The sequence below is a fragment of the Spermophilus citellus genome (assembly GCF_964194105.1).
Source record: "Spermophilus citellus genome assembly, chromosome: 16".
In the NCBI taxonomy this organism is placed as follows: domain Eukaryota; kingdom Metazoa; phylum Chordata; class Mammalia; order Rodentia; family Sciuridae; genus Spermophilus; species Spermophilus citellus.
Window position 1 is genome coordinate 8,563,989 of NC_138196.1, and position 144,179 is coordinate 8,708,167.

General features: G+C 41.6%; 2 protein-coding genes across 4 annotated transcripts; one reads left to right on the forward strand and one right to left on the reverse strand.

The window, feature by feature from the left end:
• Positions 1 to 41,740: 41,740 nt before the first annotated feature.
• LOC308634916 (uncharacterized protein) lies at positions 41,741 to 75,756 on the reverse strand. Of its 3 annotated transcripts, XM_081269113.1 has the most exons (5): positions 75,708 to 75,756; positions 63,258 to 63,372; positions 62,707 to 62,804; positions 62,441 to 62,519; positions 62,093 to 62,182 (listed from the first exon to the last, which is right to left on the reverse strand). In XM_081269113.1, exons 1-4 carry the CDS (start codon positions 75,718 to 75,720, stop codon positions 62,485 to 62,487), a joined length of 261 nt encoding a protein of 86 aa, XP_081125239.1. In that variant the 5' UTR covers positions 75,721 to 75,756; the 3' UTR covers positions 62,093 to 62,182; positions 62,441 to 62,484. The 3 variants fall into 3 exon arrangements, 1 of the variants encoding a protein (XP_081125239.1); XR_014019108.1 differs by lacking the exons at positions 62,093 to 62,182; positions 62,441 to 62,519; positions 62,707 to 62,804; positions 75,708 to 75,756 and adding exons at positions 41,741 to 41,891; positions 71,457 to 71,486; XR_014019109.1 differs by lacking the exons at positions 62,093 to 62,182; positions 62,441 to 62,519; positions 75,708 to 75,756 and adding an exon at positions 71,457 to 71,486 and having other exon boundaries at positions 62,624 to 62,804.
• Positions 75,757 to 89,942: 14,186 nt separating this feature from the next.
• LOC308635452 (zinc finger protein 839-like) lies at positions 89,943 to 99,888 on the forward strand (the record flags this gene model as incomplete). The annotated part of the gene is made up of 3 exons (XM_081269881.1): positions 89,943 to 90,227; positions 95,174 to 96,058; positions 99,036 to 99,888. The coding sequence occupies 3 exons, from the start codon at positions 89,943 to 89,945 to the stop codon at positions 99,327 to 99,329; spliced, it is 1,464 nt and encodes a 487-aa protein (XP_081126007.1). The 3' UTR covers positions 99,330 to 99,888.
• Positions 99,889 to 144,179: the final 44,291 nt, after the last annotated feature.

A 144,179-nucleotide genomic window follows, 5' to 3' on the forward strand; every position in this document is an offset into this window, starting at 1 on the left:
CCTGTGGATACAGTGAGATGCAAATAGCTAATGCTGGTATCTCTTTCCATGCCAGCCTAGAAACTCCAATGTAATGTAAAATTTGCTGCTCTTAACTCCCCCAGCTCTCAGCTGGCTGTTATCGGGCATTTAGTTCTGCTCCAGGAGTACTCTAATGCAGTGAGCTTTCATTTCTCCCTGCTTCGGGCTTAAGGCTGATGTTCCAAAGCTGGTTCTTCCCTCTTCCTCTCTTCCTTGTACTGTAATCAGTGCAAAGCAGGAAGGGAAAATTTATGGTTATCAGTAGAAATGACTTAAGTTACAAAAAATCTGTTTTACAGGCATTTCTAAAAAGTAAAACCATGTTAGGTATATGAAACTTTATTCCAAAGTGGACAAAGCTAGAATCTCTAAAACAATGGAAATGCTAAAATGCACAAATATTTGTTGAAGACTTAAATAAATGCAAACTTCTAAATATAAAAAAAACCAGGAATATCTGTCTGTACTATGTCTCAGTGAGGAATTCACTGAAAAACAAGCAGTACTGGCCCAATTTACTAAATCAGTTTACAACATAATATTTACTAATGGTAAGCACATGTTCTGAAACTGTAGTTTTCATCAGATACCTTAATAATACAAGTAACAGGAGGACCAGAAATGCACTATAGAATGCAAATCATTCGTTCATTATTTCTTTCAATCATGTGCTCCTCAAACACATATTGTTATCTATTATGCATCAAAACCTTAGCAAGGTACTAAGCAAAGGGGTTTACAGTATAAAGTTCCACTATTCTAATCAAAATCACACCAAATATATTAATAAAATGTTCCTAAGACTTCTGAAATAGAGGAAAATGTTAAGGTAAGGATAATTTCCTTTCTGACAGCAGGAAACTAGTGTGGAACAAGGAGGAGGCATTTAAAAGAAGATAACCTAAGTCTCTAGAAGTAAGGATTTCATGAAATCAGAAAAGAGAACAGGAGAGACTGGGGCTCCAGAACAATGCTGTCCTCCTTCTTTACATTCTGCCTATACCCGGAACTCTCTTAAACCGCATTACAAACAAATAGACAATCAAGAGATGGGGTGTGTAACAGACAGGGCCTTGGCCTGAAGACCACAATCTGGCCCTGGAAGACCCTGAACAAGATATGTAGCTCTCTATGCTATAATTTTTTAATTAAAAAGGAGAAGGAAAGGATAATTCATGAGGTCACTGTAGACTTCATGTTTCTTTGATTCTGCCATTTTTGTTGAAATTGAACAATGCTAACAATTTATTGAGGGTAGTCACAGAAAATCATATATTTATGACAATTGTAATTTAAATTTAAAATAGTTTCCCATTATTACACTATATTAAAAGTTTTGAAAAATCTAAATTACTACACACAGGTAAGACAAATCAGGAGTGTTTTTTGATATAATGGTCACTTTCAATGACCTTCCTAGAACATCTGGTCTTTGAAAATTCATGAGCTAAGGTTTCAAAAAATTCTTATTTAGTAAAACAGGACTGGCCATGAATTGGCAATGTTGAAACACTCTGTTATTATACAATTATCTCCACTATTGTATATATTTGGACATATCTATGAAAGACTTTTTTTTTTAACGAGGGTAATTTCTAGGCAAATTTACCAAATACTTAAAATGAAGAACAATGGAAGCACAACATGTCAATGCTGATAGGACCCAACCAAGACAATGTTTAACAGGCAACTCAGGGCATATAAGAAAGGTAAAGAAATGATTTAGCTAAGTATTAAACTGAAGGAATTAGAGCAACAGAGGAAGTCCAAAGAAACAAGAAGGATAGAAATAATAAAGGCCACAAAGGTGGTTAATAAAACAAAAAAAAATAGTTCTTCAAAAAGATTAAGTAGCCTCATGAATGGCTTGTGATTAACAGTTTCAGAGAGCACACTAACTCATCTGGTTTATTTTGATATTTATAAATATGTTTATCAATCAGTTTCTGGATAATAGTTTTACCAGAAAGTTACTCAAAGTTTGTAATTAAATGGCTACATTTCTGATTTTTTTAAACAATCAAAACAGGTATTTGAATGCCCATTTAAGTTTTGTCCAGCTACAACTAGTTTGATTGTACTCTGTGCCACAGAACTCAACCTTTCTTTCATGTCTTCTGCTTTGACATTAGATCCCCATATTTTTAACGGAAAACCTTGAGTCTCCTCCCCTGACTCACATCCGTGCAGTGCTGAACTTGTCAGACACATCCAGACACATTCATTCCACTGTTAAGCAATGTAGCTGTCCCTGTACTTGTTCGTTAAATCACATAACTCCATGTCAATCTAGCCTTGAAGAGTCTCAGTTACCAAATGCTGCTTAAAAATTAACAAATCTTGGTTGAGGGGAAAATGATCTTGTAGAAGATTCTAATTGTGTTCTATTTTTTTGGTGTTCATCTCTTGTTCAAGATGCTCTAAAAGCCACCTTTAGCTACCCCTTCTATACCTGGTCTCCAGTGTTGGATCTTCCTACAGACGGGTTATAATGTACATAACATGAGCAAAGTGTGTTAAGAGATCAGCCCCATCAAACTTCTGAAGAACATAGTTTCAAAGCAATGTCTACAAAGTAAAGCCCAATATCCATGGTACGGAACATGAAATCTGTTTAGATGATCACAACCCACTTCTTCTACCGCTTGTCTTCCATATCACATGTCCTCCTTTCTCCAACAACACTAGGTGACCTGTGTTCCCTATGCCACCCATGTTGTTGCATGACTCCATGGCTTTCCATGAGCTGTTCTGCCTACAAAGCTTCTTCTTTTCATCTGCTTTGAAAACCCCTCCTCAGTCTTTTATATTTCTGTGGATATCATCCACCCTACAGGGACTGAATTACGTATTATTTCCTCTGTAGGACTTCTATTATATATTCAAAATTTTCTACATAGAGCAGTATAATGAAATTGCTCATCAAATTTCCTCTATCAGAAAGTGTCTTCTTTGACAATAAAAATATAGTTTTACTCTTCATCATTGAGCCATCCTAAGACTCAATAAGTAATACCTTAACAAAATAAAAATCTACATGAAGAATGAACAAGGACAGGGTGGAAGACAAAAGGGCTTGAATTTAAGCAAAGCAATATGAGTCTTTAAAGGCCAAACATTTTCTGGAAAGTAAGTTTGTTGATGGGGGAAAAAAGTTGATTATTTAGAAATAACTGAGGACTATCTTTGGATCTCAGTCTTCCTACTTGTAAAATATTAATATGGACTCAAGTTTTCTTTTAACTTCAACATTACATTGTACCAACCCTTGCACTTATCAATACTTATGACATTCTAAGTGAGTGAATGAATAAAATATGCCTCACCATGTCAGACAAATACTAACTTAAAGACAAACTCTCCTATCTTCCTTTCTGCCACTTCTGTATGTCATGACATGAGATAATATGACACAAGTTAATAATTCTTGCCAGAAAGGTACTTGAGGACATGAATAATGCATAGTACCATTTTATAAATATTAATGTATGCTCTGACCTCAAATCTGTTAGTCAACTAACCAAGAGCAAACCAGCAGAGTAGGTATGGGGATTGCACACATCCAAAAGTATAAATCACTACAGTGAAAAGAAATGTGATTAGAACTTCAAACAACAACAAAACAAATACAGTGCTCTGAAAATACGCACTTTGAAAGATATAAATCTTTCATCATTGCAACTGAGCAGTTAGCAAGGATTAATGAAGCACACTGCACCCCAGAGACAAAGCTTCTGGTAACGGCTAGCACACAGTGAGCACCTGCCAGGTGCCAGAGACTGAAGTAAGTGCTTCCCAGGGGTTAAACAGCTTGGTTAAGGACAGGAGCTGAGGGAGGCAGGGCTGAACTCCACAGCGCTATCACCAGGCAAGCAATGTGAAGAAGTGGGAAGTGAGGCGGCCAAGGGATGGGCAAAATTCCAAGTTCCAGTGAATGCACAAGACCTGAGCATCAGGACAAAGAGGGGCAGGGACACCACTGACGTTCACTCTGGCCAAGACCATCTCCAGAGAACATGGCCTCCAGGCCCACTGTGGATGGTCCCCAAACTGTGGGGACAGGCAGACAGATCCTGCATCCAAGAAATAAAGCTGCAGGCTCACCTTTGGAACTACCCAAAGAACAGAAAACCAAACAACATAAACATGATCTCAACTCTTCTATCCTCCAGGAAAACAAGGATTTCTTTGCTAAGGCAAACAATGCCTTCATATACAGCCAGACTCCTGAGGAGCAAATAATGATTTTTAAATGGCAAAATGATCTGTAAGTAGCATTAAGGAATCTTTTCAGGATAATAACTTTGTGAAATCAGTTAGCAATTGTTTTGTAAGGAATGTTTTTACAAATCGCCTTGAACACTGCTGTGAACTTTACCTTAATAATTTATCTAAAGGCTTCAAAATAAACCAAGTGGAAGATAGTGAAAGAGTAATATTCCAACAATTATATCTCTAACTGATCCTTACTACTGCTCTACAAAGAAATACCCTCCCAAAATATCTTACCTAAAAACCTAAATCTTTGAAGCTGGGAGCAGAGCTCAGTGGTAAACACATATCTAGCATTGAGGCCCTGTGTTTGCAATCCAGTATTGAAAAATAATACAACAAAACCCACACACAAAAAAACCCAAACCTCTGATTTTAAAAACTTTGCATTTTTATATGAAGTTAGTTTATCTCTGTTTGATCTCATGTGTGCCTACATACTCAAGGAATCTCTTCCTATCTAGTCCTGCCAACAAAGCACAATTTGCCAATAATATTCAACAGATACTCTTTTTGTGCACAGCATACAATTTCCTGTTACCCATTTTCATAATAATTGAAAGTTTGATGTGTATGTCTAGAACTTTATTCTTAAAACACCATTAAAATTCACTTTATTCTTAAAACATCATTAAAATTCACTCTGCTATAATCTGTTAATGAAGGCTATAGTCTTATAAAGGAGAACCAGAGAAACAACTTTAGCCTATTAAGAAAACTCAGCAACACAGAGTCTGCCTGATACCCTAACTTGAAAGGCATCAAGTCCCTAAAATTCATCCACAATTCTCCAGAAAGCAGCAAATGTAAATTAGGGGACAATGAAAAGCAGGATTCATGCCAAAGGGTATGTCAAGAAAGGAACATTAGTAATTTGGTTGAACCATGATTCACACAGCATTAATTTAACCCACAAAATGCATGTGAAATAAACCATATGAATAAATATAACAATACATAAATTTTTTTTTGGAAAATCTTAAAACATGCTTGAAAATGTATTTACACATTTCTCACAAAATTGGAGTTTCCTTTGTGTAGTACTGTAACATCTAAACCTAAGAGACCCAGGTCCAAGTCAATGGGTACTTATTTCTGGGATCTCAGTGATGAAAGCACAAACCAAATCTAAAACCCTATGCTGGCTCTCTCCTGCCTATGGAGTTCAGTCCAACTCTTCACACTGGTAAAAGTGGCCTGGGCCCAGCCCCAGTTGACCTCCAGTTGTTTTCTACTGTGTAGCCAGCACCTCATCTTCCCATGCCACAGCAGCCTCAGGGTCTTGGCACTTATATTTCCTCCCCCAGGTGTGTGTAGGGTTCACACTTTCACTCCTTCACGTCTAGGATCAGCTTCAACTTCACAAAGAGACTTTCCTGACCACTATAATCCATGCCCCTTTCTCGGTTTACTTTCCTTCCTAACACTGATCTCCTTTGGCATACAGTATGCTTTAATAACTTGGTTTGTTCTCTGTACCAGAAAACTCTAGGTTGTTTCAATTGTTAAATCTTCTGCACCTGGAACAGGACTCAGTACACAGTAGGTCCTCCAGAAATCAATTCCCTGAGTACCAGTGAGTTCACTTAATGAGCCTTTGTCAACATCATTTCCTCTGCTTAGGAATACTCCTCCTCCTTTCCACCAAGAAAGCTGCACTATCCTACCCAGCTTAAATGTTTTTTTTTTTTCAAAGTAGTTTATTTTATTTTCTCCCATCGATTTCTCTCACTTTCCAGCATACTTACTCACAACCCTTCACTGTTAAGCCTGCAGCTGTTTACAGCCAGATCCTGAGTTTACTGGGGCCAAAGTTGCCTTCTTCATTTGTCTCCACTCCATGCTGAACTGGGAAGACTGCACGTACCACAATACCCACTTGCAGAATGGAGCAGGGAACTGTGAATCTGAGCAGAGAACTATTCTAGAAGGTAACAGTCTCTTTAATAATGGCACATGAAAAGAATAGCAGCACTTTAAAATCCTTCTGTAGGTATCTAAGAGTCAAGTTCACTTAATTTCTTCACTACTTACCCATTCACATTTAGCTGTCTTTTCAGAACGTTTGAGAAAAAAAAAAAAAAAAAAACTATAGTAACTTAAACCTTCTGGGGATTAGAGGAAGGTAACTTTCTATTTTAAAACAGTAGTTACAAAGAAAGTTTATATTTCCCATGTTTCAGATTAGATCACATGCATATATAAACATGCAAATATACAGAATAATTCATATGCTTTAAAAAGAAAATGTATATAAAAGAGCTCATTTTCTCAGTGTGAAGAGGATCCAGCTTCAGTTCAGGAAGCACAATCCCTTCAGGTATGGCAGCAGTTAGAATGTCTCTTATCTTCAATGGGTGTTTCAGAAGTAGAATCTACTTATTGTTTCTACTCCTTTTTCAAATGCATGGAATTCAATTTTAAATACTGCTAATAAAAACCTGGTATACCATCCTGGCAAACTTTGCCTGCAGTCTGGCAACAGTATGATCTGATCAGGGTTACAGAGGAGTCTACATAAGGTGGGTTCCCATCCTGGCTCAGCATCCTGGTTCATCAAGAGACTTCAACTGGGAGGAAATGAAAGACTCATGCTTCCCTATTCTGAATAGGGGCAAAAACCTGATGGCAGTGACATCACCATGGATCGTGTCCTAAAAACCTCTCTGAGGGAGGTAAATAACCCCACTGTACCCCAGGGGCATCCATCAGTAACAGAAAACTGAAAAGGACAGGTAAGTCACAAATGACTTCACACTGGAATGTGCATCCATGCCCTTCATAAACCTAATACTCTATTTGCCAAGACTGAGCATATTAAAGACACAGGTCTTCAAATGAGTTCTGCTCTACTCTAAAATAAAAATGGGGTGAAGTTCCTTTTAGAGAACCTTCTAACATATTTGGTTGCTAAGCCATACAGTCCCTGGACATGCCTTCTCCCCACCTACCCTCTTCATCATCTCCTCTGAGAATTTCCTCAGGATTCTTGTCGGCACCTACTTTCTTTTTTTTTCTTTGCATTACAATTCTTTTTTTTTTTTAATTTGGTTGTGCAAAACATTACAAAGCTCTTGACATATCATATTTCATACATTAGATTCAACTGGGTTATGAACTCCCATTTTTACCCCGTATACAGATTGCAGTATCACATCTGTTACATGTGCACATTTTTACATATTGCCATACTAGTGACTGTTGTATTCTGCTACCTTTCCTATCCTCTACTATCCCCCCTCACCTCCCCTACCCTCCCATCTTCTCTCTCTACCCCATCTACTGTAATTCATTTCTCTTTCTTGTTTTGTTTTGTTTCCCCTTTCCCCTCACTTCCTCTTATATGTAATTTTGTATAACAATGAGGGTCTCCTTCCATTTCCATGCAATTTCCCTTCTCTGCACCTACTTTCTTCACCTCTTCTCCTTCTCACCCCAACTGCTGGAGCAGCTCACCTGCCTGAGCCCTGCTCTATCCACAGCATCCAGCCAAGGGCCTGTCCTGAAGAATCTACTTGTTCCTACCTGCAAGTCTAGTATGGGCTGTGTGGGAGCCTGCGGGCCACGTGAGGGGTCACACTGCCCAGCATTGCCTTTCCCTCCATCCCACCCCAAGGTGACAGGGAGCGCCTTCCCTCTCAAGAGTCTTTCCTGTTTCCCAGGCCAAATCCATCCAGGACACTCAACTGCCAGGGGTCAGAGTGCCACATCCCAGTAGCTTCACACCACTCCAGGGAGGGCTCCGGATCCTGTAAAGGGGGCGGGGGTGGAGCAGAGAAGCAGGGAGGGAAAGGTTCAGCAGAGGCTGATCTGGCCAAGTGCGCTCTACATTCTGGGACAAAGTCATGGGGGCATGGAGGGCAACAGGACCCCAGGAATTCCTTCCAGAGTGGGCAAGAGGAAGCTCCTCACCTCTTTGGGTGGGGAAGGAAGATGAGGCCATCACTGCAGATGTGGTAGAAATCTTAGGAACAGGATGCACTTGTAAGGGCCTGAGTTTTTTAACCTGTAAAATGAGCAGGCTGGCAGAGATACATTTCTAAGGAAGCTTCCAAGTCCATGATTCTGATTCCTTGTGTGTCAACAGCCCTCTCTCCTCGGTCATTTTCAAAGCTTGGGATCGGATCGTTGTGACTAACAAACAGAATGTCACTTACATCCAGAAGACATCCAAATTTTCTTCACTTCCCCAAACCAGATTCTCTTCTTAGATTAGTGGATGTCTTTGCCTCTCAGATTTACATCTCCTGGGTTTTTCTGGTGTCTTTCTTTTATCTCTGTGTCCATTGTTTTAACTCTGAAAAGTCAGAGCTCAAATCCCCAGGCATGGCCTCTGGAGCACCCTCCAGCTCACCCTGATTGTAGGCCCAAGACTTATGAAATTAGGTTCCAGGATGGGCATCCTACTGAGGCCTCCCTCTGCATGGGCACTAACAACTCTGAGCCCACCTGGTCCCAAGGTAGGCATCTGCGAGCAACACAACATGGTGCTCAGGGATGAATTCCCCACACAGAGTTCCACTGGGGAGAACTGAAGAGTCTGAAGCCATGCTATAGAACAAATGGGTGAAAAAGTAGACATCATATGGCCTCCGATCTACTCCTTCCCAGGAAAGGCAAGTCCTCTGGCACATGAGAACAGGAGAAAGAATGAAAAGGACTTTGGGAGGGAAGAAGAGGGAGACAGTGCTGGGGAGAGGGGGTAAGCCCAGGGAAGGCCGCCTTGGGCTGCCAATCATGTGTTAGTTGAAGTCATAAAAAGCATCACTGAGAGGTTTTGCCTCTCAGAAGGTAGTCTAGAAAACAAATCCTTGAGAGGTAGAAATTCAACAACTACACTTCAAGTAAATGTCTATCTTTCACCTTTTGAAACCAATCATTGCTTTTAATAAATCTCTAGGAATAAACTTTGAGGGCAAAGACTGACTAAGCTGGTGGGTAAGATACTTAATATAACCCTACAAAAAGAAAGTCTGATATGAATTAATCTCATTCGAAGCAACTGCTTTTATTACTTTAAATAGTAGAATTCCTGACCAATTATCACCTCTTTCCTATCCAGCAATGACTCAACAACAGAGCTTTCCTTTTATTTACTAACACCCAAACACTAGTGAGAAAATGTTTTCTGTGTAGCTAACCATAAGAAAGTAACTAGAATTTGGAACCTCCTCTTTCCTGGACATACCACCCTTCCTAAGAAAATGGCTCAACGTTCTGTTGAGAAAAATATGTACATTACCACCATGAGCTGTTCTCCCTGTGAGCAGACTGCGTGCACACTGCTGAAATAAAAGTGCTTGCATTTTGCACACAAGCAAAAATAATCAGATGGCACCTTCTGAATATGAGAATGAACAAACTGTTTAACAAGCACCTATTATGTATAAGCCACAGTGCTCCATGCTGAGGTACAAAGATACAATGGTAACTAACACTTACTGTATGTTCACTACGCACAAAAATACAAGCCTCTAATCCTTAACAGGAATCAATTAAATTATTTCTCACAACTTCCCACATGAAAAGATACTGCAATTTTCCCCATTTTAATGAAAACTAACAGAGCTGAGGAGCCTGGCCAGGGTAAGCACCATGCACCAGGCACTTGGCTAGGATGGGCTCTGAACTAATGTCAAAGACTGAACTCCCAATGGGACACAATTTTGCCTTCATTAATGAATTTGTCATGTAGGTTTTTTTTCTAAAGAAATCATTTCCTGTGGCCAGGTTTCTTAAAAATGTACCCCTAATACTCCCAGGCAATGGAAACAATGTACACTACCTGTACAGGGGAATAAAATGCCCCAAGACAAGGTTGATTTGCTGACCAGGCAGCAAGCATATGGGCCAGGACTAGGAATCAGAACAGGGCCACTTCTGAAGTAAGACCAGCAAGCAGTGAAGAGGAGAGCTGTAGTCACTGGCTGGGCAGTGTCCCCAGGTTCCTAATAGCAGAGAGCACCTGTGTGAAAATCAGGAGCAAGACCTAAGGATAACTGCTGCATATGGTTTCCCTGAACCACAGGAGTGGATCCAAGGGTAAGAAATGCATACCCTGTGCAGGGAAGCCAGTGACTAACCCACAGAGAGACAAAAGACAAGGCTCAGAAACTGCACCCCTCACTCTCCCTCTGCACTGGAGACAGTGACACACAGGCAGGCTGAGCCACATACTCCAGAATCTGCAACTCCATCCTTCAAGGGCCATGTGCTTGTAGTACTTACATAAACGTCTTTTCCAATGAGCTTGGTGTTCATTATAAAAAAAATCGACTCACATAGCAGGTTTAATAAGTTGGGTGTTTGAACACAAAAACAAAAAGAAAAGGAAGAGAATGGATGCAGGAGATTTTTGAAATATCCACCAAAGGAGACCCAGACACAGAGTGGCCCCTGGGAAGCACCAACTCCAAAAGGCAAAAGCATGAAACACCTATAAACAAATCATCCATTTAAAAAAACCATCCAGCATTTTCCAGCATTTACCCCTAACTAGAGCCTCCGATCTTTTTCAAACTATATTTATGCTTTCTCCAACAGTCTCAGATCCCAACAGCCAGAAATCAACGCAGGGATCTCAAAACTGAACTCCTCCTCCCCCCACGTCTGTGCTGGCCAAGCTCCAGGGGCTGTAAGAGTGGAAACGGTCCAGCAACACTGTATTAACTAACACTCACCTACTGTTAAGACACTCGCCTCCATGAGCTGCCTATTCAGCTCACCACAGAACACAAAGGACACCAATTGATTTCATAATAAATGGATTTAGACATTTGTAAACACATTGTTAAGAACACATGCAGGTTTGGTTGATGATACAGATCAACTGATTAAAGATTAACTGCATAGTATTGGGAGAAAATCTATTAATAGATTCCCATCTTTAAACAGTTTTATAAACCAATTTAAAACAGTAGCTACAGACCTCATATTGGGCCAAAGCTCCTTCTCCCTTTTCAAGAACCTCAATCCAAAAATAAATATCAATTAAACTTTATGTTTTAATATTTTTCTTTAAAATTGTACATACTAGCATTAGCTATTGTTATAATTAAAATTTCACAGTTATCCAAGGTTAAACTGTTAAATGTAATGTTACTTCATCTTCAGATTACTTTTTCTCATACAAATTGTCCTCCTGTAAGTCAGTATGTTTTGCAGAAAAATATGTTAGATTCTCACTGGGCATATGCATCTCTTAGCCCTACACTATGGCTTAATAAAGTTAAATGAGTACCCTCTGCCTTCAAATAACCAGCAGCTAGAAAACTGCTCAGTGTCTTGTGTACTGAACATACTGACTGGTAGATTTCATACATGAACTATATTTCCAATATTTTTAATTCTGAAACAGTAAATACTAAATAAATTACCAAAACATTCATCTCCCTTTTGATAATCCAAGCACTTAAATGTATACAAAATATATGAAGCCTGGAGATTTCATTTTGCATATGTTTGTACGAATGGTTTGTTGGAGAATTTGCATTTTTTAAATAAAAACTGAAGAAATGAATCTGAAATATTACAACAGATGCCCTATACTTTTTGAATATGAAACAAGTATCTGAGCTGTAAAAACTATTATTATAGAAGTCAATAATATATAGGGGAGGAGAGGAGTCTGTTTTCCTGATAGGAATTCGACAAACTCAATCCTGAAAATGATCTGAGTTTTTCCACATTTTATATGTGCCTTGCTGAATGACTTCTGTGTCTCCAGTTTTAATTTATAAAGTGGTAGAAATGGAAAACTTAAATCCTCAGACAAAACATCCTTGGTAACAAGAACATACAGTTTATGCAAAGTACAAAGTTTTACAAATTCATCTTGAAGTTACTATCTGGTCCTTATTTAGGGCTTGCTAATTATATTCATTTTTCATACTAAATAAACATTTCCAACCCTACAATATGCTACCAAAAGAGAAAAAGCAATACAATTAAAGTGTCTCTACCCAGTGGGCTGGCTATCTGCATTAAGCCTACAAATCATTAGTTAACTTTACAGAACTTCAATCCTCTCAGAGTTAAGGCAGTCCGTGGGGTAGCAAGTATATAATACAAAACCAGAGCCACAGTCACAGTCTGAGCTTAGACACAAAGGATCAGACACACAAGCAGAGAATGCCCCCTGCTTAGCCCGAGGAGACAGCACGGTTGCAGCCGTTCACTTGGAGAGCCTAGGCACGAAGGAAAATATAATTCCATTAGGGCTACATAGAGTTTTCTATTAAATTCACCTGGAATGACTTTTTTTCTTCTTGCTTTTTATATAGCCAGAGGGGAAAGAGGGAAAGGAAATGAAATGGAAAGACACTGTCCGCACATTTGATTACTCAGCTTAAATTATAATAATGGAGATTATGTAGAGACATAGGAAAGTGCACTTGCTATAATATTAACTGGAGAGAAGAAAGATTCAAGATGCATGATCTTTTAAAAACTGTATGTATATCAGGAAGACTAGACAGGAATATGTACCAAAAAAAAAAAAAACACCAAAAAACAAAAAACAACAAAAAAAGTCAAAGTGTTGTGTGTGTGTGTGTGTGCTTGAAACAAGAATATTTTGGATAATTCTCTATCTTCTCTATTTCCCAAACTTCCTAGTAAAATTGTGCTGTCTTTATAATAGTTGAGAAGAAAAGATGGCAGTGGACCCAATATTTGGCCCCAGCTCTCAGAGCCAATAATGGGAAATAAGATTCTTGAAAAACAAACTGCAAAGAAGAAATGTAGCTAACATCTTTCTGGGTGACCATTAAAGTGGCCTAGGTCTCTGTTTAGAAGGAAAGGCCCTTTCCCACATGCAACTTAGTTCCAGGAATCCTTGAGCATGAGAAGTTCTAAGGAATTTCTTTCTAAGGAATTTTCTTTTTTGATGGTCTATCTTTCTGGACAACTGGCCTGGATGGGACATTAGCAACTACAAATCTGATCAGTACTGCAGCCACTGTAGAAGAGAAGACATAAGAGAGAACAAGATACCTATAGCTTCGTGCATGCCACTCAGGAGACAATCTGCATACATTTACCCCTATATGTTAATTGATAGAGCCAGATATGGGGATTTTTTTTCATTATATAGGAATTTACAGAATCTAACAGCACTAACTAGAATGGGAAAAAAACTACAACATTTACAGAAGAATAGAGAAAAAGGCTGTGAGGACAAGTATACAAACCTGTGAGGAATCTTTCTGATATGTGTGCACACTGCACAAAGAGATGAACATCACACTATCTGCAACATACATGCACAGCTGTCAACTGTAATGACACAGTTTTTCCCACTATTAAAAAAGAGTGTCAGAGAATGTGGGTTTTCACACATGGGGACTCAGGGACATCATCCTATTGCCATTCTGTCAGTCCACTCGCTCCCCTGCAGGGCTCCATCCCTAAGTCATTGACTTCATGTCTACCCTCTCAAAAAGCTCCATCTGTGTGCCTTTTCTAGCCCAGACATGACCTGTTCCCCCCAAGCACCATCTCTGTTCTACTGTTGGCACAACAAGCAACTGATTTCCCCCACACAGCTGGGAGAGGTTCTCTTCAGAACTCAGGGCAATTCAGCTATCTCTGTGGCTGAAAATGGTACTTGCTGGATGTACTTCACACCCACTTCTCTGGTTCTCTCCTTCCAGGAAGTCTATTTTTCAGTTACAAGGACTGTTTACCTTGGCTACAGTCTGATGTGCATACCCTCCTTCAAGTGTGCTTCCCAGGCCTTGGCCTCCATTCATTTCTTTGGCTGAAGTCTGAGGATAAGTGTTCTAAGTCAGTAGCAAGAACAGCCCAGAGTCCTTAACCTACCCACCCTTGAACTGGCAATGGAAATCACGAGTTTGGGTAACACACCTCTCTAAATATTTGTCATCAAGTCAAAAGATCCTTCTGCTGATGAAGTCTTAGAGAAAACAGCAAAGGAGGACATAGCCACCCTGACTGAATATGAGTTAGTTTTTAAGCTTTCAGGAGTAAAGAAGTCACACCAAAGTTAAAAATATAATTTTAAGAAAGAAATTTTTCAGTGGACCTTTGAAAAAACCACCTTGCTGAGAAATCTTCAATTTTCATTGCCAACTAAGCATCATAAACCACCAGCGGTCTATAACTTTACTTAGCCATCCATTCCAGCTTCCCCTCCTTCCCCTTCTCAAGCCTTTTGTAACAACTGCAGGTTATCAATAAAACAATCTAAAGTGGGTATCCGGGAAAGCCACTAATGATGACACAAACATCATCAACAAGTCCCAACACCGGTGAGATGAGCATCTTAACTGTGGGACAGTTAAAGGAAATGTTGCAGCACAGACATCAAAATTAAAGGTGCACTAGGAAAGGGGGATCTCAGTACATATTCACTTAAATGATAAAACAGCACAGGTGTCATCAGAGTTTCTACCCAGGATAATTCTTCATGTATGACTCTGGATACTTCATCTTGGTTAAACCTTTCCTCTTTAGCAGCTGACTAGCTTAGTACTGAAGGCATCACCCAGAAAGAGGTCTAATTTGCTCTTGTGTCCTTTGGTGTCTAATGGCATATTCTGCCTTAATTTGTAAATCACTTTAAGATCTTTGATAAAAAATCTGACCAACCAACCAAGTTCATGACTAGTGATAAAGGAAAAATAACTCCACACTCCTAAATACAACAAGTTGGGGCTCTAGCCATTAATCATCAAAAAATCCTCAACCCCTGAAGTTATACGGCCTGGAGTAAATCCAAATGGGATTCTGCTTTCCTAAATTCCTTATATTACATTCCTTTGGACTTCTTGTTCAAACCATTGTGAGGCATTTTCATTACTCAGAGTCATACACTTCTACCCTTACATTGGTGCCTTAGGATTTCCTTCCACAAAGCAGCAGTGCAGTTGAATTCCTGAAGACATTTGGAGATCACCGGAAATACTAAGTAGGCTGCACTGTTCTCAGTACTTAACCCTCAGACTGTGCATTCAATTCACATTTGTTGAACTAAACTCCCTTCCCAGTAGTCAAAATACATGTTTAAGATGCCATCCTGGATCCACTGAGAAGCTGGAAGCCTGTTTCACTCTCATTCAGAATTCACGTGGTCATCTGAGATATGTTTGTAGGCTAACTCCTAATATTTTACTGATTATTGTTTATAAGCCACTGACCACCACAACTGCTCAGTGCACCAGATCCCTGGCAATAGGGAGAAGGTCACAACCAACTGCCCACAGGAAAATTCTTACCCATGGATGAGGGGTTGTGAATGAAAGATAATGCCTGTATGGCAAATTGGCAAGAAGAAAAGTACTTAAAAGTAAAAACTACCTCTCAATATTTACAAAAACAAATGCAGTTGAAACTAATTGATCAAGCATCAGGTAAGAAAAATGTTCAGACTAACTAGGGTGGATGCCGTGTACCTGTCTGAGCTTCCTTTTGCAATGACAGTATTCCTATTGGGGGGGTAGTGCCACTTGTTTCTGTCTCCATAAAGCAAACTAAACAGTTTAGATGGAAAAGTTTTTGTATAATATCTTGGATGACCTTGAGTCTAGATTTAGTCAACAAATACTGAGTTCTTCCTGTGTGCCAGGCTCTAGAATAACACACTATCCTGACACTCTAGTGGATCACAATCAGGCAGGAAGACAGAAAAGTTAAGTCTAACACAGTGTGAAAAGCACTGTAACAGGTGAAGGAAAAAGAGCTATTTATGGGCACTGGGGGTGGGAGATGGCACTGTTCCTTGTGGGCAGAGCAGGAAGGCTTCACAGAGATAGCATCCTGGAGTACCAGGCTGGAAGGAAGAGAACACTTCAAAGGATATGAAGGCACCTTTAGGGAATCTGAAAGCCAGGATCCTACCCACTTCCCAAGTACTGGTCTTACCTCCTAAACTTTTGTAGCACTAGATATTAGAAGCTATGTGTTGGGACTGGGGTTGTAGCTTAGTGGTGGAGCAGTTGCCTAGCACATGTAAGGCACTTTGTTTGATCCTCAGCAAAACATAAAAATAAATAAATCAAATGAAGGTATTGTATCCATTTACAACTTAAAAAATAATTTAAATAAAATTTAAAAAGAAGCTATATGTTGACCAATGCTCTTTGTTAAAATAAACTTGAAATAAGGTTCGAAAACCTAAATTTTAGGAACAAAATATCAGGTCTTTAATTTAGGAATCTAATTTCCCCTTACCTGTAGGCTTTTAGTAATAACATGCAAATTACCATGGCCCTATGGAGCATTAAATGTTTGTTATACTAAGATTAAAAATAGTTAGAATAATTATGCATATGAAATATGACCCCTTTAAAGAAGAAAAAACATTTACTGTCCCTTCTTTGCTAATAATCATTCTTTAAGCCTTCTCACTTTTTAGCTCCTGATACCTTCTCTACTTTCCTATTCTCTCAAAAAATATTATTACCCAAGTACTTCTGACTCAAGGAAGGGAATATGCTTACATATGCACACACAATATAAAAAATATAATACAAGGACTATTTCCAGTGCCAAATGCAGCTGCAATTAAGTATTTCTTTTGGACATGTTTTATATTATTAAAACATGTAAATACTTTATCTTCCTCAAGTTTTCCAGCCCTCTATTGACAGAGAATATCTTTTTTTCCTTTCTCTTTTCAAAGCATCTAATATAATTTCCTGAATAGGTAATCAATAAAGTTGGTTGCTAAAGGTTCACCTTTTCCCAACACTGTCTTTGGAAAAAAAACAAAACAAACAAACAAAAAACCCGTTGGCTTCTTTTTATGTTGCTAATTTCCCTACCAACATCTTTCATTTCTCACCCTAAATGACTGCTTTTTCTTTGTACCATCACATCTAAAATTCCTATGTAAGGGCAAACAAAACTATGTTTAATGATAGCCTGCTATAAATCATCCTACAATGCCATAAAGACAGTAAGACTTCTGTCCCAATCAACAGGAAATGAAATATCAGTAATATTCCTGAGTTCTACTTGCCTACTCATAGATAGTCCATTTAACTAGGCAGTCTCAAAGCCAAAACACTTTAATAAGAACTGTGCTTTTTTTCCAATGTAATACATTTCAAAAAAAATGTACATTCTCTATTGCAAAGTCATTTTCACTTTGCTGATCTACAGAGAACATCCTATCCTTACCTTGCCTCAAGTCCATGAGTTCTTTTCAGCACACTCACCGATAACACAAATAATTCTTTGTGTTCTGCCTTCAGACACTGAAAACACATGTACACACCACCCTACACCCAAAGGCAAAATGTTAACTACATATTGAAAGAAGGAATTATGGCAGCTTCTTTTCTCTCAAAGACACTACTGTTGCTGTTCCACTCAGGGGCCTAGTTGCTGATGCTAGAGAAATATTTTTAGTGTTCCAGGCACATCTTTTTAGCCCAGCAAGTCTACCATGACCTTGTAAAGATCCTTGTTTTATGAACTTTTATCACTTTCTGGCTCAAATTATCACTTCCCACAATACTGAATAAATCTGAGGTGGTGGCCAGTGCTCCTCCTCAGAATCCTTTTGCTATTGGTGCAAGATATAATTACTGGAATGGTTCCTCACACAGGATAGGACACTTAGCGCCAACTTTTGTCAATAGCTAAAGAGTGGCATTCCACCAACCTGGGAAGAACGTGGCAACAGCAAATGGAAAGACGGATGGAAAGCATCCTTCCAGAGGCTTTCAGAGCACTTGAAATCTGGCTTCTGCTGGGTCCTGGCAGGGATTTGCCAGAGAAGGAGGGCATAGAGACATGGGCAAGAGGTGTCCAACCGGCTTCCTAGCATGAGTTCTCACTGGAGCAAAGGCACACTGAACTCCCTGGCTGCTTTTCAGACATACATGCTGGGACCCAGGCATTCAGGCTCTCAAGGTTCTTCAGCCAATATGCAGCAACTAAGCAGGAAGAAAAGCAAAGAAAGATCTATTTATATACCAGAGAAGAATCAGGAGAACTTATCTTAGGCAAAAGCTCAGGTTAGTAAATTAACACCACCCACCCCTCAATGGCTATTTCAGACTACTAATAGCTATCCAGAAATCTAGCCTGGAAGAGACATTAAAAGATCCAGAACAGGATTTAACTTTTCAAATCATCTTTAAAAAGAAAAGATGGAGCAAGCTACAGTATAATATAAAATGTTTAGCCAATTATTAGGAAACTTTAAACAGTTTTATAGATTGGAACAAAAAAAAACTTTTGGGACAAAATATCAGAAAACTAAGAATTTAAAAAGTTCACACAGCTAGGGATTGGGGGCTTAGGTAATTGAACTGAAAGTGAGAGTCATGGAAGAGAGCTACACCATAACTAGCTGCTGAGTTTTCTCATGTCACACACTCCCAAATGGCGTATTTAGCATTCAGCAGACTTATTAATGAATAAATGCCCAACTGGAATTAACCAGCACCTCATTCCGGAAGGCTGTTCTTGGCAAAAATGTAAGATCTACAAGGCAGAGCAGGATGATTGGTGGTAATAAGCTGAGGCTGCACTAAGCTGTCCACATTCTTTAGAAAAATATGCATTACTATACCAAGTTCAGGGCCACCATCACCAACCTGTCTCTCTACCCTGCTACTGAACAACATGCAAAGGAAGAATGAAGCTTCTAGATTCCAAGAGACAACTTTCCAAATTTCAAAGTTGGCCTATACCTGACAATATATTTAGTGAGGATCTGTTATTCTTACAAAGAGGCAAAAAGCTATTTGGTTGATGGCTGAGCTACACTCAGAGGTGAAGCAGCTGGTACAGCCTGCAGCCTGTCCTCCTGCAGGGAAGAATCATTCTATCCTCAAATTTAAGGTGGCAAAGCTCTGTTGCATCTGACCAGCAGACCCCCCACCCCTTTCCCCTCTCATGCACTATTACTGTTGTTTCTTTAAATTCAATCTGCTCCTTAAGGAAACTCCCTGGCAAGTGAAAACAGCAGCAAAGGTAAAAGAATGCAGAGAATTTGGCTGCTGCCTGCAGTATTAGGAAGAACAGCAATTACTCAACTCTCTCCTAGTGTCAAGAGGCAGAAATGAGCATGTGAATTTGGACAAGTTTTGGCCTGTCTGTTCAAGCTTCTCCCTTTGCATGTGTCACCTACCTACCTCATAGCCATAATAACTCATGAGGCAGATGAGAAAATGGAGAAAGAATGAAGGCAGCAGGCTGGCTCACAGAAGAGAGGTGTACAGTCCACCTTGGATCCAGATTAAGCCACCGTTAGTATGACTGATGTCACTAACTTTGCACTAACCATGTTTGGCTGCTCTGCTGCCTCCCATTGAACACCACCATGGCAGAAATCTAGGGCTTTTACTCTAAGCCTTTCCATTTACAGCACCTGGCAGTCAGATGGACACCACCATCGCTTCTTACCTAACTGCAAACACGATATTCAACTCCCACCCAGTGCCTCTAGGTCATGACAACATAGCTTAAGGCTCTTCTGGTCATGAGATCTGTCATCTGATTCAGTTTCCCACTTGCAGATAGGTAACTATTTCATTCCCTCCAGACACACTAAGGCAGAGTGAACCTGTGGAAACTGATGTGGTTTTATTTAAGTCCCTAAGCCATCAAGGGGATGTCGGGGGACCCGGAAGCTTGAGCGATTCTTTCTCTCCTTTATCATGCTACAATATAAATCCAGGAATTTGGTGATACAGCCCTTTATGAGCAGCCTTAAATCATTTCTGAAACAAGCTAGGATATAAACAAACACATTAACATGCTTTTGATTAAAATACAGGAATTTATTTGGTCTTTCAGTTTTACATCATGGGTAGTGGTAATAAGTTTTCCTAAAATTTGCTTAAAATATAATAGCATAGATTTTTTTATGGACACAACACAATATCTTTATTTTTTTTAATGTGGTGCTGAGGATTGAACCCAGGCCCCGCCCTTGCTAGGCAAGCACTCTACCGCTGAGCCACAATCCCAGACCCAAGAGCATGGATTTTTGAAAACTACCCAGCATACCCATTCTTTTCTCAAGCCATTTTAAAAACCTTCTACTTTGATTTCTAAAGATTTAATTTTCTGAACTTCATCCTTTTCCACAGACTATAAATGCCCATATCTTTGAAAAACTAAAGTTCCCAACTACAGTAAGGGAGGGAAGTCTTTCAAGATCTGCTTTTGTATGATTTATAAACATTCTGATGGAACACGAAGCCCACAGCTCTCAAGTAAGATTCCTCACGTGGAATGAAGTCCAAGACTAGTTCAGGTTGAACATCCTCAAGGCGACATTACCTTATTTGGGCGGGTCTTTTGGAGTCACAACTCTCCCACACGGAGATGCCTTTGCTTTTATCACAGCTGTGAACCGTTTTGCTAGTGGCCTTTGGATAAGAAGCTAAATAAGTTACCTCTTGTAGACCAGGAGTCTGCAGGCTCAGGTTTCATCCTGCCCTAACAGGAATTCCTTTCTGTTTTGAATCAGAGATGTTTGTTTATGGTTTTTGTTTTGAAATACTAAATAAGACAGGCATAGTCTCTAGTTACAGCTTATATCTTTTTTTTTAACCTTGTGATACCTATAGTAATAGGTTACTAAGGACTTAGCTAAAATTTCTAAAGAGGTTGCTTCAAATTCTCAGGAACTGGAAACGTAAAATGACAACACCCTAAAATACATTTAATAATTTTCTTTCTTAAATATTCCAAAAACAAACATTCTCAGGATATTTCAAAATTAGGGTGTTGTTTTGGGTTTAATTAGCACACATTTAAAATAAACCCTAAAACTATCATTGAAGTTTTTCCCACTTTGCTTATAGGCTACATATCAGCACTCCTGGTACAGAGGCCCTATAATGTCAGGTATGAAAGAGTGTCTGGGGGCAAAATTCAGTTTCTACCATGCTTTCAAAAGATTTAATTGTCAAGAATAAAAATCAGTTATAACCCAGTGATTCTCAGCCAATATTTACTGTATAAACATCATATTCATTTCCAGACATAATGGAAAAAGCCATAGTTAATAGTCAGTATTGTGGGACCACACTTACACCAGGAACTAAAGAGAAAAGAATGTCAGATATTTTAAGTCTAGCTGTTCTTCCTTTCCAGCCTTCCTCTGTGGCACAAAGACTGTCCAGGGCCTCCACCAGGCAAATCCATGGTAACCCTGCAGTACTTTGCAAGTGCAGATGGACAGAAGGCCTGGAGCAGAGGAAAGCAACACAGAGGCACTCACTTTCATGCAACCACATGCCATAAAGCTGAACATGTCAACTCTTACAAAATATGAATTTTAAATAGCTCTTTAAGCCGGGCACGGTGGCATACACCTGTAATCCCAGCAGTTTAGGAGGCTGAGGCAAGAGAATTGCAAGTTCATTAACCAGCCTCAACAATTCAGTGAGGCTCTAAGCAACTTAGTGAGACTCTGTCCCAAAAAAGAAAAAAAAATGGCTTAGCATGTGGCTCAATAATTAAGTGTCCCCTGGTACCAAACAAATAAAATAGATCTTTAGAAATATCTTTAGAAATAATAACTCAAACAAGAAAATGAAGCAAATGTTCACACTATGCAGATATTTCAGAGGCTAAGAATTACAGTTGCACTGGATCAAACCAAGGAACTCCTCCTTCTCAGTACTGCAGAGTCCTCTTCTCCAAGATCTAAGACCACAAATTCCCCTCTAAGCCTCCTGCTGAAGAAAATTTATGTAAGAGGTGTGAATATGCCCACAAAGTAGATTTCTATAATAATAATAATAATAATAATAATAATAATAATAATAATAATTGTTATTATTATTATGGCAATACTGGGAATCAAACCCAGGGCATTTTGCATTCTTAGGCAAGTGCTCTTACCATTGAGTTTCATCCCCAGAACAGACTTCTGACTTCTAAGTTTACATATGGATTAAACAAAGAAGAAAATGATAAAGGATGGAAATCAGAATATTATTTTTTAAGTCTATTTGCCACCAAGAACTCTAGCAGCAACTAAATATATAATCTTAAAAAATATACATTTATGTATTCACACACAAGATGTATTATCTCTAATCTCACTACACAATTACTTGATAGAAAGCCATTAGTGACCATTTTCATAGATGATAAAACTGTAGTCCAGAAATACTAAGCAAGTTTGGTCTCAAGAGTTAAAAACTAACACAGAGGTGAGATTTGAGCAAAGGTTTTTCTAGCTACAAGGACTATTTTTCTTTTCGTAAACACCCTGCACAAGAGGAATGGGAAAAAGGAGGGAAGAGAGGAGACCCCCAGGTCTTGCTTGCTGCTGCATACTGCAATACAACTTCCCTGTCAGAGTTAGGGCCCCTCCTAGTTGCCTCTGACATGCTCAGCACTTTCCTATCTCAGGGCTTAGTGTCCTGAACTGCATTGAATTCTCTCAGTTTTCCATGTCTACCATCAGGCCATCACCTCTGTGAAAGCAGGGCCTTTATCTTATTTATTTTGGCTGGAAAATAATTATTATAATAGCAAGTGACATTCATCAGGTCTTATTAAATACCATAGTCTATGTGCTACAAAAGCTTTACACACATGGCATTTTATTATGCAAAGTGTGGTCCTGAGACCAGGAACACTGTATCACCTGGGAGTTTGTTAGATCTGCAGAATCACAGGCTCTACCCTAGGCCTACAGAATCAGAACCTGATTCTTGTTTGTTTGTTCTGGTTTTGGGTGCTGGAGATCCAATCTAGGCTTTGGGCATGTGAGGCATACATTCTACCATTGAGCTATACCACCAGTCTGAGAACTTGTGTTTTTTAAAAGTTTTTTTTAGTTGTTAATGGATCTTTTATTTAATTTATTTATTTATATGTGGTGCTGAAGATCAAACCTAGGGCCTCACACATGCCAGGCAAGCACTGTACCACTGAACCACAACTCCAGCCCTGAGAACCTGCATTTTTAATGCACATTAAAATTTTGAAGGCATAGTTTTACAAAAGCGGCATCACTACTTTATAGCACAGTGACTACCAGATCCATGACAGATAGATAATTTGTGGGTACAACGTGGCAGAGACCAGCTGAGCTAAAAAGAGAATAAATGGTTAAACTAAAAAGGACTGAATTGGTTAAATCTCTGGTTTTGTCTAGTTTGCACCAAGTACATCAGCAGGGCACTGGGGCCCTGGTGGGATAAAGCTATGCCTGGACAAGCAGTTTCCTTGGCTCAAGTCAGGTCAATCCTGGGGGGACCACCAGTATAAACACTCTAGAAGTTAAGCAGAAAAATCTTCTTCTAGAATATACTGTGAAGGAAAATATACATTTCTGATTGTAGTGAGTTTAGGTTACCCCTCCTCCCCAAATTAAATACTAGCCTACAGATAAATGGTTAAATTTATAATTCCTATGACATATGCAAAAAAACCCAAATATATATTTTTTGTAGATAGGACATAACTGTGCATTAAGAAGAGAGGCATCAAATAGCTTTAGAGGCCTTAATAAAGTTTAACTCCATGCACTTGTGGTATTGGGATACAGTTGTGTATATGTTGGGGGTGAGGGGGCCTGAAGTCAGTAACGAGGCACTCTTTTTGTAAAAGCCCAAACTCCTTAATTACTGACAATCAGTGACTCAGGAAGATGAAGATTAGGAGGAACAAGGGAATGAGACTGTGTCTTCTTGTTTCACTTACACTAGTTGGTAGCCATACTGTTAGCGTTTTTCACATGCCATTTCTTCTAGTACTTCTGGGCATTCACTGAGTTCTTAAATCAAACCTGTTATTTCCTCCACTATACGGATGAGAAAACTGAGACACACAGAATAAAGAATACAGATTTCAGCTCAGAAACCAAGTTCCTAACCATTACACTCTTCTACTAAAGTATAGGTATTTCACATGGGGAACCTAGTGGGGCTGGAGGAGGGAGGTAAGGAACTGACATCTGCTCATTTTGCAACTAACAAACAAAAATAAGGCTTTTTTTTTTTTTAACTTGTGCCCCAAATGAACACTTATTTCAGTTTTTACTCTGAGGGCATTCTTAAATAGTCATACTCAAGCACTCCTCTGTCCACACTGAGGTCTTAGTCTAAGTGCAGTTTTCCATGAGGTGACCAGGCTAAATGGCCAGGGAAAGCAGCAAAGAGAGGGAAGGTGAGAAGGTGAGAGGTGCTAAGCCAGGGGCACTTCCCAGTCCACCACCCACATTCCAACGCCTACTACAACAAGCTAGAACAAAGAGAAAAGCACCCTCAAAAAGAAACCCACCACTGTGAATCACAGCTAGTAAAGTGCTGAGAATGTAGCCTGTTCTCCAATCTGGGAAACCCTCTGATATGCACTCCACAAGCTCTAAGGAGGATGGGCAGGATCCCCTTTCCCACAAAAAAAGGGCTCAAGTGCAGCTCCCCTTTCCCACTTTGCCACCAGTGTCTCAAGTGATCACCTGAGATCCTCTGGTGCTGAGGACAAATTTCATCCATGGATCTCATTCACGAATTAACTGCATACAGACTTGCAGAACCAGAACCACTTCTACTTGGCTTGAACTTAAAACATTATTATGTTGACTTTTTTGGTTTTGCTTCTTTGTTTTTCTTGATTAAAAGAATGTAAGGAGTCAAGAATATGTCCGAGCAGTTCCCAGACTCCCCAGCTGCCCCACTGCCCCAGCAGAAGGCCTTGTACAGAGTAGAAAAATCAATGAATGAGTCATTGATTTCTATGCAAAAGCAAGTCAGATCTTTGAAAATGCAGCTTTGGGGAATTAGACCACTAAGAAAGCAGGCTCTTAGTGTTCTTTGTGCATGCTTGTCTAGTCTACCATTTCTTCCTCAAATAATTAAATGAGCTTTACTGGGGTGGCTCCAAAATTCGGATACAAAATGTGCCATATGGAACACAGTGTTATAGGCACCTGCCTCACTGAACATATTTACCTTCCACTCATTTCACCACCTCCTACCCCGTTGTGTTCACACAATAAAGCTGCTCTGTCATCTCTCCTGCTAGCACCATTTCCCAGTGATGTTAAACACACCCACATTTTTCAGGAATTTCTCAATTAATGTCTGGAATGTGTTTTGGATTATTCTTCAAAGGATGATATAGTTGTGTTAAGATGAACTAAGTATTTTTTACCATCTCCCATTCATCATTCTTTAGTCTACCCATTCATTATCTTTTTAAGGCCATGTATGCTTTTTAATCAAATCCTCCAACTTCATAATGCCTGTACCCTGTATTGCCAAGCTGTTCACTTGTTCATATGGACAATTAATCCTTAATAAACAAGCCAAAAAATCATAGAAATCTGCACCAAATCACTTAACTCTCTTATAAATGCATATAATGCCCATTAGAATCTTCAGACAGCTTTCTTTACAAATTAGCCTGACTGCTTACTACTGTAGTACCAATCCACTGGGTGTAGATTTCCTGGTGACTGTAAACATGAGTTACAAACATCTCAAAACTTGCAATTTTTGTCCTTGTGATACTATGTAATTCACCTGTCCTTTGCCAAGTGTTTCTAGTGACAGGACTCCTCAGCAACACTACAAGCCTAACAAAGCAAAGGTCAAAGAGCCCTGTCATTTGTATATGTGCACTGAATAGTGGCTCACTGGATGTTTTGTCAATATTTACTTTTGGAAGGAACTAATAATTTCCTTGTTTACGTGTACTGGTTTCTCTTCCCATACCCTGTTAATATAACTTTATACACCCTCAGCCTGCTTTTTTTCTCCAGCATCCAAGAGTACACACTACCCAAAGACTTTTGAGATGGAAAATGAAGCCTATTACTCAAAAACAAAGTCTGGACTGCTGCTGGGTTTTTAAATTTTTCTAAATCTAGAAGTATTAAATTTTTCCCCTCTTCTTCCTTATTTAATTGGTAAAAATTAAAATTCATGAGCTCTTAACTCCAAAACCTACTACAAATCAATGAGAGCAGCTTCCATGTGACTCGTGCAAACAAATGCTTTGGTGCATTCACTGGCCTCCTAGAGCCTGTTGTCTGGGCTTCACCTCAGATCAAGACATTTTCTTCCAAGCAGCCAACATCCCCACTGACTGTCTTCTAGTAATAAGGAAGGAAACTCTACCTTCTAATTCTGGTCTTAGTTCTCTAAGTACAGTTCTCTCCACTGCCCCCATGAAGAACAGGTAGGAGGAAAGGCTAATATACCTGTGGGGTGTGTGGGGGGGGGGTGGGGAGGGTGCTGTACTCTGAAAGAGACAGTATTTAAATAACAGTGCTTTTGAAAAATATGGGAAATAAAAAATCACCCTACAGCAGTCCTCAGAGCAAAGTAACTCAACAGTATCCATTTAGTTGGTAAACACTCTGTCCTCACAAATTATCAAACTCGAGCCATCATGTGCACTTTTATTACCAAGAGTCAAAAGGGTGGCCACACTTCTTCACCTTGCCCCACCCCTTAGAGAAGCATAATGTATTAACCCACACAGAAAAAAAAATATGGTCCTCATCCCCTTAGTCCAAATATAATTTTCACTCTTCAATCAAAACATAACTTCTAGAAAACCTCACTTCCTTAGGTTTTCAAAGCTCTGATGCCCCAAAGAGATCTCCTATCCAGACTTCTTCCTTGGGGATTCAAAACCTCAAATTGTTTCTCTAGATTCTAGGTGATCTCCCTGGAAGTGAGTAACCCAGCCAAGCAAACAGTCAGGTTAGGATTTTGCAGGGGGCAGCAGGAAGACTTGCCAATGAATGAAAACAGGAAAGGGAACTTCAAGCCCTCAGGGACCAGAGAGCACTTTTTAGACAGAGAGTGAGAGAAAACTTTGGATGCCTGGCTCCATTCTTAATTTTTCAAATTAACTTGGTCAAGAAGAATTATAATTATTAAATCGAGATTTACTTAATAACATTCTAAACTATGCTGAGAAGAAATTCTATGTACATCTTGCATGATTCATAGCATATAACTCATCACATTATTTAGTCTTTCAGAAAACTGTATTTTTCTATAGGCTTATTTTTTATGGAGGGGACTCTTCATTCATTTATTCCATGTACTTTCATTGAGAGCTCACAATGGGTCAGCTGCCTTAAAAATGTAAGGCACTGAGCCACAGGTTGAATATGTGCACTGAATAGTTGGTCACTCAGTGTGCATTTTAGTCCATGATTTATCTAACTCATTTTGTGAACTGCAGTTAAAAGCATGACCCCTGGCCCCAATACCAGTATGGGAGTAATGCCAAAATTATTGCAAGTTGGCAAACAGCAATGTAACTTGTATTTAAATCATGCCATCAAAACCAGGTAAGTTAGTCCTAACACTTCTGTACCATGTAGTATGTTTAATCATGCCATCAAAACCAGGTAAGTTAGTCCTAACACTTCTGTACCATGTAGTATGTTTCTGCATGAAAACTTTAAGTTTTCAAAAGAGTTTTCATTAACAGATACAACCAGTAGGGGTCATTTTAGTGCAAAAATTACAGCATGAGAGACTTTAACATGAATAAAACGTCAATTCTTAATATTAGTTATGATAATCCACATACATGAATTTCTGAATAAAAATGGAAACTGAGGGAACACTGGCCATTGAGAAATTTCTTGCTGAGTAACACAAACAAATCAGAAAAAAAAAAAACATCTGTACATTCAAGAAATCAGTGACATGTAAAGACCTCTCCAATTCCTAACAGAAAAGGTTACTCTTGTATTTTATGCTTTCTATAAACACTATAGCAATATGCAAATCTTTGGAATTTTAAACATACATTTGAAAATGTCTGTCTACATCCAATGATTAGATCAGGCCAGGAAACAATGTCCTTACCTTGGTTTCATTGATTTAGAATGCAAATTGATTGCTGCTTTTAGAATTATTAAAATAATTTTTAAAAAGTGCCTGAGCAGGGCTGGGATGTGGCTCAATCGGTAGCGCGCTCGCCTTGCATGCGTGCAGCCTGGGTTCGATCCTCAGCACCACATACAAACAAAGATGTTGTGTCCGCCGAAAACTAAAATAAATAAATATTTTTTTTAAAAAAAGTGCCTGAGCACAGAGGTGTGGTGACTGAAAACAGGCCTGCCTGTTAAATGAAAAGTGCTTCCAAAGAACACTAATTGAGATACAACCATGTCAAGAGATACTTCTAAGCATTTTCAAGGCTAAAACCAAGTGCACTGGTGTTACCAAAAAAAAGGAAGCCATGAAGAATCGCATCATTTCAGAAGAATGAAAGGCTTACCCATACACTGCCAAAATAACTCCATGCTGCAACATGGGATGTTGCTGCCAAAACACTTGGTTACTGTAAATGTTTTCTGAGCATTTCTTTCACCAGAAATATATAAAGAATGAATAAACAAAGGTTAGAATATTTGGAGCCTCCAAAGTCCTCAGAGCACAGCAGTTTCCACTGCATTGAAGCTTGTTTCATATTGCTTGTTTGCAGGTTTGTGGGGAGGCTGGATCAAGTTATGTACTTTAAGTGGCAGGGTTCAAAGATGCATCTTTTAGTCTAAGTCATTCAGAATTCCCAAAGGCAAAAAATTGTATAAGTTAATCTAACAGACACTTTTCTTGAACTGAGAAAGAAAACCATGTTATAAAATGGAACTTCATGCCAGGTGAGAGGCTTGTGTTTCAGGCAAATGAGGTCTTCTAACCAAGGTCCTAAGGGCACAGTAAGAGCACCACCCTTCCCTCTGAGAAGAGTTCCCTTCATTCATTACTGCCCACCAGCTTTCAAGCCCCGATTTTCCAGAACTATCCAAACCCTAAAAACTACAGGTTAAAAAAAAATACGTGTGTATTTTTAAAAATAATCAACAGCATGGAAGCCTTTCAGTAGATCCATTTTTACCCTTAAGGTTGCCACTCCTTTTCAGTATCCTAGCACAATAAACACACACATAAGGATGCTTGAGAATAAACCCCCCTGGTCTAGTGGGTGCTGGCTGTGAGTAGTAGGGAAGAGGGCGTCTGTCCCTCCTTACTGCTCCCCCACAAATGAGGCTGCTGCACTCGGTTCACTCACCAGGATCCCTTGAACAGCATCATTGCCCAACATCAGCCAGAGCAGGTATCCCACTTTTAACTAGCACTCCCCGAGCCCTGCCCATTTGCCAAATAAAATGAACTTACTGCTTCTCTAGACCACAAACCTTGCCAGCACCCCGAGGTAGAGGCAGGCAGACAAGGACTAAGGCTGACACAGTGGTTCCCCAACAAGGGAGATTCCACTAATCTAATCTCTGTCTCCCGCCATCAGTGTGGACACTGCGCTGCACAATGCTCGGTGGAGAAGCCTACAACACAATCCCTGCTGTCAATCAAACAAAACGAAGGCACTGGCAACACCACACGCGGATATCGGATCTTAAAAAGCAATCTCTAATAGTACACAACAACTTTTCACTCCCAGGTGCAAACCCCACCTTCCACCCCTTTCTTTCCAGGATTGAAAGTCTTTGACCATTTTCAATAGGCAAATAAATGAGTACCCACAGTAGGCAACTTCTCTTGGGCTGACATATTTCCAAGCTGAAACTGATTTATATGTGGAGGAGGAAGGAGGTGAAGGAAGAACACAAGGAAAAAAATCATAAGAGTCACACAGGGAATGTGTGTGCTGAAAAAGCGACTCCTCCGCCAAAGGAAAAGGGCTACACGACAGTGTGCAGCACTAGGTGCCACACTGCGCTATGCAGGGAGGGCAGCAGGGGCGGACTCCCAGGGGGCTTGCCCGGGACACCTCCACCTCCGGGCAAGGGCAGGTCACCCAGTTCAAGCCCACCCGCCACACTTGTGGGTCTGTGCTGGGCGGGGATACAATCCAGCCCTCATCGGATCCCCACCCACGAAATCCAACCTCACCCGCAGCTGGCTAAGCGCCGGGAGGGGAAGGGAGCGGGAACCCGGGGCATGGGGGTCTTCCTCCCGGGGGCAGCGGCTGCCAGTCCTCCCGCGGAGCCCTCTCTCCTGAAAGTCTCAACCAAACTTTGTTGGCTCAGCCAGCGCCAAGGGGGCAGCACGGGGCAGGTGGGAGGGGTCCCGCAGCTCGCAGCCATACCTTCGCAGACATACTCAGTGATGGAGTTGCCATTGAGCGGGAGCGGATGACACAGCGAAGCCCCCAGTTGCAGGCACCATGGAGCCCAAAGGCGCCGCCACAGCTCTCCTTCCTCTGCTGAGCGCACAGGTAGCAGCAGCTGCAGATGCCCTGCACAATGCTCCCCAGGCAGCTCCTGGGCTCCCTGCACTTAGACTCTTTGCAGGGCAGGCAGACCAGCGCCCAGGTGCTGGAGCGCGCCAGCAGCAGCAGCAGCCCCAGCAGCGAGACCGGGAGGTGCCCACAGCTGGCCAGCCCCCTGCCCCCCCCGCCACCCCCCCCCGCCACCCCCCCCGCCACCCCCCCCCGCCACCCCCCCCGCCACCCCCCCCCGCCACCCCCCCCCGCCACCCCCCCCCGCCACCCCCCCCCCCCCGCCACCAAGTATATCCTCCTGCCTCCGCCTCCTTCTCGCAGCCGGCTCCTGGCGGGCGCCCCCCCCCTGCGCCGGGCACACGCGCCGCTGCCGCCGCCGCACCCGCAGCCCGTGGTCCTCGCCGCCCCCCTCGGGGTCCCCGGGCAAGTCCTCCGCCCCTCTTGCTGGCCGCGATGACCCAGAGCCCACTAGCGTCGGTGCCAGCGGCAGCGGTGGCTTCCCCTCCTCCTCCTCCCGGAAGTGAGGGGGGGGGAAGTGTCCTCCAGGCAGCTCTGGTTCAACCCAAACTTCTGGCGGCTGCGGTGGCCACGCTGGGCTCCAGGCTGGGCTGGCGGCGCCTCCTCCGTCTCCTCTTCCTAGTTGGCCCGCCAGCGGCGGCTGCGCAGCCTCGGGGCCTGTCCCGCCTCCTGAGCCGCGGAGTGGGAGCGGTGGCGCTGCAGAAGGTCCACGGGTCTACTCTGTGCGCCCAGCTCGCCTCACTCCTGCAGGGCTCCTCCAGGTGCTTGTTTATGCCTGGAGCCTCCGCTGCTCGGGCTGCGCCATCCCCCATCCTACCTCATCCCCCAGACCTCGCCCCCCCCTCCAGCAGCGCGCCGCTCATTGACTGCCCCCCCCGCCCCTCTCGGCCTGGCTGGCCCCCTCCCCTTCTTCCTCCTCCCACCAGGGCGGCCAGGCCCTTCCTCCCTCGCACGCCTCCTCCTCATCTTTTCCCCCCTTCTCCTCTTCCTCCAGCAGCCGGACGCATGGAGCCTGCCCTTCGGCCGCGCTACTGCTCGGCGCTGCTTCTTGGCTTGCCTGGGTTCGGGGCGCACCCAGAGAAATGGGAGAATCGCCGCGTTCAGAGCGCCCGCCAGCACAGTGGTCACCGCGGCTAGCCTAGGAGCACCCGGGGCCAGAAGGCTACACCAGTGCCAGGCATTTTGAGTTCGGAGACCCCAGACTCTCCTGGCCAGCGCGATTGCTGTAATCTCCGAACCCCAGGAAAGGGAAGCAAATGCATGGAAGCTCCGCAAACTGGAAAAGAATCCATCTTCCACTGGAGCTGGGAATAGACTTTGTAAAAGATTATGTAATGGAGTCTCGGGAAGCTCCAGACGTCTCCATCTAAGCTGCTGGTGAATTAATTAAATGCTTTAAATGGTCTAGGTAAATATTCCGCCAGGGTTGGGAGGACTGTTGGGGATGACTGTAGTTTAAGTTTAATTTTAACTGTCCACTTCATGTTTTGTTGCCCTGCTGTCTGTGCCAAGGTGCTGTATTATGGGCTGGGTGACTGGAAAATAACAGCTGAATCCTTGTCCCTGGAGTAGGACCGAATACTGGATAATTACAAGTCTTGACCAGGGGTGAGACCCATAGTGGCATGCATCATCAATGTCATCTGACATCTGACATTGCCTTTTTTGTTTCCCAAGCTTACAGACAAAAGTGATGGGTTCTTTTTCTTTTCTGTGTGTATTAATAAAGAAGATGTGTGATAGAATGGTCTTTGTGATGAACCAGGTGAAGAAGCTACTGAAATTATGCAAAGTGCTTGGTGTGGAGATTCTCTTCTGCAGCTGGCGGAAAGGTTCTTGCAGTGATGTGTCTATAATTGATGGGATGAGAACCAATGATCGTTCTGGAAGTTACCCACCATTCACAGGAGGATGTGTACTAGGGTAAATAAAATTAATGAACTGATAGAAAGTGACTTGGATTAGTATGGGGATGGGGAGTCTGATCTTGTGGTAAGTATGAAGTGGGCGTGGATGATGACCCTCTAACTCAAGATGGTCTGGCAGCAGAAACCTGGCGGACAAGTGGATTCTGAAAATCCTGACTAATGATCCAAAAGTTAATAGGAGCAGTGTAAAGAGAAAGAAAACAAAGATACCTTTGAAATCTTCTGTTTGTGGAACAAATTTATACTTATGATTAATATTTTGGTTTAACCACATTAATCCTCAACCAAAAAACCAAAGTTACCAGTGGAATATTCCCCCATTTCTGCCATCAGAAAACTATAAGCATGTCTTCAATCACATTCCTTTATTCTGAAGAGAGGAAAGGACTCACTAATCTCTAGTCTATAGTCTCTTATCACTGATTATTAGGGAGTCACAGGGAATTTGTTCAACATTGCTATCTTGGGAGGCGGCCTCTTGCCCGCCGTTCACTATGTTAGCACTTGTACCTATATCATGGAATTTCAGGGTATATGCAAACCTGTCCAGCATGACTCAGGTAAATCTTAAAAGAATGTACATTACTTGTCACCTTGTAAAGAAGCAAACGGGCTGAATTGTTAACCAAAACTGTCCCATTATCTTGGGTCACTGTGCAAACTCATTCAGGGTATTGATGTAAGGTTAGAAGCCTTGGGATCAAATGCCAGTCTCTTTGCTCAGGCAAAATGACCACAAACTTTCTGGGAAAGTCTAGGGTGTATGTAAAGGGTGAGGCCCTGCTGACCTCAGGACTATTAGCTTTAAGGAGATTAACCCTAGTCACAGTGATTTTCATTTAGGAGCTAACTAGGAGTTTACTTTTACGATGTGAAACTTCAAAGAGTCTAGAAAAGTTTTGTACCCCAATCAGAGGAGAAGAAGAAGAAATGGTGTCAGGAACAAAACACACAAAACAAAACAAAACAAGAAAACCCTCGCAGAATATTCCAGGTCAAAAGTTGTCTCCTCTCCAAAACTTCAGGAAGCCCCTTTCTTCTCTCCAGTGCACTGTTTTGGGACCTTTTATGCTGCTGTAAGTAGACTACATGGAATCTCTTCATGGACATACCTCTAGTATTAAAGAATTTTGGAGGTTAAAAATTAAGTCTTATTAATTTGAAGTGCACCATCAGGACAACAAACCATTTAAGCTGAAAAAGTCTTTTTATTTCTTGAATTTGCAAATTGCTTACCCCTTGAGTTAAGGATGTGTGTCTAACCCACTGTGCATCTTCCTTGCCCTAACTGTTTAACACGCCAGGTAGAGGACATTGAATGTTTGAATTGAGAACCTAATTGATGCGCATAGTTTTCATCTATGAAATTTAACTTGCTTCTGTCACTTTATGATCTGTTCATATTTGGCATTAATTAAAGATAATTTTTAAGGATCTTATCATTAAATATCTTAACTGGTTCTTTGTCTCTTGCTTAACTGGTCTCCTGGGGGCTGTTTGCTACAGGGTCTCTTTAAATAACATAATGGATCAAAATGATATCATGAAGCACCCTGATGTCCTTTGGAGCTCACAGGCTGTTTCTGCTGTCCAAGGAAGTACACTGAATTTGCATGTTGAGAATAAATTCAGTTTGGCCTTACATAAGATCCCCAGTAGAGGCTGATAAAATTTGGCCTATGAAAAATAGTGGGGGAATCAAGCTTGGAAAAGGAAAAGTTGAATGAAGATCATTGATTGTGTTTGCTTAAACCAGTTGCTTTTGGTCTGAAATTGTATTTTTCATCCACAATCTGTAGGAAGGAGTGTGTGTGTGTGTGTGTGTGTGTGTGTGTGTGTGTGTGTGTGAGAGAGAGAGAGAGAGAGAGAGAGAGAGAGAGAGAGAGAGAGAGAGAGCTGTGGCCTGGCATCAGATGACTTGAAATTTACACTATGGTGTTAGAAGTGATTGGATTTGGAAAACCAAAGTGCTGGCTCGGATCCCCCCTGGCCCCCAGGGCTTGGTGCCGGCCCTGGTTTCTTGTTGTGCACGTCAAAGAGGCCAGCTCCCAAGGCCTTGAAAGATTTGTGGTGTCTGTTTTCATATTATTCAGCCTATGATGGTCATGTGGGAACGTCCTGACCTGCTTGGGTCTGATAAGGCTCCTGGTTGAAGGCTCATTATGAGTTGACATTAACCACCTGTTTTCCCCTCCTCCTTCCTCCCGCCTACTAGTGACTTTCCATTCTGTCTGCAAGAAATATATAAGTATGAGCTGAGATAATAAAGTCAGATTCCCCCTGGATGAAGGACCTCGGACTCCTGTGTCTTTGTTAATCCCGACGTCTCCCGCCGGACTCGGTCCATTTTGCCGGACGCAGCACCAAAGTTGTTCCTGGGAGTTCTTTCCACATAGTTCTGTGTGTGGTTAATATTTCTTTCTTCCTCTTAGTGTTGTTTTTATTAAAAATGACTTGTGGGTGCATTTCCTTTTGACGTTTCCTGAGCTTTAGATCTATTTTCTTTATTGTGAATATCACATTTTATACCAGATCTCTATGTCAGGGCAAACAGGACTACGTCTTATGACAGGTCTGTTATGTGCCTGTGCACCGTCATGGAATTGTCACATGTTGTGATGGGTTCAAGTTGTCAAGTTTCAGAGATAAAACTTGTGTTTGCAGCAGAAGTTATTATTGAAAATAAATTATGAGGCTAGGCAGGCTCCCTGTGATTTTTCGGTCAGATAACAAGACAGACTAAGCTCTGACAGAGAAGGTGAGAGAGAGATTCATGACAATAGCAGTGGGCACACGAGAGTCAGGACACACTCTCTTCCTTGTGTGTTTCTCAAAGCTAAGCCTTAGGAAGCCCTTATTGAAGCAGGTAACTGCCAGGGGGAAGCCTGCAACTGGAAGCTTTTAGAAAAGAAATCAAGCCAGTTTAGGGGAAGCCAACCAGAAGAGTTGTGAACAGACAGCAATGTAGTCTGATCATCGCCCCTCTGTGGCTGGGTAGGGGAGCTGCCTGCTGCAGTCCGTCGCATCAGAAACGACCGGGCTTGAGGGACCAGGCTTGAGTGTGGCAGGAGGGAGGAAGGGAGGGCCAGCCTGGTTGCAAGTCCTGTGCAGGTAAGACACAGCTTGGTCAGGTGGCATGAATGGAAAGCATTCTCTTGAACCATCCTGAAAACAGGTAATTCAAAAATATCTAATTAATTTAATCTAAGCTATCTTCAATTGTAAGATACATCCTTTGACATATTTGTAAGAACAGATAACAATGACATTTATAACCCATCATCTCATTGATTCATTCCACTTTCACAGATAGAACAGTGTGTATCTTAGAATGAATGAAAATACAGTGATTCTAATGCATGTTCTTCTTTGTTTCCTCATATGGTATACAGTTGTGAATTCTAAACCCTTTAAATTTGACAGTTTTCTTCAGACCTTAACCTGGATCTGGCTTAAAATTTTACAGTCTGTCCTTCCTTCCTTCCTTCTTTCCTTCCTTCCTTCCTTCCTTCGCTGAGGATGGAACCCAGGGCTTCATGCAGGCTGGGCAAGTACTCTACCAATGGCCACACCCTTACCCCCTGGTTAGAACCTGGAGGTCTTCTTTTACTTCTGTTTTTATCCCACAGTGTTTGGTTTGACCCCCAACCCTACCTCAGGCTTTGCTTTAGTCCTTGGAGATGTGCTAGCCAACAAAGTGATGTGTTTCAAAGGTCGTTTCCCAGAGAGGGCCTGAGACTTAATTATCATGAGGTTTGGTCTTTCTGTTACTCCCTCTTATCCCTTAAAAGCACTACCTCTATCTTCTGACCTTCAGAATCATCAACAGCCCTTTGCTTTTAAAAAGTTCAGGGCCATCTGGTAAGCTCAGCGCCATTGAGGTGAGGTGCTAATAGCAACTGTTTATGTTGTTCTCTTTGCAGTTTTCATATCACTTCCTCATTAATTACATTTCTTTATTTTCCTTGATGAATTACCTAGGGCCTTTATGGGTACTCTCTCTCTCTCTCTCTTTCTTTCTTTCTTTCTTTCTTTCTCTCTCTCTCTCTATTTCTTTCTTTCTTTCTTTCTTTCTTTCTTTCTTTCTTTCTGTTGTTGTATCAGGGATTGAACCCAGGGGTACTTAACCACTGTGCCACATCTCCAGTCCTTTTTATTTTTATTTATTTTTTGTTTTGAGATGGGGGTCTCACTAAGTTACTGAGGCTGGCTTTGAATTTGCCATCCTCCTGCCTCCTGGTCACTGGGGTTACAGGCTGTACCACCATGCCCAGCCCCATTATAGGTATTCTTATTTTGTAGGCTAAGGGAGCAGGCCTGGTTTTATGGATGTGGCCTAGTGCCTGATACATGATGGGAACTCTGTCTATTGAGCTGATTGGATGTGGAAAGCATCATGTTACATGTTAAAGAAAGCTCAGAAGACTTTTCCTAGGTACTTAACCTCTTTGAGGATCTCAATTACTCATTTCTAAAATAGAAATATAATACCTCATAAGGTTGCATGGATTAAATGAGATAATATAGATCTAGGTGTAAATTCTAAATTGTTGTGTAAATTTGAGATAGTAATAGATAAGTTATTAATTATAATGATGAAGTGGAGAGCAAGAGAAGGAGGCCATTGGGTCTTCCCAGAGAAGGAGCTGTGTTTTAAAGGCAGATGCCAGGGAGATGAGAGGCTCAAGTCAAAGGATCGACTGACTATATTATGGTGGGATTTGAGGATTTGGGATGGAGATGTTTTCAGGCGGAAACTTTGTTACATCCTGTCCCAGAGCACTGGGCAGCCCACAGGCCTGAGCTACCACTTCTCATCTTTGTTCCTTCCTTGCTCTTCGACAGACTTCCTATTTTACATCTTCAGCACCCACATATCAAGGGTGAACTCTGCTGTGCTCTACCTTGAGGAACCAGAAGCTATCTAATACTTACATCTCTCTGATTGTCTCATTTCCTCATGTGCAAAATATTGTCTGGTTTGATTTATTTTTCCCATTCCACCTGTGAATATTGAAAAATATTGCAAGATGTTGCTTGGGTAGGTTTTTCATATGCTTGTCTGAGAGACACTTTATAAACGTAAAAAAATACTATTCTTAACTGTCTTTGCTAAAAATAAAGCAACTAACTCTCCCAAGAACTTATGAGTCAATGTAGTCTTTTCCTGAGTAGCACATACTATAAAGATGTTTATAAAAATTTATCAATTGTAATATCTCTACAGTGGTCAAGCCCTTTGGCAAAATCAATTGAATTTAAACAACAATAAGCCTTTTGTCTGCTTTTCTTAAGGAATTTCATTGTAATTAAGAAGTTGAGTATCTGTTAAAATCTTTGGCTCACAAAATATTTTTTTCTAGACAATGACAGTTAAGGGCTACCTTGAGTTCTTTCACCTATCAGTGATTTTTAAAAATAGATTTTGTGTGGTGTGTCCATGTTTGCTGTGGTAGATATCCTGTTCTCAACGTTGTTTCAAGTTATGAGCATTCAATGCTCTCTAGGAATATTTCCAGAAAAACTAATTCTAGTTGAGAATTTTTTTTCCAGAACTAAAATCAGAGATGATCAATGAATAAGGATTTAAGTTTAAGATAAGTAGGTTTTGAACTCAGAGCCAAATCCAACATTTATTAAAAATTCTTGCTTGTCCATTTCATAAAATAAGAGTGCTTAGAAAAATGGATAAAATGTCTTCGGTAGGCAATCTTGTCAACACCCAGGTGTAAATATCAGCCTGTAATATGCTAAACAACATACTAATTAAACATATAGTTGAATGCTTTTTATCAAGCACTATTACAGTTATTGAGGATACAGTGCTGAACAAGACAGGCAAGTTCCCAGAGTTCATAGAATATATCCTGAAGTTTAATTTTTAAATGAAGATTCGTATTCATAGTTATCTTAGGGCATATCTTCTGGATGTTTTGTGATAATACTTAAAATTAACTTCTCCTCCCCCTCCTACCTACTGCTTCTAACATCTGCATTTTCACTACTTCTTGTTTTTTGCATTTTTCCTAGAAAAATTAATAGCACCATTTATCATTCCCTCTTCATAATGTAACTCCTGCTCATTATTTGAGATATAGACCTGCTCTTTGAAATTATGTTTTTAAAAAGCATATCCCCTTTCCTACAACAGTGTTATTTGCACAATCTACAAGAAATAAATTTTAGAAAACAACTCTTTCAAGTATGTTCATACATATATATATGTGTATAAGTTGAAATTAGAACTTCACTTGAAAAGTATTAGCATGAACATTCCATTCTGTTCTATTCATTCTGTCTTATTCCCTCCCCCACAAATGCTACAAGAATTACCCTAAATTGATTTCATATTCCACTACTGGGTTGCAATATAGAGTTTGAAAAACTTTTTTGCTGAGTTTTCTGTACATGATAATAAAATAATTCTTCCTTTTTTCAAATCAGGTGACTTGTTCTTTCAGAATGGGTATTTTCAACATCCTGTGACTACTCCAATTAAACAAATTCATAGGACTACAGATAATTTAAAATTTATTATCTCCCAGGTATCTTATGGAGTATGATGTTTCATGTAAATGAATCTGTATTACTTGGGAATATATAATTAAGTGAAGTATAGAAAATATAGGATTGGAGTAAGGAGTTTTGAATTAAGAGTCATCAGAGTAAGTAGCAGGCATGTTTTTCCATCTTTCCGAGGTTAGTTGTCTTACCACAGTGACACCTAGTCCTCATGGAAGGAATAAGCAGAATAATCCTAGTCACTCTCATAACCTTTGGTCTTTAGATGACCCCACATGGTTTACACAGTTAATTGTTCAGGTAAGCAGTGAGCAGCTTATTTTACACATATATAATAAAGCCACCTTAATTTTGAGGTGCTTACCTCTTGGTGGGGGTACTTAGGGTAAAATAAAAAGTTTAACCCACCCTTGAGTAAAGAGTGCTAGAAAAGCCTTTATTTCTAGCCAGTGGCTGAAACAGTTATCAGTTGTTTTTCCTTAAAATCGAAGTAACTAAAATTTTGCAGCATTTTACGTTTTGTAAAATGCCCTACATAAATTATTTAATATTAAAAGTCTTAAACTTCAGGGCCAAGCAGATGAGGAAAATGTGTGAAATTTGTGAAAGATAGTATTGGTGCCTATGTGCCTATGAAGAATTGGTGAGTGCATGCCCTCCCAACTATAATAAAAAAATTAGCTCATAAACAAACAAAAAGCCTCAGACAATTGTATTATCCAAGCAACAATGTAAGAGATCCAGATTTTACTTTATGTAAAAGTTTCATCAGAGATTTGTAGGACAGGCTTGTGATCCTTTGTATTTTATAGCTGAGGTGTTAGAAATGTCAAATGATAGGTTCAAGATCACCTTGCTGATGCAAATCAATGGCAGAGTTGAAATTTAAATAGTGGTTGTTTAACTGTAGATCTTTTCACCTTTCTGCTACTTATTACTCTCAGATGTTGGCATATTTTTTCCTGGAAAGTACTAGATAGTGAATACTAGTGGTTTTGGTGTGCCACATGGTTTGTCTTTACTGTCCCTCTGTGATTGTAACACACAAACAACCATGGATATTATCTGAATGAAGAGGGCTCTATAGGTTCTGATAAAACTACAAAGAGTGTGGCTATAGATTTTGGCCCTGGAGCTATAGTTTATTGACTCCTGTTTAAATCCCCTGATCTAAATGCAATGTGAAGAGCAAAATCAGAGATGGTGGAATTATAAAAAGACTAAGCATTTGCTGCTATATAATGTGCCGTTATCTTAGGGAGAATCTCTAAAACCTCTTGGTTCAAAAACTAAAAGAGAATTAGTAGCGTACATGAAAATAGGAAAGGATATAGAAGGTAAAATATTAATAGTAGCTAAAAGTTTTTGAGCACATGCTATACTAAATATGTTACTCAGTGCTCACTACAATAATCATATGATGCCATTATTATATTTTTTATCTCCATTTTTTAGATGAGAACTGTTGACTGGCAAAGTTATTAACTCAGCTCATATCACACAGCTACAAAGTGGCAGAGCTGGAATTTGAACCTAAGCATTTTGAGTATAGCATTTCTATTCTTAACCACAGTCTACTACTGCCACTACATGGGTAGAAGAGAAAACTAAAGAAAGAAAATAACACAAAAAATGGAAATATTGAACCCACCCTCCAGTTTTTCCAAACCAGATCCTAACCCTGTGGGCCTGAGAACGTGTCTGAGATTCTCACTTTCAAACAGCCTGGAACAAAGGAAATACGGTGCCATTAATGACTCACTCAGGAGTCCCTCCTGGGCCCTCAGGGAACGCTGCAGCCCTGTCTGCTGAGCCATCCTGACCTTAGTAACTTTTGTAAGTTAATTTTTACAAAAAAAAAAAATCCAGCCTTCATTAAGGAGGCTCCATGGAATGTTCTGTATGACACCAGTAGCGGAAAAAGACTTCCCAAGAACCGGTGTAGCCTGTGGCACCCGCTGCAGGAAAACGGCCCTCCCTCCTGCTGCTTGTGAAGAGCCAGCGCCTGACCACCCCTGGCCGGAGCCTGGCCCTCCTCTCAGGTTCAGAGGTGCGCGCTGGGCCCTGGCACAGACGAAAATGCCCTCATGCCCACTGAGGCCCAGAGCAGTGCCCGTGGCAGGTGTATTTTTTTTGCTATTTCTTTTTATTCAGTAGTACACTTTACATTTTGCGGGGAGATAAGAGGAGGAGGGCAAAAGGGTTTCATCAGAGTCCCCTACATGTATGACACTCCTGATGGTACAAGGACAGGATGAAAGACCAGGCAACCAGAGGGAGGGTTCCCAATATTCCTAACTCATCTCTATAATTAAAATGATAGGGTGTGAGTACCAAGCCCGCGGTGGCCCTCAGTGCCAGCTGCAGTCCCAGTTCCCTGCAGGCTAGGTCATACCTACACATCATCGTCCTTTTCCTTTCAGGGAATGAAGCTGGCCTAGAAAATAGGGAACAAAAAGTTCAGCACAGTTGGGTGACCGTGCTGTGACTTTCTCCCTACCCTCCCCAGCCCACTGTGCTAGGCAGGGCTCAGAGCAGAACTACCAAGGGCCTCCTGGGGCCTGGTGGGCCTGGCCTGGCAGATCCCACAGGCAGGGCCCTGGGCTGCGGCTCTCCAGGGCACAGTCCTCTCTTTGGCGATGATGACTGTAGGGTTAGCGCACGCATGCTGATTTCTGGGTGGTCTTCAGGATCTCAGCAGCCTTGCTGTGCTCAGCACCTTGGAAATCCACGCCATTCGCACCTAGAGCTTGGTTCCCTTCTTGAAGTCCTGCTCCATGTGCATCTGAGTCGGGAATCACCCTGGAGATGAAAATGCTCAGCTTGGAGGCCTTTCCTCCTGATGTTAAATCCCAACTGAGCTCCGGGAGGCTTCTTCAATGTCACAATTCGGGGCAGAAACTGGTGGATTTATTGTCGTAGTCCAGGTGATATACTCTCATGAGGAAGAATCCACACTGGGGGATTCTATTAGGCAGGCAGGAAAAGCACTGAGCAGTCATCATAAGGAATTGGCCGTCCATCTTGGACAAGACCCACCGCTTAAATGCCAAACTACCTCAGCAGCAACAAAGCCCTTAGCCACCCTTGGCTCGGCTCCCCGTGACACCCACATGCCCCTACTGTGCCCCCTGGAGATCCAAGGGGCCCCACTGCCAGCGCCTCTCTGTGGGAGGAGCCAGAGGAGCAGGCAGGGCTGCATGGCAGAGCCCTGCCCTGGTGGCCTGGCAGGCTCAAGGACAGGTCCTCGGGTTCTGTGCCTTGAAGCTGGGTCATCTTAGGCAAGTGAACATGGAAAAGTTTTAACTTTCTTTGAAATTCAGTTTCCTCACCTCTAAAATGAGAAGCTCAAATGAGGAAACGGGCCTGCACATTGGTGCCCCCGGCACACCCACTCAGTGCAGTCACGCCTGAGGACTGGGTGCCAAGCCGCTCTCCGGACTCGGCCTGGGACGCCAGCCTGGTGAAGTCCAGCCCTGAGGCCAATGCTGTGACACGCCCACCTCCTTACCCTTGGCCTAGGCTCCAGCTCAGCAAGGAACGTCATTGTAACATGGGGAACTTGTGCTGCTTCGGGTTAAAATTAACAGTAGGAGACCTTGGCTTAGAAGAAAATTCCAGTGACAAAAACGCTGCATCACCCACCTGAGTGGTGTGGAGACTGACGAGTAGGGAAGGCAGACGTCAATCATTCTGCGTCAAAAGTGCAAAGAAGTAACAGGAATGATGTGACATTTATTTAACTTCTATTTTCCTTCTTATTTATGCACAAAGTGAGACAGAGTAAAATTATGCAATAGATCTAAAAGAACTCTTGATCAGGATAAAATTAAAATTGCCAGTGATAGGGCTGGGGATGTGGCTCAAGCGGTAGCGCGCTCGCCTGGCATGCGTGCGGCCTGGGTTCGATCCTCAGCACCACATACCAACAAAGTTGTTGTGTCCCCGAGAACTAAAAAATAAATATTAAAAAAAAATTCTCTCTCTCTCTTAAAAAAAAATGCCCAGTGATAAAGGTCTGTGTTATGGCTAAACAGTGCCTCTTGCCATCAGTGGGTCAGAGTTGATGAGACATAAAAAATACAACTGGGGCTAGGCGGGGGCTCAGAGGCAAAGCCTTGCCTGGCATGCCTGAGACCCTGGGTTCCAGCCTCAGCACCACATAAAGATAAAAAAATAAAGGTATGTGTCCACCTATAACTGAAAAAACTAAATGTTTAAAAAAAATAAGTAAAAAAATAAAAAAACAGAACTGAATTAATCCAGCACAGTAACGTGGAGTGTCACCTAATCACGGAGACTAACCATGCTGCTACCTACAGTCAAACCAAGTTTGCTTGCTTGTTTCCTACTTGGTTCGTTCCTCCAGTGCCATGGACTCACTCAGGATGCCTGCCCCACCACAGCTTCTGAAAAGCCAACCCCAGGAACAAGCCCGGCCCCTGGACCGCAGGCAGCTGGTGGCCATGACTGGCATTTCTGGGCCAGCGTACCACATTCCCTCTGCTCACAGAACACAGAGCCACTGGAGAGCTCAGGGTCCAGGAGGCCAAGGCTGCCAAGGAGAGAGAGGACGGGCAGCGGGGGCTGAGGCAGGAGCCCCTGCAGTCAGAGGTGGGGACCCTGGGCAGAGGGTTCCACTTCCTGCAAGGCCCAACTCAACTCCCCCTCCCCAGGCAGTCTCTCCTCCTCAGTGTGAGCTTCACAGGGTGGGGCCTGGGTCTGCTGGGTCCCCACTGTGACCCTTCTCTACCACCCTCCAGGAGACAGGCGCTTCTCCAACCCTCATCACCTCAGCCTCCTCTGACCCCTGCTGGACAAAGAGAAAACCACCCACCTTCATCTGGCCATCCCCTAGTTCACAGCCACAGGCATCTTGAGAACAAAACCATCCGGAGGGTGTCCCCTCCACCTCTGCCCCTGCTGGACCCAGGCCCCGCACACCTGGGTGCGGGAAGTAGACAGTCCAGACGGTGACCACTCCTCCCTCCTTTCATGATCTCTCTCTTTACTATTTAACAGCACTACTGAATGCCTGATTGCTGAAGACAGTAGTAATTCAAGTCACACGAATTGCTATTCTGGTAAAAAAAAAAAAAGAAGAAGAAGAAGAAGAAGAAGCTGCTTGGCTTTTAATAGATCAGTGTTGCCCTCACAGGAGCAGACCAGAGGAAGTGCCTGTTCCTAGGAGGCTCTGAGCTAAGACAGGAGGGAGCTCAGGGGAGCAGTGCAAAGTCAAGGTCGAGGCTGGAGCTTCAGCCCTGCCTCAGGCATTTTTAAAGCTTCACGTGGGGTTATTACTTCATCCTTCAAGCCCCAATTTCCTCATCTGTAAAACGGGGCTGATAATAACAGTGCCATCCAAGAGGGTTGTCAGAGGACTCTGTGGTCAAAAACAGCACCGTGGGCGGGGGCGGGGGCTCAGCAGTAGTTCACTTGCCTGGCATGTGTGAGGCACTGGGTTCGACTCTCAGCACCACATATAAATAAATAAAATAGAGGTCCATCAACAACTAAAACAAAATTGGAAAAAAAAAAAAAACCCACACTGTGGGACCAGCCCAAGTTCAAGCCCCTCACCACCCACTAGGTAATCACCTTGGACCTCTGTGCCTGCATTTCCTCATGCTGAGATGGGGATACCAGCAGTGGCCTGGCAGTTGCTGCAGAGGTAAGAGGAGGTACCTCCTATGAAGTATCCAGAGTAGCCCTGGGGCCATAGGAGCCGCGAACCCTGGTCACCGTCACTCAGTCCACTGACCCTGAGGCGACTTTCCTCCCTTTTACGGCTCTGATTCAGGGTGCCCCTCTTTGCTGGCATCTTCATCAGCTCAGTGCACTGAGCACAGCCCTGGGCCCACAGGACACTGGACCTCAGGGTAAAGCTTGCCATGTTTGACGGCCCCAGTTCCCACTCGGCATCTGCTCCTAAGCATGTACCCATCAAGAGAACAAGACCTCTGCACAGGACCCGGGGAGGACAGAGCCCTAACCTGGTAAGTGCCAGCCAGGACACAGCCTGCCTCCTGCCCACAACCACCCCTCTGCCTTCTTACTTCCTGTGCTCCCCAGACACCCCCGAGCCATGGGCTTTTTACTGGCTTCAAAGTTACTAATTCTGGAGGCCACACAGAGAGCTATGTTATTCATCTCCACTAGCTCTGCTGTCCTCTGACACGTGGGTCACTATGATAACGGGTGCTAGGGTTATGCTTCGGGGCCATGGGACCATTTTGTCTAAGCCACTGACCTTTTCGCTTGGCCTAGCATGGGTGTCCCAAAGGTGACCTTTGACATCAGGAAGCAAAAGATTCCACCTTCAGATCACGCTAACACCACCATTTTCTGCAGGTGTCCCATGAAGAGCCATGGAGGTCGGCTGAGTGTGCTCGGACTGCTGACTATTGCCTCCTATTGGCTCCCACACCCTAGGCCACGCTGCTTCTTCATCCCCCGGTGTCCACAAATGCCCTCAGGAAGTGGACTTAAGGCTTGGACCTCCCCACTCCTCATGCTTGGCTGTCTTAGGAATGACTCTTGCAAACTCCTTGCTCTAGTGACTGGCCTAGTGCACAGCTGGAAACCAGAGGGGCCTGGCTCAGTAACAACATAAGGAATGGACGTCTGTGGATCTGTACAGCCATCGGCTGCAGTCCCTGCAGGCAGACACTGGGGAAAGAAGGCTTCAATTTCTGCAATTATACAATCCCTCGCCTACTGGAAATCAAAGATATTTATTCTGAGCAAAGATTTCTCAGATATCTAAACACAGAGCAATGTGCTGAAAATTCTCCTTCTCACAACCCCCTTTTTTTTGGAACCAGGGATTGAACCCGGGGGCATTTAACCACTGAGCCATATCCCCAGCCCTTTTTTGTATTTTACTTAGAGACAGGGTCTCACTGAGATGCTTAGGGCCTCACTAAGTTGCTGAGGCTGGGTTTGAATTCCCGATCCTCCTGCCTCAGGCTTCCAAGCCGCTGGAATTCCTGGGGGGCGTGCCCCACTGTTCCCGGCTCCCCTTGAGTTTTAAGATACCACACTCTAGGAAGCACCACAGGAATTCTAAATCAGGATGCATCACCTTAAGGTGAAGGGATTGTACAGGTTCTTTAAAAAGCAAAATTTGGGGCTGGGTGTGCAGTTCAGTGGCAAAGTGCTTGCCTAGCATGCGTGAGGCTCTGTGTTCAATCCCCAGTACTACAAAAAGAAAAAAGCCATGTTGACTTACTGGTGTTGAAAAAAAAAGAATATTATAAAAAGTAATAATAGGGGCTGGGGATGTGGCTCAAGCGGTAGCGCACGCGCCTGGCATGTGTGCGTCCCGGGTTCGATCCTCAGCACCACATACCAACAAAGATGTTGTGTCCGCCGAGAACTAAAAAATAAATATTAAAAATTCTCTCTCTCTCTCTCTCTCTCTCTCTCTCTCTCTCTCTCTCTCTCTCTCCTCTCTCACTCTCTCTTTAAAAAAAAAATTTAAAAAAAGTAATAATAAAACATAGGGGTTGTTTCTGACAACCAAGGATTGTAACTGACAATCAAGACCTACATGCAGAGGGTCAGCATGAAGAACCAGCACAGCCCCCCTTATCCAGACCACGTGGAATGAGATGCTGGTTAGTAAAATCCCCAGGTTCACAAGGCTCACTCCTCAGAGGGAAAGCCCCCTGCAGCCTCCTGACACAGCTCCTCCTGCCCGGCCTGCTCACATCTGCTGCCCCCCTGGGCTTCCTGCCCGTTGCTGGACCATCTCCGGCCACTTTCTCCCACTGTGGGTGTGTCCAGGCCCAGAGGCTTGTTCTCTCCAACAGCTCAAATTTGAGTGGTTTTGACCAAAAAAACAGATGACTACATTTGTTAGAGTTGTACTTAAACAAGAATAAACAAATTACTAAGCGAATAAATACATGAGGTTTGTAATGTATAAGAAATACCATACAGGGCTGGGAATGTGGCTCAAGCGGTAGCGCGCTCGCCTGGCATGCGTGCGGCCCGGGTTCGATCCTCAGCACCACATACCAACAAAGATGTTGTGTCCGCCGAGAACTAAAAAATAAATATTTAAAAAAAAAAAAGAAATACCATACAGGGCTGGGGATACAGCTCAGGTGCTAGAGTGCGTGCCTCGCAAGCACAAGGCCTTGGGTTCAATCCCCAGCACCACAAAAAACAAAACAAAACAAGAAATACCATATAATCCCAGATATGAGGCAATCTCCTCTTTTCCCAAAAAGATCCACAGTTTTTTGACCAATTATATACATAAACTTTTAAGGATGTAGAAAAACTTGCTTACACATACGACTTATTTTCTTAGTAATTTATGACCACATAAATATTTAAAATCACATAATAAAATACAAGCAATCCCTGTCTGTGTGGGTTCCCTATCTGTAGATTCAACCATCAATGGTTGTGCTCAACAGGTACAGACTCTCCCCCTTGTCGCTGTCTCCTAATAACAGCCATCATTTCCACAGCATCCACACTGTATCTGGTCCTGTAAGTCACCAGGAGGTGGCGTGAAACCCACGGGAGCAAGAGCTGGGTTATGTGCAAACGCAACACCAGGCATCCTCAAATTCTGGCATCCCCAGAGTGTCCTCAGGGGTGAGGACACCAGGGCGCCTTATATTAATGTTGACACAACACTGTCTTCATCCTGTCATTTCACAAAGACAACTGTATTTGGACTCTTCAGCACCAGTGTCTCCCTCTCTATCTGAAGGGACCGTGGCACGCTGCTTTCAGTCTAACTTGTTTGAGATAATACAGCTTTTAAATCACCTATGATGTTTCCACTTAAATTCTATTCCCAATCATCTGAACTCACAGGACATTAGGGCAGCTAATTTTCTTCGTGTGACCTTGGGTAGTGTGATTTGAATGGGACACTGGCTGTTGTTTCTTAGTGATATGCACCAGGTTCATTGTCCTAACAGCTGGCAGACCCATGAGGTCAGAGCCCCGGGACACTTGCTCACTGGGGGCCAACCACCTGCCCCCTTGCCTGCTGGCTCTCTGCTGTGCCCTCGGCAAGCACCCAAGGCTGGCCCTGGCTGAGGCCGGCTCAGGCCAAGCTTCCCTAACAGAGCTTTACTGTTTCAAAGATGGAAATAATGAGCACCCCGGACACCAGTGCATGGCAAGGTGCAAGGGGTTCCCCAAAGCCAGGATCTTCAGGGAAGCTTTGCCTTGTTCAGCAGGGAACAGAGTCAAGCAGCAAGGAGACCCCAGGGAGAGGTACCTCAGAACAAGGGGCCCCAAAGCTCGGCACCCCGCAAGGAAGGCACAAGCTGCAATGCTCTGCTGCCTTCAGCGCCACTTTTCCAAATCACAGGGTCACCAGAGGCCTTGGCTCCCCTTCCTGCGTGCAGTCACCCTGGGAGGCCAGCCTGCCACAGCAACGCCTCCAGAAGCAAGCCGTCCTGGTTGTCACCACTGCTCTGTGGTGACCAAGGACTATGAGATCGGAAGCAAGATACAGGTGAGCTACAAACTTAAAGAGTATTATAAGGTAGCTTTCAAAATAGTCTACGTACCTCGTATGAGCTCATATTCATGTCCATAAGTTCACATATAAGTGCAAGAGAACCAGATTTTCTGTCACTGAAGAACAAAGCAGGTTTAAAATTTTTTTTGTCTTAATCAGAAAACATGATCAAATATTTAATTCACTGTAAACATTTCTGGTAAATATAAGGCACTCCCACATCAGCCAAAGATGGCAATATAATTATTAAAATAGTAGAGATTTTGATTTTCAACCAATATTTCAGATAAATTTAATTTTCAATAACTGTAAAAATTTATTTTAAGCAAAATTCTAAAAGCCATTTTTTAAAAAAAGAGATATGTCTTGAATATATAAAATTAACCCAGCAGAAAGAAGAAAGTGGGGAATTAGCTAAGCAAAGCAATAAAAGAAAAAGGAACTTAACTCATGCTCTATGACTGAACGTCTAGTTTTAATTAATTTTAAAGTAATTTAATGTACCTAATTATTTACATGTAATTGGGATATATTACAACTGGAGAGCCAAAAGCAAAAGCCACTCCCAGGCAGAAGAGAGAGTCACATTTCACTCATACTCAAGGCTTCAGGCCCAGCCAACAAGCTTCTCTGGATTCCATTCAACCCCTAAAGGGGAGCCTGTGTCACAGCAGGCCACCTGGCAGGGGTCTCAGGAGATTCTGGCCAGAAGTGCTCTGCATAGAGTGTGTGTGTGTGTGTGTGTGTGTGTGTGTGTGTGTGTGTGTACACAGTGTTGTGATTATTATGTGCAAACCGTGCTAAGAACACTGCAGCTATGTCAAGGGGCCACACAGCTATGTCAAAACAAGTCGTTTTGAATTTAAAACTGTTGCATCCTCTGATTAAAATCCATCGAGCTTTAACTGGCAGAGACTGGAGTTCCCAGGCCAACTTTATAAGCCAGGGTCCCTGCAGAGCTGTAGCAAGGCCAACAAGCACCTTCCCAGAAGTGGCAAGGTCATGCTGGTGGGAGGAGGCCTCCTGAGCCCCTGCACACCAAGGGACAAGCCAGGCTCTATCTTTTTGATTGGCAGGTAAGCCTTATGAAAACTACTCTACAATTAGAACAAATGGAAATGCCTTGAAATGACATCAATTATTGTAAGAAAGACTGTAAGAGACTGCAGAGAGATCAGTTAGCAACAAGATGAGAACATGAAATAGCATCCCAGGGCTCGCCTGGGAGGCCATGACTCATGTTCAAGCCTTCAGAGTTCCAAACCAAGCTTCAGGAGCCAAACCTTGAATGCTGCGTGCTGCCACGATATGAGGTCACCTCTCTGAAGACACCTCCAAATGAGGGGTCAGATACGCAATTGCCCAAGTAGAAATGCAACGTACGGTGAAATGAAAATTATTATTCTCTGAGCTATAAATATTGTAAGTCTACCACGGTTTTCTTAAAAGGAGATTTGATCAATAACAAATTTTCAAATAGATAATTTTTTAAGCTCCAAATATACTTACAAAACTACTTCATGCAACGTAAGAATGTTTGGGTGTGGATTCAGACGCCTCAGTGCTTGTACCTCTCGTAGGTTGTTCACCTGCTCAATACTATTTGTAGGTAAAAATAGATAACTGATTTATAATTTAGGTTAACTTTAAAATTACAGCTACCAAATCACATTCATTATCCATGTTTGAAAATTTTAAACTCGAAAATATTTCAAGCAAGTTAATCGGGTCAAACTGTTCTCATCAGAAACTGAAGTTAGCATATTCTTATATCATCCTATAAAAATTAAAGTTCTCATAGCTTAGGAAATACATGAAAAGTTTCCCCATCTATTATCCTGAAAGATCCTCTTGTAGTTTCTTTTACATATTAAGATAAAAAAATTAATATTAAAACTGGTGCACGCCTATAAACCCAGCAGCTAGGGAGACTTAAGGCAGGAGGATCGCGAGTTCAAAGCTAGTCTCAGCTAAAAGAGTAAGGCGCTAAGCAACTCAGTGAGACCTGTCTCTAAATAAAATACAAAATAGGGCTGGGGAGGTGGCTCAGTAGTCAAGTGCCTGAGTTCAATGCACAGTACTTAAAAAAAAAAAAAAGATTAAGTTTTCTGATTAAATTAATTGACAAATTTATTTAAAATTAAGGGTAATAATTAAACTACATTAATCAGTTTATAGGAAATGTACATACTATCTGAAAATATGCATTTCAAAATTCCAGAAGCAGACCCAGCCTCCACCTCATCTTCTTTTTTTAAAAATATTTTTTAGTTGTAGATGGACTCAATATCTTTATTTTATTTTTATGTGGTGCTGAGAATTGAACCCAGTGCCTCTCACAGGCCAGGCAAGCGCTCTACCACTGAGCCACAGCCCAGCCCCTCCCTCCACCTCATCTTTGATGAAGTCTGTCTTTTCTGCCATCTCCTCTGCCTGGGGGGACAGGTGTAGTCCTTGCAGGTGTCTCGCTATGGGGTCGTCTTTGATTGCTCAGCCTGACACTGTTTCCATATCCAAATCACACCACTGTAAGTGCTAGGCCAGTGACCAGCTGTCCCTGCTTTCCAGACACCCTTTCAGGGACGCACCTCCCATGGTGGGAGGGGATTCACACCGATCCAGTGACTTCATGCTCAAGGGACTTCCATCTCAGAGACTCTGAAGGAACCAATTGTGGGGATATTCTTCTTTCCTACAATTGCTCAGCATCTTGTTTGGTTATTCGGGGAATAGTTATATCCAACAGCACATTACTATAGCTTAATTTTTTTTTTAAATTCTGTTTTTTTTTTTTTTTTTGGTGGTGCTGGGGATTGAACCCAGGGTGTTGTAAATGCAAGGCAAGCACTCTACCAACTGAGCTATATCCCCAGCCCATTCTTAAATAAAAGGGTTTGTTGAGCTCCTACAGACCTATACAGAAAAAGGATAAGGTCCTGCTACCTGGATAAGGTCCACACTACCAGCAGCAGGGCTAGGTCACAGCACAGCTGGGAAAGGTTCTGATTATAATTGAGTTTTTCTGATTGTGTTTTGTTTTTCATTTTAGTGCCTGGAACTGAACCCAGGGGTGCTTAACCACTGAACCACATCTCTGACACTTTTTATTTTTATTTTTTGTAGTTGTGTTTGGTGTGTGTGTGTGTTTGTGTGTGTGTGGTGCTGGGGATTAACCCCAGGGCCTTGTGCATACAAGGCAAGCACTCTACCAACTGAACTATATCCCCAGACCTTTTTTTGTAGTTGTAAATGGACAGGATGACTTTATTTGTTTCATTTTTATGTGGTGCTAAGGATCAAACCCAGTGCCTCACACATGCCAGGCAAGTGCTCTGCCCCTGAGCCCCGGCCCCAGCCCCTCCAGCGCTTTTTTTTAAACTTTGAGACAGCACCTTGTTAAGTTGTTGAGGCTGGTCTTGCGATCATCCTGCCTCAGTCTCCCAAGTGGCTGGGATCACAGGCGTGTGTGACCACATCCAGAATTTATTACACAGTTTTTAAATCAATGTGGCTCTTAAATCAGTTGCTCTCAAGCTAGCAACCACATGGGAGCCTGATACATAGGAACAGCCTGAAGAGAGACTAGTCTGAGTCTAAGAATATCTGTGACTAAGAGCTTTGGGTCTCTCTTCTTCATTACCTTCCCCTACCTCCTCCCTCACAGCCAGGACTGTAGTCAAAACACTACACAGTCCATAGTGCTGGAGCCGGTCCTGTGGGCACTGGCGCTCGGAGGTCTGCAGTGAGCCTGCCAGCATGCAGCTGGCAGTTCAACAGCTGAAACACCAGCATGGCCCTGGTGACGGTGACAGGGATTCTAGATGCACATACAGTAAGTAACAGTTTCAACATACGTGAAGTAACTGACAGGTAAAGAAAGCTGGAGAGGGAACACCCTCTCCTATATTTGATACAATGATCTTTAAAAACAAAAACAAAAACAAAAACAGTAACTATACTGAAGCTCCTAAGAGCACTACTGACCACCTCCACCCGACATCATTCAAGGATGTACAGGGCACTCACCCAGACAGGAATGCACTGCCTCAGAGCTAAGTCTTAATAAACTCCAAGACTGAAAATGGACAGAACATGCTGGCTGGCCATGATGTAATCAAATCAGAAATCAGCCATCGTAAACTATCTAGAAAAGCCCCGAGTATTTGGGAATGAAACAACAGATTTCTAAAAATCCATGGGTAAGGAAGAAATCTCATGCGAAATTAGCATATCAAAAAGTAAAGCACAGCACATTGAAGTTTTGATGACACTTAGAAGGATATTTGTGACTTTAAAAGTTTTATTATGAAGTGTTTACCATAAGAAGGCAGAATAAATTAGGTGCTGTGACACACGCCTGTAATCCCAGCAGCTCAGGAGGCTGAGGCATGAAGATCACAAGTTCAAGGCCAGCCTCAGCAACTTAGTGAGGCCCTAAGCAACTTATCAAGATCCTATCTCAAAATAAATAAAAAGGGCTGGGGATAAGGCTCCGTAGTTAAGCATCCCTGGGTTCAATCCCCAATATATATAAAAAAAAGATAGGAATACTTCCATGAACTGCTACAGATTTGACATAATCCCATTCAAAATCTCTGTAGTTTTTATTTTGTATGGAATTGACAAGCTGGTTCTAAAATATTTACAGAAATACAAAGGACTCAAAGTAGGCAAAACGTTTCCAAAAAGAAAAACTAAGCTGGAAGATAAATATTACCCAACTTCAAAACATACTGTTAAACTACATGAACCAAAACAGAAGGGGGAGCTGGGGTTGTAGTGGTAAAGCACCTGCCTAACATGTGTGAGGCCCTGGGTTCAATTCTCAGCGCCACATATAAATAAACAAATAAAGGTCCATAAAATACATATATGCATGTATGTGTATATATATATATATATGTTTATGGGTATGTGTGTGTGTGTGTGTATGAGGTAGCCCTGTGACCAGAGGCTACACAAAGCTTGGCTCCCCTCTCTGCTTTATAATATATATATATTATATATACACACACCCACCCATACATTTTATATATATATATATATATATATATATATATATATATATATATATATATATATATATGAATGAATGACAAACCCTTCTTAAAAAAAAAAAAACAGTAGGGAGTTGAAATAAGGGTAGTCAAAATCAGGGCTGGGGATGTGGCTCAAGCGGTAGCGCGCTCGCCTGGCATGCGTGCGGCCCAGGTTTGATCCTCAGCACCACATACCAACAAAGATGTTGTGTCCGCGGAGAACTAAAAAATAAATATTAAAAAAAAATTCTCTCTCTCTCTCTCCTCTCTCTCTCTCTTTAAAAAAAAAAAAAAAGGATAGTCAAAATCAAAGAGATCCATGAAACAGAATAGAGTCCAGACAGACCTATACTTTTTTTTATGACACACTTTATTTTTAAAGATATCAACTAGTTCAGAATAAGGTGGAAAGATTGTCACAGGAGAAGAAAAGTTTCTGAAGAAGAGTCTGAGGAGCTCCTGGAGAGAAAGGAACAACTGAGTTCCAGTAGGGTTTTTGACATCCGTGATGGAAAAGAATTTCAGCATGCACCAGCCAGAGACACAGGCAGAGGAAAGCAGAGGCACGTTCAAGGGACAATGTGGTCCATCTCAAGTCAAAAAGTTTTGAGGATAAAGCAAGGTATACACATTCAAAGGAGAATGTGGACCACCTTCAGAGGGAGAAACAGCCCAGACCCACACTTTTGTAGTCAACTGGCTTCTGACAAAGCAGCCTATGAGGAAAAGGAACATTTTTTTTCTCTTTTAGAAACATCTTTAACAAATGGTGTTGGAACAACTAGATATCCACTGGGGAAAAGATAATCCTTGACCTCTGTACCTCACAATATACACAAAAATTAATTTGAGATGGGTCATGGACCTAATTGTAAAAGTTAAAGTTGTATTTTTAGAAGAAAATATAGCATTGTTCCAGCCTGGGGATAATTAAAGATTTCTAAGACTGAGAACAGAAAACAAAAACCATAAAAAGGAGATAATTCCTTACACTGGGTTTGACATTAAAAATTTCAGCATATCAGCCAAATGTGGTGGCCACACCTGTAATAACAGCTACTCTATGAGGCTGAGGCAGGAGGATCATAAGTTCAAGGACAGTCTTAGCAACTTAGCAAGACCCTGTCTCAAAGTAAAAAATAAAAACAGCTGGGGATAAGGCTCAGTGGTAGAGCATCCCTGGGTTCAATCCCTAGTACAAAAAAAGGGGCTGGGGCTGGGGCTCAGTGGTAGAGCGCTTGCTTTGCATGTGTGAGGCCCTGGGTTCCACCCTCAGCACCACATAAAAAAAATAAATAAATAAAGATATGTGTTCATCTACAACTAAAAAATATTGCTAAAAAAACCCCAGCACATCAAAAGATGCAAAGATAGTACAGACGTTCCTTCCTCTTCCTTTTCTGCTCTCCTCCTACTCTCCTGGCCTGCCCTGCCCTGCCCACAGTCACAGCTCCCTCCTCTTCCTGGCCCTCTCCCCTTCCTCCTCTTAGAATGAGAGAAATCATAGGGAAAATGGACCAGAAAATCAGACATGCAAAAACTAACCCAAAAACGTAAGTAACGATGGATTTATACACAGAACATACAAAGGACTCCTACAAACAACTCAATAAAAAGACACATAGCCCAATATTTAAAATAGGAAAAAAAAAAACCTGAACAGACACTTCAAAAAGGAAGGCACATGAACAGCCAGAAGGCGTGTGAATTGGTGGTCATTGTTGTTGGTCATTAGCAAGTGGAGGCCAAAATCTCTAGATGACATGGCACACTGGCCAACAGCTTAGAAGGCTACCAACACCAGGGCTGGGCTGGGGCTCCTGGCAGAGCACTTGTCTAGCACCTGTGAGGCCCTGGGTTCCACCCTCAGCACCACATAAAAACAAACAAACAAAATAAAAGCATGCTGTCCATCTACGACTACCAAAAAAATGTTTTTTTTTAAATTAAAAAAGGAAAAAAATGCTCCCAACACCAAATGCTGGCTGAGGATGTGAAGCATTTGGAACTTACTCTTTGCCGGCGGGAATCCAAAGCTACAATGACTTTGGAAAAGGCCTAGCCACAGTTTCTTATAAAGTTAATGTTTGCCCACCTTTGATCCAGTGATTGCATTTGTAAATAATTAAGTAGGAAAAAAGAAAATATATACCCAGAAGTCTTAAGACTTTCGTGGCAGCTTTATTCACGGTTGGCCACAACAGAAAACAACCTCGCTGACAGAACAGATAAACTGTATGTAGTCATAGACTGGAGCAAATACCACTCAGCATTAAAAAAGGGACAAACTTCTGCTGGACTCCGTGGTGCATGCCTGCAATCCCAGCAGCTTGGGAGGTTGCCGCAGGAGGATTAGGAGTTCAAAGCCAGACTCAACAAAAAAGGCGCTAGGCGACTCAGTGAGACCCTGTCTCTAAATAAAATACAAATAGGGCTGAGGAGTGGCTCAGGGGTCAAGTGCCCTGAGTTCAATCCCCAGTACCCACCCCCTGCAAAAAGAGGGACAAACCTGTTAAGATAGCCATGACAATCTGCTGCGCCAATGGAACTGGGCATGAGAACACAGATGTGAGATTTCACGTAGTCTGAGATTCTAGGAGGGAGTAAAGAAAACAGCCATGGCCGTCTGGGAAGGGAATGAGAGACTGAAAAGAGATGGGAAGGAATTTTCTAGGGTGGGGCCGGGGCTGTGGCTCAGTGGTGAGGTCTGGCCTAGCATGTGTCAGGCACTGGGTTTCACCCTCAGCACCACAAAAAAATAAATGAAATAAAGGTATTGTGTCCACCTACAACTAAAAATATTCAAAAAAGAAAGAAAGAAAGAAATATTTTAGGGTGACATTAATCACATGGGAATGTCTGTTTGCCAAAACTGTACAGATAAGCTATTTATATATGCAAGTTTACCTTAGAAAAAGGACAGTTGGGGCCAAGGGTACAGCCGAGCAGCAAAGCAGTTCAGTGCTTGCTAAGCATGTGCCAGACGCTGGGTTTGATCCCCAGTAAAATAAACCAACCAACCAAACCAAATCTGTATAATGTTATGAATCTCATGTTTGTATCCCCCAAAATTCATATCAGGAAACCCTAACCCTTGTTGGGTGTTCCTGGGACAGGAGACTTAGGTATGAGGAGGTAGCCCTGTGACCTGAGGCTATAGAAGCTTGGCTCCCCTCTCTGCTCTCTGAGGGCACAAGATGACCCTGAGCAAATCTGTAAGCAGGCCCTCCCACCAGACACCAGATCTGCCAGCACCTTGATCTTGGACTTCCAGACTCCAGAACTGTGAGAAACAAACATCTGCTATTTGACCAACCAGTCTGTGGTCCTTTATTTTAGCAGCCCAAACCACACTAAGGCATACATACTGACCAGGTAGGAGAAGAGGCTGTGCAGAGGCACAGACTAAATTGAAACAGCAGGGTTTCCATCCTGCTGCTAGGTAGGGTTCATTACTCTTTACTTTGTATTTGTTTGAGATTTTCCATACTTTATTTTTAAGTAAGCAGAAAACCTATCTAAAGTAACTCATGAATTTCTTGCCTTTGTTTCTATTTCTTCCTTACAAAATAGCTTTTTATGTTCCTAAAAGGAAAGTGGAGGCCACTTAGTGAGTAGACCTGGGCGGAAGCTTCTGGCTGCACAGTGCCAAGCGGGCGGGGGACGAAGGCATGCTCTCTGATCCAAAAGATGGCCACATTGGCATCTTGCTTCCGGGTTGAGGGTTGAAGTGAGATTAAATGGCACTGACACACAAGTCACCTGGTGCTGTTCCTGGCACCAGATGTCGGTGAGTCCCTGCCATGAGCTTCACTATTTTCGCTAGTATCATCTCTCTTCAATTTCCAAAATCATCTCCAAGCCCTTGGACCCTGCCTTACCTGCCAAGGAAGAGCTGGTTCATATGGCAAGCCTCGGGGCTGTTGCCTGCAGGCACCATGAGAGTGCCCCTGCATTATTTCACTAGACCCCACAACAACCTTAGGAGGTGGATGCCCTGTTGTCCCTCCTGTGTAAGGAAGGAAACGAGGGCACAGAAAAATGAAGAGCTGTGCAAGGTCACAAAACTAAAAGCCTACGAGCAGAGGGGCTTCTGGTTCTGCTTTTAAGTGGGCGCCTCTGCTGGCCAGGCTTAGCTCACTACTGAGCCTTCTGCTTCAGGGCATGAGGAGAGACCCCAACAAGACCATGAGTAAGGGTCTTAAAAATATTTCTACAGGCAAAATACAGAATAAAATCATTGCCAAAGGCAGCCTCTACTTAACTGGATACTTTTGGGGATTACAGGTGGGAGAAAATAGTGAAGACAACAAAGAGAAATGAGGACGACTTGGTCTTCCTGCAGGCTAGAGCCCAGGAGCTAACCTCACCTCCGAGGAACAGAGAGAAACAGTCTCCAGAGTTGCCAGGCCCTGCCCCAGACAGTACCAAGGTGTCCTTTGGTTGTCTTACTTTACTTGAACTTCATATTAGCAAAGATATCTGCAAAAGCCATCAATTTCTTTTTTTTAATATTTATTTTTTAGTTTTTTAGGTGGACACAATACCTTTATTTTATTTTTACGTGGTGCTGAGAATCGAACCCAGTGCCTCACGCATGCCAGGTGAGCACACTACCACTTAAGCCACATCCCCAGCCCCCAAAGCCATCAATTTCAATTCCAACTCAAGTAGGAGGAAAGGAGTAGAAGTAAAGTTGGAGGGGTCAGGGGGCAGAGGCTTTGAATGCCAACATCATCCTGCATGAGTGACATGGTGTGATCTTCTTCTGCCAATGCTTCACCTTTCCCAAACCACCCAAGCAACTGTGCAAGGTGACTTTGAGGACTCATTTAGACAATGAGAAGTAGAACAGAAACGAATGGCTAAGGGCACCCAAAATCAACTTTGAAATTGTTCTTTAAGTAAACAAGACAATTTCTTTGATAATGATGACAGAATACTACAGAAAGATACTCCCATGTAAAAGCCAGAAGTATTATTTTCATGTCTGAAAACAAAAACAAGGGCTAGAGTGTATGGCTTAAGGGTATGGCTTAGGGGTATGTTGCTTGCCTAGCAGGCAGGAAACCCTGGGTTCCACCCCCAGCACCACAAGAAACAAAGAAACAGCATTATACTTGGACCAGTATCAGCTACACTGGAACATCCAACAAACTACAAATTATTAGCAATCTCATCCTTAGAGATGACACCAAAAGCAAAAGAAACTAACAATTCTTTTTCCCATATAAATCAGAATTAACAGCAACACTTTTAAGAACAGAAGTTCATGATCAATGAGTAGTACCAGATCTCCTATAGTTGTCTTGTTTGTTGTTTTGCTATTTTGTGGTACTGGGGGTCTTTCCCATTGCGCTGCATCCCCAGTCCTTTTTTTTTTTATACTTATTTTTTAGTTTTAGGTGGACACAATAGCTTTATTTTACATTTATGTGGTGCTGAGGATCGAACCCTTTCGGTGGACACAACATCTTTATTTTACTTTTATGTGGTGCTGAGGATTGAACCCAGCGCCCCTCGCATGCCAGGCGAGTGTGTTACTGCTTGAGCCACATCCCCAGGCCCGCCCCCAGTCCTTTAAATCTTTTATTTTGAAATAGGGTCTTGCTACTTGTCCAGGCTGGTCTCAAACTTGCAATCCTCCTGCCTCCGCCTCCTGAGTAACTGGTATAACTCTTGTGCACCACTGGGCCTGGCTTCTGTATTTATTTTTTTTTCTTGGTCTGCTTGTACTGTCTTATTTTTTACCTTTTATGTTGAAATTATTTTAGACTTTCAGAAGAGGTGTAAAGATAATATGGAGTCTACCCAATTTGTATAAAATTTATCAAAACTAAAAAACTGACACTGGTACAACTATTACTTAAACTTGAGGTCTCCCATGTTTTTCCACTAATGTCTTTTCTCTTCCAGGATCTAGGATACCACCTGCAGTAAAGTTATCACATCCCATCCCGTGAGTCACCTCCAATCTGCAATAGCTCCTCAGTCTTTGTTTTTCACTGCCATGACAGCCTTGGGCTAGGAAGGTGTTTTGTGGAATGTCCCCCAATCTGGACTCCCCTGCTGTGCTCTCAGGGTTACACTGGGATTATGGCTTTGGGGAGGCAAGCATGCAGGTGGCACAGCCTGCCATCCTGGTCCACTGTGTCCCTGTCTCACCACTGACGGTGACCTGGACAATTTAGCCACAGTGGGACCTGCCAGGTTTCTAACTGTAATGCCATTGTTTGTTCCTTCTATTCTTTAGAAGCAAATCACTAAGTCCAATCAACACTCAAGAGGAAGGAGGGAAGCCCTACCTCCTAGAGGAAGGGATACCAAACAATACGAGGATCTGTCAGAACTTCCACAGTAATCAATCAACACTAGCTAGTATTTATTATTGATGGCAATCAGAGTAGTTACAACTAATATCTGGAGGGCTGGGGTTGTGGCTCAGTGGTAGAGCGCTCACCTAGCACATGTGAGGCCCTGGGTTTCATCCTCAGCACCACATAAAAATAAACTAATAGGGCTGGGGATGTGGCTCAAGCGGTAGCGCGCTTGCCTGGCATGCGTGCGGCCTGGGTTTGATCCTCAGCACCACATACCAACAAAGATGTTGTGTCCGCTGAGAACTAAAAAAAAAAATATTAAAAATTCTCTCTCTCTCTCTCTCTCTCTCTCTCTCTCTCTCTCTCTCTCTCTCTTTCTCCCCTCTCTCACTCTCTCTAAAATAAATAAATAAATAAATAAACTAATAAAATGTATTAAAATATATTTTTAAAAAATTAATATTTGGAAAGTTTTTACCATAAAGAAATGACAAATGTTTGAGGAAACAGATATATTTAACCTGATTTAAACATTACATGATGTGCCAGGCGTGGTGGTATATATCTGTAATCCCAGTGGCTCAGAAAGCTGAGGCAGGAGGATGACGAATTCAAAGCCTCAGCAACTTAGCGAGGCCCTGTCTCTAAATACAAAAAATGGGCTCATGATATATATCAATAGTTAAGTGCCCTGGGTTCAATCCCAAGTACCAAAAATAAATAAATAAATAAAATTTTAAAAAATAAATGTAAAAAATTATACAATGTATACATGTATCAAAACATTACATGACACCCCATTAATATTTATAATTTCTATGTTTTGTGTATGAGCTTAAAAATAAATTAAATTTTAAAAATAAAGTATCTAGGAGGAAATATTTTAGGGCTATATAGAAATCCTATTTCTCTTCATAGTTTCACCCATTAATTTAGCATGCATCAGCCTGTAATAATTTAACATATAACAATAAGCAAGTAATAATGAACACGTAATTATTTCTATAGTCAGAAATAACTTTTGAGTTTCCCCCAGAAATGATTTCTGACTGCAAAAATTATTACATGTGCATTCTCATGATGGTTCCCTATTTCCCTTATCCCCCTACATGTATTAAGTGAAATTCTTCTATGAGAAAGAATCATTTCTTCATCCCATTTATTTATTTTATGGGTATGCTCTCATAGGCACTTGAATAGAGATGGGAAGGAGAGCCAGGCACGGGCGTGATGGGTTGGCACCACCAGCACTGTTTGCCAAGAGCCCTGGAAGCGTCAGCTCCCAGTACTAGGACACCCAGTGTCCAGATCTTAGTTTCTAAATACCTTCCTCCAATGAAAGGAATCAGGGCTCCTTAGAGAAATGGCAGGTTCTAGGGCTGGAGCAAGGAAAGTATAAAAGGAGCACAGAAAGCCTCGTAGAAAAGATGATAGGTCATATCAAAAGAACGCTTCCCTTGGCCACAGCAGACCAACCGTGAGGGGATTCCTGTGTCCCAGGGTGGGATGGCTGGTAGGTTGGTTTATTTATTTATTTATTTATTTATTTTTGTAGTTGTGAATGGACATCATGCCTTTTTATGTGGTGTGAAGGATCAAACCCAGTGCCTCACCCTGCTAGGCGAGTGCTCTGCCACTGAGCCACAGTCTCAGACCCATCCTAGGGTTTTGAAGACATATATAAAGAGCAAATCAGAACTCACAAAATGAAATCCAATGTCCAGTTCTCCTTGGGTTTGGACTACACAGCTTTGGCAGGTCCTAAGGCATGTTAACAAATGCCTGTTGAAACTAAAACTCAGCAATGGGCCACGTGACTGAGTCTGTGCATCCAAATAGCACAAAACACCAGCCACTGTGACACTTCATCTTACAGACACTGAACTGAATGTCCACTGTGAGGCTTTAAGAGGGTAGAAACTTAATCTGGCTATGGTGATTAGAGGTGGGTATTCGGGAGGTGACAGGATTAGCAAAGGTCTGCTCTCAGAACTCGCCAACCTTCTTCACCAGAAACCTTCCTAAAATGAGCTACACCTGTATCCCTCTTCCCGTGGGCACCTGTGTGACCAAGTGTGGTCTCCTCACAGCACTGCTGTGAGTGCAAAACTCTGGGGCTCAGCATCCACCCACTGTGTACGCTTACCTCTTTACCAAAATGACAGCAGCACACCTGTGGTCACCTTTAAGTTCTCTCTCCCTGAACCCCACAGTGAGAACCTGAAAGGATCCAGTCCTCAGTCCTTGGTGGGGGGTGGGCAAAGGTGCCACCCTTGCTGCTCAAAGTCCAGTGCTGGCTGCTGGGGCAGGGGCTCACAGGGTGCCTATGGAGGAAGCTGCTCTCCGCTCTCTCCATGCAGGATCGTCAGCATACCGTGCATCTAATTCTCTGTCTTTGGTAGTCTGAAGGTAAAGATGGACGGAATGGAGGGTTGGGGACAGAGAGTGTGGAATATGTAGAGGAAGAAGTCCCAGGAAAGGCAAAGCAGAAGACCTTGGCAGCAGCTGAGTCTTGGAAGTGGTAGGTGAACCACCATGTGGTCTGGGCAGTAAAGAGCCAGGGTTTGGCTTTGGTGAAAAGTGGATTCGAACCCAGAGGTGCAGAGCTAGTGACAAGGTCAGGGAACCTCCCCTCCTGTGCAAAGCAAGGATAACAGCTACCTGGACGAGATGTCATGAGGATGAAGTGCTACTCTCAACCCTCTCTAGTGAGATGAACTGGCAACACTCCTCTTCTGACCTGAGAAATGACTTTTCATACTTAGAGTCTGAAATCAAGGTCTATACCCCAAAACTCTCCAGAAGGCTGTGCATCAATATGGTGAAATAATTATGCTTTCAAAATTCTTTGGCTATTTAGAGACATAAATTACTGGCCTCAGACTTTTTATTGAAAAGTTTCATGTTACAATGAAGCCAGCACTCACTTCCTCGTTCAGACAGTTTCCTAATGGCATCCATTTTGGGCTTGTTGGTGTAGCGTATGTTGAGAAGCTGGCCAACTCTGAGACCATCAGAGTCTGCTCTGAAAGAAAAAGCCAGGGCGGTCTTCCACAGGCATGAGCACGAACCACAGTTCCTCCCCATGGACGGGCAGCTGAGGTCACCCAGGAATTAAGTTCCTCTATCCCTACCTGGAAATCATTCCTCATCATGTCCACATGCTTCACAAGTAATTAAACTTCAAGCACCTCTAAGGCACCTGGACGAAGGTCTGATTTGTAAGACCCCAACACACATACAACTCTTTGAGTCATGCCTTTACAACTTAAAATCTCACGCTATTCATCACTGACATCATTGTAAGCCTGGACAAAAGGAAATGCCAGCATTATAAGCAGCTCTTCAGCCCATGACCCTCAATGCCCAAGGGATCGTACTACTTATTTACAACTAAATGAACAGTTTTCCCAGGACAGAGACTGCCCTAAACTCAAGGCTGCGCCAGCAATGGGTGGCAGCTGTCTCGGACACCTACCTTTCAAAGTGCTGTTTCATTTGCTTACACGCATAGTAGTTTCCATCTCTCAGGCTCTGCATCTTCATGACTTCAGAAAATGTTCCCTCTCCTATTTTGCCAATTGCTTTATAGTCTGTAAGTAAAGTAATTATAAAGACAAAATTTTATTTATGCACAGATTTTTATATTCATTTCCATGCTGCACACTATCATCATATAACTTAACAGCACCTTGCTGAGGGTCAGATCCGTGGCCAGCAAGATTGTGCTGCCCTCCCAGCAGGGAAACAGGCTGGGTGCTGGTGACATCTTGCTCTCCCTTGAATGACAGGAGCCACAGCCCCGATTCAGTGACAAGAAGCACCACTATCCCATAAGACTCGGAAAGCAGTGAGATGATGCCAGCTGGGGCTGTTCAGTGGAGTGGCAGGGTCACTTCACCAGCACCACTGAGCATTCTTCTGAATTTCACCCTCCCTGGTCCTAGGGAGCGCACAGCTCATCTGCAGCAGTTTTGTGTAATAAGCACAAGTCCTAATTTTCTGAGAGCTGCCAGCAGCTCCTTCTGGCTTTGATGCTACCACCATCACCCCCCACCCTACTCATGGTTTTATAATCCTCTGATTCACTATGCTAAACACCTTCCTGCTGGAAATACCCACAGTAGTTTCTGCTTTCCTGAACGACCTCTGACATCAAATGAGTCCCTTGAAGTGGGGTTGGCTGTGAAGACAACCAGAGCTTCTGTGGCCCTGGCTTCACAGTCAGGAGGCAGAGCACAGGCAGGAATGCTAGGCAGGAATGCTGCAGAGCTGGGAGCCCACGATGATGCCAATGATCTACCACCCGCAGCAGCCTCTGGCCCAGGGGGGTGGGAAGAGTCAGAGAAGGATTCTACTGACTGCCTCCACACAGGATTCCAAGAAAAGGATGGCACAGGCAAGAACTACAACTTCTCAAGGAGAAATGGAAGGAATGAGAAAGCCCTGAGTGCAGAAGTCCCCACTGGGTTGCAAATGTTTCTACATCCCAAATAACAGGAGAACAAGACTGCAGAAAACCTTGGCAGAGAGCAGTCTGTGCACCTCTCAAAGGATCAAATAACCCAGCCTCAGGGATGGGCTGTGCTCAGGAGTAGCGGCTTGCCAGTGTGCACAAGGCCCTGGTTTCCATGCCCACTACTGCCGGGGAAAGAAAGGCTAACCAGGAGCAACGCAGCAGGAAGACAATTACTGCCCCTACTCCCACTGTCTTTGGGCATCTGGTTCAGAGGCCTCCAGGAAGCTCCTGTGAACTGAGACCCAGAAACACAAAAGTAAGGCCATGAAGAAATCAGGCAGGCTAGAGTCAGGTCTGGAAGAAACCCTGGAGGAGGAAGTGACCAGAAGTCAACCATCAGGAGCTTCAGTTGCATTGCTGCAGAAACAAGCCTGGACTAAGAGATCCCTTGACCTCTGGGCCCTGTCTGCACCAGGACAAAGTAGACTGTAAAGCCATGCTGCTCTAGGAGGGCACGGTGGTGCATGCCTGTAACCTCGGCACCTCAGGAGGTGGAAGCAGGAAGGTTGTTAAGGTTGAGGCCTGCCTCAGCAACTTTGTGAGACCCTGTCTCTGAATAAAATATAAAAAAAATAAAAAGGGCTCAAGATACAGCTCAAGGGGCTGGGGCTGGGGCTCAGTGGTACAGAACTCACCTGCCACGCATGAGGCACTGGGTTCGATCCTCAGCACCACATAAAAATAAAATAAAAAAGGATGTAGATCAGGGTAGAGCACCCTTGGGTCCAAGTCCCAGAACCACTTAAAAAAAAATCTGTGCACTCCCATCCACTGCTGAAGGCATAAATCGGTATACTCATTTGGGAGGACAATTTGACAATATCTATAAATCTTTTTAAGATGTGCATATGCTAGGGCTGATTGTGGTACAGCACTTGCCGAGCACATGTGAGGCACTGAAGTTATTATTTTAAAAAAAGATGTACATATCTGAACCGACAATTCTAAAACATACCATATTAAAAAATGTAGGAGGTTGTTAGTGCAGCATTATTTTTAAATTTTATGTACATATTCCTTTTTTAGTGCAGCAGTATTTAATAGGGAAAAACTGAAAAACCAAAAATACCCCCATAGGGAACTAGATGACGATGACGATGATGATGATGACTGGTACTGGGGATTGAACCAGGGGCATTTAATCACTGAGCTATATCCCCAGCCTTTTTTGTATTTTATTTAGAGACAGGGTCTCTCTAAGTTGCCTATGGCCTCACTAAGTTGCTGAGGCTGGCTCTGAACTTGCCTCATCCTCCCCAGTCATTGGGATTATAGGTATGCATTACTGAACCCGGCTGATCATGTTGTAATCCATATAATGGAATACACTATCTATATTTAAGACTGATACAGAAAGATCCTTAAAGATTACATCCTTGGGCTGGGTATATAGCTCAGTTGGTAGAGTGCCTGCCTTGCATACACAAGGCCCTGGGTTCAATCCCCAACATCACAATAAAAAAAAGACATCCTTGAAGACTGCACACACACCTCACATGAGCCCACATGTGGGCACACGGGGCTCTTTCTGACAGGTAAGGTTATAGGTATCTCCTTTCCTAAGTCAGATAATTTCCACAATGTTATTTTTTATGAGAGCACTATTTCTTTTTAATCAACAAGAAGAACTAAAAAAAAATAGTCCAGAAAAGAAAAGTGGTAGTAAAAGTTACAAAATGGTGATAATTGTTGGAATGAGGTAAAGGATATGTTTTAGAGCTCTGATATTACTCTCTCTATTCTGACATGCTTAAAATTTTTTCTAATAAAAACAATACCTTCTGGGCTGGGGTTGTGGCTCAGCGGTAGAGCACTCACCTAGCGAATGCAGGGCCCTGGGTTCGATCCTCGGCACCACATATAAATAAATAAATTAAGTAAAGATATTGTGCCCGGGGTGGGATTGTGGCTCAGTGGTAGAGCGCTCCCCTAGCACGGGCGGGACCTGGGTTCGATCCTCAGCACCACATAAAAATAAAGGCATTGTGTTAAAAAAAAAGTTAAAAAAAAAGATATTGTGCCCAACTACAACTAAAAAATAAATATTAAAAAAAAAAACACTAGGAAACCCAAGGAGTCATGAGATCAGGATAGTGAAAAAGCAACCCAGGAAAGACTTCCAGCCCAGAATGCCCACACAGGACAAGGCAAGAACCAGAGAGCTGGGAGTTATCCATTATAGCATCTAGTAAGCATTACCTTAACTAACATACCTGAAATAAGGGATAATTTATAAAATGGAGAAATAGAATATAGACTTTTGGACTGGGGCTGTGGCTCAGTGGTAGAGCACTCGCCTAGCACATGTGAGGCACTGGGTTCGATCCTCAGCATCACATAAAAATAATAAAGATAGGCTGGGGACTTAATTCAGTTGGTAGAGTGCTTGCCTCGCAGGCACAAGGCCCTGGGTTCAATTCCCAGCACCACACACACAATAATAATAATAATAATAATAGATTAAAAAAAGAACATACTCTTTTTTTGTTTTTTTGGGGGGGTGTTGGGGATTGAACTCAGAGGTAGTTTACCTCTGGGCTATATCCCCAGTCCTTTTTACTTTGAGACAGGGTCTCACTAAGTTGCGTAGAGAGCTTCACCAAGTTGCTGAGGCTGGTTTCAAACTTGTGATTCACCTACCTCAGCCTCCTAAGACAACTGGGAGTACAGTTGTATACCACCTCACCCAGCAATGATAGACGTAAATATATATATATATATATATATATATATATATATATATATATATATATATATATTCTATTTGTTTGTTTTTATGTGTGCTAAGGATCAAACCTAGGGCCTCACATGTCCTAGGCAAGTGCTCTACCACCAAGCTACAGCCACAGTCATTTGACAGGCTTTTGAGAAGAGTATTTGTAAGATTTCACATTTTAAAATCTGCTATTTAATAAAGTAACTTTGTGAGAATTCAACCTACCTAGATTTTTTTTTTCTGAACATGTTAGTATTTGTCTGAGATTGTATCCTCCTTGCAAGCTACTAATTAAAATGCTATTATTTCATGGGTGCTGGCAGAAGAGGCTTGTGTCTTCTTGGGTAGAAGACAAAGGACTTTATTATTCATGGTACAGAAAGGTATATGCATTAATACATTTTCAATGACTATAATCAAAAAGCTTCATCCCCATCCTAACTCCCGGAACTTGTGAATATGACCATATATATGAATAAGAATCTTGCAGAAGGATCTTGAGATGAAAACAATCTAGATTACCCATGTGGACGCTGAATGCAAGGATACACACAAAGGTGTGGTGCAAGCCTATAATCCCAGCATCTTGGGAGGCTGAGGCAGGAGGGGATTTAAAGGGCTGGTGTTCTGGGGTGGAGCACCTGCCTAGCATGCAGGATGCCCTGTGTTCAATCCCCAGTACCACAGACAAAAAAAGACACAAAGTAGAATGGGAGTTGCCAGGAGCCGGGGGAGGGGAAATGGGTGCAGAATTTCAGTCATCAGGATGAAAAGGTATGCAGAGCAGTTGTAAACCTATAAAACACAAATGCACGTGTGCGCCTGACAACGCTGTGATGCAGGAAATCCATTAAGATCTCGTGTTACATGTTTTACACGATCTGAAAAACACAGACACACACAAGAGGGACACGGTGACAGAGACAGAGCCTGGAGCGGAGCCACAGGAAGCTGAGCTCCAGGGAGACCCAACACAGGTGGGAGGGAGCTGCCCTCTGCAGACACCTGGGGGGGCAGTGTTCCCCAGCAGTGAGAGAACAGCTTCTGTGCTTTACACCACCCAACTGGGATAGCCTGTTGCAACAGCCTCAGAATCTAACAAAGAACACAACTGGCATTTTTTAAATCTAAAACAACAATTTTTTTTCACTCAAGGAAAGAGTCTTTCTGAGCATACCAATTTAAGAAGTCACTCAGAAAAGATTTTTGAGCCCATCAAAGTAAAATAAAACTTTAAAATGAAGTCAAATAAGGGGGAAAGAAAATGGTACCATAGCTCTCCAGACAGAAATGGAAGAAATAACTGGCTAACTACATTTTAACTAAATCCCAGAGCCTCTCTAAAATGGAAAATTTTTCAATAAGTCTTAAAACCAGGCAAGAAGGATTCTAGGTAACCACCAAAAAGCTTCCTTGAAACAAAACCACCAAAAAGACCCCAGGTAGGTTTGCTTAACCCCTCTCCCTAGCCAAGGAACAGCTGCTGTGCTCAAACACGCCTAAAATGTCCCCTACTCTCGGAAGGATGAACCTGGAACGCCCAGAAATCCCTCTGCCAGACCACAGTCTATCGCAGACAGAAAAGAGGCCCCCACCGGGCAGGCCCAGGTGCTCTGCTTAGAGTCTTAGAGGCCAGTCTTGGGCAGGTGTCTATGAAACACACTTCAGGAGTCTCCACCATGCGTAGAAGTTCAGAGTGGCTCCCTATCCCTGAACTGCTCACCCAACGCACAACGCGTGATGTGCACCTGCTGTCTTCCAAGACCCAGAACTTCAGCAAGTGCTAGGCAGGGGTGCCTACGTGACCAGCCCCCAGAAAAAACCCGGGGTGCTCAATTGCTAAGGAGCTTCCCTGGTAGGCCACAGTCCACCCGTGTCCTCAGAATTTGTTGCTGGGGTAACTAAGGGCATCCTGGGCACCTCCACCCAAAGAGCACCCACCCTGTGCTTCATCAGGTTTCCTCTGGACTAGGCCCCAGGTGTCTTTCATCATGGTAAATCATAGCTGTGAGCCCCTTAAAAAAAATCAAGCATCCAGGGGTGGTCTTGGGACTTCTGCTCTAGTGATATTACGCTGTACTTCAGCCTAAGTGAATTCATGGTAATGTGACTAAATCACTGTGGATGTCAGTGACAAGAACAACCCGAGGAAATATTAGCCAATCTATGGACCAGGCACTGTGCCCAATAATGCAGACAAGCAAAGACAAGACACAATCCCAGCCCTGAGGACTTAAAAGTATGTCCCTACACTCCCAATTTTAGGTCCTTTTCTTATAAAAGAGGGGAAGACAAAGAGGAACGCTAGGGCTCACCTAATGTTAAAGGCCAAATACTGAGAATAAAGCACATAATATAAACCATATGGTGCTTGGGGTTCAAATCCCATGATAGACCCGGTGCACCTTCAAGCAGGTCTTCCTTGAACAGGTACCCTGCCCTCCAGTGACATGACTGCTCAGTCTGCTTTGGACCTTCTCCTTAATGGCCACCATCTCCCCAAGGCAAAGGGTTCCACTTGTTCTCTCTGTGCCTGCACACCCTCAACAGAGGAACCCCGGAGCAGAGACCAGGGCACACACTACAAGACCAGCTCTTCCCCGTCCCTGGACCATGCTGCAGGGAGACTCAACACATCTGAATCACAGCATTACCACTACTGACAACTCAGCAGCCAGCCTTTCTTTATTCATCTCCACCTGTTTTTTAATAGTTGGGCATTTCCAATCGCACAGAGTGATCTCCACCTTAGTTTCCCTTTTTCCAGGTCAGACCATCTACATAAATCTAACAGTGAGGCTAAAAGGACAGGAAGGATGGGGCTGGGGTTGTGGCTCAGCGGTAGAGCGCTCACCTCACACATGCAAGGCCCTGAGTTCGATCCTCAGCACCACATAAGAATAAATAAGTAGATAAAATAAAGTTATATTAAAATAAAAGAAAAAAGGACAAGAAAGATAAAGTTGCTGAAAGGATACTCTCTAAATTATTTCTAAAAGTTTCAAAGGGCTCCAATCAACTGTCCTTGAAAATGTTTTTCCTCCATGAAATGATACAGAACGACTTCCTGACCACCCGGCCTCACTTCTCTCAGAGCAGAACACCATCACAGGGACGCAGGATCCTGTCACACAATGTGCTAACAAGAACAAGGTGACAGACTCGCCCCCAATCACTGGCTCAGCCGACAAGGCCCAGGGACACATTCTGTGGTACACAGTGCAGCAGAAGCCCAGGGACCCGCTGCGCCTCCTCCGGGTGAATAGCACTCCCTCCTTGGTTTCTGACTCGGTGACTTTCAGACCTTCCTGGGTAGTCAGAGGTCACTCTCCACTCCTAGATGATGCTCTGCTGAGCTACAGCCTCAGGCCTTCACAACCTTAGGCAGCTGTCCAGCAAAAGAATCAAGGAACAACCAGCTCCCAAAACTCAGAAGATGAGGAATAAAAGCGTCTCTAGACCTGGAAGTGGGAATGGAAAATGGGAAAGCCTGGGGCCGGGGCTGAGGCTCAGTGGTAGAGCGCTCACCTAGCACATGCGAGGCCCTGGGTTAGATCCTCAGCACCACATAAAAATAAATAAATAAATAAAATAAAGGTATTGTTTAAAAAAAAAAAAGAAAGAAAGAAAATGGGAAAGCCACTTGAGAACACAGCTTTGCAGATTCTCTAAAAGTAAATCCACACTTTGCAATCAGCAGTTCCGTTCTAGGAGTCTACCTGAGAGAGGAAAACACCATGGCAGCCTGGCTCAGCATGGCCAGAAATGACCCAAGTTCTCATGACGTGGTGAATGGACAGACCCTGTGCTACCTTCACATGACCCACAGGGTACTGCTCAGCGATCGACAGAACCAGACTGCTACCACCACCACCACGTGAGGAATCGCAAAAATGTTGGGCTAAATGAAAGAAGGCAGATTCAAAAGACCACATCTGTTTATGCACCCATTTGCCACAGCTCATTTTTATTAGATTTCTAGAAAGGAAACACTTAGCAATGGAAAGCAGATCGATGATCCCTGGAGCCAGGAAGGGGAGGGCCTGATTTTACAGGGCACAGGGATGTCCTGAGCAGGGAGGAGGGTCTTCACCTTCTCTGTCCATTTGCACTCAAGCTCACCCACAGCACACCAAGACAGGCAGACATCGGCTATTGGGTGCAAACCACACCTCAGAGCCTGTCAGAATCAGGAGGTCTCCTCAAGATGGATCCTTTCCCCACAACATCCTTCAATGCTGGTAGAAAGCTGAATGTAAAAGTCAAACTAAGGGGAATGCCCTTTAACCAGAAGTTCAAAGAAGAAAGATCCAGAACTGAGCCTGCCATATGTTTTAACTCAAAAACTCACAAACAGAGCGTAAAGACAATAATGATCTTAGAAAATATTGTGACAAATGTACTTAACAACAGCTAATGTATTTATTATAAAGACCACTTACAGGGGATGTGGCTCAAGCAGTAGCGCGCTCGCCTGGCATGCGTGCACCCTGGGTTCGAGCCTCAGCACCACATACAAACAAAGATGTTGTGTCCACGGAAAACTAAAAAATAAATATTAAAAAGTTTCTCTCTCTTAAAAAAAAAAAGACCACTTACAAACAAGACAATAGGATTGCTCAGTGAAAACATGGACAAATGGCATAAGGTGACCCACTTAAGATAAAACAGCCAAAAATGAAAACTAGTAGCATTCAAATATTAAAAAAGCTTTTTTGGGGGAGCTGCAGTTCTGGCTCAACAGTAGAGCGCTTGCCTAGCACGTGCGGAGCCCTGGGTTCAATGCTCAGCACCACATAAAAATAAACAAATAAAGGTATTGTGCCCAAATACAACTAAAAAATAAATATTAAAAAAAATATATTTTTTTATGGGCTGGGGATGTGGCTCAAGCGGTAGCGCGCTTGCCTGGCATGCATGCGGCCCGGGTTCGATCCTCAGCACCACATACAAACAAAGATGTTGTGTCCACCGAAAACTAAAAAATAAATATTTTTTAAAAATTCTCTCTCTCTCTTTAAAAAAATATTTTTTAAAAAAAAGCTTTTTTTTTTTTTTAAATAAGAGACCTTTCCATCTAACAACTGCCAAAGGTTTGCAACAAACACGTGCACTCAGCAGAGTGCACAGAAAGACTGTCTGAGTGGCCCCTGGCATGCCACAGCTAATAAGGAAAGGAGAGTGGTAGTATGCAGACGTCCACAGTCCCCGGCAGTCCTGAGCTTCCTGGGGACAGGGATGTGTGCTGACTCACCTGCCAGGTCCTCAAGATTTCTGCATGTGTATTCTACGTAGGCAATCATTGCATGCATGAGTAGGAGAAGAGATATTAGAAAATCCAAAGGTTTTGTTCAGGATGTCCAACCCCAAGGGGATACCCCAACAGAAAGACAAACAGGGGCATCACAGTGTTTCTACAGCAGGAAGGCTAGAAACCTAAACATCTGATAACAAGGAGATGATCTAATGAATTATGGAACAGCAATGGACTGAAATATTACATTGCCATTAACAATGATACTCTCAAATAATACTTAATAAAATACAAAAATGTTCAGCCTTGATTTAACATTAAGTGAAATAGAAAGATGATGATGATCATATGCATATGTGCACAGAAGGAATGGATGTGAATGTCAAGTTTTTTACATTTATATCTAAGTGACACTGAAGATTACTTTTCTTCATTATGCTTTTCTATGTTGTATAATGTTCATAATGATTTCATATTTGTTTAAATGTCTGTAAAGATGGGCATTTCAAAATATTTAAGAAATCAGTGAGTCTGTGGGCTAAGTGCCAACAGCAAAGTGAACTTCAAATGTCTGTCGGAAAGGTACAGTGCCAGCTTACGGGGAGACAGGCACAGGATCTCAGAGGAAAGGAAGGTCAGTCCTTGAGAGCTCGGCGCTGGACTGAGGATTTGCATTGAAGACCAGAAGGCAAATCTTACACAGTAAGTTCCAATTTGCCTTTCATCACAAATAAATTAAGCAGACTTGCTTTGAAAAAAAAAAAGTAGGTCACCTTTGAACTTTATTTTTTATTTTTTTAAAACATTTTTTTTAGTTGTCAATGGACCTTTATTTTATGTGGTGCTGAGAATTGAACCCAGGGCCTCACACATGCTAAGTGAGTGCTCTACCACTGAGCCACACCCCAGCCCACCTGTAAACTTTAAAATGGTTTTAAGTGCACAAACTCAGAATGTGTGCCAACACCCCAGGCTGGCTCCAGACTGTCACAACCAGCCAGGAGGGAGCATGACACCAGGAGAAAGTGGTGGTAGGTGAAGGGTAGTTTCCAGCTGGGGTCTTCCAGCAGGTGGAAAATCTGGAGTGTCCAACAGAGATGGCAGGTAGGGAGAGGAAAAGATAAACCATCACCACAAAAAACACTCAGCAAGGGGTCTATTTCCACAGGTCTTCAAAATCAAACAAAAACCCAGCACACACACCAACACAAAAGGACATTAAATCATTCAAAAATTCATAAAAATTTTAAATTTAAAACCACACCCACTACCCCAGTAAGTCCATTACTAATAAAGTACACAGTGATAAACTCACAGAATTACTCAAAGGTTTGTGTTCAAACAACTTCATGGAAGCATCATCCTAGCAACTTACAACATATTTAATGTAATCCCATTTATCTGGGGGTGTTTGTCTAAGGAATGTGTGTGTGTGTGTATGTGTGTGTAGTAAATATATATATTCATACACAGAAAATATCCATGAAAATTACATCTAAGGAAATGTTAACTAGGGGACTGGAGTTGTAGACCAGCGGTAGAGCGCTTGCCTTGTATGTGTGAGGCACTGCATTCGATTCCCAGAACCACATGTAAATAAGCATTTAAAATAAAGGTCCATCAACAATTAAAAAAATATATATTAAAAAAAAGAAAGAAAATGTTAACCAGGACTCATTATGCCAAGTAGTGGAGGGTCTTGAGACCACCTTAAAATCTACTGTCAGAATTTACCACAAAGTCAGTATTGCTTTTACTTAATTTTGTCTTTCTTTCTTTTTTTTTTTAAGAGAGAGAGAGAGAGAGAGAGAGAGAGAGAGAGAATTTTAATATTTATTTTTAGTTCTTGGTGGACACAACATCTTTGTTGGTATGTGGTGCTGAGGATCGAACCCGGGCCGCACACATGCCAGGCGAGTGCGCTACCGCTAGAGCCAAATCTCCAGCCCCAATTTTGTCTTTCTTTCAAGAAAAAAAAGATACTAGTTGATGCAACCATTTATAAAATAACAGGAGGTAATACACCCACTAGGAAGGAGAAGATGGAAAAAGATTGAGATAACCTTGAAACTTTGATCCTATGAAAATATTGGTATTTAAGAGACCATTCAAAATTATTATAATTACAACAGATAATTTTTCAAAAATTTTAGTTGTAGATGGACACAATACCTTTTATTTATTTATTTTTATGCGGTGCTGAGGCTTGAATCCAGCGCTTCAAACATGCTAGGCAAGCAGTCTACCACTGAGCCACAATTCCAGTCCCAACAGATAATTTTTAAAAATCTCTCTGTAATATTGCAGCAAAACCATTACTATAGAACATGCAATTTTTTCCTATTTCTGTAGGTGTGCTCAACTAATCTATTAAAAAGTTCAAACAGGAATTGGGTACAATGGTGGTGCATACCTGTAATGCCAGCAACTCTGGAACCTCAGGTGGGAGGATCACAAGTTTGAGGCCAGCCTGGGCAACTTAGTGAGATCCTATCTCAAAATTAAAAAAATAAAAAGGATGCGGGTATAGCTCAGTGGTAGAGCACCTCTGGATTTAATCTCTAGCAACACACACACAAACACACACACACACACACACACACACACACACACACTAAAGTTCAAACAGGAAAAAAATGATACTTTAATTTTTAGAGTACTAACATACACAGACTTATTACATAAGGATAAACTTTTTTTTTTTTTAGGTGAGTCTCAGTATGTTGACCAGACTGGTTGCAAACTTGTGAGCTCAAGTATCCTCCTGCCTCAGCCTCACTACAGGTGTGGGTCACCATTCAGGCAGCTGCCCACTTCCACTTCCTACTCTTGGGATATACACCCAGAACTCAACTGCCATGATGTGAGGAAGCCCAAGCCACAAGGAGAGACCTCCTGTAGGGTTCTGACAGCCCAGGCTGTGGTCCCAGAGAACCACCAGCATCATCTGCCAGACAAGTGAATGAGACTTTCAAGATGACTTCAACTCCAACCACCATCTATCATGACTACAAATTCATGAGACTCCCAGTGAGAGCTGCCTAGTTGAGTGGAGGCAACCCACAGAACCATAAGAAAAATGTGTTGTTAAGTCCCTAAGTTGGGGTGATTTGCTTAGTGATACATACCTAGAAAAGAAAACCAGGATGATAAAGAAAGGTCAGAGACTGGCCCCAAGCTGCCATCATGTCTGCTCAGCTTCAACAATACACAGCATTAACTGCGTGCTCCCTGCTACACAAATGATCCAAAACAAAAAGGAGAAGGACAGCAATACACTACAGACTGATCAAAGCATCCCTACACATGTGAGCACTGCCTAGAAAACAATAAGAAAGAATACCTGGAAAATCCAAAAATTAAAGACCAACATGATAATCTAGCATGCCCAGGTGTATTCTGACTCCATGCTATGGGTCCAACTTGCACCGTTACTCACTTTTCCTGTTCATTCTGCTTCTATGATTCCGTCTCTGTGATTTTCTGTTCTGAAATGTTCTCTCCACTGTTAACTACTTGTAAAACATTTAATTCATGATCAGGTCTTAAACCAGAGATGACAGGCTGCATGAACTCTCGGACTGGATTTTAAGATAGAAGAAAGAAAGGGAAAAGATGTTATCACTAAACCAAGTAACTGAAAGCTACCAAAATGACCATCTGAGATGAGCCAGGGTGGGGGCACACATAGGTAATCCCAACTACTCTGGAGGCTTAGGCAGGAGGATTGGGAGTTCCAGGACAGCCTCTGCAATACAAGACCCTATCCCAAAATTCAAAAATTTTAAAAAGGGCTGGAGATTTAGCTAAGTGGTTAAGCCCCTTTAGGGCATAAAACATAAAATGCAAATTATATATACCTTTAAAAATATTTTTTACTTGTAGATGGACACAATACCTTTATTTATTTATCTTTATGTGGTGCCCAGGGCCTCACACATGCTAGGTGAGTGCTCTACCACTGAGCCACAACACCAGCCCATACATCTGTACTTTATATACTCATATATACATATGCCTATATGTAGTTACTAACATTAGGGTTTTTTTTTTCTTTATTTTATTTTTTATTTATTTATATTTTGGTGTCAGGAATTGAAACCAGGGTGCTTAGCCGCTGAACCACACCTTTTTAGACAGAGCCTAAGTTGCTTAGGGCTTCCAGAATTTGCAGAGACTGGTCTTGAACTTTATTTTTTTTTTAATTTTTTTCAGAGAGTGAGGGGGGGGGAGAGAGAGAGAGAGAGAATTTTTAATATTTATTTTTTAGTTCTCAGCAGACACAATATCTTTGTTGGTATGTGGTGCTGAGGAGCACGCTACTGCTTGAGCCACATCCCCAGTCCTGGTCTTGAACTTTAGATCCTCCAGCTTCAGCCTCCAGGGTTGCTGGGATTAGAGGTGTGCTCCACCACACCAGCTAACATTGAGAGGGATAGATACATATTTACACACACACACACACACACACACACACACACGCGCACATATTTAGGAAACTGCAAAGAGAAGTCACTTCTTGGAGTGCAGCATGAAGAGTGTATGAGGCAAAGACGGATATGTTTAAATATATTGTGCAATTTACAGCATTCACAAAAAAACAATTAGGATACAATGCAGGTTTAATATAACTAGCATAGTTCCAACTTGAAACAGCAAAGGAGGCTGGACTTGTAAGCGCCTCTGGCTGACAGCCATAAACGACAATACCTGAAGAGTGATGCTGAACACGACAGCGAGCCGCGCTGCTGGCCGCAGATCGGCCACGATCCACAAACCCAACGCGGGCAAACTTTTTTTTACCCCTTTTCTAAGATGAGGCCCACTTTCCAACTTCTAAGTAACCGTTTCTAATTTCACTAAAAGGATGCTTCTAAGTTCTTGTGAACCCAGCTGCTATAGAAACACTACTGCTCGACCCCAAAAATGAAACCCACGCCCAGGTCCGGCGACTGCACGCCGAGCACGTCACCCTGGCAGGGCGCCGGCTGCGAGCGCCCACGGCCACCCGGAACGTTCAGAAACGGAACCTCGCCCGGCCTGGCTCTGAAAACCCGGCTCCCGCACCTCCGGCCTGCACCGCCCGGCGCCGGGGCGGAGCGGCACTCGCCCGCCCAGCCCCCAGAACGGCCCGGCCCGGCGCGCCGCCCCGGCCCTCCCGGCTCACTCACTCTTCATCCTGCGCGCGGTGGTCGGCGACAACCCCTGGCCGACCCTGCGCGGAAAAGACAAGGGCAGGAAGGCCGGCACCTGCCCTCCTCTCCCTGAGGCGGGATCCTGTGCTGGGACCTCCGTGGTGGCCCCTTGCCCGAGAGCGTTAGGATACCGCCGCCATATTGTATCCTCGTCACCCTGGCAACCGTCGGCCCTGACCGCCCCCGAGGTGGAGCCGCGCGTGCGCAGAAGCCTGCCAACATACGCATGCGCAATGCGGCCCGCTTCCTCTGCGTGGTTACTTAGCGACCGCCGCCGCCGCTTCAAATTTAAACCCTTGCGGGCTGGAGTCTCCCGGCTGTCACTCAGCAATTCCGAGCCTGAAACGCGGAAGAGATCCTGCAACTTCTACTGGCTCGAGAACTCTGACGTTAAATGACACCTCTTCTTTGCCACCTCATCCCGCAGTTGAGCATCTACCGGTCTGGTACCAGCGATTACCCAATGAATTTGTACGTTTTTCTTTTTTCTTGTTTTTCTTTTTCTTTCTCTCTCTCTCTCTCTCTCTCTCTCTCCCCCTCCCTCCCTCCCTCCCTTCCTTTCTTTCTTTCTTTCTTGTAGTTGTAGATGAACAGAATGCCTCTGTTTTATTTGTTTATTTTTATGTGGTGCTGAGGATTGAACCAGTCCCTCACGCATGCTAGGCAAGTGCTCTACCACAGAGCTCGTTTTTCTTTTTTAATTGAGCAAACGTTTGTTTTGCCAGCGCTGTTGCCGGAGAAGAGGGGACATGAAGGAGCACAGGTAGGCGAGGTGGCTGACTTCTCGAATCTCGCATTCTGTGGTAAAGCTGCATGCATCTAGGGGGGACCTACGTGCAGATGCGACCCGCGACAGGTGAAGAGCCAGATTATCCCTATCACTACTGCAGGAGATCGGCGTCCCTCTTTTCTGAGAGTAAAGAAGTAAAATGTGCTGATTTGAAGAAATCGGAGAAGAAAAGAAGCAAGGAGAATAAAGAAAAGGAATGTATAAAATTTGAAGAAATACTTTCAAAGTTCTTTCCTTCATCTCATTCTCTCTCCTCCTCAGAAAAGGAGACCGACAATAGTTGAGTGGCGTCTTCTTGGAATTTCTGATTATGTATTTGGACAAATTTTCCCATAATTGAAAACCATAGATAAATCATATATATTCTTCTATAGTTTTCTTTTTTTCTTTTAATATATTAGTCACTCTGAGTTTGTTTTGGGTTCTGAGGATTGAACCTAGGGGCGCTTTACCATTACATCCCCAGACTTTTTCTAATTTTAATTTTTTCATTTTGAGACAGGGTCTTGCCAAGTTGCGGAGGCTGGCCTGAAACCTGTGATCCTTCTTCTTCAGTCTCCAGAGTTACTGGGATTACAGTCATATGGCATGTGACTGGCTAGTCACCTTTCAATATTGGCACATAGAGAGCTATCCTATGCTTTTTAAAAAATTTAAAAATTTTTTTTTTAAATTGTTGATATATATGTATTTATTTATATGTGGTACTGAGAATCTAATCCAGTGCCTCACACATGCCAGGCAAGTGTGCTACCGCTCAGCCCCAGCCCCTAACCTATGCTTTTTAACAGGTGTGTTATATTACATGATATAATTTTTCCCTAAAAATGCTTTATTTTTCACAATTACAAACAAGACCAGAAAGTATCCTTGTACATATCTTTAAACATTCGTGTGATTGTTTTGATAGGAGTTAATAGGTTAAAAGGCATTCACAATTTTTTTTAATATTTATTTTTCAGTTTTCAGTGGACACAACATCTTTGTTTGTATGTGGTGCTGAGGATCGAACCCTGGCCGCACGCATGCCAGGCGAGCGCGCTACCGCTTGAGCCACATCCCCAGCCCGGCATTCACACTTTAAATGTAGAAAATCACTCATCAGCAATATTCTACCAGCATATAGAAAAGTCTATACACAAATATATATATATATATATATATATATATATATATATATATATATATATATATATATATATAAACTATGGGAGGCCATCATTTTGGGAGGAGCTTCCACACTAGCCCACAACAAACCAGACCAAACCAAAATGGAGTCACTCGTGCTAAATGCCACCATCAAACTGAAAATTTAAGCAAATAGATCCCAAAACACACTAGTTTTTCCCCAAAACAGGAGATCCAGTCTACCCAAGTCAGCTTTGCTTTCACTCCTGCCAAAATAATACAACTTGACACTAACCCATCAGCTTTCTTTCTATTGTTCTGTTACCACCTTATAAAACCCATGGTTCTGTTTTTGCATAGTGGGAGCTCTCATTCTGTTTTGAAGAATGGAAGCTGCCCCAATTCTTGAATCTGGAACAAAATCCAATTCAACCTATAACTAAGTATGTTGTGAATTTATCTTTTGACACTAGAAAAATGTCAAAGGACAGCTGGATGCAGTGACCCACACCTGTAATCCCAGAGACTTGGGAGGCTAAGGCAAGAAGATCAGAAGTCCTAGTCTGATCAATTTAGGTGACAGTCTCAACAACTTAGTGAGATTCTGTCTCAAAAATAAAAATTTAAAAGGAATGGAGCCAGGCGTGGTGGCACATGCCTTTAATCCCAGCAGCTCCAGAGGCTGAGACAGGAGGATCTCAAGTTCAAAACCTGCCTGGGCAATAGTGAGGTGCTAAGCAACTCAGTGAGACCCTATCTCTATATAAAATATGGCTCAGTGTCAAGTGCCCCTGAGTTCAATCCCTAGTACCCCCCACCCAAAAAGGGGTGGAGATGTGGCTCAGTGGTTAAATACCCCAGTAAAATAATAATAATAATAATAATAATAATAATAATAATAGGAGGAGTAATTGGAAGCCACTGAAAAGCAGTAAGAGGGGGGAGAATATCCCACCTTAAGGAAAGAAATTTTTAAGGTCACCTGGTTTCTGGAATCAACCGATTTGTTGAAGCAAATTAGAAGCAACATCTGAAAAATCCTTCTATTTCTCTATTTTTCTTTTGTATGATCTAACAGTTTGACATGTACATATTGTATAATGAAGCATTTTTGTTTCTGGATTTATTTTTGTTTTCCTTTCAATTTTTTCCCTCAGAATTCAACTTTATGATTGGAAGTTCTATTGTCTCCATCTATGTGCCCCTGGATCCATAGTCAACACAAAAAAAGTGTAGAAAGAAAGTAGGAAGGTAGTTTAGGTAGTTCACGGGAATTATTTAGGAGATAAACAAAAGAAGTCTGGCTGATGGAAGAGTGAGGAAAATCAAAGCATCAACTCATGTCTGACCTCTGAAGAATAGCATCCCAGAAAAAGAAAAAAATTCAGATAAAGGAGATTATGAAATCTCCATCAGAAACATTCTTCACAAAAGTGTTTCTAGAGTGGATGGGGATATTTCTGAGTAGAAAGGCCTGAGGAATGGCCAGAATGTGGAGTTTGATTTTTTTCACCAGTATTTACTGAGCACTTATTATGGCCCAGCACTACTCTAGTCACCTAGGACACAGGAATGGTGCACTTATGACATTTCAGAGCATAGGGGATAGTGAGAAGTTCTAAACAGTGTTGAAAGAGAAAACCTAGATATATCTAAAAACCCGGGTTCCAGCACTGGAAGTCCCAATTGGGACATCTCATTGGACTGGACATAGAAAATAAAGTGTGGCTTTCTGCTTGCTGAGGGATCTCTGTTCCAGAGTTCTCTAGTTATTGGCCAAGTGTGAGGGTAGAAGAAAAATTGTGTTCAGATGTGCAGGACTCCGAACTTTCAGTGATCCTCAGCACCACATAAAAATAAATAAATAAAATAAAGATATAGGGCTGGGGATGTGGCTCAAGTGGTAGTGCGCTCGCCTGGCATGTGCAAGGTGCTGGGTTCAATCCTCAGCACCACATTAAAAAAAAAAATAAAGATGTTGTATCCACTGAAAATTAAAAAAATAAATATTTAAAAATTCTCTCACTCTTAAAAAAATAAATGTATAAAAAATTTTAAAAAGAAAAAGGAAATTAGCAAAGTAAACCCAGAGGAACACAAACAGTTCTGTTAGAAAGAAATGTAATTATAGTAAACCTTGTGGCTGAGTTGGGAACAGTGTTTATAGAAACAACGATGTAAATAACTGAATACTGATTTAGCTAAAAAATCAATGGTATTATTATTTGAAAATGATAGGAAAGGGGAGTACATGTGAGTTGGGAAAATGTTGGAAAAAGAACTATGTCCTAATTTGTATAGAACGAACTTGACAGATAGTGTCTAAAATTGAAAAAAAAGTAGTATAATCATATTACTTAGATTTATGGGAGGAAAAGGCAGAAGAAATCAACGGCTCACAATGGTTACCTGTAGGAGCTGGATGGTGACAGGGAGGGGATGGGCTGGACGAATGCTCTTCATCATAAGCTTTTAGTACTATATGGCTTAAAATTATATATTTGTTTTATTTTTCTTGAATATAACACTTCAATTTTCAAAAAGCATCATTTAGTGTTTTAAGAACTTAAAATCAGGGGCTGGTGTGTAGCTCAGTGTCAAGTGCTTGCCTCACAAGCACTAGAGTTTGATCCCCAGTACCACTTACCAAATTCGTAAATATTTAGAGCATATACATATTTTAAACATTTAATGCCATTTTTAATTTTTTGATACCAGGGATTGAATCCTGGGCACTTAGCCACTGAACCACATCCCCAACCCATTTTTATATTTTATTTAGAAACTGGGTCTTCTGAGTTGCTTTGGGCCTCTATAAGTTACTGAGGCTGGCCTTGAACTCGCCATCCTCCGGCCTCAGCCTCCCAAGCTGCTGGGGTTACAGGTGGCGCTCAGCCTAATGGCATTTCTTATTTATTTAATTTATAAATAGAATAGTTGTGGAGAAATTCAATGTTAAACCTGTTTTGCAAGTTGAAGCTTTACTAACAGAAGAAATGAAGGTGAATGACGTGGGATACGCAGAAGGCCTGAGCCAGTTCTGATATGCCCTTCACGGGGAGGGGGTGTTCACGAGGTCATTAAGTTAAAATGCGGTCACCAGGGCCACCAGGACCGCAGTCCTTCCAAGGAGGGCGAATCCGGACTCGGTGATGCGGGAGGCCGGCAAGCGAGGCCGGAAGCAGAGTGGAGCAGAGCTTCTGGAGCCCGGAGAGCCGAGGCCGCCCTCCCCGCCGGCCACGACGAGCCCCCCGGGGAGCAGGAGCCAGGCGCCGGCCCGAGCGGAGCGCGCGGGCCTCGGGCGCCCCCTGACGTCCCCCGCCGGGTGCGCACCTGGGGCCGCGGGAAAGCCGGCGGGACCCCGAGGGCGCCCAGGCTCGCTCGCTCCGCGGGACCAACCTCGATTGCCCACCACCGCGGGCCGGCCACCGTCCTCGCAGCTGGCGATGCAGAGGGGACGGGAGCACTGCCTCCCGCAGTCCACGTCCTGGGGGCGGAGGGCACAACAGCCAGCTCTGAGGGATGGGAAGGGAAGGCAGCCTCCCGAGATCGGGGCGTCGGGGGAGGGAGCCCCGCAAGGTCTGGGGAGGAGCAGGCAGCAAGAGGGGAAGCGTCATCCCAGCGGCTGGGGAGGCTGAGGCAGGAGGATCGGGGTTCACAGCCAGCCTCAGCAATGGTGAGGCGCTAAGCTACTCAGTGAGACCCATCTCTAGATAAAATACAAGAGGGCTGGGGATGTGGCCTAGTGGTGGGCGCCCCTGAGTTCAATCCCCGGTACCCCCCACCAAAAAAACAAAACAAAAAGAAAAAGAAAAGAAAAAGAAAAAAAGAGGGGAAGCGAGAATGAATGCCCCAGGCTGGAGCAGGGCGCGGGGCTGCTGCAGAGGGAACCGAGCAGCCGTGCGGGTGCGCGGAAAGGAAAGCCGAGGGTTAGGCGGGTCTTTCAACCCACTGTTACCCGGGGCATGGGTTGCCAGGCACAGTACAGTACTATTTCCGTACTGTTTCAGGATAAGCATGTCCCAAATATTGCGAACAATGCTTCATTGTTCATGTGGGATTCAGTGGGCTTCCTGCATTTTTATTTGCTGGCCTGGAAGGAAAGCGAGTTGCAAAAGAGAAATGGCTTAATCTGACTTCGTTTTAAAATGTAAAATGGGTTTGGCACCGTTGTGAGGGCTGGTAATCCCATCTACTTGGGAGGCTGAGGTAGGAGTATCTCTTTGAGACCAGCCCGGGCAACGCAGGGAGATATTCCCCCATCTCAAAATACATAAAATTAAGGTGACTTTTAAATTCGTGCGTTTGACTATTTATTTTTAGTTTTTGAGTGGAAACATTCTATGGGAGCTTCACAATTAAAAGAGAGTAACACAGAGCTAGTTGGTATTTCCCAACATTAACAGGACATGTGTCACTAAGAACATGGTTAGGCTAACTAATCAGTAAACTAACAGGACCAACAAGTGGCACTTTCCAGAAATATTCAGTTTCCAGTTTCGGGGGTGCAAGGGGACCCACAAAAGAAAAAAACACCTGCTGGGGAATAATACTTCCTGTGCTAGTATTTTTATGCAGGTGTGGGGGGAGCTACAAAATGTCCTCTTTGGAAGGGTTCAGGGGCATCATCTAGGACACTTGGAGGATGTGGTCCTGACTCGCCCCAATGAGCCTCAGCCATGTGTGAATGGAGGACACACATAAACTGGAGTTGTCCAGTGAGCTAGAGGAACTCCAACACAGCAAGGTGGATTCAGGTTTCACTGGTATTGCTGGGCTTCTGGGTGGGCTCCTATTTCTGGAGCAGCTCTATGCCAGATGGTATGTGAGGCTTGGGGAATGTAGCCTAAGCCAGGATGAAGCTCTCATGGGAAGGGTCTTACCACGGTGGGGCACACTGCATCCTTGTTTGGAACACAAATGTCACAGACTTCAGGAAACTGGCCCAGCCTCCCACCATGGCTCATGTAGTCAATCTGGCACCTCAGCTTCTCTGTTGTTGGTCACATCTGTCTTTTCTAAGCTGATATCTGGAGACAGCACTGCCAAGCTTGATGAGTATGTGTGGACCAACTGACTGCTTTTCTAAAACCAGTCCTCTAGACTTCCTCATGGAGGGGTGAACTATGGAACATCCTTTCAGTAAGGTCTGTGAATCAGCTGGAGTTTGGTTCTTCTTCTTTCATCAGGGAGGTGAATGTGCAGCAGTTGCAGTTTATTGGAGAAGTCAGAGTAGACGAGTGGACAATGTGAACCTGGCTCCCTTCCTGCACTCTGGGAGCCCTGAGCCACAGCAGCGCCCCAGGTGAGGCTCTTCAGCAACCAGGAGGCCCCAGGACGCATGGGCCAGAAGTGGACATGGTGGAGTCCTCTTCCTATCGCTGTCTCCACCCTGTTTTCCCCCTGATATACAGACCCTATCCCCTTGCTACCTCTTAGCTATTTCAACCCTTGTACCTTGTATCATGTGATGTATTCCATTAACAAGAGGGCAAATTGAAAACATTTTTTCCAGCATTAAAAAGAAAAGAGGGCTGGGGTTGTGGTTCAGTGGTAAGGTGCGTGCCTCGCATGCTGGAGGCACTGGATTTGATCCTCAGTACCATATTTTTTAAAAATAGATAAAATAAAGATATTGTGTCCATCTACATTTTTTTAAAAAAGTAAATTAGATATTAATTTAAAAAAAAAAAGAAGAAGAAGAAGAGAAGCATGGGACTGGGATATAGCTCAGTTGGTAGAGTGCTTGCCTTTCAGGCACAAGTTCCCAGGTTCAATTCCCAGCACCACACACACAAAAAGGCAGGGCAAGGTGGCACATCAATCCCAGTGCCTCTGAGGCAGGAGGATGGAGAGCTCAAAGTCAGACTAGCCAATATTTTCAAGGCAGTGGTTAAGTGCCTCTGAGTTCAATCCCTGGTATCAAAAAATAAAAATAAAAAATAAATAAATAAAAAGGGGGCTAGGGTTGTGGCTCAGTGGTAGAGAGTTCGTCTGGCGTGTGCAGGATGCATTTTAAAAAATAAGATAAAAAGGGGAAAGCTATGTTTTATCTATTCAATGAAACTCTGTGCTGAAGAACTCCCCCGACCCCCAGCACAGGAGTCAGTACTCAGGGCCTGACACAAGCTAGGCAAGGGCTCTGCATCCCCAACAGGAACCATACAAAATGACATTGGCCCTGTGATCCCAGCTACTAGGAGGCTGAGGTGGAGGACAGCCAAGTTCAAGCCAGACCCTGTCTCAAAAGATGAACAAAAAATAAACTAGTGACACCTGCAATTACTTAGGGATATGCTTATGATAGAATATTAAGTAGAAAAAAAAAACAACATAAAATGGTATTCTTTCAAGTAAGGCTTTGGATTCAAAATATCTTTTAAACGACATCTCTACAATTAAAAAAGACTGGCAGGAAGGAAGCCAAGACCCCAGAGGCTCTGGTTTGATGGACGGCGGGGAACCCGAGGGTTCTTCTGTCCTTAACCCGGCTCTCCGTATTTTCCAAGTTTGATTTAGCTAAAGGCTCTGCATGCCCGGAGCTTCCTGGCAAGGGTTCTCAGGTAATAAAAACAGCATCGAAGTGGAATATTCGAAAGGCTTACTCCCCAGCCACGTCTCCATCCTGCCTGCGGAGGCCTCGCTGTTGTAGACAGCCGCCTCCCCAGCCCGGGTCTGGGTTTCTCGCTCCTGCTGCCGGGTCCCATTGGAGCAGGGGCGCAGCCGGCGCGGACTCCGCCCGGGCGCCTAGCCGAGCGACGCCAGAGCGCTGCCAAACCTTCTAGGCGTCAGGGCGGCCGAGGGCAAGCGAGCGGCCGGTTAGCTCAGTTGGTTAGAGCGTGGTGCTAATAACGCCAAGGTCGTGGGTTCGATCCCCGTACGGGCCACAAGTCCTCTTTTTCAGAAATACTTCTGAAATGATGTCTTTGAGTCAGTCTTTTATTTTCGAGGCCCAGCGTGCAGATGCATCTTTCCGGACTCAGCTGGGAAATCGACCCAGTTCCGCCCGGGCCCGCGCGCAATGCCTAAGTCCCTGGGGCCTGCCTGCAGCCATCCGCAGCCTCCGTTTCCGATGCGTTCCAGGGACCGTGACCATCCCAAGGCTCCAGCTCGTCTGGCGGTGCTGCATGCGGAGACAGAGGCCCTCCGACGGCGCCGCCTGGCGGTCCCTATTGCGCGGACCTCCGTTTCCGAGTTCTGGTGGTGGACCGTCCAGGTCTGGAAGTCACGCGTTCCAGAGGCTCACGGAATGAACGGCCATAGTAAAGAGAGCCCAAATCTCAACCGCAGGGCAGCGGGTGCATTTCTCACTGCAGCCTGTCTCCTGCTTGGCCGGTGTGTTCAGTTCAACCACAGCCAGGTTCCTAGGGGCGATGGCATTTCATATCAGGGCTTTTTCCAAAGCATCGCCACGAAAACGTCTCCACCATCGTTCATTCTTTTCTCAAATATGTGTGAACCTCTGGTCCAAACAAGGCCCAAGTTCACAGACCAAAGGCTTAAGCCCTTGGTTAAGTGCTCAGGACGAAGTCATAGGCGTGGATGCAGTCAATGCCAGCAGATTAGAAGAACCCGCGGCTGCTGACAGCTGGAACTCCTGTGCACACCTAGCAATGTATATGCAGGGTGCTGGATTAGGCCAGGGACGCAGCGCGGAGTGACGCCCAGCACTGAGATGAGATCTGGTTCTGGACTCCTAACTGAAGTTCACATGCTTCTCATCTTCTGTCATAGGTGAAGTAGGTTTTCTTTATTGAGTCTGGTAATCAGCAAGGGAGCTTTGGGGCAGCTAATGCTTCTAGCCCGTGCTTTGTGTAATATGTCAGGAGCTTCATGTGGGCAAACTAATCAGTGACAATAACCCAAGGAGCTGGGCACGGTGGTGCTAGCCTGTAATCTCAGCGGCTTGCTAGGAGGCTGAGGCTGGGGGATCCGAATTCAAAGCCAGCCTCAGCAATTTAGAGAGGCCCTAAGCAACAGCGAGTCACTGTCTCTAAATAAAATACAAAAAAAAAAAAAAAAAAAGGCGGGGATGGGGGCTGGGGATGTTGCTCAGTGATTAAGTGCCCTTGAGCTTAATCCTGTTTAAAAAAAAAAAAAAGAATAACCCAAGGAAATAATGCTTGTTCTTCAGATTTGCAGAACCAAAAAGCATCTCCTGACTAGATAATTGAGATCAAACGCGTGTGTTATTTGTCCACAAACTTCCACCAACGAGAAGGTGCCTGCCAGTCTGTGATCACCCATCTTCTACATAAACTGCTCCTACATGAGCCTCTGGGGAAGATTTTGATAATAAAATTCTCTACCACCACCTTGCCTCTTGACAAGCCCTAGTGGGATTGGCAGACTGAGCCTTGAGTGGTAACAGGGGTAGGTGCAGATTGCTGCCCTTATTGCATACCTTCCAAACTTAAAGGGGTTCCAAATATACCACTGTAGCATAAAATTTATTTTGAAAACATTAGTTGAGTACCAGTAATTTTTCATCCATCTAAAAGCAGAGCCTCCTGAAAGAACTTGAAAGAGCTCAAGTATCCTAAATCCCTTTCTGGAGAGTGACCAGGGCAAGACAGGAGTGACCAGGGCAAGACAGCCCCCCATTCCATCTCTGGAGAGATGCTGCATCATACTTAAGTAGACATACTCACAAAGCTACCAGATTCTCACCTGTTCTCCTAAGGATCCACTTATATCTCCAAAAAGTCATTTTCCCACAAGTGCCCTTCTCCCCTCCTCTACTAAGGTAGTTAGTAAAATTCTAACCCCCTGCTTAGTCCTATTTTCCCATGTATTTATTTATATACATTGATAAAAATGCACCTTAATTTTTGGTTTTTATCAGTTTAATCTCTTTTAATTCAAATTCAGTTTAATTCTAATTCCCCATTCAAGGAATTTTTTTCTCCCTCCATGACAGGCTCAAAAAGATGATAAAATGGGGCACCATGCTCTAAATGGTGCAGTAAATTCTAGGCTTAGAAATCAGAGGAAAACTTTCTCATAATAGAGGATGGGAAGATGGGAAGGGTTTCTTTTGAAAGAGGAAAAGGGTAAGAGGGAGGAGGGGGAGGAGAGGGAAGGAGGGAGGGGAGGGGTAGAGGGGAAGAGGAGGATAGAAAAAAGGAAGGATTAAGTAATTGAAACAAATTCCACAAGTCTGATCTCTGTCCAACACTATGAGTCTACCAATGAGCTAATTTAGAACAATTTAGAGTTGAATATTGACTCTGATGATGACGGTGAGAAGCAAATGATTAGAAGGTCTTTCAGAACCTTCTCCAACACCAGGCTGGCCCGCAGCCCCCTCCCTATCGATATCATGGCACTCATCATACTATGCTGCAAAAGCCAGTTTCCTCCTGCTCCTTCCTATGTAGACTGCATAACTCCCAGGGCAGGGGGATAACCATCCAACAGGTGCTGGTAAGTGTTAACTATAGGGTACTGATTTAAAATTCCAGCAGCGGTCTATGGGATGTTTCGCTTTCCTGTACTTCTTCTTACGGGAGCTACCCCCAACCCCATTGGTGACCCATGGTACCATAACCCTAAACCAATCCCAGAGGGAAATGACCACTTGACTCCGGAAAGCCCCATGATGCCATTGACCTAAGACCCTATTCCCCACCCGCCTAGCTCTGACGCAAGCACCCCCAAGCCTATCCCCCAACTCCAAACCCCTACCCCACAAAAGAACACCCGAACATCTGGGGACCTCTCTCTTCTATATGTAGAGAGAGTGACCAGGGCAAGACAGCTCTGACAAACTCTCGTGTGCATCTCTGCCTGGTCTCCGTCTCTGGGTCCTCGCTTCCCTTCATTGACCTCCTTGGGGAGAGGAGCTGAGACACGCGTACACACCTGCAGCTACAAGACAGGGAGGGAGTAAGAGAGTAGGCTGAGGAGGAGTGGAGATGGGTGGACAGGACTGAAACGGGAAGAGGTGGCTCCCTCATTCCCCCACCGTGCACTGGGCCAGGGCCCGAATGAGTAACATAGCATCCCTGTCCTCAAGACGTGCCCAGTCTGCGTGGGCACTAGGGCTTTTGTAGATCAAGCTGGGAACAATTAGGGGGTTGAGGGGCACTCTTGTTAAGAATGCGAACACTAGGTTCCCTCTTGGAGTTATTAAATCAGGACATCTTGGGGTCTTCCTGGGAATCCAGAGCTCCAGGCTGGACCCTCAGTGTAGGCTGACGTTAACATTTGAAAGGTGACAGGGCAGGGGCTCTGGAAGACCTCGGCTTGGGAGACCCGGACAGCTCCTGGAGGAGGTGACGTCGTAGAGTTAAGAAAATAATCCAGGAGGCGGAGCGCTTGTCCAGCACGCGGGAGCCCGGGGTTCCAGCCCCAGCGCGGAAAAACAAACAAAATAGAACCTGAGCGGCCTGCGCGGACCTTGGTGATGGGGCGTGGCCATCCCGGCTCCGCCCCCAGCCCGGCCGCCTTCGGTGGTGTGTTGGCCTACTGGGCACTCGTAGCCCGCCCCTTTCCCAGGTGACGCACATTCGCGCCGCCGTCGCTCAGCAACAAGGGTTCGAGTCCCGGTTCGGCTGTCATGGCGGACGCGGAGCTGGGGCGCTGGGGTGGCGGCGGGGATGGCGGCAGCGGCCGGGTTCCTCCGGGCCAGGGCGGCAACGCGGCGCGCCTGGCCCCACTGGACCCCGAGCAGCTGCGGCGGGTCCTGGAGCAGGTGACGAAGGCGCAGCCGCCCGCTGAGCCTCCAACGGCCTTCGTCCTGCAGGACGCGGCACGGCGGCTGCGGGACGCGGCCCAGCAGGCCGCCCTGCAGCGGGCTCCGGGCGCCGAGCCCCCGCGCCCGCCGCGCCTCCTGCCACCCCAGGTGAGGCGCTGGGAGGGAGTGGGGGAAACCGAGGCCTCGGGGGCCCGCGCCTCGCGACCGGCAGGCTCGCCTTGGAGCGGCCGGGCCGGAGAGGCCGGCGTCGCCAGCCCCCGAACTTGCACCGCCTTGCGCTGGGCTCCTCCGCGCTGCCTGGCTCTTACCCGCCTCTGCCCACTCATTCAGCATCCATTGAGCGCTCACAGTGCACCAGGTGGGGCCCCTAGTGCGGGGGTTGCGGCACGGTGCAGAACTAAGGCGGGTCTGGGGGTGAAAGGGGGGCTGCTTTCCAGTGGGTGGTCCTCGAGGCCTGACAATGGAGCTGAGACCTGAGTGGAGTAAAAGAGTGGAAAGCAGAGCAAGTGCCAAGACCCAGACTTGGGACAAAAGGAAGCACAATGCAGTAGTTTGCTGTACGAGTTGGCACTTGAGTGGTGCCTGTGATTTGTAACCCCAGTGCCCAGCAGTGCCAGTACACGTGAAACACGTGAAAGCCCTCTATACCACAGGTCATCCTCTCCCAGAGAGTTCATTCCCTGGGTCACAGAGCTCTCGACTGCTGGGGGAGCTGGCTTTAGAAAGTGATCTCCCAAGCTGGGAGGGTTCAGGCAGTTCCTAAAGCTGGAGGTGTTGCATGTTGTGTGTAAAATCATATCCCCTTATCTTGAGGGTTGTACATGACAATACTTTCATCCCTAAATTGCCAAAGGAAGAGAGATGCTTCTAGTAAACAGGCTAGAGAATAGAGCCAACAGTCTTCAACTTTTTTTTTTCTTTTTTTCCTGAGTGGTATGGGGCTGCATAGGCTTGTACCTAGTTATCAAGGCTGGAGAGTTATCTTGCTTTATTTAGTTTGGGAAGACAAGTATGTTGCCCCAACATTGCTGGAGGTGTGACCTTAGGTAAGGTAAGAACCTCTTTGGACTCTGATTTCCTTGTTGGCAGTAGGGATGGTTCACTGCGTGAACTTTTTGGCTGTACTCTTCTGAAGAACCAGTGCCTCCCTATGTACTGGGCACAGCAAATCTGTGTCAAAGACAGCATGGCACCATCCAGTACAGCCACCATCTAGTGACTCCTGCTGTTTACACACTCCCTACTCCCAGCCAGGCACTTTACTAAGCTGCTTAGTTGTCAGCAGCCATGTAATAATGCTTTTTAAAAAAAAAACAAGGTCTCGCTAAGTTGCTTAGGGTCATGCTAAATTGCTGAGGCAGGCTTTGAACTTGCAGAACTTCTGCCCAGGCCGCTGGGAGCAATAATGCTTCTCTATCATCCTTTTCCAGGTCAAGAACAAGCTCAGAGAGATTGGGTGACTTTGCCCAAGGTCCCATAGGTGCAGCTGCACTCCAGAGCCTGTGTCCTCACTACACACTACTTTTTGGATCTGATTTGGTGTGGCAACTTCAGAAAGAGTCCAATAATGTCACGTTTCATCAAGTGAAAATAAGCTTAGGAACCTAAAAGAATTGTATTCTAAGCCAGGAGTGGTGGCGTACATCTGTAATCCCAGCCACTCAAGAGTTTGAGACAGGAAGATCTCAAGTTTGAGGGTAGCCTCAGCAGCTTAGTGAGATCCTATCTCAAAATATAAAAAGGGGTGGGGATGTAGTTCAGTGGCAATGCTGCATTCAATCCCCAGCTTGGGGCTGAGTGGAGGGAGGTAATGAATAAAAAAGGATTATATTCTGTAGCTAATCTAATGGGAATGGTATAAATTCTACCTGCACTCACAATAATGTAACTTTATGGCCCATTGTGCTAATAATCTTTCAACTTCACTGTGCCATGGAGGCCACAAAGGCAAACCAGGTGTGTACCTTGTCCCTGAGGAGTTATGAACTAATAGAAGGTAAGGCATGGACTAGATAACTTCTTTAAAAAAAATTGTAGTTGTATATGGACAGAAAGCATTTTATTTGTTTTACTTTTATGCAGTGGTAAGTTTCAAACCCAGTGCCTTCCACATGCTGTAGCTCTGCCACTGAGCGATAACCCTAGCCCCCAGGTAATTTCTAATCAAGGTTAGAAAGCTAGAGATCAACATGAAGAACTAAATGAATTTAAAAGAAAGGGAAATTAGATTTGACTGAGGACGTTCAACACTAATGCCGAAGAGGTGGTATCTCACCTGGCAAAAACTCTTCTAGATACCCTTGAGAGCGCTCCTTGGCAAGTCTGTCACCTTCAGTCTGTTCTGCCTCTTATCTATTGTGCTATGGTGGCACTGTTTTCCTGTCTGCTTCACCTATCTACTCCCTGGGGAGCCTCGCCTGCATTCAGAATCAATGGAGATTTTGAAAGGATAGGTGTAGTGCTCCATCCCAGCTGATCCAATCCAGCAGGTCTGCAGGGACTGGGGCAGGGCAGGGGAAAGCCTCCCATTAGCTCAGGTGTGAGATAGGCTTGGATACTGTTTATAAATAGGAATCAGAGATACTTAGTAAGTTTACATGATTTTTATTTTATTTTATTTATATGTGGTGCTGAGGATCAATCCCAGGGCCTTACACGTGCCAGGCAAGTGTTGTACCACTGAGCCACAACCCCAGCCCCAAGTTTACAGAATTAAATACACATATAGCAAAATATCAAGTATAATACCTAGGTGGTAAGTCAGTCTGGATAGCAGATAAATATATTATGGGACTAATTCTGCTGCTGGTCATTCTAGAACAATAGGTCTTGGTGTGTGTGTGTGTGTGTGTGTGTATAATATGGTGTATGTGTAATATACCAAGAGCTTAGAGAAAAATTCTGACTAATAGTAAAAGGAAACGAATAATGGTTATTGAAGGATATACAAAGTAAACCTAGTTGTCAGTGAGTCACAGGTAGCCCAGGAATTGGGGACTCATGGGACACTGGCATCAGCTCTGTACACAAAAACCATAAACCAAAATGTCAAATTGTCTCTGCTGTTTGCAATATAGAGATGAGAGATGGACCCCAGCTTGCTTTCAGTGAGGGTTTTTATTCTGCCCTGTGTGATGACATTTTTGACCCTTCACTGGCACAGGATTGAGTCCAAAAGAGGACCTGTTTGTGTCCCAGATCAGTGGTTCTCAACCGAAGGTGTTTTGCCCCATGGGGAAGGGGCCTTCAGCAACATCTGGAGACATTTTTGAGGGTCACAACTTGGGGGTGCTGCGCTGGCTTCTAGAGGGTGATGGCAGGGATGGTGCTCAGCTTCCTACAGTACAGGACAGCTCCACACAACAAAGAACTACCGGTCTGAAGTGTCACTCTGCCAAGGTTGAAATACTCTGCCTTGGACCTTTGCCTTTCTCCCTCTGAGAAAATGCTCACTCTGCTCCACAAGGGCATGAGCCTTGTCCTGCTCCCACCCTCTCCTCTTCTCTAACACCTATGACTATGTCTGGCACAGGGTTGGCACTCAGTAAATATTGTGGAATGTTGTTGAAGACAGCTCTTCCCTTAATAGTTGTTAGGAGTTTTGCTGTTACAGGCAGTGAGTACTACCTTGAACTTCCTAGAACATTCATCCTTGTGCCCATGTGAGTGTTTTGTTTTGTTTTTTAATTGAATCTAAAACAAACAACAAAAAAATGGAATTGCTGGATCAAAAAGCACAGGCATTTAAAATTTTGTTGGATATTATATTTTAATTTGTTGAAGGTATGAAGTCCCTCTCCTAGAAGTGTGCCCTTGGAGAAATACACATGTGTGCACATACTATGAAATTTTAGAACAGACCATAAGAACAGAGGGAGAGAACCTGTTCATCAACAGGAGACTAGTGTACTCAGTGCAGAGAAAATGAGCACCTAGAGCTTCACAGGTCAATGTGGACGCATTTCTCACAGCAAAATAGGGAGTGAAAATGCCCATCAAGGTACAGATTATTTCATTTATATAAAGTCTAAAAACATTTCAAAACTGAACCATATTTTTGGAGATAGTCACATGCAGTATAAATTTTAAAAATACACAAGAATGAACAGGGCATTTGGGATATGGTAAAGAAAGGGGCATGTATGTTGGAAGGATTTGGGAGGGCTTTATGAACTGCTTGTGTTAACCTTTACAGGTGGGTTGTAGGACCCTGTTGGTTACTTTGTTCTTTATGGCTTTTTTGGTTTCAGAATTTCATTCATTTGGGGGACGGGGGTGGTGGTGGAAAATGAGCTCACTGGCACTGGGCTGGGGATGTGTTTAGGTGGTCCAGCTTTCCAGAGGCTCAGCTTGCCAGAGGTCCTGGATTCTATCCCCAGCACTGTAACAAATGAGCTCACATTGCATGGAGTCCAGTTTAGAGCACAGTACTAAGTAATCCAAGTAAAACCACATGGATAAAACTAAAGCAAGGAATTATTTCTTAATGAGTCATGAAATAATTTAGTAGATTATGACTAATATATATATATATATATATATATATATATATATATATATATATTGTCATTTTTTTATATTTAATGATGTGGATTGCCAGTGACAGTGGTGCATGCCTGTAATCCCAGAAAATAGGGAGACACAGGAGGATCTCAAATTCAAGGCTAACCTCATCAATCTAGCGAGGCCCTAAGTAACTTAGACCCTGTCTCAAAATAAAAAGATTTAAAAAGGGCTGGGATAATCTGCCCAGAGTAAAGTGCCCCTGGATTAAATCCCCAGTACCAAAAAAAAGTGGACTACATAGCACATGAGACGGCATTTATGTAGGGTGGTGAGTGTTGCATGAACTGTTACTTCATTTGTGTCCACAGCGTTTCAGCAGATGTACTTGGTTGTGGTATAACGTGTATCCCTGTGCTCTGTGGTCAGAGAGGTTTGGAAAACTGCTATAAACACTACAGATATAGGACATAGCCTTTATATGTAAGTTCAAACTTAGAGTTTCAACGGTGGATTTGTGATGATTACAGAAATATCAATGAGCATAATGCTGTCTTTCTCTTTCCTGGTTTCCTCTTTCTATATTTAAGCAACTAGAAACCATATGTGTCAAGGTGATACCTGGAGACGTGAAAGATCAGGAAAGGCCGATGCCACCACTGGCCACCATCCAGCCCCAAACAGCAAGACAGAGCCAGCCTCCGGGGAGGAGCTCCAGCCTGGTGGGGCTGTGCGTGGCCAGCCCTCAGCTGCTCAGGGGGCAGCCCCCGGGGAGGACTGGGCCACAGCTGTGCTTCCTCAGAAGCTCACCTCGGCCTCCTGTTCCTTGGGTGTTTGTACAGAGGCCCCTGCCCGCCCTCCAGCCAGTCCCTCCAAAGAGAGTCAAGGCCTCCCAGGCTCCAGGCAGCCAAGGCAACCGGTTGACTGCTCTGGCAGCCTCTCACCTGCCCACAAGAACGTCCATTTCTTCCAGTTCACATTTACTCATTTCCAGCTTGCACACGAAACGTGCCAAGAAGTTAAAAAAATCTTTTAAGGTGCAAACTCATTCTGGACGGATATCTCGACCTCCTAAGTACAAAGCTAGAGACTATAAATTCATCAAAACAGAGGACTTGGCCGAAGGGCACCCTTCGGATTCCGACGACTACTCAGAACTGAGCACGGAGGAAGAGGAAGGCCAGAGGGAGAAGCAGGCTCTCTTTGACTTAGAGAGCTGTGCCCTGAGGCCAAAGACCTTTCGGTGTCAGACTTGTGGCAAGTCATACATAGGAAAGGGGGGACTGGCCCGGCATTTTAAACTTAACCCAGGCCACGGCCAGGTGGATCCTGAGACGCCGCTGCCTGAGAAGGCCACTGGAAGCCTCTCCCTGGGATGCACAGAAACGGGGACTGGCGGCCTGACCTCTCCAGAGCGGTGCGCACTAGCTGCTGCACGTGAAGAAGGGGCAGAGTCAGAACAGGGTGGCCAGCAGGTAACGATGTTTGGTGACAGTGTTCTTATCCCTGTCCCTTCCTGCCCACCATCCTTAAATTAACCCTCACCTTGTGTGATGGGAGTTCGAGATGCAAGTTGTCAGAGTGAGGGTCTGCTTTGCTGCCAAGCTGGCGAGTGCTCCCCACCCAGCAACCTCATTTGGTGGGCACATTCAGTGGAACCCAGCCGCCAGGTTTTTGTTTTGTTTTGTTTTGCTTTTTCTGTAGTACTAGGGATTGCACCCAGGGGGCTTTACCACTGAGCCACATCCCTGGCCTTGTTCTATATTTTATTTAGAGAAAGGGTCTTGCTGAGTGCTTAACGCCTCCCTGTTGCTAAGGCTGGCTTTGAACTTGCTATCCTCCTGCCTGAGCCTCGTGAGCCGCTGGGATTACAGGCATGCACCACTGCCCAGCCCTAAAATATTTTGAGACAGGGATTTTGGGAAGTTGTCCAGGCTGGTTTGGAGCTTGGGATCCTCCTGCCTGGGCCTCCTGAGTGGCTGGGATCACAGGGGTGTGCCACTGCACCCCACCCTGTTAGTGGCTGTTGCAGTGCAATCCTAACATTTTTTTCATGAAGTTCCATTTGTTTGTTTTTTCCTCTTCTTGCTTCTGCCTTTAGTGTCATATCCCAGAAATAACAGCCAGACCCAATGTCATAAAGTCTCTGCCCTAGGTTTTCCTCTGAGAAGCTCATGGTTTTGAGGTCTTTCATTGAGGCTTTCGGTGCATTTTGAGTTAGCTTTTGATAGTGTTAAATGGGGTGCAGCTTCATTCTTTTGCTCTGGGTATCCAGGTTTCCCATCTTCCCTTGAAGCAGGCTCGATACTCTTTTGTTTGTTTATTTTTATGTGGTGCTGATGATTGAACCCAGGGTCTCACGCGTGCGAGGCGAGTGCTCTACCACTGAGCCACAATCCCAGCCCAGGCTTGATACTCTTGTCAGAAATTATTTGACGAGGCTGGGGCTGTGGCTCAGTGGTAGAGCACTTGCCTAGCATGTGTGAGGCACTGGGTTCAAACTTCAGCACCACACAAAAATAAATAAGTAAAATAGAGGTATTATGTCCATCTATAATTTATGTATATAATTATTTGACTGTCAGGTACAGTGGCACATGCCTGTAAGCCCAGAGTCTCTGGAGACTAAAGCAAGAGGGTTATAAGTTCAAGGCAAGCCTGGGCAACTTAGGCCCTGTCCCCTTCATTCCTAAAGGTCACATGGTACTTAAAGCCACAGGTAAACCTGGCATTCCTCCTAAAACTTCCATTGCAATGAAGATTTGAAAGGGAAGCTCTTTGAGAGTTAAGGGCAGCCAGGTGCAGTGGCCAGTGCTGTATTCTGGCTACTTAGAAGGCTGCAGCAGGAGGATTGTTTGAGCCCAGGAGTTCAAGGCCAGCCTGACAACCTAGTGAGACTGTCTCAAAAAGAAAGAAAGAGAGAGAGAGAGAGAGAGAGAGAGAGAGAGAGAGAGAGAGAGGGCAGGCAGATGGAAGGAAGGAAGAACTAAGGGGGGGCTGGGAGGAGCTCAGTGGTAGAGCACTTGCCTAGCACGTGTCAGGCACTGGGGTCGATCCTCAACACTGTATAAAAACAAACAAAGGTTCATCGACAACTAAAAAAATGGTTTTAAAAAAAGAAAAGAACTAAGTGGACACAATACTGTGTGCTCACTGCATGTCAAGCACTTCTCGCCTGTTGGCTTGTGGGCCCTATAGCTGTTGGTATGTGTGTTGTGGCTCCCATCTTCATTTTCAGAGGCAGGAATTGGCAACGAGGAAGTCACTGGACAGCGTCAGATCCAGGATTCTCTCCCAAAAGCCCTGTCAACCCATGGAAACAGAAAGTAGATTAGCAGCTGTGGGCTCTGGAGACAGGTGGGGTCAAGGCAGGAGTTCTTTCTAAGGTGAGGAAGTAAACTGAAATTGGTGAGGAGGGTCACTTATCTTGCAATATATGTAACCCACTGAATTTTTTTTTAAAGAGGAGAGGGAGAGAGAGAGAGAGAATTTTTTTTAATATTTATTTTCAGTTCTCGGCGGACACAACATCTTTGTTGGTATGTGGTGCTGAGGATCGAACCCGGGCCGCACGCATGCCAGGCGAGCGCGCTGCCACTTGAGCCACATCCCCAGCCCCTAACCCACTGAATTTTATGCTTTCAGAGGATGGATTTCATGGTACTTGAAATATACACTATAAAAAAATGTAAAGCAATGCTTAAGGAACAAAACTCAGGCTGATTTTTGTTCTTTGATGCTGAGACTTGAACCCAGAGCTTTGAGCCTGAGGAGAGAGGCTGTACCACTGGGCACTCAGCCCCAGCTTCATTTTCAAGGTGACATCCCATCAGAGAAGTTTCTTTCTTCATCCTAGGGTGTGGTGTGTCAGTCCAGACTAACTGGCTGGCTGATGATCATCTGGTATCTGAAAGGAAAGTTTAAAATGCACTGATTACGGTTCAAGAGTTTAGATTAAAGAGGAAATAACTGGGCTAGAGGAGCTCAGTGGTTGAGCACTTGCCTAGCAAGCTCCTGGGTTCAATCTCTAGCACTGCCAAAAAAAGACAAAGAATTCAACCAGTTCCTTTTTTTTGGGGGGGGGGAGTGGGTTACTAGGGATTGAACCCAAGGGCATTCTACCACAGAGCTGTATCTCTATCCTTTTTAAATTTTGTTCTTTTTAGTAATAGAACCAGGGAGCTTAACTGCTGAGCCACATCCTCAGCCCTTATTACTTTTATTTTGAGACAGGATCCCACTAAGTTGTTTAGGGCCTCACTAAGTTGCTGAGGCTGGCTTTGAACTCGTGATCCTCCTGCCTCAGCCTCCTGGGATTACAGGCGTGTGTCATTCAACCTGGCAAGGTTCTTGCTTTTGATTTTTTTTTTTTTTTTTGCTTGAAGGCTTTCATGGTGATATATAGAAAGCATGCCTGTTTTATTTTGTTTTGGGGTGTGTGACATTATCCAGGATGGGCAGTCTGTAGAAGAGGCATTGGTACCTGAGCCAGAAAATGGAAGTCATTCAGCTCTTTTGGGATCAGAGAGTCACCTCGGACCTAGAAGAAGTGGAGACTCGCAGACCCTGGCAGAGTCTAGTGCAGCTGTCCATCAGAGGATCCGAGCATCCCAGCCCCACGAAGGCCCTGCTGGGACCATGAGGCGGAATGCCTCAGGGAGCAGAGCCCTGCTGGAAGAGGTAGACACTCTTACATCCTGTTCTGGACACTGTTTCTTTGTCGTGGTAGTGGGAAGTCACTGTTAGGTTTCTGAATTTAAAAGTAAAACACCATGACCAAGTCAGCAGTTCACCTGCAATGATACAGGATGAAGTATGTAATCAGTTCAATGTGGGGTTATCTGAAACAACGCAGAGGCTTACCTGTTTAAAAGACCATAGGAGGGCTGGGGTCACAGCTCAGCAGTAGAGCATTTGCCTTGCATGTGAGGCACTGGGTTCAATCCTCAGCGCACATAAAAACAAATAAATAAAATAAAGGTATTGTGTCTGCCTACAACTAAAATAAATAAATAAATAGATAGATAAATAAAATGACCATAGGACTTCCCATGTAGTTCCAAGAGCTGCTTGCATTTGTAAGTTTGGAATAATTATAACCTGTATTTACTTGGAAGAAGTTTGGAAGACAACAGAAATGAGTTCCTCTTTTTCTGTAAAAAAGTTTAAATTATGCAAAGAATGTTTCAGGTTTAGGACCCTGTTGTCTCCATTCCAGTTCCATAAAAATATTAGATTTATTGAATTTAACTGGCTTGGCTTAGAAAAGTAGAACCCTGAATTCATCCACATTATCTTGATTATAATCAGGTGAAAGTTGTTTTTTTTTGGTGGCGGGAGGGCGGGGGCAACTATCCTGGGAATTGCATGCGAGGCAAGAACTCTGCCACTGAGCTATATCACCAGCCCTTTCCAGGAGAATATCTTAAAAAGAAGTAGAAAATATAGCAAGACAACATGAGACAAGTCAGCAAGATGACTGGCCCCAGATAGTGTCTAAAGGGGCCCAGGGCCTCCAAACTCTGAGATCCATGGGCAGAAGTGGTTTTCCAAGAGGAAGTGAGTTTCCTTAAGTTTCTTTTCTTTTTCTTTTTTTTTTAAAGAAACTTGGAGCTGACCCTTTAGGTTGGGGGATCAGGTGCTAGTCAGCTGCAAGTTTTTTTGTTTTTTATTTTTTTTAGAGAGAGAGAATTTCAATATTTATTTTTCAGTTTTCGGCAGACACAACATCTTTGTATGTGGTGCTGAGGATCGAACCTGGGCCACACGCATGCCAGGCGAGCGCGCTACGGCTTGAGCCACATCCCCAGCCCCTGAAGTTTCTTAAGGCACAATGTAATATTGCCCTTTCTAGCAGCTAATTTAAACCTTGGGGGATTAGCTTTCTTTGCATTTGGGTTTGTGTTATGAGAGTGTTGGATGATTAATTTTTGGAAGTATGGGTTAGGTAGGTGGCCTTCGTCTAGAATCCTGCATTGACCCTGAAAAGAACTACCACTTTACTGAGCACTTCCTGCAAGGTAACTAGCCTGCCACTCCCTGGCACCCCTTGCTGGCCTGGACAAACCTCCTTTCATTAATTCTTTTTTTTTTTTTAATATTTATTTATTCTTTTTTTTTAGTTTTCAGCGGACACAACATCTTTGTTTGTATGTGGTGCTGAGGATCGAACCCGGGCTGCATGCATGCCAGGCGAGCGCACTACCGCTTGAGCCACATCTCCAGCCCTCATTAATTCTTTATGATCATTGCCTTGTCTCTATAGTGGAGGAACCCAAAACCCAGCCAGCCAAATGACCTGCACAGGGTCACTGCAGGCAGGAGATGGGTTCAGAATATACAAAACCCCATGTGTCACACAGAGAAGTGGAGGACTGCTTTGAATGGGACCATTCTCCATTCTTTTAGATGAGAACTTTTGCAGAAGTTGACATTATATGTTTCTTGGGTTTTTGTCGAGTATTAGGCCCAGTTCTGGGTAAGGAGGGGACAATGTACACAAGATAGACACAGCCCCTGCTCGGGGGAAAATGGGGCAGTCAAACCTGCCAATCAGTGGACAAAACCACCATGGACCTGGGCATTGAGTATAATTTGAGATGCCCTGTCTGCTGCTTCCTCTGTCTTCCACACCCGACCGCGCAGCCTCCCTAAACTCCCTGGTCTTCCTGTCTCCCAGAGTTCCTCTGCTTTTCCTCACTTCATTGCTACCCTGCTTGAGCTCCCTCATCTGCCTGGTTTCTTACCAAATAAACTACTCAAGAATAATAGCAATAGTTTGACAGCCCAGCATTGATAATACCCCTAAAACAACTTACTGGCTTTAGGCAAGTAAGTTACTTAGTTACACTATGCTATAGTTTTACTCATCTATAACATGGGAGTGTACACTCTACAGATGGTGTGCATGAAGCTGTACTCTAGACAACTGGGCTTGCTCTCTGATACTCTTGGGTCCATTTCATTCATGTGCGCACCAGAAGATGAGAAGACCCTGTGAGGTTCTCTCACCTGACCTGCCTTCATAAGGCAAGTTATCATTAATATCTGTAGCAAGACATGCAATGTTAAACTCTCCCACGCTGTGCCATGGAGGAGAACAGGATGGGAAATAGTAATCCATTCATCACTGCTGAGAGCCATCCATGGACTATATGTGGACTATATCAGTATGGAAACCCATTGAACGGAAAAATCTGGTATTTGGGAACTTCCAGGGACAATCCCACTGGTGAAGACTGCCCAGATTCATGTGAATTTCTATTCAGCTCTGCCCAAAAGTCCCACATGGCACGGAAAATGGGGGTGACCTGCTGTAGCCACAGCCTCTCTGAGTTGGGTGTAGCCTGCCAAGATGCCAATCAACCTGTTGACTGCTAAACAACATGAAGCAAGACTCCACCCCTGAAACCTTATCCCTGCCTTCGATGCACCCCCTTAAATAACCCACCTGAGCCATTTTTTATTTGTTCAGCTCCAACTCCTGTGTGGGCTGGACCTATCAGGCGCTCTGCTTTAAACTCTATTCTTTGACTCTGTCTTTTATTTCTTCACTAATTATTTCAGACTCTATTTTCTCAGGTGGCTTATCCCCTCTTGGGCAAGAGAAATTATCCTGGTGAGGTGCTGGCAGCCTCGAGATACATCCCTATTAGCATAATCCACAATTGTGGTACCCAATTTTGAACTATTGGGTAAAAAAAGTTGCCATTTTGTTCTTCTTGAAAGGTATGCTAGTGGATATTGAAGCCAAAAGACATGGAAGAGAAGTCCCCAGTGTACACCAATTAGGCTTGTGACCTTGACACAGTCATTTTTTCTAAACTGCAGTTTCCAATTATATTAATAAGGGATATTTTCTGCCAGTTATAATGCCCACGACCAAAAAACCTGTTTACCTAAGAAAACAAGAGCCTTTTTTATTTAGTACTCCAGGTTGTGCTTTCCATGTGTTGTCTCATCTCGCCTTCACTATAAAATAGGGATAAGTAGGGATCTATAAAATAGGAATAATAAGCTCAGAGAAGGGAGTCAATTCCCCAAGGTCACAGAAGTGGTTAGACTAAATTTCAGCTCCGGGGACTCCAGGACAAATGAGCCTTTATCTACCATAACATATACATCCCTGATTTACTGAATGAAAGAGGGGGGGAATGATCTTGCTAGTCAACAAGCTTTTTGTGCAAAAGTGCATTCTCATAAAGATGACTCCATAAATGAAAGGGGTTCTTACCATCACACTTTTGTTGGCTCAAAACATGAGTGTTTGGTAAAGTACATTCCTTATGCAGTGTTGGACCTACCTGAAACTTAAACCTATAAAAAGGATTTCTCTTGCTGAATCCCCCTTTACTGAGATTTATGAATAAAAGGGGTGACATATTTCTCTATTCCTTTGAACCTCTTATGCACTTTCTACCAGTATCTTCCATTTAGGTGACTGAAAGAAAAGAAATTAGAATATAACACTTCTGAAATAAGGTTGTTGTACATGACTCAAGCTCTATATACATTTTCATATTTTATATTCACTGTTCAATTCAATCAAAACTTATTTGAGCACTTATTATGTGCCATGCAGGAAATCTACAACACCTCATGGGATGAGAGGCATGTACCTGCCTTTGTGAAACATTCAGAGAGATTGGCATTACTTCAGAGCAAAGCTGCAATATAGTATATCATCAAATTACTTGTGAATTGGATGCTCAGAGATATCTTTCCCAAAATTGAGGTACTAAAAATAATTTGATATTAATATTCATAAACATTCTATCTTATCCTAACACACGTTCTACTAGGTGGCCCTATTTCATCAAGCTAATGGCTTAGACTAAAAGCAGGAGGGAATTTGGGGTTGTATTGGGGGAGGAAATAAAATAAAATAAAGCAGACAACCTTTTATTGCAAGATACCCCAAGCTCAGAAACACTGACTGCATGACCGATGGGTCATTTCTATTTGATGCCAGGTGGAGGTGTTTAAATTCTCAGTTTTGAAGTTGATTGAAAATCAGATCATATCATACTGTCTGCCAAATCTCAACTTTCAGCTATTATTCTCCTCTTAACTTTTTTTTGAACATTCTCCTACAACAAAAGAAGAGGTCTGTTCTCTTATTCTTCAATTTTCTACTGATCTTTTTGGGATCATAAGCAATTGACAAAAGATATATATATATATATATATATATATATATATATATATATATATATATATATATATATATAGTGCTTTGCTCTTAAAATGTGTGCTCTGTTGAGCAGTTTAGGGTGAATCATAATACTATCATCTTTCAAATATTAACCAAAGCATCCAAGGAATCATTTTTAATATTTTCCTGGCCTGAGATGTTTGGGCCAGAGTGTACAATTTCAGAAAACACTAATAAAAACTATGATTGGATAGTAGACATATAGTGAATTTACTATATGTCTACGTCCACTTTTATCTACAACCAGGGAAAGGACTCCAGATTAAAGAAAACTAATTTTCTACTTTAAAAGTATCTATTTTACATGGTACTTACCATCACTGTAATTTCACATTGTTCTTCTATTGGTGATATCCTTATCTTTTATTTTGGCTCATGTCACAGTTTGATCTTGGTCTTATTTTAACAACATGTGAGTTTTGAAGGGAAGGATGGTTCTTCTCTCCTCCAGAGGTTTTTGTTTCATGTATCAGAAGCTCCTCTGACTTCTCTTACCTTCAACTAAGTCCTTCTCTGGGGGGGAAGAACTATTTGATTTAAAAAAATTTGCAAGGATAAACTACATGTGTGTAATTTATTTTCCTTCTTTTCCTCCCATATACAAGTTACCTACAGAAATTATATATTGAATTCTACCCCATAGGATTGAGGTTTGTCCCAGACCAGTGTCATACAGAACACGGTGACTGTTTGTTTCATTTTAACTTTCATTACTGAAAAGCATTCTTCCTAGAGATACTAGCTATATTTGCTAGTATCACTTGTATTAGTAGAAAAAATAATATTTTTATCCCTATCTGTCCTCTTCCTTTGTCTTGCCATTTAATTGGTACCCAACTGCAATAAGGAAGAGTTTCTATATATTAGACCACTCAAAAAACCTGAACAGAGAAAAAAAAAGAACAAGTATTCATAAACACAACAGGAGAATTTCCTCCTTTATATAAGCACCAGAATTCCAGAAATAGAGTCCTATAGTAAAAGAAAATATAGGTCAGTCATCCTATGCGGGAAAAAAAAATGTATCCCACTGTATTTTGGAACATCTGTCTCTAATCCCAAAAGATGGATCTCTCGTTGTCTGGGGGGAAGGGACTAGAAGAATAAAGGAAAAAGATGATTAAAGTCCATGCAGGGAGGAAGGGCTACAGATTTGCCATATTTTGTGTTCAGACTTGTCAATATGTCACAAGCAATGGTATAGCAAATAAGAATATTTGCTCTGAATTCCTAATGGCTGGATTCAAATCCTTGTACTGCTACTCTCTATTTCCTTGAGTTTTTCATATCACCTTTCTGAGCTTTAGTTTCCTCTCTGGAATAAAACATAGTAGCTGCTATGTACAGTCACTGAGGAAGTTCATTGACACAATGCCAATCAATCTTCATGCATGGACATACTAAGAACTTATTAAATGTTGCTATATAAGTACGATAAATTTGTTAGTAGTTGTGTATTGAAAGTGAAGTTGAAAGGGTGATTGTATGTTTGGGCTTCCTTATCTTTTGGATATGAATCCGTGACCAGAATTAACAGTGAACACAACATGTGAGGCATACCAAGAAATGCACCCACAATGTTGCAGTCATAGCTTTGTAAAATGGATTGTGTTTAGAAGAGGGAAGTGCATTACAAAATGTGTTGGTGTTTCACATCCCCATGATTTGCCCTTCTCTTGCCAATTCTTCTACTTCACAAATTTCTAATCGAGACCAAGTCCCCAAATATCTCTTTTCTGAAACCTGACCCAGTATTTTTGGGCATTAAATTAAAAAATTGTTCAAGAAAATGCAGCACAGAAAATAATGAGAACAATATTCATTAAGGAAGAACAAGTATTTTGAAATTATATTTTAAATTGTTCATTAGGTTTGTTTTATTCTACCACTAACGATTTGTGAAAATTTAAATTGTTCCTCTAGAAACATTAGATACTTCAGTGGCTGTGATTGAAAGAGGCTTTGAAGTGAACTTGTGGCTGGAAAGCTACCTCCCATAAGCATGTCATGAATGCAATCATTCATTTAGATAAGACAAAAACATGCTTTGGAAACCCACCGGGCTATGCAATAAATAAAAGCAAGCATTCCTGATTTGTTTTCAATGTATAGACTATCAGAACCCTGAATGCATCTGCTTTTCTATTATCATATTGTTTATTCGTGGTTGGTATTAATTCCTCAGGTCCAAAAAGATTTTCTCCAAAAAAATCTTAAACTACAATGTTCCCCCTGCAACCAACCTGTAAGGTAAGTACATCACTAATTTACTCCTGGGAAAATGCTTTAATTCCAAATAGGAACTCTTGTAAATAATCATTAGACTTTAAGAATACTTGAGGAAACCAAAATGAGAAAAGAAATTAGAGTAAATGAATTTTTATTATACAAAGAGATACACAATTAATGAATGAGGTTCCTTCTATATTTTGAAAAGTGTGTATCCTTTCGTCCTCAAAGACTCTCTAACACAATATAGGGAAATTTCAACCTGATGTAGGTAGATCCATACAGATATGGCTTCAGATGATCTGTTAATCCTCAAATAATGTTTGATATTTTTATATGTGTTTGTGTAGTTACCTTAGTAAATTTTTCTGGAAATATTTTGCCAGTAATTAAATCTGGCACATAACGCAAAGATAAACAAACAAATAAATCAAATAAATGAGGAGGTTAAGTATCCACTGATGTGCAAGCTCACAGCCTACTGCTACAGAATCCACAAAGTACAAGTGGTAAGGTTCTGCAAAAAATAAATAAATAAATAAATAAGAAATCCAAGTTATTTCACACTCACATGGAATCAACTTACAAATCACCAGCAGGAGGATTCATATTGAAGGACAGTCACCAATCGTATTGATTTTTATTTACAAACAATCTTTCCCAAGTTCATGAAAGATTCCTTCCATATGCAGGGTGATTTGGATGTGTTCAACACCACAATTCCAACACAAAGTCACACATTTCTCTTCTTTGATTCTGTCAGATGATGGGTTATGATTGGATAATTAAGCAGCAGATTTTCCTTGTCTTTAAGTTTTGGATAATTATTTAAATGTTAATTAAGAAAATTAAGAATCCAGGTGTCTCAACTGAGGATTGCAGATTTGGCATGCAACATACATTCTCCCATAGGCATAAGGATTTGCCTGGTATAGATGGGAACCAAAGCGACCTAAGGTTTGGAGAATATAGACTTGAAAAAACATTTTTCTTCGTCCCAAGAAAGAAGTATCTGACATAGATGCTGATGTCATATGCTTCAATAAGGATGGAATTAAAAAGTAACTGAGCTTCAAATGCTAGGATCCTAGTTGGAATAGCAATTACCACTTATGTACTATGCTATTTTCCTTCTTTAAATAACAATATGTGTAAAATATCAGCACTGTGCTTGGCACATAAAACATAACAAATATGCATCAAGTTGAAAAAGGCTGTTGGACACCCAGGTATAGCTTCAGAGTAGACAGTTGGCCCCAGAATTTGGGAAATCAAGTTGGAGACACAGACTCAGAAACCATTTGCATGCAGATGGCCATAAAATAAGGGAAACAGTTAAAATCTACCAAGGAGGATACCGAGAAAAGGAGATGACTAATCAGTTTCAGCAGAAAAACTTTAAAATGCTGGTAAAAGAATATCTCATGGAGTTCTTAAAATAAGGGGGAAATCAAAGAGGTGGGAGGGAAAATAAGCCAGCCAAATATGAGAGATCAAAGGCAGTGAGAAGTGACAGTTGCCAGGATTGATCTCAATGCATCACCTATTACAGAGGAGACAAAGTAAAGACAACCCAATGGAGTCACCTGGGGTTGGCAAATGGCACCGGGTTTCCAGAGCTGTCCCAGTGGAATGGCCAAGGGAGAAAGCGCATCGCAGTGAATTTTTAAAAGAAAAATATTGACAATATTGTTCATGGGGAGAGAGAGAGATTAGAAAAGGAAAGAAAAAAAGGATACTATTCTCTCTGACCTTTTTCCCTTCCCATGAAGGCTTCAGTGTTTTCATGGGCAGCGAAGGGGAGGCAGATGAGAGGAAAAGTTAAAGGGCCATGAGAGGATGGATCATCAACCAAACAAGATCACAGAGGAAATGCAAAGAAGGTGTTCAAGAGCACAAGAAGGCACATTAGCCTGAGAGGGGAGGGGATTATTCTCTGAATGCAGAGAGAGGCTGGAGAAATAGAAATGTCTGTCACATGGCAATAGGTGGCTACTCATGGTACAGTCTCCATTCTGAGTGGGAAGAGACCAAGACATTGGCTGAAAGTATTAGCACAGCAAGTCAGAAGGGATGGAGTACTTAAAGATTGGAATGAATGAGATATCTATCTATCTATCTATATATAGATACAGATAGATATATATACACACACACATGCATATATATATATATATATATATATATATATATATATATACACATACACTTACACACACACACACATATATATATATATATATATATAATGTATATATAAAGGATTCTTGAATTGTCCTTAGGGTACACCCACAGAAAAATAATGAAAATTTGCAAAAATGTGTAATTTCCTCTAAAGATAGCACCAAGGGAGTAAGAATTGAAAAGGCAGAGCTATCAGACTGGTTATTTAGTACTCAAAACTATGCTGCAGGAATGTACCATTTTTTCCTTATTTGTTTTTTTAAATCTCAGCTGCTAAAAACCTAACAGTGTTGTGGACCCGGCCATTAGATTAGATATGGTTTATTTTCTCCCTTATGTTCATTGGATATGGTTATGGAGTTTGTAAACTTGAAGGTGAAGAACTCATTATTTCCTCTTTGCAGAGAGGGGCACTGATGCCCTACCTAAGTAAAGCAGAGAGCAACAGGCCAGGTTGAATTCTGACTGTGTCCTTTGCTTTGCCCACTGTGACAGACTGTGTGATCATCCACCATGTTAACTTACACCAATGGTTTCCAATATTAGTGCTTAGCTTATATGGCAGGTAACTTGAGAAAACATTTACCTTGAACCAAGGGCTTTTAATAATTGTATGTTCCCATAAACACTGTCTCTATGGACAATGGAAAGGTCATATATTTTAGAAGGTTTTGTGTGTCTCTCTCGGTATATGTGTATTTTAGTTCTTCTTGTGAAAAATACATCTAATGCCAGAGTTTGCTTTTCCTTCAGTGAGGACTACTTTAGTTCATACTTTATGAGGCATTAGCTATTTCCCTTTATTTATAAGGAACAACGAAAGAAATATTTGGGGGGTTTCATAATCATTTTATGGTTAAAAACTCAACCTAATGGATTGTAAGTGCTTTTGTCTCTTAAATCCCATCCCATTTGATTCATTTTAGGATGACATCAAAAATGGATTTTTAATTATGGAAAGAGGATAGATTGTAATGTACCTTTCTGAAAAAGGATTAGGAAAAAAAAGAACCAATGACTTCTTTAAAAATAAAAATTGTTGTCAAGGTATTTTTTGGCCATAATGGCCTCTGACATTCATAGGATTAGTGCATTAGTACATGGGATCTTAGCTGTTACAATAGACAATCCCCAGGTCTCAGTGGTTCAAGTTCATTTGTTGCCCATGAGACAGAGAACAGTTCTTCTGTTGTCTTTTTTTCAAAGTAGTAACTTAGGAATTCAGCCTCTTCCTGAGCACCATTCGTTACATGTGACCTCCCCAGATACCATGGAATGAAGAAACCTAAGTATGGATACTCAACTAGATGAGTTTATAGCCAAGTTTACAAATGGAATATACTTCTACCCCCATTACATTAATCAGAACCTAAGCAAATGACCCCAAAATAATCACAAGGAAGGCTTGAAAATACCCTCATCCTGAAAGCTCAGGAAATTGATGTGCATCTAGTCAACCTCACCCAAACTACACTACGTTTTGTGCTTGTGTAAACACAAGAAAAATTTATTATATAAATATCCACTATTCCTGGGTGGTTACGTGTACTAAATGGAATAAATGGTTTTCAGTGACTCAATTTTCATTGCCTTTCTTCCTTCCAAGTCAACACCTTCTATTTCAACATGCCCGGATTGAACAATGGGGAACAAAGCTTCCCAGAAAACTAACATTTACTGAGGATTGAAATGAGGAGACAAAGCTTCTGGAAGGTCAATGAAATATTCAAGGTTGCTAAAGCACTTAGAATTTACCAATGCCTTGAGGAATCCAACATATTTATACAGAATTACAAGAATCAGAATGTTTTTTTTTGTGATGGAATAGCATCCATATTTTAAGGAGTAAAGAGCTTTTGTGTAGCCATCAAACATGCTGTCTTACATGTCCAGAATGTTCTGTGCTGCGTCGTATTTTACCCTTCAAGTATCAATGCTTCACCAGAGAGGACATCTCTTTCAACCCTAGTTAATGCCTATCTCACTTTATTTTTATTTCTCCCAGAATCCCTTTCACCTACTTGTTATTAGTATCTACTTTTAAAATGAGAAAGCCTTATGAAGGGTAAAACCATGTTTCCTCTTTCTGGTTGATTGTTGGGATGTGACAGTATCATTTGTTCCCCTATATTCAGGGCACCCCACAATGCCTAACATCTTATTAGGGAACTCATGAATAAATACATTCACAGGTTTCATATAGTGCATGAGAACCAGCATTTTTCAATAAAAATGTATATCATTAGCAATGAGGAAATCAAGGTTTGAAAAATTGTTTTTCTGAAGTATAAATCCAATAATGGATGAATGTCTTTTTTTTGGGGGGGGGAGCGGGGACTGGGAATGACCCTACAGGTGCTTTATCACTGAGATATATTCCCAGTCCTTTTTATTTTATTTTTTAAATTTTTAAGATAGGGGCTCTAAAAATTGTGCAAGCCCTTGGTAAATGCTGAAGGCATCACTAAATTGCTGAGGCTGGCCTTGAACTTGTGATCCTCCTGCCTCAGCCTCCCCAGTCACTGGGTTTACAGGCATGTACCACTGTGCCAGCCAATAATTGATGAATTTCTAACTCCAAAACTCAGTACTGTTTTGCTACACAACATTCATTCTGGTTTTCACGATCTTTTTACAAAGGTATGTTCTCAATCACTAGTATATTTATTTATTAGCAGTAAATATCCTCAGACAGAGATGATTTTGTGTGTTTCAGTGCAAAACTATTCATGCAATTTGACAGATTTTAAAATTTCATTGTAATCCCAGGTGACATTCTGGGAGGCACAGTTTATCTGGAACTTGACTTGCTGCCACCTGTCAATCTAGGTGCTCTAGATATTTTTGTAAATCCTTACAATGGTCCTTTTTTGATCATTTTAAGGATAAAGAAACAAAGGCTCAGAGAATTTAATAGAAGATCACAAAATCTTTAAGAATTTACAAGATGTGATGGAGATAGGACCCAAACCCAAGTCTGATTCTGGAAGCCATAATTATTATGATCTATAAATATAGAATACCTGTAGATCCCAACTGCCTCTGATGTTCACAAGGATGATTATTTTTGATGGTCTTTGGTGATTTAAGTCTGAAGTAGCAACCCCAATTCTGACATGCATGAAGACAAATACATCTTAGTAGGCAATGGAGATTTACTATCCATTTCCCCTTTGGGTATTTCTTCTCAGAACATTTCTATTTGTGTTAGGATCAATAGACAAACACACACAGGTAAGCTGTGTGTGTGTGTGTGTGTGTCTGTGTGTATGTGTGTGTGCACTTGAGTGGCGTTTGTGTGCCAAATAACAATATATGTGTCTTTCTGTTCCAAATATTGTTGATAAAGCACTTAAAGAAATATAAAATAAAATATTTTTTCCATTTTCCTCCTGCATTCAGAATTGTTAGGTAACTGATCACTCTTGTGACCAAGAACTAGAAAATCACGAGGAATTCTAATATCCTAAGATGACTACTCATGTACCCAGGAGAGGGCTACAGTGAATGTTCTTGGAGTTAGGAAGTACACTTTGTACTCAATGGGCTCCTGCTTCCTTTCTGCAGTAGTTTCTCTTTAAAATAATTTGTATACAAATAAGACAGAAGTGAGACTCAGGATAACGTGGGTTAAAATAATTCAGTGTTTATAAAATCACATTTATATATTTTCACTATCATTCACATTAGTCATATTGACAACAGATTGAAAGGGATTCATTGAAATGACAATACCTGTAGTATTATAAACATAAGCTTTTCAAATGCTTCGTGTTTAGAAAAATGTTTGTATTATATTTTTAGGATCAGACATGTAATTTGAGTCTGCTCAGCCATTTGACTGGGTCTTCAGTGTGTTATTAGAATTATTAAATTTATTTATTGAACTATTGTTCTAATAGCACCTGGTTCATAAATGTCTTCTATAAATATTATGCTAAGAATAAAATAAAATTTCTGCCTTGTGAATATCATTGTTTAACAGGGACCCATGAACAGGCACATGAACAGACTATAATGTTTTCAAAACAGAAACCTATGTAAGTTAAATAAAGACAGCATAATGTAGTCCTAGGTATGAATTAAATTATTAGAGAAATAATTTAAAGATCCTGTGCACAGTGGAGTAGAGAAGGCAAAGCATATTCCCCATTGATGTTAGTCTTGGTCACTTGACCTGCTTTTGAAAGAACTATTAGGAGACATGACAGAAGCAGAGGCTTCAAATGAGCTGTGTGCATGGCTTGGCCTCACGTACTTGTGCCATCTGTCCTGAGGAAAATGTGTCCCAGGTGACTGCAGCTCCAAGGTGAATGAACAAACAGGTAGAACAGCTCTGAACCCAACCTGAAACCTAGAACCTAGGCAAGGCCAGCCAGCATCAGAGGACATGCATCTTCTTAAACAATCAAATAAATATTGGTGCTCTGAGCCACTGAGATCTTGAGGTCGGCTGTTATATGTCAAAACCGGATGAATACATCATGTAGGTGTATGAGAAAAAAAAAAGTATTTTCAAACGAACAGGGAAAATTGGTCCTCTTTTTTTCTTTCCATTAGTTTTGACATGTTTCAAAAGTGATGTTTTTTACAGGCTTTCGTTATACTGATATGAGACTTTACTTCTTCTGAGTTGCCTAAAATATAAAATTTAGTATGTGCAAAGTGGATAGTTCTCTAGCAGCCCCTCAAATTGTCAAAGCATATTTAGGAGAGAAGACTTTAAAGTGACTTTTGAAAAATCTAGACCTGTATCATTAAAATCTTATAAATAAATTAGATTCTAATTTGTGGTCTATGTCTAATGCTTTTGACATAAAGCTCTTTATGGGAACATAGGTCCTGTATTAATGAATTGACTCTCAGAAGCTTGCCTTTGCTAACTTGAAGTGTTATAATACAATCAAGCAGAAACTGACAAGGTATCTATACTGGTTAGTGTAGAAAGACATCCTCCTGGACACAGTGATTATTGTTTGTTTAATTTTTAAACTTTACTTGCCCCCAAGAGGTCCTTAGCATGCACCAATCGAAAAGCAAGGAAATTCTGTTATTTAACCCTCAGTTTTATTCCTTTCCTCTTCATGTTATCCATGCACATAACAAAACATTGGGGGAATTTTTAAAAAGAAGTGAAAGAGAAGAGAGAGATGAAACATCCCAAAAGGTCAAAAATCAATGACCCTTTTACAGATGGGACTCCTGGGAAACCCACATACTTTGCTTTTAGCCAGGGTCTGAGACTCCTTCTTGAATACTTTGTTTTTGATGACATAAATCAATAATTTCTTTAAGGGAGGTCCTCAAGGAACCCAAAGGATGCTGCCTTTGAAATATCGAATGGTTTCTGCCAGTTCACAAAAGGCGTCTAAGCATATTCTTTGGTTATGCATCACCTTTTAAGAGGGAAAAATTAAATTTCAAGAGTAAAGGTTTTTCAGTGTGGAAGTTCTTCCAAAAATTACAAACAGAGCTACAACATGATTCAGCAACCCCACTACTAGGTATATATGCAAGGAAATGAAAACATTATGGCAAAAAGATACCTACACTTCCATGCGTAGAACAGAACTATTTCTAATACCCAAGATATGCAATAAACCCGAGGGTTCATTATCAGATAAAGAGATAAAGAAATGTGGTACATGTACACAATGGCATACCATTCAACCATAATAAAGGATTCTCTCCTGTCATTTACAACAACATGGATAAACCTGTAGAACATTATGTTAAATGAAATAAACCCACCATAGAAATCCATATTCTGAATAAGCTCTTTCACGTGGAATCTAAAAAACTGGTTTCTTAGAAGTTGAGAATGTAATGATGGTTACCAAAGGCTGGGGAGAGGAGGGGGAAAGGCTGGTCAAGGGATAAAATATTAGAGTTAGAAAGAATAAGTCCTGGTTTTCTAATTCACAGTAGGGTGACTAGAGCTAACAATAATGCAGTATGTATTTGAAAAGCTAGAGGAGAGGTGCGTAAGTCAGGTTTTCATTACAAACACCTGAGAAAAACAACTTCAAGGAGCAAAGATGTATTTGTGTTCATGGGTTTTGAGGTTTTAGTCCATGGTCAGCTGGCTCCGTTGCTATGGATGTGTGGTGAAGCAGGACATCATGACGGAGAGGGAGTGGGGGAGCAGAGCTGATCACCTCATAGTGGTCAAGAAGCAGAGAAAGAGATAGAGGGAGGAAGGGCAAGCTACAAGGAAGACCCTTTCTTCCAGGGCACCTCAACAGAGAGCTTATTCCTCCAACTAGGCCCACTTCCTATAGTTCCACCCCCTAATACCACCATCAAATTATCACCCCATCAATAGATTAATCCACTGACCAGGTCAGAGCCCTCATGATCCGATCACTTCCCAAGAGCCTCACTTCTGAACAGTGCCACATTGGGGAATCAAACATTAAATACTTGAGCCTTTAGGGAACACTCCAGATCTATATTATAATGAGAAGATTTTGAATGATGTTTAAGGTGATGAATATACTAATTACCCTGAATGGCTCATAAGACACTGGATACATATAATAAAATATTATATTGTACCCCCTAATTATCTATAATTATTATGTGTCACTTATGACATTTGATGGAAAATTAATGGAACTGGAGATTATCAAATAAAGCCAGTCTCAAAAATCCAAAGGCCAAATGTTCTCTCTGATATGCAGATGCTAGCACACAATAAGGGGGTAGGGAGAAGAATAGAAGTTCATAGGATTAGACAAGGGGAATGAGGGAAGGGAAGAGGGATGGGAATAGGAAAGACAGTGGAATGAACTTTCCTATGTTCACATATGAATACATGACCGGTGAAACTCCACATCATGTTCAATCACAAGAATGAAATCATAATTAGAATGTTATACTCCACGTATGTATAATATGTCAAAATACATTCTATTGTCATGTGTATCTAAAAGACTAAATAAATTTAAAGTAAAAAAATCTGATTTTAAAAATCTGTTCTAATTAGTTACACATGACTACAGAATGTGTTTTGATGTATACATCATAGCATAAATGGAGTATAATTTCTCATTCTTCTGGTTGTAGGTGATGTAGAACTACACTGGTCATGTAATCATATATGTACATAGGGTAATAATATCCAATTCATTCTACTTTCCTTCCTACTCCATACCCCTTCCCCTCCCTTCACTCCCCTCTGTCCAATCCAAAGTACCTCTATTCTTCCCTAGCTCCCCACCTTATTGTGAATTAGCATCCACATATCAGAGAAAACATTTGGCCTTTGGGGTTTGGGGATTGGTTTATTGGTTTATTTCACTTAGCATGATATTCTCCAGCATCATCCATTTACCAGCAAATGCCATAATTTCATTCTTCTTTAAGGTTGAGTAATATTCCATTGTCATTATATGTATCTCACATTTTCTTTATCCATTCATCTGTTGAAGGACACCTAGGTTGGTTCTGTAGTTTGGCTATTTTGAGTTCAGCTGCTATAAACATTGATGTGGCTACATCACTGTAGTATGTTTATACCTTTGGGTATCAACTGAGGAGTGACTTACGCACTAGAACAAAGACCCTATGCCTAATAGAAGAAAAAGTAGGCCCAAATCTTTACCATGTCTGCTTAGGAACTAACTTCCTTAACAAGACCCCTAAAGTGCAAGTAGTAAAATCAAGAGTTAATACATGGGATGGATTCAAACCGAAAAGCCTCTCAGCAAAGGAAACAATCAATAACATGAAAAGAAAGTGTAAAATATGAGAGAAAATGAACTGGTTTTCACTTTAAGACATGCTACTTTGTCCTGGATGGCAAGGAGGTGAGAAACAGATGCTCTTATATGGGGCTGGCGGGAAGAAACCCTAATAAAAACTTTTAAGTGTGAAAATTCAAATCATAAATGAAAGAAAGAAAACTGAACATACTTTGGCCTCTGGTTTTTATCCCAAGAAAATAACATTTAATTTTGTGAAAGAATATTACTCACCTGAAAATCACAAAAAATTGAGCCATGGTAAATCAGCTAAATTATATAGGAAAAAAATAATGTAGAAAAATTATGTAGGAAAAAATTTACATGTGTAAATTATGTGGAAAAAATAAACCAGACCACCATATTCCAAATTATTTTTGCAGAAATTATTTAGTTATATGGAATGGTATTTAAAGTGTACAAGTTGTAAAATAGGTTACCAAACATGAATGCAATAATCCCCCTTTAAAACTGTATAACTAGACGTGGGGAGAGATAGTAAGATAGAAAAACTGTTAACAGAAGTTAGCTCTGTGTATGGGATTATGCATAATTTTGACTTCATGCTTTATCGCCTTACATTGTTTTTCCTCAAATATTTTACAATGAATATGTATATCTTTATTATTATATAGTGTAATAACTTGTATTTAAAAAAATTCCTAAAGAAATGTTTGTAAACCTCAGCACCACTAACATTGAGGACTGGTAATTGTTGATGTCCTGTGAATCATTTAATCTTTAACAGTATATCCAGCCTCTACTTGAGATCAACAGAACACTGTCTCCTTACACACCCACCCCCACACAAACACAGTTGAGGCTTCCAGAAATGTGGTCAAACATTGCCAAATGTGCCCTGGGGGAGGGGGTAAAATCACCCCCAGATGATAATCCCTCCATGAATAAAATTCAGAAATCCATAAGGATTGAGACTAAAAGCATTGTTACTAATGATTATTTATTTCTGATCTCCTAGTTGGAGAATAAAATAAAAGCAGGAGTGTGGGTTTCATCAGTTAGTTTGATTCTGTTTGGATGATTTCAGTAAGGAAACAGTCCTCTATGGAGAAAACCAGCTTCTGCAGCTCCAGTTTTCATTCCCATGCCAGTTCATTGCCATAGTCCAAAGGGACTGCATGACAGCGAGAGGGCTTTGGTGCACCAAAGATGCTCCCAGAGAATAGTGAGCACGAGGATGTGGGGCTAGAGAACTCCAGCTGGGCTCTCTTCATTAAGTATTTGTTTAATTACCTATAAAATGCACCAGTGTCCCAGGGACACAGGGGTGCTTGTCTAAGATTACACAACTAGCTTTCACTTCTGATTATGAATTATCCACACCAACCGACCACATTATGCCTCCTTCTCGGGGTTCACTTCTCGTATGGGAAGCAGGTAGAGTCAAGGATATGAGGCTCGTCACACAGGGGTACCATGAGTTACACTCAAAAGAGTATATAAGGGACTTTTCCTCATAGATTTTAAATCACAAATTAAATAGCAAGCAGTAATAAAAAACACCATTATTCTGTTTATTCAGTTACAGGCATTTTTACTTCTAAAAGCTAAGAAAATATATAGACCTGAAGTATGCATAGACAGAATTAGGAACTTTGATAAGAAACCAGTTTTTAGTGCATGTCAGTCACGATTCCAGATAAATCTACATGTAAATATCAAATGACCAAAAAGTGCAAACTTTCCTTTAATGTCATATCTTGCAAATAGAGGATAATGTTGAAAAGTATGGAATTGGAAAATGGAAATCAAAAGACATGCAAATTTTTATTTCTGGAAAGTTTTCTGTAATTATTTCATTCAGCAGGTTACTCATTCCCTTGGTATGAATCTCTGTGCCTTCCTCTATCCCGATGACTCATAAGTTTGGTTTTTTTAAGTTATCCCAAATCTCTTGGATGTTTTTCTCGTGATTTGAGGACACAGAGACTAATCCACAAAGCTACAACTATCTTATATTTGATAAAGGAGCTAAAAACATGCAATGGAGAAAGGATAGCATCTTCAACAAATGGTGTTGGGAAAACTGGAAATCCATATGCAACAAAATGAAACTGAATCCCCTCCTCTTGCCATGCACAAAAGTCAACTCAAAGTGGATCAAGGAGCTAGATATCAAATCAGAGACTGATAGAAGAAAAAGTTGGCTCCGATCTACATATTGTGGGGTCGGGCTCAAAATTCCTTAATAGGACACCCATAGCACAAGAGTTAATAACAAGAATCAACAAATGGGACTTTCTTAAACTGAAAAGTTTTTTCTCAGCAAGAGAAACAATAAGAGAGGTAAATAGGGAGCCTACATCCTGGGAACAAATTTTTTCTCCTCACACTTCAGATAGAGCCCTAATATCCAGAGTATACAAAGAACTCAAAAAATTAGACAATAAGAAAACAAATAACCCAATCAACAAATGGGCCAAGGACATGAACAAACACTTCACAGAGGAGGACATACAATCAATCAACAAGTACATGAAAAAATGCTCACCATCTCTAGCAGTCAAGGAAATGCAAATCAAAACCACCCTAAGATACCACCTCACCCCAGTAAGATTGGCAGCCATGATGAAGTCAAACAACAATGAGTGCTGGCGAGGATGTGGGGAAAAGGGTACTCTTGTACACTGCTGGTGGGACTTCAAATGGGTGCGGCCAATTTGGAAAGCAGTATGGAGATTCCTGGGAAAGCTGGGAATGGAACCACCATTTGACCCAGCTATTGCCCTTCTCGGACTATTTTCTGAAGACCTTAAAAGAGCACACTACAGGGATACTGCCACATCGATGTTCATAGCAGCACAATTCACAATTGCTAGACTGTGGAATCAACCCAGATGCCCTTCAATAGATGAATGGATAAAAAATGTGGCATTTATACACCATGGAGTATTACGCAGCACTAAAAAATGACAAAATCACAGAATCTGCAGGGAAATGGACGGCACTAGAGCAGATTATGCTTAGTGAAGCTAGCCAATCCCTAAAAAACAAATACCAAATGTCTTCTTTGATATAATGAGAGCAACTAAGAACAGAACAGGGAGGAAGAGCAGGTAGAAAAGATTAACATTAAACAGAGACATGAGGTGGGAGGGAAAGGGAGAAAAAAAGGGAAATTGCATGGAAATGGAGGGAGACCCTCATTGTTATACAAAATTACATATAAGAGGTTATGAGGGGAATGGGATAACAAACATGGAGGGAAATGAATTACAGTAGATGGGGTAGAGAGAGAAGATGGTAGGGGAGGGGAGGGGGATAGTAGAGGATAGAAAATGTAGCAGAATACAACAGTCACTAATATGGCAGTATGTAAAAATGTGATGTGTAACCGATGTGATTCTGCAATCTGTATTTGGGGTAAAAATGGGAGTTCATAACCCACTTGATTCTAATGTATGAAATATGAATGTCAAGAGCTTTGTAATGGTGTGAACAACCAATAAAAAAAAGACATGCAAATTATATTAGTTGACAAATATTTGAAACGCCGATGCAGTGGTAGTGAGAGGCTGAGGTTCCTAAATCAAGATGTCATTATGAGACACTTGCATTATTATCTCTGCTCTAGAAATCAATTAACAGAATATGTATGGCCAATCATGTTAGTGTTATTATAAGTACCCATCAAATGTAATTAAATTACTATTATACATATCACCTTCCAATTGATGACTTGAAATTGGTGCTTTATGTCCTAATGATATGTTCTTATCCTTAAAATAAGACTGTAAAGAACTCAAGGCAATTCAGTTACCAATACTTCAGTGCCTATTCATGGTTGACACACATCAGGGAGCACGCATCTGACATGTGTGCTGTTCTGCACTACATTTCCCTGTACAATTGCCATTGGGTGGGCAAGGACATTCAAACATGGATATGTTTAAATAAATATTGACTATAAACCTGCATGCCACATCACACCAGGGTTTACTACTCATCCAAAGTGATGTTATGAATCTCCCAACACAATAAGCTGCATTCACTTGCCTACATGTCGCTCACAGTCTCTCTGGCATTGCCTTCATGGACCACAAGGAAAATTTAAGCAAGTTTTCCAGACCTTTATCAATGCAGCAGTAAGTTCCTGGAGTGAGGCTCAGTGGACGGTCATGAAAGGTCTGACAACTGAAAGCTAGTTCTAGCGCTGGCTGCCAACCTCTTATTTTCTTCAGTAGACAATTCTCAGTCCCATCTCTAGGCTTTTATGTGTGTTATTTATACTGTCTGGAACCCTTACTCTGCACCCCTTCTCTGCCTACCATCACCATCACCATCACCATCACCATCAACATCACCATCACCAACACCATCACCATCACCATTAACCCATTACACTTCATCAAGTCTCTGCTTTTGAGGCTTTGCACATTCCCAGGCTGGGATTAGAAGCCCTACCTCACTACTCCAGCCCTCCTCATCATTTTTTTTTTACTAATATAGTCATGCACAGCATAATGAAATTTCAATAAACAATGGGCCACATATGCAATGGTGGTCTCATAAGATTATAATGGAGCTAAAATTTTTCTATCACCTAGTGACAATGTAGCTGTTATAAAAAAATGTAAAAATTCCCTGAAGCACTGCTATTGGTATCAAAGTGTAGCACATATAACTATGTATGACCTATAATAATGATAAGCAACTATATTGCTAGTTTGTATATGTGTTATATTATAATTTTATTGTTATTTATCTTAGCTTTGTGTCACTGTGACCAAAAGACTTGACAAGGAAAACTTAGAGGGTGAAAATTTCTTTTGGCTCATGGTTTCAGAGGTTCAGTCCATGGTCAGCTGACTCTGTAGCTCTACAGCTAAGGGGAGACAGAGCAACATGGGGGAAGGGCATGGCCTAGGAAAGCAGCTCAGGACATGGCAACCCAGAAGCAGCACGAATTCTGCTTTCCTTTGACAAAATATAAACCCCTAAAACACTCCCTAGAGATCTATGTCCTCCAGCCACATCTAACCTCCCTACAGTTATCATTCAGTTAATCTATGTAAGTGGATTAACCTACCAATTAGGATAGAACTCTCATAATCTAATAATTTCACCTCTGAACAGTCTTGCATTTTCTCACACATGAACTTTTGGGAGACACCTCTTATCTAAACCATAACATTATTTTAGAGTATACCCCCACTTATTTAAAATAAATATTCACTATAAAATTGCATGCCACATCACACCTGCAGTGTCCTGGTACAGCTCATATTTACCCCATCTCTTGAATACATGAAGACTTTGAATGATTGACTTAAAACTATGAGGCTTGTGTAAGTGCACTCTATGGTCCACACAGTGACAAAATCACCAATCCACACATTGCCCAGACTGAATCCCCATTGTTAGGCAATGCATATAACCCTTAATGTAATTGCTGGTAACATTATTTTCCAGTGAAAGCTGAAAGAAGAAAGATTGTCTTGTTTTCCAAGACTTTGAACAATATCTGGGAAATTATTCTGCACACAGATATTTGATTCAAATACATAGCCTAATGCACTTCATTATCTAGCTTTCCATATAAGTTTGCTTTTGCTTTTGAGAATAAGACCCCCAAGACCTACTGTCTTTTTTTTAAAAGAGAGAGAGAGAGAGAGATAGAGAGAGAGAGAGATAATTTTTTAATATTTATTTTTCAGTACTTGGCGGACACAACATCTTTGTTTGTATGTGGTGCTGAGGATCGAACCCGGGTCACACGCATGCCAGGCGAGCGCGCTACCGCTTGAGCCACATCCCCAGCCCCAGACCTACTGTCATAAGACAAACATTATTCAGTAATTTAGGGTTTCTAAGAATCTGCTGGGTAATCATCGTGGTCTGGGATGGCTCCGTTAATCGCTGCGGGAATTCCTCGTGGGTCAGCAGTTACCTGCAACTCAGCCTGGGGTTCTTTACAAGGTTGTTGCTGGGCTCCCAAGAGCATCAGAGGAACTAGCCCCCGACATGTAAGTATTTATCATATCTTGATTTGTACCGGACATCCCATTGGCCACCACAGGTCACATGACCCAGAAAAAATAGATTGCCTGGAGAGGCAGTGAGATCAATCAGAGATCAACATGGCATCCTGGCCACATTTTAATTTCTCAGTAAATCTTACAACTGATTCTTACATCTTGGATGTTTGTTTTCAGATACCTCCATGGCTGCCAACATAAGAATCTTCCATTTTTTTTAAATCAAGAATAAATACAACTATGACTGTGCTCCTTAACACTTAGAATGAATTATTCTTGAGAGCAAGTAGTGGGGGGAAGAAGAGAGGAAATAAGATTACATTGTTTGCTAAATATATGCATTTTCTACTAAGCCATTCTCCTGGAGTGGAAAGACTTCACTGTACAAGATCTTCAAATTCAGTTGTTTGTACAATCAAAGCAAAAAAAAATGTATATTACTTGAGATATATTGATTCACTCATTCCTGTTGATTTGCCTCTATTTTTTTCTGATTAAATAAACTTGTGACAGTAAAGTACATAACTTCCAGGAGTGGCTTCTCTGTCACAAATTCCCAGTATAACTTGTTTGGTAAAGCTGATTAAAAACAAAAATGTGTCATTTAAACTGGCTCCCTCAGTTTGTCCACACATGCTATAAATCCCTTTCATTATCCAGCTTTCCTTTCCTAAGAAATTACGGGGGTATTTACAGCTTTAAGTCTCTTAAGCCTCCTTCAACTGACCATGTCCTCCTGTGTTCACAAGCTTATTTCAGAGAAGCCCCCGAAACATAGAAGGATGTGTTTACTAGAATGTAGCTCCCTAGGGATGAGCCAGGCGCATCTGTAATTCTAAGGAGAGTGTAATGAGGAAAAACTGGTGGCATCCTGAATGGCTCACAGCTGTTCTGGAAGCTGATAAATAAGATGCTCAACAGGAGATCCCTAATTAGAGCCAGTTTTTCTTAAGTGGATACACAATACCTTGCTAGACTGGGTGTTGGAACGCAGATAGCGTCGCTCACACGTGACTTAGTTTGTCTTGTAAACAGTTCCAATTTCAAAGGGTATTGCCACCTTAAAAAAAAAATTCCAAAAGAGGAAAAAATTGTTCATTTCATCAATCCCCCCCACACACACACACACTAAGTTAAGGTAGCATTCTTTTTTTTCTGGTGTTTTTCTGCATAAAAACCCCTCTATTTGTGACCTGCCTCTTTTTTCTTCTCTTTCTCTTTTTCTTTCTTTCTCTCCTCCTCCCACCCTGCCTTTTTTCATTCTACTTCCTTCTCCCCTTCTTTTTTTTTTTTTGGAGGGGTACTAGAGATTGAACTCAGGGTCAGGGTACTTAACCACTGAGCCACATCCCCAACCCTTTTTTGCATTTCACTTAGAGACAGGGTCTCACTGAGTTGCTAAGTTGCTGAGGCTGGCTTTGAACTCTATCCTCCTGCCTCAGCCTCCAGAGCCGCTGGGATGACAGGTGTGCACCACCATGCCTAGCTTCTCCTTCCTCTTTATTTCAATCCCTCCTCTTCTGAGCCGATTGTTCCTCAGAAGCACTGAATTAATTAATTCCTTTCAGATCCTGACCACCTAATTCTGAGGCTGGCATTTACTTGCTGGAGGATAGTGGTCTTTTGATCCTTTTTGGAGAATGCCTATGACATTCCAACTTTTGACTGTGGTCTTCCTGAAACTGCAGATAGAAAAGCAAGTGGCAGCACCTTTCCTTCTCTGGACGCTAGGTCTCATTTGCCTCTGGGTAGAAGAGGACGTTACTCTCACAAGGGACCTGACCTACCTCATCCATTACCCCTCTGTGCACCGTGTCATTAGTGCTATGCTCTAGCAGAGAGCTGTTAAAAATTCAGCATAGAGATTTAAAAAGAATAATAGTTGCATGGCCAATGCACTATTTAAAACGCTATGCTCATGCATCCAAATAGTGAAGGGGTGCGGCATGGGGGTAGAAAAAATCCAGAAATTTTTCAGCAGGATACTTACCTTCCTTCTACAAATGGAGGCTTTTACCAGTTCCCATTTTTAAAAAGTAAGACATATTTCCCCTATAGGATTTTTTTTAATGGTACTAGGGATTAAATCCACATTGGTGTACATGCTAGGAAAGTACTCTACCACTGAATTATGTTCTCAGTACACACACACACACACACACACACACACACACACACACACCTGCCTTTTTTTAAGACTGGATCCTGCTAAATTGCCCAGACTGGACTCAAATTTGTGATCCCCCCTGTTTCAGCCTTTCAATTAGCTGGGATTACAGAAATTCACCACCACACCCAGTTATCTGTACCTTTATAAGTATTGATTGCCACAATGATTTTTTTCTTTATCAATGGCACAGAACCTATCCATTCTATCCACAGCATTTCAACTTCTCATTCCTGGCTATAAAATACAGCATGAAAGCATCACTTCAACAATCTGGGTCCTATTGACCTCTAACAAGCATAAGAAATTAAAACAATGATGTTTTCAGAGCTTCCCAGCAAGGTGTGGGGATTCTGTTCTTGTGCACGTATACACATGCTCACTATGTGGGGACAGAACCAGAGTCTCTATAAGCAGGTCACTCATGAGCTGCATAAGGAGACATGAGTGGCAAGGACAGCATCCTTCTGACACTCGTTCCTGTTTTCCAAATTCCCATGTCAAACATTGTGAAAAGGTAGAAAATGTAACCCTCACTGAAAGCAGCAACAGAGTCCAAAGTGTCCATTCATCAATCCTGAAAGCATCATCTGTGGCCCACACAGTGCCAAATGGTAAAGATACAGGGAGAAGAAAATACCTGCTTGCCCTCCAACATTTCACAGCCTTGTGAGTAAAACTAAGGACATAGGAAAAAATGTCATCAAGTGAGAGATTGTTTTAATGGATCCTGCCCCAAGAGCTCCTTCTGATGTAGGAGATAAATCCTTCTGTACATTTTAAGCAGGAAGGACCCGCACCCCTGTCCATTATATCTCATCCCCAGGGAACCACATTAGACAGTGTTAATAATTTTAAATACTGATCTAAACTAGTGATGAGTTCTTGGCCACGTGGCTCAGTTCCAAGGGAAATTTTACACCCCATAAGGTCTTGGAACAGAGGGAAAGACCAAGAGCTCCGGATCCTAATGAGATGCTGACAAATTAGCAGGATCTTTTAGAAAAGATCATATTTCCAAGAATAGAAAATTCTAACATTAGATTAACAAGGACCAATCACCAAGTTGCTGATACATGGAGATCCAGATGGGTCTAGAAAGTATATTCCTGATGAAAAATAGAGCCATAGTCATGCCAGTCAAGGGGTAAAAAAAAAAAGCCAAGGAAGCAGGAATTGTGAAATTCCACTCTTATCAATCAATAGCCACAGATATAAGACTCACCTCCCACTTCTCTGGAGGCTAGACAGTACAAAAAGAGATTTCCCTGACATATTCTTCTCAATGAAAAAAAAAATATAGTGGGATTTAGAAAAGCTAAGTGTTCCCTGACAGATTACTTCAATTCTGTGAGAGGAAAATATTACTTCATCTCTAAAATGAAAAGAAAAACTAGATTAGACTGCCTAACTCACATGAATGAGGCTCAAATAAAATTGTCACCATAATATATATTTGGTGATTACTATATATCAGGTGAACAATTTCATTTGATGTTGTAAAAATAATCTATGACATACATGTTATCTCCATTTATATAAATGAAAACACTGAAGCTAATAGAGAATAAATAACATGCATGAAGTTAGTAGCTAATAAGTGGCAATACAGATAGGAGAATACTACGTTTTAGGATGCTTCATGAATTGGCTACAGGAGGGCCACATTCTGCCTTTAATAAAACAGCAAAGCAAAAGTTGGCTTCACTTTAATTTTAACATCCTCTGATGAGTTAAAATTAAAACAATAACACAAGGAGATTCATTATTAATTGCACATTCATTCATTTTTCATTTGGGCAGATCTAATCAAAAGCCAAGTGGTGACTTCCTTGTGTACTCATTTTTTATACTGTGCTCATAACTCTTTTAATAATGCGAATATTTATTATGGGCATCCCTGAAGAATCAAAGGTGCTCAATGAAGGGATTTCTAAATATCATGATCCGCTGCTGAGCAAAAACACCAGGATACTTCTACTATTTAAAGGGTCAGAGCCACAGGGTCTATCAAAAGGGTCACTCCACACAAAAAACAAGGCAGAAGGTTATCCCGTTTCTGGAATAAAGTAACAGCAGGTATAATCTTCACCAGCAGAGAGAGAGAAGGCATGAGGAGAATTTCTCCAGGGTACCTACAATCACATCACAGGTCAGAAATGGCACCAAAGACCATTATTATACAATGGACTTGAATACTATCAAGACTCAGCTTTCCAAGTATGGTTTCCCATACAAATTATGTCAGTGCAATTTTAATAAATATTTGAGTATTTTCTACTGTATACAAAACACCATACTCAGTTCTGTGAGTTTTTTTAAATGAATAAATTTGATCCTTCCTACAAGAATCTTAGTTGATTGACAGAAGCAGGTGAAGTTCAGCTTCTTGAAGGATCTGTGTACTCCGCTAAGGACTTCATCCTGGAAGAAGTATTAGTTAAGCCACTGAAAGTTTATATGGTCATATATATTCATTCAGAATATGTGTGTGTATGTGTATACATACATATACATACACACACACACACACACACACACACACACACACACACACATATATATATTTATAAAGAAAAGCATGTAATTTGGGGCTGGAAAGTTGAAAATAGAATGAAATGTTCCTGAGACTTATGAAATCCACTTAGAAGATGTTACAGGATATTTGGATATAATAAGATTTCTAATAGGTACATCTTATGATGAACACCTATTCCTTTTTTATTTCCTAATTAATTGTTGTAACTCTCATGAGCCTTATTAGAAAGCAGTCCTTGTTGTAACTTTTGAGTCCCCTCCACTTTTTGAATCTTAGAAGGAACTATGGTCAGCTCACTATATTTTGATTTTCACAGTTGCATCTTTTGGTCTGGGATTCTTTTTTCCACTTCTAGAAAAGGGCCTTCCTGGGTGCAGGTCTCTGGACAATCCTAAAAGCCAAAATGTGAGGTAAGATCTCTCCCCACAGAGTTAACTTGTAGAAGGCTGTTGTAAGCTGGCAAATTCCAATAAGGATCTTCAATGCATTAACATTCCCAACTATTCCTCATCCTGCCCAGTTCCACCAGGGTAGCTCCTTACCAAATAAATGCTCATATTAACTTTATGTTGGGTCAAAATTACCCTCTTCCAGGAGCTCTAGGTCCTTGAGCTGTTCGAGGTGATCCAGTCTCTGCATCACATGCCCCTGATGAATATCTCTTTCCTTGTCAATGATCTTTGTTGGAGCCACCCTGATTAACTATAGAACTGGGTGTATGATGAAACCCAGAAAGAAGAGCACAGGCTTTCAATTTCTTACCACCCCAAGTATACAAAGTTCAATTTTTTACCTCCCTAAAGTTTTTCTCTCACAACTTTGCACACCTGGAGTCCCAGACAGTGACATTCATGATCAAGTCAGAAAAGTTCCAGATCTACTGGAATCCCCTGACCTAGGACGAGGCCTCCTTAAATTAATTTTCTTATCACTAAGAGAAAGTAAAATAGCCCCAAATGGGAAAATATTATGAAATTCTACAACTGACACAGACCAGATGCTATTTTAAGATGTTTTTCTCTTATCATAATAGACCCAGCAGAGAACAGACCTATTGGACGCACTGCACTCCTGTTTGTTTAATTCACCTGCTCATTCTGACAGTGGATTTGCTGGCTAAGGAAGGCTGTGTCCTTCATCAGAACACTTAACCCTGCTGCTCCCTGGTAGCCTAGGCCCCATCATACAGCGCATATATGGAACCTCTAGAGGTACAACGACTGTTATTTAATAAGTAACTACAGTGGACTGGACACTGTCCTCAGCAGTCCAGAGGCATTAACAGATTTCCAAGAGGTAGTAGAAGCTGGCTACATTAAGAAGACACATCTTTTATGAAGACTGCTTGGATCTTGACAACTAAATCAGCTTCATCCTATCTTTCAGAAAAACATCCTCAAAGTATTACAGCAGAGAGAGTATTACACACACACACACACACACACACACACACACACACACACAATATGCAGGGGAAAGAGGTCTTGTTAAATGCAGAATGTGCCTCAGGAGGATCTCTCTTAGAGCGTTGGCTTCTCAAACTACAGAGATAAAGCACTGAAAAATAAAATTTCTAGAAAGGGTTAGCATATGGTACATATTAAAATTTGACATTTAAAGATTGAGGCCTTTTTTATTTCAGTACTTCATAAATCTCCTAGGCAAATCAGCTCATTTCCCAGGTCTTCTTAATTGACACTTAACTCTGGTGTGAGGCTGTGTTTGCAGGAGTGCACCGTCTGAGAGCAAGGACTTCTCTTCAAGGAACATCTTATATGTCGACACTAATCCGTCTTCAACAAAGCCACATGTTTCTATTTAAAACTATTTAGCTAAATACTCTGGAGGTCAACTATAATTTCCCTTTAGTTGTTCTCACACTGTCAGAATTCTAATTATGACCCTGTTGGGAATACTTTCTATCTTAAAAAAATGTAAAATACAACATAAAAATTTATGAAGCAAGTTATTGCAGGTATTCATGTTCAAGGGTGCAGTGGTCTCTCTGTAACTGAGTTTTCTCAACCAGTGCCCTTTTACACTTCATTTTATGGTCAATGTGATGCTTCATTTAAAAAAGAATATTAAAAATAATTTATTAAGATGAAATTGCTTCTTCAGAAGGCATACTTTTTATCTTTCTCATTTTATAAGAATCCCATTTTAATTTGCTCCCTTTGCCATCTCTAGGATGAATTTAGAGATTTAATGGAGTAGAGACTGAATGCCAATATCAATGAAATGATTAATTTTATATATGTGAAGGATTGGTTTGTTTGATTTAGGAGAAAATTCCAGTGGTAAATTATCCCTGGACTTTCTTTAGTATAAACTGCTGGCCAAATAGTAATTCTCATCTTCACTTACTACTGTGAATTGGAAAAGGCATCTCTGTGATTATTCTGGATACGTTAAAGGTTAACAGTGAATAGAAATGCTGCTATCTGTTCCACAAAGAGACAACAGATGCTTTTCCTAACAAAGTTAAATTTTAAAAAGTGTACCTTGAAACATAGTTCTCTGCGAATACATACCCACATTGGCCATATGCTCAGTCAACCCTACTTATTCACCATGCCATGTCTACTGTCTGTGGTCAAAGAAAATATTTAAACATAACAAGAATAAACTTCAGTGTTTGAAATGAAAGATTATATTCCAGGCTTTGTTTCAAAAGATTAACAAAATTATCAAAAACAATGTTGACAAAAATAACAGTTAAGTGACTGTGTTATGGGTGGACACAAAGTCAGAGCTTTTTCTTTTTCCTCAACATATGCTAAAAGCATATGAATGATTTGAGGCCACTTCTAAAGTAACCTAGAATCAAAGACAGTGAAGGAACCTAATCTAGAGGGATTTAAACAGATGTCTCCCAAATTGCAGGGAGAGCAAATGATGTGTCTTAAAGTTTATGTAGAAAATAAGTGACAGAATTGCCTGGAACTCAGATAGAGTGCATTTAAAGTAAGATCCTTCCCAACTCTAAAATCCCATGCTGTTTTATTAATGCAAACAGTGCTAAGGCAAAATGATGAGTGATCAAGGTAAATTAGTTGTGCACAAGTTATCTAGTATGTATTAGTGATTCAATAGATAGATGTGTATATACCGGGAGGTAGGGAAATAAGGGAGAAACGAGAGGGAAGGAGGGAGAGAGAAAGAGAGAGAGGGAGGAAGAAGGAGGAGGAAGAGGGAGAGAGAGACTACTATGAACCAAACAAGTGAGTCCCTGCTTTCCTGGAAGCTCACATTCTGTTTGGAGATAAAACAAGAATATATGTGATTATAATGCTGTGCCCTAAATACTCCAATAGGGGAAATATAGGGTGACATAAGGGAAAGACTGATACCTGATCAAGACAGCATGATTACAGATCAATCTGAAGAGCAGCTGACATTTAAACTAAAACTTAAAGGATGTATTGGAGTTAAGTAGAAATGGGAAAAGGAGGGAAGAGGGTTTCACACACATGCAAAAGTCTGGGAGGAAATGGGAATAAAGCATCTTTGATAAAGCACAGTATTAGGAATGGATCAGAGCATGATGGCAAGAAAGGTAAGAGAGGAGATAAAAGAGGAAAGAAATCATTAGATTACGAAGGGACCAAAAACCCATATTCAGTATTCATACTGGGTATATAATGGGAGTTCAATAAATATTAGTCAAATGAGTTAGTAAAACATACAGTGGACAGAACAACAGAAAGGTTTTATCTAGTTATTTTATACATGTATATAATTCAACATAATTTGTTGAATCGGCTTCCCCCCTTATGAAGACATTATTCTGAAAGTAATAATAACCCATTCAAAGACTTGTGAAGAGCAGGTGTGGTTATTTGATTTTCAAAGGAAATTTCCTGTTGGACTGGAGATGACTAGAGGTGTATCTTGAAAGGCACAAGGATGAGTTTGAAGGCCAATAAAAACCTGCACAAGGGATGCTTGGCATCCTACACACCTGGAAGAAGGACTTGCTAGCAAACAGGAAACAGAAAGGATGGAACTCAGTTTGAGTACTAAGGTGTCAAGGATAAAGCCCAGGTTCCTATGTAGGATGGAACACTAGCATTTGATTTCTCAAATGAAAGATGACTAGATGGACCACTGAAATGGACATGGGGATACTTAAATTGCTCAGTAATTGACATGCTCTGTTTGAGCTCCTTTGAACACTAGTCGTCTGCTGGAGATACACATATGGAATTTATTATAGAGATCTGAGCAGGAAATGATCAATTGGAAATTACCAGCCTACAGATAGTAATTAAAAGTGAGGCAGTAGTCAAGAACACCCAGAGAGTCCACGTTTGTAAATAAGAAGATGGCTAAGTGCAAATCCTTGAAGAACAATACATGAAGCAAACCACTCACTGGGTTATTTGGCCAGGAGTGGGGGGTGGGAAACCACATCTTTTTAATCAAAAAAGAAAGAAAAGATGATCCTTATGGAAAAGATTCTCTAGAGATCAAATTTGAAAACAAACATTTTAGCATCAATCTAATCCTTGGTGCTAAATTTTTAAAAACCTCCCGGGATGATTTGGGATTAAAAATAATACCGAATGCTGAGCTGTAAATCAACTCCTCTCTAATGCATATGATAACTTGGAGACATTAAATAGCTTTCCTGAGACTCCATTTCTTTCTCTACCAAAGAGAAAACCCCTTTAGAAGAGAACAGCTGTGAAGATTGTGTTGTTTCAGTTGGCAGAGGTGGAATCACTTAACATATTTCTGGGTACATAAGGGGAGTTCGATAAATGTTAGCCAAATGAATTAGTAAAACATATATAGTGGACAGAACGATAAAAAGTTTTATCTAGTTACTTTATACATGTATATATAATTTTAAAAATCAGATTAAACATACTTTGTTGAATCAGCTTCTCCATATATGAAGAATATTTGCTTCTTACTCTAGTACCAAAAGAGAAATTGTCTATTTATATTCAGGGTTGACTTGGTTTCATGGGCCACAATAAAGAGTCAATTTTTTGCAGTTCATTGACTTAGCCATTGGGTAAGCCAAATCACCCATTAAAATACCATGGTCTGGTTATTTAAATTGCACAGATATAACTCAACTAAAAAATGAAATAAAAATTGCATTCTGGGTTATATAATTGGATTTGGCATTTTACATTTTGATTGTTTTGCTATAGGTGTGAGATTGGTATTACCGACAAAAGAACGTATCTGCTCTTCAATTTAAAAGCTGGAAAATAAAAATATTTTATTTTGTGGGGTTCAGCTTATGCTCAGTACATTTGGATAGTAATTACAAGGCTTTAAAAGTAGGAATAACTCAGGTTAAAGGTTCACTGCTTCTCAGTGACACAAGTCCTAGATTTGAGGAAGCCATTTCCATAATATATAGTAGATCAGTACTTCTCTAACCTTTCCATTGGAAGAGCAATTGGAAATCACGATGCTCTGCAGAACACCATAAGTTACAAAATGTTAAACTTTAAGATAATTAAAACATTATTTTTATGTCATCATACCATCCTAGGTTACTGGGTGGTAGAAAGCTGGTGATGAAAGCCACAAGCTCTGAAATCAGACTGCATTTTGCAAATGGAGAAACTGACACACAGAAATTAAACCCCTGTCCATGTTCATACAGGTATTACTGGCAAAGCCCAAATTCAAGTCCAGGAAATATCAATGGCAACTCTATCAAAATAACTGTTGTAAGGTTTAATAAGTCATAAAAGTGTTTAGCATAGTATCTGGCTATTGATATCTATTGAATTTTTACAAACATAAACAAGATATTTTATAATCCAATATTAAAAGAAAAAATAAAAGAGGAAAAAATATTAGTGAAGAAATTTTATCCATGATATTGATTATTCTCTTGAAATTTTAGGAAAAAAAAGTTACTTTAATGGAAGAATAGTGTTGGTCCTGGAATTTCAAGTGTGGTTGCCAACGTAAATATTTGCTATTTGATCAGAAAGGTAGATTCTAAAAGGAAATTGCCTAGTCTCTACTCAGAGCACTGACATTTAATCACTGTGTGACCCTGACAAATTACATAATTTCTCTGGGCTTTGGTCATAAAATGGGGATAATTACAATCCAAATGTGGAGCACATTAGATAATATGTTGGTATGTATAATAGTGTCTGAAATCAGTAGAGGTTCTATTAATGTCATATAGTGCTATTTTTATTAGTTCATAGGAATTCTCTCAGTACAACGTAGAATCGTAAATTCAAAGGTAAGGTAGAATCACTTCTGATATTAACACATATATGAGGGCATTAAAAAAATCAGAAAACTGCTTTACTTCAGTGAATAGCTCACATAATTTAAAAGTGAAGCTATTTTATCTTTTGAATTAGAATTTTAAAGAATATACCAACTCTTGCATAGATTATAGTGACAGAGAAAACAAACTAAAACCGTAAATGATATTATAAAGAAAAATGGAATTCTAAGTATATCCTAAGTTGAAAAATATTGGTGTACCTCTTCCCAGGATTTTTTTTTTTTTTTATACTCGGGATTTAACCCAGGGGCACTTAACCACTGAGCCACATCCTCAGCCCTTTTTTTCTATTTTATTTAGAGACAGGGTCTTGCTAAATTGTTTAGAACCTTGCTAAGTTGCTAAGGATGGCTTTGAACTTGCAATCCTCCTGTCTCAGCCTCCTCAGCCACTGGGATTACAGGTGTGCACCACTAAGTCCAGTCCAGAAATTCTTTTTTCTCAATTCTTTATGTGTCTGCTTTTTTATTTATTTTTTCATTCTGCAAGTTTGCCTTGAACATCATCTTCTCAGAGAGAGCATCCCTGACTCCTCTGTTTAGAAAAAAAAAAACTCCCTCCTTTTAATCTGCAATCAAACCACCATCCTGTTTATTTTCTTCATGACACAAATAACAAAATGTAATTATTTTGTTTGCTTTTTTTTCCTACTGGAAAATAAACTCAATTAGGAGTGGGATTTTTCTATATTGAGCCACTGCTCATTTATTACTTGCCTAATCCAATATTTGGTACATATTGGCAATTAAGAAATGTTTGTTGACTAGATGAATAAAGGACAGAAAGACTTTATATTACACTCTCATTTGGGGTCTTATCTCCAGAAAGATTCAATAATTTGGCCCTGAATCCATAACAAGCTTGGGCATTTCTGCTCAGACTTGTGGCCTGCTTTGAGAGGACTATGGGGACCCCAAGATCTCCAGGAGCAGGGCCTGTATGGACAGAGTGGAGGGACAAGGGGAGGCCCTGTAGGGATAGAAGGGAGCCCCAGGAGGTAGTGTGGGAAACAAGTGATCTGGCAGTGGGGTAATCGAAGCTAAGATTAGCTCCTGCTGGTTCCTGAAATAGACTCTTAAATGGTCTCTTTGTCCCTGCTTCTTCTACCTGGTTTCCAGGTTTTTGAAATAGAAATCTCCCCAAATTTGCTTGCTTAGGGCTCTGCAGTAGCTTCCCAGGGCTTCCTAAATAAAGAACAAGGCTTGTGAGAAGATGTCTTTTGGTGGACTGCACCGTTCTTGCATAGCTTTCTCCATGGACTCAGGATCAGTATACTATTGCACAGGGTGAAAAATTTTGCAATTCTAAGTTCCTCTCACTCTCCCATTAATTCATGTCTCTGCATGTTTTTATGCATGTTCTTCTACCTAGAATACTCATCCTTAGTTTTCAAAATTGGCTCCAGTATTTCAGGTTCGGAATGGAATATGACATATAGACCTTTGTCCGAATACGTTGCCTGCAGATACACCTGCAGATACACTTCCTCTTCCTTCTCCATGGTCATCCTTTAGATATCAGTTGGATGAAAACACAAAGACCCACGTACATTTATTAAGAATACATACTAGCTCTGAACAAAATTATATGTGCTAATTATATATAATTCTTCCTATTTGAGGTAGTTATGGTCTATAAAGTCATCATACAACTGAATTAGTAAATACTAAACCATTGCTTCCAAGAGAAATTCAAGTTAGTTTTCTATGAGCCTGTTATAACATTTTCATCAACGGATCAATACATAACCTCCTTATTTAATATACAACATTGATTTATTCACACTGAACGCACAACCAACAGCACTATAACTGATGCCTGAACTAACTTATCTAACACTTGTACTTTCTCTGTAAGGCACACCACAACCTTCCTGCACTCACAAACCTAGATCCATTTATATATGAATGCATTTATATATGAATTGTATATAATGTTAAAAATCTTCCACGTGGATGAAATCTGTAGGGTCAATGTTTGCTTGTATCCTATTTGCCTATTACATAAGAAGAACTAAGAAGTATGATTAAAATAAAGGAAAGAATGGAAATCTGCATGTCTTTTTATCTTTATTGAATCACAATCCTAAAATGGTAACTAGAGACATTTTTAGAGAAAGTGGGTTTCTGTTGCTTCATCTTTTGTTAAAATAGAATATATTGTAACTTCTAATGATAAAGGTATATATAATCATTGTCAAAAATATGAAAAAAATCAAGAAATGGAATATGGATCACCCACCTTCCTATGAGATAATATATCAAAATTTTGATATATTTCTTCCCACCTTTTTTTAATGCATATAGAACCAATCAAATATAAATAGAGGAACAAAGGAAGGAGAGGAGAGGAAGGAGAATGAGAGAGGGGAGGGAAGACAGGAAGGAAAATGGGGAGGAAAGGGAGGGGGGAGGGATTATGAACTGATATCCATTTCCATATATGTATGAGTTTGTCAGGATAAATCCAACTACTGTGTATGACTACAAATCCCTAATAAAAATTAATAAATAAATACCAAAAAATGGAATCATACTCTTTTCTACTCTGTTTTTAACGCCATTTCAGCATCCCCCTCATCCTTGCATTTCACGGTTAGCCTAGCCCTGATCTCCCTATTGTCACCTGAGGTTGCTAAAGGTACTCAAGGCTCAGCCATCTGTTGCCTTTTCTAAATCAATGCTTAGGATGGGCTCTGCTGGGGAGAAATGGAAGAAAAATATCTAAAAACTTAAACTGCTTGATTTTTTTTACTTTAATTTTCATATTCCTTGAGAGATTCTCACCTAACTAAAGAAGAAATCATTTCTGAAGGTGCAGGGTGCTTACACTAAAAGAGATCGGCCATTGCATGATTGACCTCTGCCGAAGAGCATCATCTCATAGCAAGGCAGCTCCAGCATGTTTCCCAAGGAGACCTTTCACACAACACCAGAATTAAAGTTTTAAGATGAACATTTAAAGAAACTCTCCAAAAGCCGAAAAGTTCACTCTCCACTTCAATCTCTTCCGACATTATTGTTTTTCAATACAATGAAAGATAATGTGGACTTTTCTGTCTTTGTGAGTTACAAAAGGTATCCTGGGCTGGAAGAAAGGAGCAATTCTCACTCTTTTGTTCTCGTAGGTGTTGCCTGATTATCTTACAACAGGCAATTACTAAGCAAACTTAATCACCTAAAAAATATACACATAATACCATCATAACAAAATCTCACGTAGGCTCAACCAATACTTCAAATTTCCTATTTTTCTTTTCTAATATTTTATTCTTTGTCTTAATAAGAACAAAGTTCTAAAACCTAAAAAAACTGAGATGATTATGAACAATTAAATAAATTGAGTCCATTTCTTAAAATATCATAACATAGATATAATTTGTTTATTATGTGAAGAGAATTAATTAACCAACTCACAAGAAAGTGTTATAGAGGGAAAATTTATATGTCATACACTGACATATTCTGGATTCTTTGAATGGCTTTTAAATTGCCATGTAGTCATTAGTAAATGGTTGAAATTAAGCTAATTTTAGGCTGTTGACTCCCAATATATATCCAAAAAAAGTTAATCATTAGAAGTTATTTACATGTTGAAATGGATTAAATCAACATGGAGGACATTCTTTTTTTAGCTATGAATTGAAACAAATGTTACTTCTAATCCTCTCAAAGTGAAAAATAATATTTTTTGCCTTTTAAAGTATTGAAAATGGCACCGCTCTATAGTTTGGCTCTACAGAACTGGGCTAAAAAATCAGCCTGAAAATTCCCACTTCAATAAGCCAGGAAGGGTCATGATTTCCCTCCTCTCTAGAGGTCTTCTTACTTCTCTGACAAACCCTTATTTGACATCTGCCTCTTACAAAAGTTTTTCTAACCACTGACTACAAGTATTTGCTTCTATTCATAGGATGTTTCTCTCTTTTGAAGGATACTTTTTAAAAAAAATATATTAGTTATTGATGGACCTTTATTTATTTGTTTATATGTGGTGCAGAGAATCAAACCCAGTGCCTCACACATGCTAGGCAAGTTCTTTACCAATGAGCCACAGCCACAGTCCCTTAAAGGATGCTTTTTTATCGACCATCTTTCAATAAACGAATCATACTAGTAGTCCATGAATGCTAAGTTGTGTTGCCCTGAGTGTCATGTTTCCTCAGAGGAAAAGGTAGTAGAATGTGTAATCTTACTACCATTAAATGTGATATTTAACACATATAGGCTATTCACCAAATTTGGGACCTCTGTCAATGTACCCACACCATATTATTCTATACTCACAAAAATTATACAAGATAATTATTAGTTGCATCCACCTTTGTAAAAGTTACTTGAAATTTTAAAAACCTAGTAATCTCTTAGGTAAAATGGGAGTTATTTAGTGAATATTCCAATTAGGTAGTACAAAGTGAGAAGGGTAAGATGCCAATCCACATCTCTAGGTCCTATTCTCAAACTGAAATTAAATCTACCTTGCTTTTTAACACTTACAGCTAATTGATTTGGGGCAAGTAAATAACCTATGAGTTTACACAACTACACAATAGAGATCATGTACTTACTTTATAGGAATATTGACAGGATTAAATACATGTCATAAAGTATGTGGCTCATAAAATGGTTCACGTGGTCCATCCTTGGAGTATCACAAATATTAATTCCTTTACATTTCAAGGTTTGGGCTATTCGTCTCATGACTATAGCTAGCAAAACAACTGGGACATGTTATGCATTGTGCATGGGGAGAATTGTGTGCATTGCACATGGGAGAATACAATAAAATGTTTAAATCAATACCATCTTCACTGCACTGGGGTGTACTGGCAACACAGCTACCAGAGAGAGAGACTGGAAACGGTTGTATATAGCAGAGGATTCTATCAACAGAAGGGCATGTGAAAGCAAATATTGTACAAAGTTAAGCAGACAGGGAAGACTTCATTCAAGGCTATAGTACCTGGGGAAAGAAATCTGAACTCAACTTCACTGAAATAAAAGAGCAGTTTTGAATGCTGGGGTAAGAGGGAGAACACAGGCCATCTGCATTTGTTAATCAGATTTACCCCCAAAGCTTAGAACATCCTTGTACGTTTATCACAGGAGGTAGTTTTACAACTGGACATCAAAGTTAGACTCCCACCCTCCCACAGAAACTGGGATCTCCCAGTTGCTATCTAGGGATGCTGTCTCCCTTGATATTTACATTTTAAAGAGTTGGATCAGAGATCCTTGAAAAAACTGTTCCTGGGCTGTCAAACTTGCTAGAGGATTTTGAAGAGACTCACCTCCATCCCAATGACACAGAGAACACATTTATAATGACCAGTTTTTTTTCTAAAGTAAGTGTTCTAAGGAATGGTAGTGTTCTAAGGAATGGTGGAGCACTTGCCTAACATGTGTGAGGCCCTGGGTTCGATCGTCAGCACCACATATAAATAAATAAATAAAAGTCCATTGACAACTAAAAACATAAAACAACAACAACAACAACAAAGTTGAGTCTGGCTAAGGGGAAGCTTTAGGCTGTCTTGGTCGGGATGGCAACATTGAGGGAAGGATGGGTGATGAGAAGGAGCTTCCCTTCTCCCCATGTCCTGAACTTCATGGCAGGGTAGAATGGCCCTTCCCTGGTTTCTCATCAGGTGATATCTCCCTTGTTCTACCATTGCGAAGTCACCCACTATGAAGTCCTCACTACAGTTAAGCCATTGGTGTAGCCATGCTTTTGAAACTCCAGAACTTTGAGCTAGATAAACCTCTTTTCTTTATATATTTTCCAGCCTCAGGTATGTTGTTACAGCAATGGAAAATGAACTAATACAGTTATACAATTACTGAGTTCCTTAAATCAGTTAGTGACACAGCAGATTGGTATCACTTAGGTTTAAAATAACACACTTTCATGTTTTTCATATAGTACCATATTATATCCCTAGATATGATACTAAAAAGTTACCAAGAGACTTAAAAACAAATGAATGGAGTCTATACTAAATAATCAATGAAATAGTTAACCAATTTTTAATATTTTTTTCTAAACCTATCTACATTAAATGCTTCTCTCTCTAGGATGTCGATTTATGGCAATATTTAGTGTGGCGTGTAAGCTCCATCTTATTATATTTCAGTTAAGAAAGAAGCTTCAAATTTTCTGAATTGTGTTGACTAGAAGTCTCCTGTGGAGTCAGTCTTGTCACTTGGTTTATTAGTTAATTAAGTGTCATTTTATACCTTATTTTCTAAATTCCAGGCACCCAAAAGAGCTCACTCTAAGATTATCCTCTCTATTAGGTATCTGCATAATTAGTCTCATCTTAGAATACCTATTATTCAATGCACAATAGAACAGAACAATTAATTTGGACCACATGCAATTATGTTGAAAGGTCAGGTGCTACCCATAATAAAACTCTTTTCAAAAGTGTGTTTGGGGAGAGCATTAATATGGTTATCCAGGAGACATTTTGAGGGCAAAAGACTCTCCAAATGCAATTAAATGTGTTGTAAAGTAATCACTTGCCATTTTTCATTTTTAAAGCAGGAGACTTTTTAAATGTTGTGCAAAATGAATACTTCTAAGACCAATCAACTTTGGGAGATTTACATCAAGAGGTGACAAATTCATGCCCTAAAGAGAAAAAAAGCACATTATTTGGCCTGAAACTTCCTGTGTTGAGTTTCAAGTTATAAAGAGCTTTCATGGAGCCGTTGTTACAAAACCCCTCAAATACACTTAATAATGAAAATGCTGGCTTTATCCATCTTGGGTAATTTGAACTATATAGCCATAAAAATTACAGTTAGAAGTATAGATGTGTGGATTATAAAGAAACCCCAGTATCCAAATGTCCATGAATTTATAATTCTGTGTTCTTCAACAATATTATGTTTGCCTGCTAAATGCAAATTTCTGAGGTGGATTTCACTCTGGAGGAAGTTCCAAAGATACCTCTGTCACTATTAAAGGAATATGTGTATTTTACAGCCCTAGGCAGGTTTATAAAATGTTCATTGTTTTCCTCATTTGGGGAAGACTTTGCTGATAAAAAGAAAAATGGTGGAGAGATCAAAAGGCAAAAAAAGCACAATAAGAATTGACATCAAAACACTTTTCCCTTGGGGCTGAGGCTGTAGCTCAGTGGTGGAGCACTTGCCTAGCATGTGTGAGGCACTGGGTTTGATCCTCAGCACCACATAAAAATAAAATAAAGGTATGTGTCAGTTTACCACTAAAAAATTTTTAAAAACCTACTTTTCTCTACATTACTCAATTATAGCATATTAAGGATATTTTGAGTTAAGACTAAATGGAAGAAATACTTTTTTTATTTCATGGTAATAAGGAGACATTAAATGTGGATTACTTAGAGAGGTAGATTTCATTCAAGATTTTTTAATGAATTAAACAAATACTTATTGCATGATGTAGTAGTGATTATCTGAGATAAAAGCATGATTAAGATATAGTTATTTCCTTCATGATTTTCCTTTGGAATGAAAGTATTGAGAGAAGTATAGGCTTGCACTCTGGAAACAGGACTCAATTTCAATCATTTTAAAAATTTTTCTTTGCAATACTGAGGATTTAACCCAGGGACACTATGCCAGTGAGCTACATCCCCCAGCCAGCCAGCCAGCCAGCCAGTCTGTCTGTCTTCCTTCCTTCCTTCCTTCATTTTCTCACTCTTGCTCTCTCTCTCTCTCTCTCTCTCTCTCTCTCTCTCTCTCTCCTTTTTTTTTGAGAAAGATTTCCACTAAGTTGCTGAGGCTGGCCTCAAACTTCTCATCCTCCTACTTCAGACTCCCCTCATTGGGATCACATGCCTGGCTCTATTTCAGTCTTTATCTACCTTTTTACTAGCTGTATGACCTGTAAAATGATCATTTTAAATACTAACAACTACCAAGTATTCTCAATTGCTTTTGACAGAATAATTAGTCCAGACTAGCTTAAACAAAAGGAACATTCACTTACTCACATAACCAGAGGTCAGAGAGGCTGAGGGTGGCGTTGCCCTGGAGAAGGTCTAGGACCTGGGACTCAAAACCTATGAGGTTTGGAATTCGGGAGTCCATTCCTTTATTCATAATTGCTTGTTCTCCTCAGAACAATTTTCCCTTTCTGATTTAATGGGGTCAATGGCCAGCATCTCATTGGGGTGGTGGTGGGGGGAGGTTCTTTCTTCTGCCAGGAGGATGTAAGCCACCTGGAAACTTAAAGTCTACATCAATAAGTGAAGAACAGGGCTGGGGATGTGGCTCAAGCAGTAGCGTGCTCGCCTGGCATGTGTGCGGCCCAGTCCATCCTCAGCACCACATACCAACAAAGATGTTGTGTCCGCTGAGAACTAAAAAATAAATATTGAAAATTCTCTCTCTCTCTCTCTCTCTCTCTCTCTCTCTCTCTCTCTCTCCCCTCTCTCACTCTCTCTTTAAAAAAAATAAGTGAAGAACAAAGCACAAATAGTCAGGAATAGATTTACATAAAGCAGAGTCCCTGAATAGGTCTAGTCCACATGGAGCGGAAACTAGACAAGAAAAGATGGATCCAGTGGTTTATTTAAGGGGGTACAGGAAAGGCAGGGATAAGGGTTCGAGGATGGAGTCTTGCTTCTAATGTCTAGTAGTCAGCGGGTTGATTGGCATCTTGGCAGGTCACACCCATCTGGGATGCTGTGTGGGATCTTGGGCGGAGTTTCAGGGGGAAGTTCACCTGCATCAGGCCGTCAATCCCTGTGGGGGGTACCACCGGGAGTTCCCAAAGCCAGATGTATGCCCTCACTTCGCAACACAGTCCACACACAACCCCTAGATGCTCATGACACTGATTTTTCAGTCCTCATGGTATTTTTAGAATTCCCATTCTACCCAAGTCAAAGAGAAGTTTTTATTCAAAAAGTTAAAAAGGAGACAAAGAAGTTAAAAAGGAGACAACAATTTGAATATTGATTTAGAAGGAATGTGTTTTAATTTTAATTTTAAAAATTATTTTAAAATTATTTTAATTTTAAAATATTTTAATTATTTTAAAATATTTAATTTTAAAATATTTAATTATTTTAATTATTTTAAAATATTTAATTTTAAAATATTTAATTATTTTAATTAAAAAATTATTTTAATTTTAAAAATTATTTTTAAAAAAATAAGAAAGAAAGGAAGGGGAAGGAGAGAGACCCGTCCTGAACTACCTCTTTGATCTTTTGAGCTGTCCTTCTGTAATAATTCTTGTACTACTTTCTGTCACAAGAACAGATTTTTTCCTCATAAAGCTCTTATGTTTTTACCCCTGAAATCTCTAAAATAAGTGTAAGTGAAGTTAGCCAATCCTCAAAAAAACAAATGCCGAATATTTTCTCTGATATAAGGAGGCTGACTCATAGTGGGGTAGGGAGGGGAAGCATGGGAGGATTAGATGAATTCTAGATAGGGCAGAGGAGTGGGAGGGAAAGGCAGGGGCCAGGGGATTAGCAAAGATGGTGGAATGTGATGGACATTATTACCCAAAGTACATTAATGAAGACACGAATTGGGTGTCAACATACTTTATATACAACCAGAGATATAAAAGATTGTGCTGTATACATGTAACAAATAACAGCATTCCACTGTCATTTATTTTTTTAAATCAATAAAAAAATAAATAAAATAAAATAAGTGTAATTATAGCAACAGAAACAGTAACAACTACTTTTTTTACTTGACTGTGGTCAATTGGTATTTACTTTCAATATATACAAGGGAAAAACCAAGTTGATATTCTATACATTTTCCAGGGTGAGAGCTGGGGCAAGGAGTAGTATTGAAGTGACATAGTAGGCACATTGGTGCCACCCAGATCTTATTCTCTGACTGATGCTCCTATGCCCAGCTGTTTTTAGTGCTGACTGCTACTAATTCAAATCCACCCTATTATGAGAAGTGCCTACTGCCGATGGGAGCCAGCCCACCTGAAAATGTTGGAGAGGCCATGTCCTTCATCCTAGGCTGGTCCATAAATACTGGCTGACATTGGGGTACAAAGGGTACAGCCCCTTTCATCAGAGAGACAGTTCTAAGGTTCATGCATGGGATGAAACATTCAGTATGACAGAATGGTAACGTTGATGAATTTTGTTCAGATAAAGCAACTATGAAGCTGAACAAAACAGCAAAAATAACCACTTCAGGTTGGGCTCATTAAACTAAACATCTTGGTGGCAGGCAAACAGGAGAACAGTACTCCTACCAGCCTGAGGGTTGGGTCCTTTTTAGAATAAGCAACTGACCTCACCAGGGAATTAAAGGTGAAACAACCCTAAAATGTTTGACGAGTTCAAAACACATCCCAGGTTGATCCAAGACTGCTCATGTGCATCACAAAAAGGAAATGGCTCAAACCACACGTACATACCTGGTTAATGAAGACTGTAGGCACACACAAAGGAGATGCAAGAAATTCCAGCAGTAAGTCAAAGTCAGAGCAGACTTAATATGGTTTGATGTTTGAATCGACTCCTGAGTCCACCCATAAATACATCATCAGATGGTGGAAACAAGGCTGACTCCAGGTGTTTGAAGACACCTCTGACCAATCTCTGGCTGATTATTAAGCTATCCAAAGGGGCAAACCCTAGGAAGCCAAGCCTAAAAATAAAAGCAAGAAAACAGAGCAGAAACCTCAGTGGTCACACACACTGCAGGGAAGACAGACTTCACAGATTTAGTTCAGCAAAGTTACCAAAACACAAAACGATAGCTTTCCAAAAGAACAAATTCAGAATCTGGAGTTATTGCAATATGTTATCTAAAATGTTTAGTTTTCAGCAAACAAGTATGAGACATTCAAAGAGACAAGAAAGTATGACCCATATTTAGAAAAAAAATAATAAAGCAGTCAAGAGAAATTATCTTTGAGTATTCTCAGATCCTGAATTTAGCAATGACCTCAAAGAAACTGTTAACTATGTTCAAAGAACTAAAGAATCTATGCTTAAGTAATTTAAGGAAAACATAATGACAATAACTTAATGAATAAATATTCAATAAAGACTTAAAATGAATAGCATTTTATAGGCATATAAGAAAATAAGAAGCATACCAGCATACATGTAATGTGAATTCCAGAAGAGAAGGACAAAGGAAGGGTCATAAGGAAGTTTAATAAAAAGTGTGCCTGAAAAATTTCCAAATTATATAAAGAACATTGATGAGCAGATCAAAGGAGTTTGGTGATTCCCCCAAGTAAGATA

What these genes read in the sequence shown, in the direction of transcription:
- LOC308634916 (XM_081269113.1), bottom strand. An exon ending in ATGAAACAGCACTTTGAAAG is followed by an intron (nt 62,805 to 63,257) that starts GTAGGTGTCCGA and finishes TTTTTCTTTCAG; the next exon opens with AGCAGACTCTGATGGTCTCA. An exon ending in GAAACTGTCTGAACGAGGAA is followed by an intron (nt 62,520 to 62,706) that starts GTGAGTGCTGGC and finishes GTCATTTCTCAG; the next exon opens with GTCAGAAGAGGAGTGTTGCC.